Consider the following 144179-nt stretch of genomic DNA (forward strand, 5'->3'; position numbering starts at 1 on the left):
ACAACACTCACCTATGAACGGCTAAGAAACCTAGCTCAGAAAAGTCAAAAATAGCAAACTAGTCATCCCAAACTATAGGTTTCAGACAACAAACACCTATGAAAGGCTAAGAAATCCAGCTCAGAAAAGTCAAAAGTAGCAATCCACCCATTCCAAATCATAGGTTTCATAGAACACACGCCTATGAAAGACTAAGAAATCTAGCTCAGAAAAGTCAAAAATAGCAAACTACATATCCCAAATCATTGGTTTCAGTCAACACACACCAACGAAAGACTAAGAAACCTAGCTCAGAAAAATCAAAAATAGCAAACTATTCATCCCAAACTATTGTTTTCAGACAAAAATCACCTACGAAATACTATAAAACCATAGAAAATAAAATCCTCAAAAAGAAAACTATAAATCCCAAATCATAATTTTCTGACAACGCATACCTATGAAAGGCTAAGAAATCCAGCTCAGAAAAGTCGAAAATAGCAAACTACACATCCCAAATCATAGGTTTCAGACACCACACACCTATGAAAGACTAAGAAATCCAACTCAGAAAAGTCAAAAATCGCAAACTACATATCCCAAATCATAAGTTTCACTCATCACACACCAACGAACTGCTAAGAAACCTAGCTCATAAAAGCCTGAAATAGCAAACTACTCATCCCAAACTATTGGTTTCAGACAACATTCACCTAGGAAATACTAGGAAACCTTAGCTCAGAAAAGCCTGAAGTAGCAAACTACACATCCCAAATCATAGGTTTCAGACAACACACATCAACGAAAGACGGGTGCTCGGGGAGAGCCTTTGAGGGTCTGTGGGTCCCTTGAGGGTCGGTGGTCCTTTGGGAGCTCGGGGGGACCTTTGGGGACCGGGGGATGGGCTTTGGGGGTCGGGGGATGGCTTTTGGGGGGCTGGGGGGGCCTTGGGGGCGCCGGGTGGGCCTTTGGGTGCCTGGGGGACATTTGAGAACCGGTGGAAGGCCTTTGGAACCCCGTTGGTCCTTTGGGAGCTCGATGTGCCTTTGGGGGGCGGGGGGTGGGCGTTGGGGGGGGTGGGGGGGCCTTTGGGGCGCCGGTGGCCCTTTGGGAGCTTGGGGGGCCTTTGAGTGTCCGGGGGGACAGTTGGGAGGCTGGGGGACAGTTGGGGCCTGGGGATGGCCTTGGGGGTCTGGTGGGCCTTTGGGGGCGCCGGTGGCCCTTTGGGAGTTTGGGGGCTTTGAGGACCGGGGGCTTCCTTCGGGGTGGGGGTCGGAGGATTGGAACCCTTTGGGGTTGGGGTAGAGGACCTCACAACACTGTTCAAATGAAACTTGTGTATTATAACGACCACAGAGTTTCACCATTAAATTCTCTTCTAAAATCTCTTCAAAAATCTTCTTTTAAAATGTCTCTATCTGTTTCGCCGAAATAGTTCCATAACCTGTCTAAAACGGTTTCGCCCAAATAATCCCTAAACGTAAATTCAGCGTGTTCCTTTGTTATTGGCATCTCTGCGCTAACGCATTTCAAATTAATATGAAACCTTTTCGCGCGCTAAAACAATTCATCGCTAAGAGGTTTCTTGCCTAAGTGTTTCCATGGCCTTTGGTTATTAATATCCTTTGGAGTTCGACCAGTAGAACTGTTCCCGAGGCAAAGACATTAATGATTTGGATCTATTCCTGGAGAAATGTTTCTAGGCGAAAATTTTTAAAGTCTGACAGATGATGTCATTGATTGATTGATCTGTCAAGAAAGGGGAAATTAATTTGTTGTTTCTAAGGGGAATTATTGATTCACGATAGGTGAATTGAGGTCGACAGTACAGGTGTTCTGACTCGTGACAGCACCACGTGGTTTATGGTTTTCTCAGTGAGAAAGTTCCTGTTTTTTCAAATTCTCACTGACAAAAACCATAAAAACATACAAAAATGTGAGAAAGTTCCTGTTTTTCAAATTCTCACTGACAAAAACCATTAAACATCTATGAAAAACATCAAATAAATCGACCAACACACATAACCATCCATGAAAACAACCATAAATGTGACAAAATTCCTGTTTTTCAAATTCTCACTGACAAAAACCATAAACCACGTGGTTCTCGTGCCAATATATGGTGTAAAAAAAAGTTGTAGGTGGCAGCAGGGGTGAGGGGTGGCGCCTCCTGACCCCTCTCTACTGGGCTAGTGCCCTTGTTAACAGTCGAAAGTGATTGGAGGGCAACTAACCCCCTCTCACACCCACCTTTTCCCCAAACATATCCAATAAAAATTTTGAGATAGCCATTTTGTTCAACGTAGTTGAAAATTCGGGAAATTAGGTCTTTGATAATGACCCCCCCCCCACAGGCCTCGGGGCACGGGTGGTAATTTATGCCCTGGGGGCATATAAGGTCGTTATAGAAAGTGTTGTCGTAGAAACTTCAAAAAGTCATTTGATTGGTAATTTAAATGGCTAGTTCCATTTTTAATATTCGAAAGTGATTGGAAGACAACTAACATTTCTTCCACGCCCACCATTTCCCCAAACACTTCCAATTAAAATTTTGATTTATCCATTTTGTTTAACACAGTCGAAAGTTCTGGAAATTATATCTTTGAGCAGGACACTTCCCCCACAGTCTTCAGGGCAAGGGTTATAAGTTATGCCATATAATCCATATATGCCCCCCCCTGGGGCATATAAAGTTCTTCTGGAAAGAATACTCCTATAAACTTCATTTGATTCATTTGAGAGGACTCATTTTATTGGAAATTGAAAGTTCTAGTTCACTTATTAAGCGTCAAAAGACATCGGAGGGCAACTAACCCCCCCCCCACCTATGCCCCTTTTCCCCCAAATGTATCCGATAAAAATTTTGAGATAGCCATTGAGTTAAAAATTGTTCAAAAGTCATACAACAAAAACTCAGGTGTCGACACAACCCCCCAGGGCCCGGGGGCAGGCATTGTAAGTTATGCCCTGGGGCATATATGGTTCTTATTAAAGGGATGCTGGTATAAACTTCAGAGAGGGCTCATTTGATTAGAAACTGAAAGTTCGAGCTCACGTTTTAACAGTTAAAAGGGATCCGAGGGCAACTAGCCCCCCCCCCCAATAGCTTCTTTTTCCAAACCCATCTGATGAAAATTTTTAGAGAGATATTTTGTTAAAAATAGTTCAAAGGTCGGATAAGAAAAACTCCGGTGTCAATACAGCCCCCCAGGGCCCGGGGGAAGTTTTGCAATAAAGGCATATATGGTTCTTTTGAAAGGGATTCTTGTATAAACTTCATAGAGGGCTCATTCAATTGGAAGTTGAAAGTTCCAGTTCACTTTTTTAAAGTCAAGAGATTTAAGGGCAACTAGCCCGACCCCTGCCCTTTTTTCCCCAAACCCATCCGATACAAATTTTGAGATAGCCATTTTTTTAAAATAGTTCAAACATCAGATAATAAAAACTCCGAGGTTGACACAAGCTCATTTTTCACCTTGATATTGTTACTTTGATACCAGTTTTGATACTTTGATGAACATTTGATTTTTTTTTTTTAAGTTTGATTTTGAAATAAGGAATTATAAATATAAAGTATGAATGTATAGAAGTATAAATGAAGTATAATGAGTTTAAACCAAACTTAAAACAAACAGGAATTAAATAAACAATCAATGCAAATAAACATACAATAGATATTAATGTAAATAAATAAATAAATCTTAAAACGAGTGAAACTTAAATCTAATATGCAAGTCAAGCTTGAAACGAACAAAAATCACTACAAACAAGAGTTTGGGCATCGCCTCGTTCTCTCACTGTAAAAGTCTAAAACCTACCGCGTCGCTGGCGCTTTACTGAAAATTAAATAAAAAAAAAACAAGTTTTTTAAACTGAAAGTAAGGACCGATATTAAAACTTAAAACGAACAGAAATTATTCCGTATATGAAAGGGACTGTCCCCTCCTCAGCGCCTCGCTCTTTACGCTAAAGTTTTTTATTGTTTAAAAAAATAAAGTTGTGAGACAGAGTTAAACTTTAGCGTAAAGAGCGAGGCGTTGAGGAGGGGACAGCCCCTTTTATATACGGAATAATTTCTGTTCGTTTTAAGTTTTAATGTCGCTCCCTACTTTCAGTTTAAAAAACTTGTTTTTTTTAATTTAATTTCTGATCGTTTTTGAGTTAATGCAGCTTTTATTTTGGCTCACCGTCATTGAATAAGTAAACAAAATTTGCATAAAAATTTTACTCTTCTTTTGCTAAATGGCTGTCTCTAAATTTGGTTCTGACTTAATTTACAAATTAAATTACGTAACGAACTTCTATATTCATATATTTTTTTTCTGGCAAAAAATACGTTGCAGATATAGTTGCAGATTTTTGCAGATATGAGCTTGAAACCTATGTAATAGGGTTTTCTGATACGCTGAATCTGACGGTGGGATTTTCATTAAAATTCTTTCACTTGTAGGGGATTTTTCCTCCCTCTTTAAAAAATCACGTAAATTTTCTCAGGCTCGTAGCATTTGATGAGTAATACTAAACTTAATCAAATTTATATATTTAGAATCAGAATTATAAGCCCATTCTTTTAATACATTTATTGACATCAAATTTCCGTTTTTAAAAAGTTTCGATTACTATTGAGCCGTATCGCTTGTTTTTTTTTATTTTATTTTTATTACGTATATGTTATTACGTATATGAGGGGGTTCTCCCCTTAGTCAATACCACGCTCTTTACGTTAAAAGTTAAAAAAAATTTAATTAACAAACCCCTGAATCACACAGGCCGTTTAATTAGAAAAGATAGCTCTTTTGAAAGCACTAAAAAAACTGTAGCGTAAAGAGCGAGGTATGGACTTGGGGGAGAACCCCCCTCATATACGTAATAATTTCTGTTCGTTTTAAGTTCTAATGTTGCTTCTTACTTTCAGTTGAAAAAACTTGTTTTTTTAATTCAATTTCTGATCGTTTTTTAGATACTACTACTACTACTACTAATAACTCACCGCAGCACCAAGCCGCCTGAGGCCAACACAGCTACGGACGCTCCTCCTCCACCCCAATCTATTCAAAGCCTCCCTTTTTACACCCACCCACGAAGTTCCCATTTCCTTTAAATCTTTCTTTATGACGTCCTCCCACCCCAGACGGGGACGAACTGCTTTCCGTTTAGCCCTAGATGGTTGGCCGAAAAGAACAATCTTCTGCAATCTGTCATCCTTCATCCGCACAACGTGCCCTAACCACCTCAACCTTTCTTTCATTATAGCCCTAGAGAGCTGTATTGAACCACATTTCGTATAGCCTATTGTTTGAAATACGGTCATTTAGCCGGGTACCTAGAACAATCCTTAAGCAATTTCTCTGGAAAACATCAAGCAAATCTTCATCCGCTTTTCAGAGCGTCCACGCTTCAGACCCATATTTGACAACTATCATCACTGTAGTTTCTAATATTCTAATCTTGGTTCGTAGATTTATCTTCCTATTCTTCCAGACTTTTTTAACTGTGGAAAAACATCCTGAGTCATGTCTATTCTACTCTTAAACTCTCCACTGCTCCTGTAGTCCTTCCTAATAATATTACCAAGGTAAATGAAGCTTCCCACTTGATTCATCTTTTCATCCCCCAGTATTACCTTCTCACCTTGTCTTATTCCTAGCCTTAGTTACTTAGTCTTCCTAACATTAATTTCCAAACCAATTCTAGCACCCTGAAACCTCTAAAACTTCATTCATTTTGCCCACACTTTCATCTAGGATGCTTAAATCATCAGCATAATCCAAATCCAGGAGAATTTTTCCTCCCCATTTGATTCCGTGGTCTCCCATTGCCTTTCCTGTGCTCCTTAAAACAAAGTCCATCAAAATAATTCATATAAAGGGGGATAGAACGCAACCCTGCTTAACTCCTGATTACAAAACCAGCTACTAGCCTCATCTCCTACCTTAACCGCAGGAAAGTTGTCCTCGTACATGGCACTAATCAATTTGATATATTTATTTGGTATACCATACAAGGATAAGACCTTTACTAAAGCTCTTCTATCAACAGAATCGAACGCTAATTTTAAATAATGCTTGGAAATTCGGCGCACCCTTCATAGAAATGTCCCTTACCCCAAAGAAACATCCTCCACGGAAAGAGTCTCCCGAGTAACCCCCTCCTCCAGCCCCCCCCCCACCAGAAAAAAATCCTTCCTGAAAATGTCTTTATACTTCCTAATAACCAATACAATATGTAAGCAATGGGCAAAGTTCATATCTTGCAGCCCTTCCCCTGGGAACTGTTGGGGATTAAGTCATCCTAAAAGACATATTTATTAGATTTTCGACTATGCTGAACAAAATAGCTATCTCAAAATTTTAATTGGGTGACTTTGAGAAAAAAATGAGCGTGGGAGGGGGCCTAGTTGCCCTCCATTTATTAGAGGGCACGCATCGTGATCTTTCTTCGAGCAAAAAGTGCAAATTTCTACCTTTTCGCCGATAGGAGCGTGAAACTTCTTTGATAGGGTTCTCTGATAAGCTGAATGTGATGGTGTAATTTTCGTTAAAGTTAATTAAAAATGAAAAACTCCACATTTTTGCAGATAGGAGTTTGAAGCTTCTTTAATAATGTTCGTTGATAAGGTGAATCTGATGGTGTGAATTTCGTTAAAGTTAATTAAAAAATTTGCAATTAAAACAAAATTTTATTGTTTAAAAAAAATTGAGTTGTGAGAAAGTCAAACTTTAGCGTAAAGAACGAAGCGTTGAGGAGGGGACAGCCCGTTCTATATATGGAATAATTTCTGTTACGTTTCAGTTTTAATGTTATTCCTTACTTTCAGTTAAAAAAAAATTTTTTTTTTTTATTTCATTTGTGAACATTTTTTGATTATTCCAGGTTTTTACTTTGGCTCATCGTGTATGAAGAATTAAAATTAAATTTGCATATTAATTTTTCTTTTATTCGGTTAAATGGCTTTCTCGAAACTTGTTGAATTTTATTTACGAATGTTTTTATTAGTAATAAATATACGTAACTTACGAATTAACTTACGTAACGAACTTCTATATTCATATATTTTTAATAAGTATATTAGGGGGTTCGCCCCCTAGTCAATACCTTGCTCATTAAGCTAAAGTTCGAATTTTGTTCCAATTCTTTAAAAATGACCTCTTAATCACAAGGCCGTTAATTAGAATAAATAGCTCTTATGAAAGTACTAAAAAATCTTTGGCTTAAAGAGCGAGGCATTGACTAGAAGGTGAACCCAATCATATAGATAATATTTTTTTGTTCGTTTTAAGTTTTGATGTTGCTCCTTAATTTCAGTCGAAAAACTTGTTTTTTTTTATTTAATTTCTGATTTTTTTTTTAAATAATGTTGGGAAATCCGACTCCCCCTTCATAGCAATTTCCCTTCCCCCATGAAAACTTCCTTCATGAAAAGATCCTCCCATATAACCCCCGACCCACCTCCATCCCCCACTACCAGAAAAAATTCCCCCTGAAAACATCTGTATACTTCCCAATAACCAATACTATGTGTTAACATTGGGTAAAAGTTCCTAACTTTCAGCCCTCTCCCTGGGGGCATTAGGTGAATTGGTTATACTAAGAGACAGAGTTATAATATTTTCGACCATGTTGAGTAAAATGGCAGCCTAAAAATTTTTATCAGGTGACTTTGGGAAAAAAATAAGCGAGGGAGGGAATCTAGTTGCCCTCCATTTTTTGGTCACTTAAAAAGGGCACTAGAACTTTTAATTTCCGTTCCAATGAACCCTCTCATGATATTCTAGGACCACTGGGTCGATACGATTACCCCTGGGGAAAAGAAAAAAAAAACGCATCCGTGATCTTTCTTCTGGTAAAAAACGAAAAATTCCACATTTTTGTAGATAGGAGCTTGAAACAGTAGGGTCTACAGTAGGGTTCTCTGATACGCTGAATATGATGGTGTGATTTTCATTAAGGTTCTATAACTTTTAGGGGGTCTTTCTTCCTTTTTTCGAAAATAAGCCAAATTTTCTCAGGCGCTTAACTTTTGATAGGTAAAATTAAACTTGATGAAATATATTTATTTGAAATCAGAATTAAAATCTAATTCTTTTGATGTATCTATTGGTATCAAAATTCCGTTTTTTAGAGTTTCGGTTACCATTGAGCCGGGTCGCTCCTTACTTACAGTTCGTTACCACGAACTGTTTGAAACCAATTTTATTACAAATATTTTCTTTTGTACGTAATATTGAAAATAAATATTAAAATTATAGTAAAATTTTGAACTGATGAGCTTTCAGTAGATAATATCATTGTACATTAAATTTTCAGTTTAATTTATTAGTTCTTTCTACAGTTGTTCAAGACGAATATAGTTTCACTACAAACAAGAGTTTGGATACTGCCCCCTTCTTTAACTGTAACTAAAAACCAAAAGCCGACTGCGTCATTGGTGCTTCACTGAAAACAAATTATAATAAAAATATTTTCTTTTCCAGTTCTTACAGCATTGAAAATAAAAATAAAATTACGACTTATGAATTACGGGAGGGGGGACTAGTTGCCCTTCAATCACTTTCGACTATAGGGCACTAGCACTTTGAATTTCCAATCGAATGAGCCTGTTTTGAAGCTTCTACGACAACGCCTTCTGTAAAAACCTTATATGCCCCCGTGGCATAACTTAAAACCCTTGCCGTAAGGGTTGTGGGGGAGTGTCCTCCTCAAAAATACATTTACTATTTGGAAATCAACTACGCTGAACAAAATGACTATCTCAAAATTTGATTGGATATGTTTGGGGGAATAATCAATCAATCAATAAATCATTTATTACCCACAACTAACAAAAAGTAGTACAAGTGGAGTACAAAATAATAAAAAAGAAAAAAAAACTCAACAAACATTAGCAATTGAATTAAACTACGGAAAGAACTGTAAAAGACCGTGGTCAGGGCCAAATTTACAAAATGTATCCGCAGAAAGCTATTTGTATAGGTCACCGAGCTTTTTAGTTACATTCGTAACATAAAATTTTTTAACTAGATACCGATTTCCAGTCCATGGTGGCAGAGAAAGAAGAAATATGCAAAATTTGGAATATGTAACATTATTTTTTTTTTAAATCCTTTAGCTTAAGAACAGAATGCACACCCGAAAAATAAAGCACAGAATGATCAGAAAGAGTCGAGAATAAGCGCTCAAGATCTCTTCTGTTATATTTTCCACGTTTGCTACAATTTTTGAATAACTGAACTGAATTTTGCTTACTGAATCAGCAACAATCTGTTTACGAAAGAGAGCTTGAGAATTAGAAACAGTAATAGCAAGCCACCGAAAGGAAGAGACAGAAAGTACAGAAAATTCATTACATACCAGAGGAGTAGACGAAGACAGATTATAAGATAAGAATTCACACTTGTCAAGATTTAGGGATAGACCAATATTTAGGAAAGACTGAGAAATTAAGGAAACCATCGCAGAAAGAGCAGACTTAGTACGACTAATCAACAGAATGTCATCAGCATATGCAATGTAAGAAACATCAGTAGAACCTGAAAAATAAGTGCCTTAAATCTTTTCCAGCACACTAGAAATACAAATTTTGAACAGGGTTGGTCATAAAACACCTCCCTGCCTAACACCACGAAGCAGTTTAATAGTTGTTTCTGGAAAAGATTTTAGGCGGATGTAACAAATAAAATACCAAAACCGCAAAAGGTAGATACCCGAAAAATTAGCACCAGAAGAAGCCAAAGAAAAGACAAACTGGTTATGAACAACATAATCCAAAGCCTTTGAAAAATCAAGTGTACAGAGATATACGCCTTTACCCTTAGAAGAATTAGAAAGTAGAATAGAAGAAAGGACACGATGAGCATGTTGGCACCCCACACCAGGTTTGAAACCAAGTTGATTTTCACCAAAGAAAGAAATATTTCGAGTTAAATTAGGTAAAAGAATATCCTCGAAGACCTTGCTAATATTGCAAGAAACAGAAACTGGACGGTAAGAAGAGCAATCTGTTGGCGGTTTACCTCTTTTTAAAATTAAAGTCACGCTGCCACACAAAAAACTTTCCGGGACGACAGAAGATGCCAAGCACATTTGAAACAAAAGCGCAAGATGTGACACAAGTTCAGCACATTGGGGAGTTAGATGCATTTTAGAGATACCATCAGCATCAATAGATTTCGATTTTAGACGATTCAAAGCATTCAAAACTTCACAACGCGATATAGGCAAAACAAAACGCTGACTTAGAAATCTAGGGACAATTTTAACAAACGCTTCACCAAACTTTCTATGAACAGAATAATTCAAAACGGAGAAAATCTTCGAATAATATGCATGCCAAGAACTTGGTGGAATATCAATACTACTTACATCAGAATCGTCTGTTTTACTTGAATTAATTACTTTCCTCCTACTAGGCGAATTACTAGGCGAAGATGGAAAATCAAGCCCTCGGTATCGGACACTTTTTAGATACTTCTTAAATTCTAATTTAGTTTTCTGTTTAATAAGAAAAACATTACCGGACCTAGGCCGACAACAATCTGTCCAAATTTTTAGCCAAAATTTAGCTTTATTTTTAAAGGCCTTAAGGTTAGTGTCAAGTGACCAAAGAGGCTTTTGAGTATTCTTTCGGATTCGCTTTACTGGGACAGAATTTTTTTCAGCTTCTTTCATAGCAGAGAGGATAGAATGATAATATCGGTCTATTTCATATTTAGCATAAATAAAATTCTGACTACACTGCAAAAGCTGATAAGGAACATAAATCGTACTTAGAAGTGAAGCCAAAGTTATAAGATAAACAGAAAAATTCGCATCATTCTAATTAGGCTTATAAAACCATTTAGAACGTACCCCACGACTCTTAGACATACTCCCAGAACAAACAACAGACTTTGATAAACAAAAAGACAGCGGAAGGTGATCAAGATCATTCTCGGCAATATGAACCGTAACTGGCGAGTAGACAAGAGTTGCAGAACAAATAACGTGATCAATGTCTGATTTACTACCTGAATGGTGAATATACGTATAATCATGGGACTTCCGAGCAATTTTATAAGCCGGGAGAGAATCAAAAAGCTGACCATTCCTTACATTATCAGAAACCAGATCGGTATTAAAATCAGCAGCAATAACAAAATGCAACCCGTTATCCGATATCTTTTGAATTAAAGTTTTAAGACCATTACAAGCACAAGAGAAATTCTGAAGTGAACGAATGGAACGATCATTATATGGCAGATACACATTAATTAATACAACATTACCAAGACGCACCGCAAGAAAAGTGTCATCTGATTGGAAAAGCACAGGACTCACACCAGAAATAATTTTTTTAAAAACATATGCTAAGCCGCCAGAAGGATGGCCACACGTAATTTTAGCTGGACACACAAAACCGACGTGTTCACTGCTTCGTCTCAGAAAATTTTTGCTAAAGGCGGTCAGTAAATGTTCTTGGAGACAAACAACGTCGTAATTAACATACAGATCATCAATAAAAAAAGTCCTTGCCTCTCCTACCATTAATATTAAATGAGACTATACTTATATCCAGATTCATTTCTGAGAATAGACCTTATCAGTGATCTTCTTAATCACAGGGCATCGTAGGCTGTAAGAAGGATGAGATCCTTGACAATTGGCACATTTCGGAGATTTCGTACAACGATCACTATTCGTAGATAAATGAGGTCCAGCACAGCGAGCGCACTTGGGAGCGCTACTAGTACATGCACTTTCCAAGTGTCCTGGGGAACGACACTTGAAGCAACACTTTGGCAATTGCTTGAACTCATAAACACGGAAGTTTTCATACCCAATCTTCACACTGTTTCGCAGAAATGATCCTTTCGTAATCGTGTCTGCAAATTCAAGCTTAACCGATTTGCTTGTTCCAAATCGACTGGGCCCGATTATACCAAACTGGATCTGTTGCATTTCAAGGTCAAAATCAGACGGAACTTTTCAAATAACACCATTGTGCTTTTTAGATAAAACTTTCGCACTAGAACCAGGTAGAGCTCCCTTTTCTGATTTGCAAAAATCTTCAGCTGCAGATTTCTCAATATTCACCGTCCACCGCTTTTTAGTCGCTTGCACTCTGGACACCAGCTGATGACCAGAAATTGAGTCTATTACTGATTTTCGCTTTAGTGGGTCACCATGCTCAGGTGGGGGATCGGAGATCAAAATTGTAGTATGCGTATCACACGCAGCAGGTTGGCTAATCACAGGCATTTGAGGACAGTTCAGATTGTACGAATCAATCTTGGCAGAAACTAGCGAAATCGCTTGCTCAAGTCTCGTAAGCTTGGCTGTGACTTGTGTAAACGCTGTAGCAGAGATGGAACAGGGACTTCTGTTGACCTTTTGATGACAAAACAAGGGAGCTGTTTTCCTTCGGCCTCACATTTCTTCATAAAGTCTATAATATCTTGCAGGTGACTGAGAATTGCATTAGTGCCCCTTCTGACAGGGGGATCATTTTCATTCACACAAATCCATAGCTTTGCTTTCTCTGACTTAACAGTTTCCAAATCTTTAAAAAATTCCACTCCTTTCCGTAAAATAACGGCTTCATCAACACCACTTAAATTTTCAAAAACAAAGTTTAACAGTGGTGAATACAAAAGCTTGGAAACGCTCATCTCGTTTTAAATTCACTTCAAAAATAATTTAAACCAATACACGTAAAGTCCATGTGATGGTTAGGCAACGAGCGCTGAATAATAACAAATTAAGTTCATTAAACATAAACATAAGCTATTTTTTCGTCTGCATTGGTATAATCCTTTGCAATAGGTTTGAATCCAAAACAGGTCTTTTCACCATGAACTCTGAATCAACACTGATTGGGCGCGGGGGGGGCTAGTTTCCCTACAATCACTTTAAACTATTGAAAATGGCACTAGCTCTTTGAATTTACAATCAAATGAACCCCCTTTGAAGTTTCTACGACAACGCCTTCTATAAGAACTTTATATACCCCCAGGGCATAACTTAAAGTCCGTGACCTGAGTGGTGTGAAGGAGTGTCTTTTCCACAAACATATTTTTTATATAGAAATCATTTAGCCTACGCTGAAAAAAATGGATATCTCAAAATTGAGATTTGATATGTGTTGGTGACTGATGGGCGTGGGGGGGGGTCTAGTTGCCCTCCAATCACTTTCGACTATTAAAAAGGGCACTAGCCCTTTGAATTTCCAATAGAATGAGCCTGTTTTGAAATTTCTACGACAACGCCTTCTATAAAAACCTTATATGCCCCCAGGCCATAACTTAAAACCCTTGCCCTGGGGGTTGCGGGGGAGTGCCCTCCTCAAAAACATGTTTTTATCTGGAAATCAACTACGCTGAACAAAATGGCTATCTCGTAATTTTGAGTGGATATGTTTGGCGAAAAGATGGGCGTGTGTGGGGGCCTAGTTCCCCTCCAACAGCTTTCAACTATTATCCACAATGTTAGCCATTTGAATTTCCACATACTTCATATTTTTTTGAGGACTCTCCAATTTCGCTACCTATAAAAACCTTGTATGTCCCCTCGACATAATTGAAAGCCATTGCCCTGAGAGTCTGGTAAACGTTATATCCTAACACACATATTATTATCCTAAATTCAACTACGCTGAACAAAATGGCTATCTCAAAATTTTGATTAGATGTGTTTGGGGGAATGTTGGGCGTAGGGGGTGGGGCTAGGTGCCCTCCAATCACTTTTGACTATTAAAAAGGGCACTAGCCCTTTGAATTTCCATTCGAATCAGCCTGTTTTGAAGTTTCTACGACAATGCCTTCTATAAAAACCTTATATGCCCACGGGGTCATTATCAAAAACTAAGCAACAACACAAAGAGTAAAAAGTGCCCTTAATTAGTTTTCTTTTGCTGCACCAAAAATTTTATATTGTTTTGTGTATTCAGTAAAGCGCTAGTTTTCTATAATCCTACAAACATAGGGAACTATCCCCAGTTAGTTTAGTTGCACTAGTTTTATTGATATACGTTAGACAGGCTATGAAGTAATCGTTTTTATTCGTTTTAAGTTTCAACTTTACTCTTTATATTCCCTCAGAAAAATATTGTTTTTAAAAATTAACCTTGGCCCGTTTTTAATTTAAAAAAGAATCATATAGAATGTACAAAAACATGATTGAAAAAAAAACAACTCATACCGCTAAGACTAGTATTGATACGTGCAATACCAATACGACTGATACCGACACGTGTGATACCGATATACTCCTACCAATATAGAGGGTCAAATCATCACCAAAAGCATACTTATTGGAACTTTGAATCATTTTGAACAAAGTGTTTATCTCTAAATTTTGGTCAAATGAGGAGGGAGGGGCAAAGAGGGAGGGGGGTTAAATGCCTCCCAATCTTCTTGGTTACTTGAAAAGGGCACTAGCAATCTTAATTTTCGTTAGATCGATCCATTAAACATCTCTCTATGTTCTGATAACCAGCTATGCCTGCTAATGTTGCAGTAGCCTGTTGATGAGCAGACGATTTATAAGACTTGCTAAGGGAGGTAAGAGGGGGAGTATACGGTAGGGGTTCTTGTAAACCTCTATTTAGGGGCTTTGAACCATATTTATTACAATGGTAACGTTTTATACTTCCAAGCTTTTCCATTTAAGAAGAGGTATCAAAAGTGCTGTTTTAGAGCTGTATGGCCCTTACAGATGATAGAAATGATAAAACAGCACGTAGATATGAGCAATAGCTTTCAAATGAGCCATTAAAATCATTCAAGAAGTTCTCGTTGCCTACTAGTCCCAGCCTTTTCTACCGGAGACACGGCACCAAAAGTGTCATTTTTAGTGTCATTTGACACTTGCAGATGATGGAATTTATAGGAAGAATGTAGTTATGAGCAACATGATGTATTGAATATCTGTCTACAGGTAACCCACTAGCCCCACCTCTTGAGAAATGGCACAAAAAGTAGCATTTTTAGCGCTATGTGGCACTTGCAGATGGTGGAATTCATAAAAAGTACCCAGATAATGAGAAATAGAATTTAAATGAGCCATTAAACATCTCTTTAAGATGTTCTGGTAACCCGCTAGCCCTGAAAAAAGGGAGACATATCAGTTCTACCAATGCAAAAAAGGGATTTTCCTTGCTGTTCAAGGCTGGTTAATTCCCCAGTTCAAGGTTTTTGACCATGCTGACTCCAATGGTGTAGTTTTCATTTCAATTTCACGCTATTTTCGAGGAATTTCACGTTTTTTTTTATCGAATTTCACGTTGTTTTTATCAGGGGGGAAATAATCTGCAACTTTACCCTGGTTTCAACAATACTCTATTTTGTTTTGTGACAGTTAAGGTTTTTTCTGGCACCTTTTTAGAACTGATTCTTGTATATTTGTCTTTTCATTGACTTTTCATAAGACACAATTGTGTTCATTTTATTTCTTGACTCTCATTTCAGGCAATAAGTATTTTTCTCTAACATTTGTCATAAGTATGGTCATAGCTTTTGTCATAACTTTAACACTGTCATAGCTTTTATCATAAGTATAGTCATTGTTTAGCTGATGAATGAGGAAAAAAATTTCGATATTCTGGGCTTTCAATTCCAAGTCCAAAACTAACATAGTTAAATATTATAGTTCAATGCTAAATACTTTTTGAGGTCAAAGTTTTTAATTTCAGGGAAATTTGTTTATATAGGCTACCATATCAAATAAAGGAGTGTGAGGCTCCCTAAAGATGCAGTAATCAACAGGAAACAATAAATAGAAAAGAAAAACACAAGCACTAAACCAAAACACAAGCCTCGACCCCTGATCTCAAGCAAGGCAAAAACTAAACTAAAACTAGGTTTTTTTAAATTCTGAAACCTGGAAATTCCTAAATTTTTCAAATTTATGAAAGGAACTTCCGGTAGACATGTTTGCTATATTCAGATAATGGATTGAACTCTGAATCCAATGGTATGTTTATTTCTTAGCTATCTTGGTAAAGGTGCAAATTAGCATATCAGTGTTTTGTAGGTAAAAAAATCAGAAAAAATTCAACTATTAAACTTGTCCGCTTAAAGTCCATTTATTTTAATGCTAGAGTTTACCTTTAAGCTGCTATGTCTAACTTACATTGTTACTTTGCTTGAAAACCCTGATTCGCTATTTGCCAGAAACTAGTTCTGGAAGCAAGGCCGTATCCAGGGGGGGGGGGTTACCCAGTTTGAACCCCCCCCCCTCGAAATTTTTGACCGAGTCGAAAATAAGTTGAAAATTAGTAAAACCTAGGTAAAAATCAGTAAAATTAGTCGAAAACTGAGTCAAAAATTAGCAAACCCCCCGAAAAAAAATCCTGGATCCGTCCTTGTCTGGAAGTGATGGATATTCGGTGATTGATTTTCGTTTCGGTTTTTCAGAATGTCTGGAAAGAGGAAAGCTCCGCTTGTCAGCTTCCTACCCACATTGAACAAGCAGAAAACGCGTGTCAATCAGCAAACTTCGTACCATATAGCTTCTGCAAAAAAGACCGGTCCTGAAGACAGAATAGAGATAGCTAACGCTGAGACAGACAATGCTGCCCCTAAAGATACAAGGCCGGACTGTGTTCAAGAATCAATAGAAATTTTGGAAAGCAGTGTTTTGGAGGAATCCGATGAAATTATATCTACATCTGCCACAATCGATCTGGCTGAGGACTCAGAGACTCGTACGAAGTTTGTTGGTCACAAGTCTAAGAAGATGCATTATGCACAGAAGTTTCGACCAGAGTGGTTGACTGATTCAGTGCTGAAACCTTTCTTTATTCAATCGCCAGACGGAAGCAAAAAAGCCTATTGCAGATACTGTCAGCGAAAACTGACGGGAAGTTTGACTGTCATGAAGAATCACGCAACTAGTGAGCTTTATAAGAAGAACGTAAAAGCAGCATTGGGACAGCTGACAGTTGAGGGAGCAGTTGGAAACGAGCAAACGCAGGAAAAATAGAACAGTGATAGGATGGGGTCAGCTGCTGAATTACGCCTTGCAGCATTGGTTGCAGCTGAAGATATTCCTTTGACAAAAATTGATACTCTCGTTCCCGTTTTGAAAAAGTCTTTTGGGGATTCAGCTACAGCCAAGCATGTTAAAATGAAGCGAACTAAATTGACTGGCATTATTAAAAATGTTATAGGATTTCATGGCGAGGACACTTTAGCATCTGTTCTTCAGAAGAACTTTTTTTCAATAATCGCCAACGAAAGCATAGACTGATCAGATACAAAGTCCGTAGTTGTTATTGTGAAGTAGGTAGACAGTGAGAATACCGCGAGGGAAGGATTCCTGGCACTACTAAAGGTGGACAACGCAACTGCAAGTGGGCAAAAGAATCTTCTGACGAAGTACTTTAAAAAAGTTGACGTTCCATTAGAAAATATGATTGGGCTTGGTCTTCATAATGTGTCGGTCAATATGGGGCACGAAAAGGGCCTTGCAGCCCAGCTGCTGCGTGAAAATCCGCAGCTGTTTGTCCTTGGTTGCACTTGCCATACTGTTGCACTGTCTGCTTCGGCTGCAGCGAAGCACTTACCTGCTGAAGTCGAAACTTTCGTGAAGGAACTCATCAACTTCATAAGCGCAAGCCCTAGGAGACAGTTGGGACTGAAGGTTTTCCAGGAGTTTTGTGAAATTGCCAACCACAGACTTCTGCAGATTAGCGGCACGCACTGGTTATCGCTTGAAGCCGGAATTAACAGATTACTTGAACAGTAGCCAGCCTTGCATTTGTATCTGACAGACTTCTCCCTAACATCGTCGGACACCTCTACAAGAGATAAAGCCGAAAAACTGCTAAGTACGATGGATATAGGCGTGAATAAGGCTTACTTGTATTTCCTCTCGTATGTACTGGCAAAGATCAACAAGTTCAACCTTGAGTTCCAGTCACGCGGAACAAGGGTTCATTACCTTTTGAGACGTACCAGCGAGCTTTACTTGTCTACTCTGCAGTGTTTCCTTCGTTCTGAGAAGCTCAAAGGTAACTTTACTTCCCTGAACGTGAGCAGGCCTGAAAACTTTTTGAAGCTTGAAAACTTTAAACTTGGGATGAATACCGAGTTGCACCTTGAAAGCCTGTCAGTGGAAGATCGACGTCACTGGGTGCAAGCTATTCGGAAAGCCTGTCTTGCATATCTTATTGACCTTGCTAAGCAGATCCGTACTAGGATAAGACTGGATGACCCTGTTCTTACATCTTTAGAACTTCTGGATCCACTAAAAGCTATGAGCAACGAAACTATGTCCCTTTTCCCTCTTCTACAGAGGTTTAAACATGTTGCTGTTAGAAACTGCAGAACGGAAGGGGAGAGGATGAAGATGCTGCAAGACCTTAATAGTGAGTACGAGGAAATTCCAATCCGAAGTGAATTTATTTCAGAAATAATATCAGAATCAGATTTAGTGTGTCCTCCTACATTCTGGAAGAGGCTTACCAAACTAAAAGATGGTAACGGGAAAGCCATGTTCCGAGTGCTCCCCAAGTTTATGCTAACCCTTTGTGCTTCGCCCCATGCTTCAGCTGGTGCAGAGCGGCAGTTTTTCAGTTTAAATATTATCAAGACGACTGGGCAAAACCGATTAAATATCGAAACAGTTGGAGCTCTCATGCACTCCAAGCAACTCTGCCGCAGAAACACAAGATGGGTTTCGGAGAGGGAGATTCCGCCCTCCCTGATTGATGGATGCAGAAAATGGAAGATGAACGCGAACAAACTTGGTCCCTGGGAAAAAGAAAAGGGTGCAGAACCGGCGGTTAAGCTTTAAAAAAGTCGAATTTGGTCTGTCCAATCGGACTCCATTTTTATTTTTTTTTTACTTTGAATTTCATTTTTCGTGGTATTTTTTTTTTTTTTTTTTTTTGTGTACCTTAAATTTTTGTGAAGCGTAGTTGTAAGCACATATTGAAACTAAAAACTTTCAGAAAAGTTGGTTAAACTATAAAGTAAGGACGAGCCTGTCGAAAATTAGGAGGCTGGAAGAAACTGTTTGGACCTAATGAATCTCTGCGGCTTAAGACACGACTTTTTGATACCCTGATCATCCCCATCGCAATCTACTCATGTGAAACATGGACACTGAAGGTAAATGACAACCGTCGACTTGCAGCAATTGAAACTAAGTCCCTTCGCCGCATCGGTGGGATCACTTACCTTGATAAAATCTCAAATGTCGAACTTCTCGAGCGCCTTAAAGTACAACAAACGATTCTCATGAAGATCCAGCTCCAGCAACCTCGATGGCTCGGTCACGTACAACGGATGAGTCGGCCCGTTTCCCGAAAATCACCTTCGATGGCCAAATTCATGGTTCTCGTCCTCTTGGTCATCCCCCAAAAAGATGGAAAGAAAACTTTGCACTTCATCGCCTCTCCGATCTTCCTCGCCTAGCAGAAGACCGTGAAGCATACAAAAGGCACATCCACGCCGTTACGAAGAAAGAGGTCCCAAGACGACCTTCAAGGACGGATGGGATTTAAGTCAAGTCAAAATAACTAGGAACACATTTCCTACATATTTGAAGGCAAATAACCCGAATGGCCAAAAGAAATCATATTAAGACGTTGCACAAGCAGAAAAAAAATATACACTAGCTACTTTTTAGTTTTGTTTCCATTTTGATTACAAAAGTATTTACTAGCTTTCTCGCGCTAATGCGCATATCGCGGCGAAAGCCGCGACATGCGCGAGTTTTTGGCACCATCTAGTAAAACGGAAGCTCATCTAGTAAATTTTTTCACCCCAAACTAGTAAAAACCAAATGGTCAGAGTGACAACGCTGCTCTAAAGGGATTGGTCTATGTACCCAGGGTTGCCACCGAGGTTACGTTCGTACCATTTTTGGTACGTTTTAAATATTGTGGTACGTTTTACGTTACGGTCCTAAAAACGTTACATTTTGTTACATTTATGAATTTATGTTACGCTTTTAAATAATAAAAAAAATTTATATTTTCTGAGTAATATATTTTTCCCTCTGTGAAAAGATCCACTGTTCGCATTTTAATTACACTGACATGAGCATCTACATTCTTTGAAATCGCGGTCATTTAGTCTTATAACACAATTCCTCGTCTATTCGAATGAGAAAATACCCACTTTGGGTACTAAGTTAAGAACAATCTCTCTCGACCAAAGATTATCATTCCCTTAGGGACAAGTGACAAAATTCAGTTAGTCACCAACTTTCATCAGTTGGTTTTGAACTTTAATCTTGTTCTCCAAGCAGTGATATTGAAATTATATTGAAAATTAACAAACTGAAGCCAGGAAGGAAAATTTTTCATAAAAACAGGTAAATAATGGATGAAGCTATTTTATTTATAATTTCTTTTTAAATATGTGATTATAGGCTATATGTATTATTCTTCGGGTAACAACACTATAAACCTCACCCCCCCCCCCCCCAGGGCCGTACCCAGGATTTTTTTCGGGAGGGGTTTTACACAAATATTTTTTTCGAGGGGGGGGGGCTACACAAAAAAACTCAAAAAGCGCATACAAAATTTTTTTATACCCATATTTCTTACGTTTTTACGAGTGAAACAAACATTTCGGGGGGGGGTGAACCCCCCTCCCCCCTCTGGGTACGGCGTTGTCTCCCCCTTCTGATTGGTTGGACATAATATATGGTTATATACAAAATTTGGTCTCTTTATATGGGATGATGAACGGCTGATATTAACAAAATATTTGAAACTGTAAAAATGAGCCATTTTTTGGTTATAACCAAGGCTATATCCAAGCATTAAGAAGGGGGTGGGTTATTTGAGCCGGAATTTTTGATTTCATGCTAGACTTTTTCCAAGTATCATGGTCACTTTTTTTACACTTTACCCCCCGCACATTCTGACGTCCCATACATAACTGTATAAATATATTTCATTGTTGTGTCGATTCTTGTAATGGCATTCTTGCTTGTAATATTCTTTCATTTTCTTTTATATTGTTAAGTAAGAATTTGATTGGTTGATTTCTTTTAATATATGCGAATTTTAATGTGAGTTTCTTTTATATTGGTTTTTCTTTATTTGTTTTTCTGAGAACGGCCCTTGGATATAAGATCGAAATAGTAATTTAAAGTTACGGTAATGTTTATTATTTAAAAATTTTCATTTTTCTAAGATTTTTTTTTTTTTTGTGGTTTATTTACTGTTTGTAAATTAAAGTTTAATTTTTAAATTATAACTTAACACCTAGCGAGCCCCCCCTAATGTCCGCCTGTAATAAACCAGGGATTGCCCCCCGCGTTGAAAAAAGCGTTACCGAGCAACAATTACGAAAAGTTACGTTTTAAGAGTTTGGACGGTACGAAATTTTTTGGTCTGTTGGCAACCCTGTATCTACCTAGAAGGGGACACTAATTATAAAAGCATGATTGATCTTCATTGAATTATTGTTCAAATAAAATCTTCCTTTATTACTCATTGTTGCTCCTTCCATTGCTAATAGCTTCTCTTCAGTAGGTGACATGCTATAATAAAAAGAGGAACAAATTCATATTGTTTGATTTTTGGACAATTTATCCCCTTCCCCCTAATGGTCTCATATAGCCCTAGGCTACCCTGCTAAATTAAATTAATGTAATGCTTGACTGAAACTGATTCAAAAACAGATAAAAATGCAGGAAAGAAAAGAAAAAAAAACAATTCATGATAGTTGCTGCAAATTAAAAGTAAGAATCTCATCCATTTTTTGATTTGGCTTTTATATAGCTAGACTAAGGCTAAATGAGAAAATTAGACGAGTTATAGATACACTGTAATTAGCAATTTCAACTAGACCCCAGTGCTGTGCCAATAAGGGAAGGTTAGCTGTGGTGAGGCAAAAAATAGCAGCAGCGGCATGCTGCCAATGATTATTTTGTGCTGCAGGTGGTGAGATATTGACTTCAAACAATAATATTTGAATCAGTCTTTCTCAAATCCCAGATTGAATTTACAACACATTCAGGCCTATTCATGAGTTAAAATTTTTGCAAGTTGCTGGCTGGATGCTGGTCTTTCTTCATTATTCATCAAGAGAAGTAGAAATCTTTAAGAAACAAAATGGCTGTGGCATTTCAGAACCGTTGCATAATAGTTAAAGTATCTATTAGCTATGTTATATTATTATGATTCAGCTGTCACAACAATCTGTCCACTATCAATTTCAAAATCCAACTGAAACTGTATAGTGTATGCATTCTGCTCAACTTAAAAATAAATTTTTTTTACTACAAATGATGTAAGAATCTTATAGCAATTTGGAAACTGCATTCAAAATGGTTTAATCTCATTTCATAAAGACAATATTTTTGTCAACATATGAAGAACTGTGTATATTGCAAATTTGCAATTGTATATGTCTGGTTTTTATGCAAAGTAACACAAGAGACAAAAATTACCAAACAAGAGAGTAATGAAGAATTATGGTATGCAAAGTAATATTTGGCAGGGACAGTCTCTAGTGATAAATCACTAGTAGTGGCACTGTGATTGGGTGATTTTCAGGGATTTAGGGAACCCAATTTTTTTTAGGGGTACACATAGATTTTCACCCCTGAGAATTTGGGGATCAATCAAGCCCTGCTTGATTTTTAATCAGGAAAATCAAAATACTGAACCACACAAGAAAAGAAAAGCTCCAAGTTTGTGGTTGATGCAATAAAGAATTGCTGCAAAATTAATTCAAAGTCAGTCAAATGCCTTTGCTGGCAGCAATGCACCAGAGTTACACCAGCAGCATTGCAACACTTTGGCAGTGGTCAACCAAGCCTCTTGTTGTTGGCATTTGGTTGATGGGCTGGCATGGCACTGGGGTCTAATTTCAATGCATAATTAGCCTAGGGCTCTTAGGAAAGAATCAGTATGAATCTGAAAAGAACATTAAAAACCTGAAAATATTAAGTCTTATTTTGAAATCTTAGCAGAATCTTAAAGTAATAACATGCAGACAAATTATATATTTCCCATATATTTAAAGCATCAAATATATTAATTGAAAGAAATGGGTATGGGTGATGGTTGTTTATGGGTATTGGGTTGAATCAAGAGTTCTGTCCTACAAGATGCATAAGAAACATATAATTTGGGCTTGGCTATGTATTTGCACATTAGTGAGGGTTAGGGGGTAAATTAATATGAAGCACTAAGTAGTCTAATGATATATAAAGTATTTTAGGGCCTTTTCCAAGGTTGAAGCAACATCAGCAAATTGAAGGAATAGAAAAATTCAATCAAAACAGACCTACATAAATTGGGTCCTATATATGTACATTTAGGTGTAGGGTTAAAGTAAAGTGAAGCTCTTATAAGAATGATATGAGTAAGTGTTTTTCTAAATATTCTTTCAGAATTTCATAGTGTTTTTGTCTGATCATTCTGAACTGTATACTAATGTTATATTTCATTTGAAGAATTTTAACTAATAAATGCAATTTTATTACATATTATCTCATTGGATCTAATTTTAAATCTTGTTGCAATTTTTGAAGGCTTATAAGTAAGAACAGCTAGAGATACACTCTTGGAAGTACATAATGACATCATATCGGCTGCATGATTGGCCTACACACTGTAGTGTTTTAAGCATTTAACCATGACTAAATCTTTCATTTATGGAGTTAAACTAAATTTCCCAACATAACAGTTTTTGGCATAGAAAATTTACTAACAGGTTAAGATAACAGCTATATTTTGCTTTTTTACCATGAAAGTTTATTCTAACTTAAAGTTCAAAACTATATTTTAAATACAGTTACATCAAAAATACAGTTTTGGCATTTTACTGTCATCTTCTTACAAAAAAAAACTAAGCAAATTTCTAATGCCTTTGGTTGCTGAAGGAGTTGAGCTTATGCACTCAACTGTATTAAGATAAATTTGCTTTTCAGTGGTTAAAAGTCATTAATCATTACAGCTTTTGTATTTTTAGGGACTATTGCTTCTACTCTCCAGATTAAAATCTTAGTGCCATATCCAAGCGTTGATGATAGTGTCATACCTCTCCTGATTTGCATTAACTCCATTCCAAGATCTTTTATGGACTTGCCACAAATACCAAAAATGGCTGAACATTTCACAGTTTCTGAGGATTCTTTTATTAAAAATGGTAAGTTGTACAGTTAAATGTGGACATATTGTGCCCAAATGTATGGGTACAATGTATGTGTTATTTTTTACCAGGGCATTGCATATAGAAGAAGTTGTCATAGCAGCTTTGAAGGGGTCTCATTTCATTAGAAATTGAAAGTTCTAGTGCCTTTTCAATGATCAGAATTGATTGAGGGGCAATCAGCCCCCTCAGAGCAAGGGTTGTAAGTTATATCCCAGGGACATATAAAGTTTTTAGGGAAAGGGCAGTTGCATAAACTCAAGAGGGGGCTCATTTGATTGGAAATCAGAAGTTCTAAGGCTCTTTTTCAGAGTCAAAGTGTTTGTAGAGCAACTAGACCCCCCCTTGTATCCTTTTTTCCAAATGCATCCAATTGTTGTTTTGTGATAGATATTAGTTAAAAAAAAATAATCCTAGCAACTAGACCCCCCCCCCTTCCTCGCATGCTCTTCTCCCCAAATGCATCTGATCAAAATTGTGAGATATTCATTTTGTTCATAATACTCCAAAGCACATATAACTATGTCTTCAGAGTGGACACAACCCCCCAAAGCTCACGGGCAAGGGTTATCCTGGGTTATATATGGTTTTTATGGAACAGGTGGTTGTATAAACTTCTGATGGGGCTCACTAAATTGGATGTCAAAAGTTGCAGGTCCTTTTTTAAGAATCAAAAGTGAATAGAGGCCCCCCTCAAGCCTCTCATTCCCCAAAACGCATCCAATGAAAATTTTAAGAATTTTTTTTTGCTCAGCATTATGGAAAGGTCCAGTAATAATATCATAAAGGAAGTCAACCTCCCCACAGTTCTCACAACAAGGGCTGTAAGTTAGGCAATTCACTCGTTGTTTACATATAGTATATATGATTGAGAAAGGTATACATGTTTGAACTTAACTTTCCAAAAAGATGAAGGCCATTTAGGTGAGCCTTTCATAGAATGTTAAGGGGTGTGTTGAACAAAATCAAAACACATTCTGCATATACAGATTGTCAAAACAGTATAACTCATGAATGATAGAGTATATTAATTTGGAAGTTTCAAGAAAATGATGGAGGAGATAATCAAAAAGGCAATATTTATATGCTACCACTACTGCTATAACTAACACCACTACTGCTGCTATCACTACTGCTACTACCAAACTACTCCATTTACAATATTAAGGGGAACTTTGAACTAAATTGAACAATGCATTAAGCAATTTATCAAGAATTGTTTGGGGTATTAAGTTGGAACTTTCAGAGATTGCTTAAAGGGGAAGATCATCTGACCAAAAGGCAATATGTGCATGCTACTGTTAGTACTACTATAACTTCTACAGTTAACTACTACTACTAATGAAAATATAGGGCATTAAAAGGACAAATCAGCAATGGCTAATTGTATTAAGTTGAAACTTCCTGGACTTGATGAGAGGAACGATCAACTAACCAAAGGCAATACGTTAATACTACTGTTGCTTCTAGTACTACTGCTATTACTATTAATACTGCTAATATGCAATTATGCCTAAGAGTATTAAGTTTAAATTTTCAAGGAATTTTGAGGGGGGAAGGTGAACTGAATCACAACACACCATCTGTATGCAGGTTTTCAAAAGGGCATAGCAGACATATCTTAGGAACAGTTTGATGTTTCAAGTTGAATACAACAGGACTTAGGATATTGAACTAACCAAAAGAGTCTCCTGTATATTATGTTTGTTTTCTAGCAATGTAACATGTATTGTCACTCTACTCAAATCAATTTTTATCTTTGTGGAATTGTGCTCAAGTGCCTCATTTTCTGCATTAATGGACTGAACCCTTTCCAGAACTTTAACAATATATTCTGTATTTGACATCTGGCAGTCACTGAGAATGTTAACATCAAAACTACTTGTAATAGTCCATCACTGATTCCAATAATTTAGCTTCAATTGGATTACGTTTACCTCTGTCTTTCTTTCCCATAATTAAGCAATAAAAATAAGACTATTTGCTTATCTTTATTTGAACTTACTTTATACACACGGTAGTTCATAACATGCAATTTACATGCGGTTAAAAAGGCATGGGTAACACTCAAATCAGGAACTTTAAAAAAAATAAAAATCATAGGCAAAAAAGTATTATTACTTTTAAGAATAATTTTTATTAAAAATCTATTGAATAAATATGAAAGCCAAGGAAATTTTTATCTAGATTATTATCAGTCAAAGATAAATGGAAATACCTAAAGACAATTGAGTGGCTTAATTAATGCTTTTCTTTTTTTGGAACTTTCAGGAAATGGTAAGAGAGCTGATCAAAAAGGCAATATTTGCATGCTACTACTATAACTACCATCACTACCACTGCTACTACTACTACTATACTTCTCCATTTACAGCCGTGATCCCCAATGTAGGGCATGGCAACATTTTGGTGGATCATGGGCAGGACGTGCAATCTTCAGCTGCCTATTCTTTAGAGCCTCAATTTTGAAAACACCCTTTTCATGTGAATGACGTTCCGAAAGTGAAATCTTATACATCTCTGTAAATTGGTCACTATAAAATGTCCATAGCTTTATCAATCAAATTGCAGGGAAAAATACAAAAGATGGCATTATACCAACATTGCAGTATAACAGCATTTTCTTTACCAGTAATCAGAGGCAGCGCTATAGCGTTGCCTATAGTAAAGGCCATACGGCTCCAATGTTTTATTATTATTATTTTTTTTCCAGAGGCAATTCATATAGAAGGAGTCGCAATAAAAACTACAAAATGGCCACATTCAATTTGAAATCGGGAATTCGAGCGCCCTTTTTAATAGTCGAAAATTATCGGAGTGCGACTAGCCCCCCCCAAGTCCCTACTTTCTGAACACACCGCCCCTCCAACTTGTGATTTTGCCATGTTGCTACGCGGCACTGGTTTCCAGATAGAAAATTATTTTTGAGGAGGACACTCCCCCAAAACCCTCAGGGTAAGGGTTTTAGGTTATGCCCTGGGGGCATACAAGGTTTTTATAGAAGGTGTTGTCGTAGAAACTTCAAAACAGGCTCATTTGATTGGAAATTAAAGGGCTAGTGCCCTCTTTAATAGTCCAAAGTGATTGGAGGGCAACTAGCCCCCCCACGCACATCATTCCCCCAAACAGATCCAATCAAAATTTTGAAATAGGAATTTTGTTCAGCGTAGTTGATTTCCAAATAGAAAATATGTTTTTGAGGATGACACTCCCCCACAACCCTCAGGGCAAGGGATTTAAGTTATGCCCTGGGGGCATATAAGGTTTTTGTAGAAGGCGTTGTCGTAGAAAATTCAAAACAGGCTCAATCGACTGGAAATTAAAAGGCTAGTACCATTTTTAATAGTAGAAATGGACTGGAGTGCAACTAGCCCCCTCCCCCCCCCCACGCCGCCCCTTTTCCAAAACCCATCCCATCTCAATTGTCAGATAGCCGTTTTGTTCAGCGCTTTTCATTTCCAGATAGAAAATATATTTTTGAGAACGCCATTCACCAACAACCCTCAGGGCAAGGGTTTTAAGAAATGCCCTGGGGGCATATAAGGTTTTTATTGAAGGCGTTGTCGTAGAAACTTCAAAACAGGCTCATTCGATTGGAAATTAAAGGGCTATAGCATTTTTTAATAGTCGAAAGTGATTGAAGTGCAACTAGCCCCCCCCTCACGCCCATCATTTCCCCAAACACATCCAATCAAAATTTGGGATAGACATTTTGTTGAGCGTAATTGGTTTCCGGATAGAAAATACGTTTTTGAGGAGGAAACTCTCCCAGAACCTTCAGGGCAAGGGTTTTAAGATATGCCCTGGGGGCATATAAGGTTCCTGTAGAAGGCGTTGTCGTAGAAACTTCAAAAAAGGCTCATTCGTTTGGAAATTCAAAGGGATAGTGCCCCTTTTAATAGTCGAAAGTGATTGGAGGGCGACTAGCCCCCCCCCACGCCCATCATTCCCCCAAACACATCCAATCAAATTTTTGAGATAGCCATTTTGTTCAGCGTAGTTGATTTTCAGATAGAAAACATGTTTTTGAGGAGGACACTCCCCCACAACCCTCAGGGCAAGGGTTTTGAGTTATGCCCTCGGGGCATATAAGGTTTTTATAGAAGATGTTGTCTTAGAAACTTCAAAAAAGGCTCGTTCGATTGGAAATTCAAAGAGATAGTGCCCTTTTTAATAGTCAAAAGTGATTGGAGGGCAAATAGCCCCCTCCCCTTACGCCCATCATTCCCCCAAACACATCCAATCAAAATTTTGAGATAGCCATTTTGTTCAGCGTAGTTGATTTCCAGATTAAAAATATATTTTTGAGGAGGATACTCCCCCACAAACCTCAGGGCAAGGGTATTCAATTATGTCCTTGGGGCATATAAGGTTTTTATAGCAGGCGTTGTCGTAGAAACTTTAAAACAGGCTCATTCGATTGGAAATTAAAGGGCTAGTGCCCTTTTTAATAGTCGAAAGTGATTGGAGGGCAACTACCACACCCGAAACACATCCAATCAAACTTTTTAGATAGCCATTTTGTTCAGTGTAGCTGATTTCCAGATAGAAAATATGTTTTTGAGGAGGACACTGCCCCACAACCCTCAGGGCAAGGGTTCTAAGTTATGCCCTGGGGGCATATAAGGTTTTTATAGAAGGCGTTGTCGTATAAACTTCAAAAAAGGCCCATTCGATTGGAAATTCAAAGGGCTAGTGCCCTTTTCAATAGTCAAAAGTGATTGGAGGGCAACTAGCCCCCCCCCCCCACGCCCATCATTCCCCCAAACACATCCAATCAAAATTGTGAGATAACCATTTTGTTCAGCGTAGTTGATTTCCAGATAGAAAATGTGTTTTTGAGGAGGACGATCCCCCACAACCCTCAGGGCAAGAGTTTTAAGTTATGCCCTGGGGGCATATAAGGTTTTATAGAAGGCGGTATCGTAGAAACTTCAAAAAAGACTCATTCGATTGGAAATTCCAAGGGCTAGTGCCCTTTGCAATAGTCGAAATTGATTTGAGGGCAACTAACCCCCCTCTGACGCCCAGCTTTTCCCCAAACACATCCAATAAAAATTTTAAGACAGCCATTTTATTAAACGTAGCTTTAAGTTCTGGAAATTGGGTCTTTGAGGATTACAACTCCCCCAAAGCCCTCAGGGCAAGGGTTGTAATTAAAGGATTCTCCGAATCCTTCATATTATTTCTTATGGAAGGGATGCTCGTATAAACTTTAGAGAGGGCTCATTTGATTGAAAATTGAAAGTTCTTGTTCACTTTTTCAGAGTCAAAAGAGATTGAAGGGCAACTAGCCCCTCTCCCTCCTCCACGCCCTAAATGCATCAGATATAAATTTTGATATAGACATTTTGTTAAAATAGTTCAAAGTTCTGATAACAAAAAACTCCCGCGTCGATACATCCCCCCAGGGCCTAGGGGTAGGCGTTGTAAGTTATGCCCTGGGGCATAACTTATTAAGGGGGTTTATAACTTATGGGAAGGAGTTATGTATGGGAAGAACATTTATGTAACAGTTATGTAAGGTAAAGTTTTGTATGGGAAGAACACATAGTATATCTATTATAATTATCCAATTATAAGGTTAAAATACATACTCTGTGAAAGATGCAAAATTGCTTTGGCACAAAAATTCCTATTAAGGTCAATTCCAAACACTCGTGATTCTTTTGTGTCAGCAAGTGAAATGGTCTAAGCCCCCTTATTGGAGCTATTTTTTCAATCCACTCATTGTTGTCAATCGCTGTCCACAAGTTATGCAAGCTGTCTATTGTTCATATATAAGGTTTTTATCAAAGAGGTAATCGTATAGACTTTGAAAAAAGCCTCATTCGAATTAAATTGAAAGTTCTAGATCCGTTTTTTAAATTCAAGAATAATCGGACAGTAAGCACCCCCCCCCATGCAAAATAAAAACTTGAAAATTTTTGCAATACAATACGAACAAAAATTAATTAAAAAAAAACTTTAATAAAATTATGTTTATCAAAGAAAATTAAAGGCAATTTTAAAATTAACCTCTGCATATAAACTTAAATTTAAAAATTAAAATTCAAAACGACCAGAAATTACAATTAAAGAATAAATGAAACCCAAAACGAACAGAAATTAAATAAACAATCATAGCAAAAAACATACAACAAGTAATAATATAAATGAATAAATAGATCTTAAAGCGAGTAATGCTTAGATTGAATATGAAAATAAAGATTAAAACGAAAACAAACATTTTGCTATTAAAGTATAAATGAAACATAAAACGAACAGAAATTAGATGAACAATCAAAGCGAACAAACAAACAATATATATTAATGTAAATGAACGAATAAATCTTAAAACAGGTGAAACTGAAATTGAATATGTAAATCAAGTTTGAATCGAATAAAAATAACTACAAACAAGAGTTTGGGTATCGTATCACTGTAGAAGCCTAAAACCTACTGCGTCACTGGCGCTTTACTGAAAAAGAATTATATTACAAATGTTTTCTTTTGTACTTAATATTGAAAATAAATATTAAAATTACAGTAAAATTTTGAACTGGTGAGCTTTCATCAAATAATATCATTATGCATCAAATATTCAGTTTAATTTATTAGTTCTTTTCAAGATTGGTCAAGACAAATATAGTTTCATTACAAGCAAAATTTGGATACTGCCCCCTTCTTTAACTGTAAAAAACTAAAGCCTTCTGCGTCATTGGTGCTCCACTGAAAACGAATTACTCGTATATTACAAATTTATTATTTTCCAGTTCTTACACCATTGAAAATGAAAATAAAAATTACAGTAAAAAAAAATCTTGAACTGATGGATCTTTCAACAATTAATATCATTATATATCTAATATTCAATTTGATTTTGTTTATATTTTCCAAGACTGTTCAAGACTCATATAGTTTTGCCATTTTTGTTAACTCTGCTATTTTTTGTAACTAATCGTGTTAGTTTGTTATGAAAACATTCTATGGCTTCTAGGCGTTTCTATTTGAGCGGAAAACTGCACCTCAAACTTTGTGGAACATGCAATTTCTTGCATGAAACACCAAAATATAATAAAATGTCAAGTTTCAGAGGGTTCCACCACTCGCAAGCAAGTGCCATTGGTATTTTTGAATCCGCATGGTCAATTTAGGGGTGGAGGGTAGGCTAAGTCTCGTAGCAGCCCCATTCCGTCGTGGTATGGTTCACATTTTCAACACCTGGCGTCCGGACTATCATATAATCTACCAAGCATACAACTACCCCAAATCAGTATCAATAAATGAATGAAACCCAAAACCACAGTTTATATAATATACCAGTAAGTTTACCGCAGATGATTTCTGGCTCTTCATTCTCGGTGCGAACAAAAAGCTCCTCCCACTTATTTCTGCACCTATTGTCCACTTATTGGTTGAGTGGTTTTTCGGCCAAGTGGTTTTGTCAGTACTTGTTCCGTAGGTGATTATTCTTTGTCTACCCGTGAAAAGATCTAATGCCGCTTATGTTTATATCTGCAAAAACGTTCTCTGGAGCACTCGCACCTCAGTCCGGGTTTTTATAATGGGTGAGATAGGGAAAGATCATACTGGATAATTATATAAACTGTGCCCAAAACGGACAAAAATTAAAATAAACATTAGAGTCAAACTCAAAACGAGCATAAATTAATGTGAGTAGGGTTCAAAACCCCTATGCTTTCTAAAAGCCAGAATATAATTTGTACTTTACTGAAAAAATATTCAAATGAGTTTACTTAAAAAAAAATGTGCATTTTTCAATTTAATATATATATGCTGATATTTATTCCTTAAAATCTTAATTAATTTTTGATTTCTTAAAGTTACAAAAGTGAAAATATTTCAGAAAATTGTTTTCAGTATAGCGCCAATGACGCAGTACGTTTTAGGCTTCTGCAGTGATAAGATACCCAAACTCTTGTTTGTAGTTATTTTTATTAGATTCAAACTTGATTTGCATATTCAATTTAAGTTTTACTCGTTTTAAGCTTTATCCATAAGTATACTTCATTATATTTTGTAGGTTTGTTTGTAGTTATTGTTTAATCAGTTTTCCTTATTATATATTTTATGTCTGATTCATATGCAAAATATTTGTTTTGATTTTAAGAGAGATTTTCATATTCAATACAATTATTTATCGTTTTAAGATCCATCTATTCATTTATATTATTACTTGGTTTATGTTTTTTGCTATGATTGTCTATTTAATTTCTGTTTGTTTTGGTTTTCATTTATTCTTTAATAGTAATTTCTGGTCATTTTGAGTTTGAATTTTAACAGGTATTTGTATCTGCTGAGCTTAAGTTTAAAATGGCCTTTACTTTTCTTTGAAAAACTTATTTTTCGGAAAGTTTTTATCAATTAATCAACAAAAAGCAGAGACCTTTTCCAAATATTTCGAACATCCAGCCCCCCGTACCTTTCCTCATCTCACCCCACGGGTTTGCAAACTCCACAACAAAACAAAGGCCAAGGAGAAATTTATGGAACTATCTACAGAACAAGAGCTTTTCGAAGTTCTGAAGGAAGTGAATATGGCCTCAGCACCTGGAGAGGATGAAATACGGTGCTTGATGCTGATTAATTCAGAGCAGAGATTTAGAAAAGCCCTAATTGATGTATACAACGAATCCTGGAAGCAAAATACTTTTCCCAAAATTTGGAAGAAGTCGATAATTACTCCAGTGAATAAACCAATACCATCGGAAAGGCTATCTTCTTGCAGGCCTGTATTGCTCTTACCCGTCCTAGGAAAAATTATGGAAAAGATGATAAAAAAAAGGCGCGAATGGTTTTGCAAACATAATGGTCTTTTTCTGCAACAGTAGTCTCGTTTTAGAAAAGACTTCAACACAATTGATTGTATACTCATGCTGGAGGAGGCAAGAAACAGTGTTAAAAGTCAAAAGAAGGTCCTTGTAGCAGCATTTGATGACTTCGAATTGGCTTTTGACAAAATATTAGAGAAGAAGCTATGTCAAATTTTAAAAACAATTGATATCCCAGACAAATTCATCTATTTCATCTCTGATTTCTTTAATAATAGAACATTCAAAGTGAAGATCAATGAAGCTAAATCTTTAACTCGTAAGTTCCATCAGGGTTTACCTCAAGGATCGCTACTTGGCCCACTTTTTTTCCTCCTGTTTCTAGCCGATTTCGAATTTCAAGTGAGAATTTAGGGCTAGCAACCTTTGCAGATGACCTCACAATTTGGGAAGTAGAAGACAGCGATAATGCAGCAATTGGAAGGTTAAACGCTGCTCTGAAAGAACTAGTTCGATTCCCCAAGGCATTTGGAATGAGTGTATCAGCCCTAAAAACAAAAGCGATGATGTTCAATAATAAAAATATTTCCACTTCAATGGCTCAAATAAGTATTGGAGGAGAGAGACGTGATTTATTCAAAGAATGCAGATTACTGGGATTGAAAATAGATCATCCATGGACTTGGAATAAACAAGTAGAAGGGACGAAAGAGGTCTGCCTGAAAAGGATTATAATTCTAAAAAGAATTGCTAAAAAGACTTTGACTCTTTGATATCATGTAAAGCTAAGAATTTGGTTATATTTTTTCTAAAGATTTTATTTGTTATCATTTCTCAGCTTTTGGAATGTCTTGTATGTCCCAGAAACCAGTGCAATTCCCTTTTAAATCAGCTAGCTTTCTGTTTTAATTTGTTCTGACAAACAATATAGAGTGACTAACAGTTTTTTCATTCTATGAAAATTTGAGAAAAAAGATGCCGTTATGACTTTTTCCACGAGTTGTTTTGCTTCATGCACTGACTCACCATCTGGCCTTCACCTTGGAAACAGAGTGGCATGCATAGAATTAGCAAGTTTGGATGATCCTCTCTAGCTCCAAGACTTTTTGCCCATTAATACACTGGAATTCCAGAAATATTTCATGTCAAGTGTTGCTGTATGACATAAATATGTAAAGTCTTTGTATCACATAGAAAAATTCCAAAGTTCGCTTATGTTTTTCAGACAATCAGTCAAAACCGAGTGTAATTTATGGGCATGACAGTGTAACAAAACTGCATGAAACACCTTCTCCCTAAGGTTTCCTTGAATTTCGCTAGGTTCCCCACTCATAACGAATACGCCGTCATGACATTGGGCATCCTACAACATCAGATCTACAAAATACTTTTCTATAGTTGTACAAATCAAGGTGGATAAGCTTTTGGCATCTAATATTTGCTTGTGAAAGCAGCCTATTATTTTGCTCTGTTACTTTTCCATTTGATATGTACCTGGGTAGGATAGTTGAATTCAATAATCCCTTCTAAACTAAGTACGAAATTGGCATGCGAGATCTTATTAAAATAATCATATTGATTGTCTCTGAGGAAGGAAAACATAAGGTGGTAGTTGCCCTGAAAGTTTTGAAAACTTTTGCTGAGTATGTAGCAAACCTAGTGGAGGGAAAGAAAGATGGCTTCTTGAAACTGACACCTTGTGTCTCGCCGAGGGTTATCAGTGCTTCACAACTTTTCCATAATTCATCTTTTTGATACCGGTGGATATGAGGTCACTAAGACCTAAAACCCACTGCGACGAGTTTTTGGAATTTCCTTCAACCAATTCAACGCGATGCGCTGGGTCCTAGTTAAATTTTTACCAGGGATAATCACGGATACCAAGAAGCGTCAAAAGTTGAGTGGACACATGAAGCATGAAATATGGTCCATCCATTGCACCACCAACAAGCTGCTGCTTGATATCTTCTACCTTCAGAGAGTGATGGTTCAAAGCTTCAGGAGAGCGTTTGTGATGTCTAAACTTGTATGCCCACTATCGAATTGCTATTCCACAACGAAAGAATCAAGACGTCCAGTAAGGAAATAAATAATGCCAACAATCTGGAACGTTCGCCTAATGCGTCATCTTGTCGGCAATAATAGAAAATGGCAGTGGCCGTTTAGTTGTGGGTTGGTTTGCACTAAGGCATATTTGCAGTTGGGAGTCAATAAATTTGGCAAAAATGGGAGTTAAACTAGCAACAAACATGTGACTATGGTTCAATTAACCTATAGGAAGGCGTTTCAAGCTATCAGGAATTATATCGCCTTCATATTGGGGCTGGGAACCATGACCCACTTTAAGCTGTCGATAAGCATTCAGACCACAGATCAAACCCGTTCTATGAATTCTACACAAATGCTGATCTACTTTGGACTTTTTGGCAGCGTCATCTAGCAAACTTTGCTAATGAGCTGACGATTCTAGATGCCAGACCTTTTTCGTCATGAGATTTTTGAACTCCCTAAGTTGATTTGAGTTGGTAAAGTTAGTTCTAAGTGAAACATTGTTGGTGATTGGATTAGTGCTGGTGCAGTTTAAACATTGTGTTTGAAGCTCAGTCTTTTTGTCAAAAATTAGAAACTTAAACTACTCGTTTAAAAGAGTCTGAAGTCTTGTTATTGTTTTGGCACTATGTGTCAATATCACCAAAGCTTTGGAATAGTTAGTACAACTAGGTTTGACATTTTCTAATACAGAGCTTGATGATGATGTTCATTTGTTCTGAAGCTTTTGTGGAAGAGCTTTTGTCATACTTATAACTAACGCTAGCTGGTCTGACTCTATGGTTAGTGAAGAATTGGTGCCATCGGTTCTAGGTCGCTTCCGGGGATTGGCTGGTCTGGATGGTTTAGAAGGGTTAGAGATAACTGTAAGGTTCACACTGGTAGGCTCTGGGGCACTTAAAAACCTACCGACTGTTCGGTTAACATGATTGTCTGGCTTTTCAATTGATTCATTTTATTAATTAAAAAGTAAGTCAATCACAGACAATGAGTACTCTGCTGAACTGGGCGGTAAAGTTGAACTAGGTGTGCTACCATAATAAGTGATGGAAATTGGTAAAAGCACTACCAATTTATTGTTCCCCTTTTAATCTGAAAGGCTGATTAAGGTGTTTCATGGCAATATGACTCTGATTTTGTTGTACTGGCCGGACACCTTGCAGTACCCGCAGTGAACAAGATGCTTTGAAACTGGATGTGTGTATTACAGAAAAGAAGTGGTTGGTCAAGTTGTAAATTAAGTCAAGCTAGTCAAGTGTTAAGTCAAGTGGTTGGATTGAAATTTGATGGTCTGTGAGGGAAAAAAAAGTCTTTGGCGGGAACTAATACTTCAAAGAAGCTGCAATTTTTATGGTTACAAGATTATATTTAGGAAAAGTGTTGAATGGCATCTTCACTTCTACCTCAATTTTTTTTTTAATTCGATTATTTTTATCTCACGATTAGCCTTCATACAGGGTTAATAATTGCTAAAGCATTGGAAGTTTTGGAGGTAGGCCTAGGTATTCAAACCAATTTCCAGTGCCCTATTTTGAGCAGAATGTCTACTCCATAAAATTTCATTCACTTACTAAACACATTTCCTAGACCGTAAAATCATGTAATTACCATTCAATCATGTATAGACGCCCACCAAAAATATTTCAGGGGAGAGGGCACTGGAATGGGAATGGTGAAGGGAAGAGGAGGGGAATATATTTGAAGATAAAAGGTTATATTCAAAATAAAATTCTCAAGTAAAAAAGAAATGTACTAAATTTTTACATACCAAATGAAGCAAAATCAAACAAATTTTTAAATGGTGAAGATTCGTAGCATAATGATCAATTCTTTTAATCTATCACGCATTCAATTGATATATAAAAAAATATTAATATATTATGCCCAAAACCTAGAGTAAAAGAATATCTGATTAAATCCAAATTGCAGAAAATAGGAGAAAAAGGTATCATCTTACAGGGTCCATTCAATTTCTGAGCAAAATCACAAGTGGTATGTTCTTTTAATTTATGGCTCGATAATGAAAATATCTCCAAATTAATCACAAAATCCCCTCCCTCCTCTGCATAGGTACCATGCATTGATTTTATAATTGTCAAATATAATATCTCTTTTTTGTTTTAGAATAATATTTAAATCTATCTCTTATATTTTCAGACCTTGTGAAAATTAAAGAGAATAGCAAAAGAAAACAAAATTCAAACTCACGGTCCAGCTGTCTAAAATAACCCTCTTTGCATTGATGCTTAAAATTACACTGAAAGTAAACGTGTTTAAATGAAATTCTTAACCACGAGTCACAAGAGAATCTTTGATGGAATGGTATATTCTTATAAACATTATGCTTTAACTAGCATACGAAGAAAGGTCAGTAATTCAATGATCTATGTCTGATTTTAGTGTGTAGTAAATGATTTAGACAAAAACTTTGGAAAGTAGTGAAAAAAATATGTCAAGTTAAGTGAAAGTGATAGCTACTAGGGACGGATAGTAACTAGTGATAAATCACTAGGAGTGGCAACCCTGAACGACATGAGATTTTTGGGGAACCGATTTTTTTTTTTTTAGAAGACAAAGATTTTTTGGGACACCCCCAAAAATTCAGGGATAGTGGAAGCACTGGTATTTTCAGACAAAATCTGCCAACAAATTATACCAGACCATGAAAACTGTGAAGTAGTATTGCTATTATGCTACCCCACTTTTTGCACGGCGGTTCATCCCTACTCATGTTAATTTTTGCTCGTTTTTAGTTTGACTCGGTCATTTATTGTAATTTCTGTTCATTTTGGGTTTCATTATTTATTGATTGTGATTTGTGGTAATTTTTAGATTCGAAGATTATTTGATTTTATTTTTGCTAATTTTTTAATTAATAGAGCTCTTTACTTTTCTTTAAAAAACTTGTTTTGTGGATTTTTTAAATTATCTAGTTATAAGATGCATAGGAGATGGAAAAAGTTATCTGAATTCAGCTGCTTAATGAGAACCTCATTTGATTGGTATTTTTTTTACTTATAAGTGTGTAAGGATTCGTTTATTAAGCTTTATTGTTGAATATTTACTATATCAGTTTAATTTAAATTTTGTTTTAGAAGTTGACGATGCTTTATCAGGTAGCAATGAGAAGCCTCTTGAAATTCCAAACTATCTTTTTGTCAAATGTGAAGATGTTCCTTTGCTTAATTCACCTAGCATTTCAGGACCGAGTAAATTTGAATACAACGCCCAGGAACTGGAACCCAAATGTTTTGACAATCAAGGTACGTCTCAAGCATTTGGTTTTTGCAGGATGAAATGTATCAAACAAGACTTTGGGTAAAAATAGGACAAAGGGGCTTAGTCGTAAGATGAAACTTTTGTTTATCTCATTCCAATGTGTAAGTGTTTGTCAAACCGTTTTTGGGGTCTTACAACTACGTTTTCAAATTTTAAATTGGAATTAGTTTCGCGAATATTGTTTTTCAAAAAGTTTGATAATAAGCCTTAACAACACAACTTTATATAGTTTTCACAATTTGCATTTATAGTGTGTATGTCCCTATAAATTAAGAGTCTATAAATTAATTAAGTCTACTTTTTTCTGAAGTTGAATTTGAAATAAGCAGAAAATTAGCTGTTATGACCTGAACTACCTACCAGACATTTTTCCTATAGAATATTAATTTACTAAAACGAAATATGGAAAAACGAGGGTAATGTTTTTTGAGTGAAAAACGAGGGTAAAACCGTTTTTGGGGTCTCACATCTACGTTTTCAAATTTTAAATTGGAATTAGTTTGGCGAATATTGTTTTTCAAAAAGTTTGATAATAAGCCTTAACAACACAATTTTATATAGTTTTCACAATTTGCATTTATAGTGTATATATCCCTATAAATTAAGAGTCTATCAATTAATTAATTCTACTTTTTTCTGAAGTTGAATTTGAAATAAGCAGAAAATTAGCTGTTATGACCTGAACTGCCTACCAGAAATTTTTACTATAGAATATTAATTTACTAAAACGCAATATAGAAAAACGAGAGTAATGTTTTATTCTTACACCCTAGAAATTGTTTTCGATTTTCATAATCATATTACTTAGGATTGACGCTATTCAGAGTAAAAGAAAGGTATATCAGTCAGTAGAACTCTATGGCCCTCATCCCTGAAGATAGCCATGGGCTTAGAACGAATTCTTATTTAAAACTCCCTTGTTTGTCTTTGCAAACGTTTCTAACTCTTTAACAAAAAAGGCCTTGAAGGTACCAACTTCTCATCGCAAAGATGATGAAAACATCATCTTTGAAAAGAAAAGAAAAAAAAGAAGCATTTGGTTCCAAGGAACTGGCCGCAGACCAGTTGCCGAAGGAAGCTTATAACCGGCTGAAAAAAAGGCATTGAAAAGAAGGACATGGTCGAGATACAGCTAGCGCAGGCCATGATAGATGGGATTCTGTCGATGCGTAATGAGCAAAAAAAGATAGCTGCTATTCTTGAAACTCTTCAGCAACAGTTATAGTCAAAGAAACAGTTGCTGATCACATCTCTGTTCCAGCAGAAGGCAGTGCAAAAAAAGGAGAACAAATAGGTTGTGTGTTCTAGTTACTGTACCCTTATCTCTTTTATCGTATTTTTGAATCAAATTTTTTGTATTTGAAAGTAAAGCATTCAGAAAAACAGAAGAAAAAAGCTCCCCCATGACGTGATCATTTTAAGGTGGTCTGTTTCTTAATTATCACTTGGCCTCTGATCATGGAGAGTTGTCTGCGAATGATCATTCTCATTTTTATTTTTTTAGTCATTTGGTGTTGTGTCACTACTTTTTCTTTCAAAAGCTTTCTGAAAACTGAGTTTTGAGGTCCATTTTGCGTCCAGAGAGGTTCCTTTTTCAACTATAAAGAGGTCCCTAAGTCCCTATTTTTTACCACTTGGACCTGTGGTAGCCCTGTTATTCGTCATTAATAATTATAGCTTTCGTATGTTTAGGGATTATTGCTTCTACTCTCCTGACTATAATCTGATTGCCATATCCAAGTGTTGATAATAGTATTATACTGTTCATATTTGCATTAACACCATTCCAAGATATTTCACAGACTTGCCGCGAATGTCGAGAATGGCTAAACTCATCACGGTTTCTGAGCATTGTTTGATTAAAAACAGTGAGTTATACAGTTAGATTTTCTGTTACAGAATAAAAGGAAAGGTACTTTACCCTACGAAATAATTTTCACTTTTTTTCTCCTTGCTCATTAAGGTGGTCCTAAGGAAAAAGAATGTACTTGGATCTAACCATTAAGATCTGGGAAGTGATAAAAATGGCTTCTTTGTGATACAAAACACATTTAGACTCAACTTATTAGCCATAATTTTTGTGGTGAGACAATTAATCATTCGGTAGAGGAATTTTCTTTCACTTATCCGTGTGCAGGTATGATGAAAGAAATAATTACCCCCAAAGCAGGGGTAGTTACAAGGCTTCATATGGGAATATCAAGTTACGTAAGAGAGGGATAAAGTTAGTTGAATTCAGTTGCTTATTTTCGAGAGACTACATTTTGTATTTCAGGTCTTGCGAACTAAGCAGAAAACCCCAATTGATTGGCAATTTTTTACTTTTAACTTTATTCAATAGCCTTTTTTTCTCAGGCTAGTAGCCTGTTATGAGAAAGACTAAGCTTAATGAATCTTACATATTTGGAACCAGCATAATAACTTGATTCTTTTGATATATTTACTGATACCTAAATTATTATTTTAGAGTTTCGGTTATTATTTAGCCGTGTCGCTCCTTAATTACAGTTCATTCCCACGAACTGTTTGATATAATTTCTGTATATTGACATTTTTGACAGTGAGAGGCCCTTTCATATTCCGAACCATCTTTTGTCACCAAAACGTGAAGATGTTCCTTTACTGAATTTACCTAGCATTTCAGGATCATCTAAATTTGAATACGACACCCAGGAATTGGAACAGTGTTCTGACAGTCAAGGTACATATCGAATATGGTTTTGAAGGATGAAATGTATTGGATAAGATTTTTTTGGACAAAAAAAAGGATAAAGGGGGCATTATCCACATGTGCCTCGACTCCGGATTTCTAAAGATAACTCCGTTGGAATATTGGGGCTATTAGGGGTACCAACACTTTATTGCTGAACACGGAGATGTTAGTCTGGATTTTATATATAAAAAAAAAACATTTTGACATTATAGCCTCTTGAAACTTGTCTTTTTTAGTTGTTTGTATCGTTATTTATTAGAATTTGCTGTATCATCATTAATGCTGTGCAGCTATGTCTGACTTTTAAGAATCATGTTAATATTACTGCTTTTTACTAAAACAATTATGAAACTGTGCCATTTGTGGCATATTAAAGATGTCCGTCTTTTTTCGTTATCAAATTTAAACAAATGAAAAATAGAAAAACGGATTTAATATTTTAATATGACACTCCAGTGGTGTAAGAATTTGTTTTGCTTTTTATTATCATTCTACTTAGGAGTGATGCTGCTAAAAGTAAAAGAAATGCACATCGGTAAGTAGAACTGTATAACTTTCATCGCTGAAGATAACTAATTTGCAGAAGTTTCTACACCTTAACGGAAAAAGGGTTGTTCTTTTAAAACCTACAAATTTCTTGCGCGTCCCTCTCCGTAGCTGACATGAAACTCAATGATTATGCCCTAAAGTGAATCGAAAGCAAGAAATAGGCAGACTAACTAGTTAAAGATGCCAACTTCTCATCGCAAAGATGCCAAAAACATAACTGTGAATTTTAACTTACAGGCCCTTGTCTTACAACTTCAATTTTTTTTTTTCTATGACACTGAAGGTGCTCACCCCTTGAAATTTTTTTTAATAGTATAGGTAACAACGAGTTTTTTATATTGAAAAACTGATGGTATATACTTTGGGTAAGCTCTTAATTATGGTACATAAATTAATATTTATTTACTTTAAATTTAATACCAGTTAACTGTGAACATTAAATGATTTATTTGTTAATGCCTTAATATGCAATACAATGATGTTAAAATAATTAGTGACTTTAACAGGTTTTAATTTTAGAATAACTTTAAACTTTAATTAGTTGTCTCAGTTTTAATTTATTAAACTGCTCATATAAAATATTTGTAGTAAAACTACTCGCAATCTTTCTGTAGTTTAGGACGGTTTAAACAAGTTCAGTTATTGCTGGGCCTATGTAGCTCTGATCAACATATATTACAAGGGTTTCTTTGCGACTCTTGATGACACTTCTTTTCAACATCTTGCTGTTAAAAGCACAGGCATTTTGTTGTGTTTTGAAATAATGGCAAGAGCGGTTTTCTGATGAAAGTGATGAGCGAAGTCAAAAACTAATACAGAAAGTATAGAACAATTAGTTTATATAACAAGCAGAAGTTTATGCAACAGACATATATGTGTAATACAGATCCAAACTCACTGAACCTTCATATTGTCCTGAATTTACGGGGAAATGTTTCTGTAATGTTATGTGTTTTACCGAGAACACAAAATTGACAAAAAAAACACGGTTAGAAAAAGAATAGTCCTAAAGTAGCTCGCAGACCCCAAAAAACATAAACAACTCCAGTTAGTAAAAGACTGGTTTTTTCAGAATTCATTTAACGTAGGGAAATATTAAGAGTCAGTATATTTGAGCCAGTTTTGCCGGTATACATTGCATAATCTAAAAAGCTGTAATTTTCGTTAGCTTTATGTTTTCGCTTCGCTTTTTACTGCCATCAAAAACCTTGATCTATTTAAATTAGTTTTGTTCGAATAGATAGATTTAAACGTAATGAATTGGGCTGTTTAAGTATCTTATCTATTTGGTGAAAGTTAAAAGAGAAAACTTGTCGCAGAATTTTATCATGGTTACAGCAGGAGCTTTTACCAAGTAAAGGATGAACCTTTGTAACTAAAGTAACTAAAAAATAAAAATAATGTATTTTTGTCTAAAAATTTGTGTCTTAAAAATAGCCTCTGTCTATTTGTTTATACATAGTCTTAAAAACAACCTTTGTCTATACATTTGAATGGAATGAATTGGGCTGTATAAGTATCTTGTTTATTTTGTGAACGTTAATTTGCGTTAAGACCTCAAGTTTTGGAGACATAATTGGTAAAACAGTGAAATTTAAACCTCTGTTTTTATTTTTAAGACAATCAACAAAACAAAAAATTGCAGGAATTCTCAAAGAAACTAAGTTAAATGCATTATTTTTATGAAATGCTCTCTTTTCAAACTGAAAAAGTAATCTGTCATCATATGAGGATATCCCCTTTATTGGTAGCGGACCCCCAAAGTCTTTATGTCTTGGTGAAAACTACTTAAATGGTGAACGTAACTGTTCATGAAAATAAATAAGATTATTCATAGCACGGTCGTCCTGAAGTTTGTCTATATCCATCCAAGTTGAAACTACGTAGCGATCGCTTACTTAATTAAATCAACCCCTTTTTTGCTCATACAAAACAAACAAGTGACGTGTCATCCGTAAACTTTGGGACTGTATCTTCTTTTGGATCATAGAATAATTCGCTAAAATTAGGCTTGATATTCGACATTTTCTCACAAATTTCGATCATTATAATAGTATAAGTCAATAGTAATAATATAAGTTAATAGTATACTTAGACTTATACATAAAGTATACTTGTAGTATACTTATACTATGCTATACTTATAGTATAGTATACTTATAGTATACTATTAACTTATAAATAAGTTAATAGTAATAGTATAAGTTACTAGTAATAGTATAGTATAAGTAATAGTATAAGTTAATAGTATACTTATACTTATAATTAAAGTATACTTATAGTATACTATTAACTTATAAATAAGTTAATAGTAATAGTATAAGTTAATAGTATTAGTACAGTATAAGTAATAGTATAAATGAGTAAAAGAGGCACCAAAAAAGGCAATGAGAAGGGTAGAGCAAAGGCTGCCCTCCAATCTTTCTTCAGCATACCGACAACATACTTTGAAAATTTTAACCTTACCCTCATTTCTTCTTTAGATATTGCTTATATTCTCTTTTGTTTTGAATATGTTTATCATCCGTCTCAACATGTCCTTTAAGTTTTACCTTAGTACTCTAAGCTTTGTTGGAGATCCAGGATCAGAAATGTCGCCTTCTTACTAAAAACAATACCTTATATGTTAACAATTGGCAACTTGCGTATCTTACAGCCCTTGGCCTTGGGCTGTAATTTTATTTTAATTTTAATGTTATCTAACATTTAATGTATTTAATGTTAGTATTTAATGTTATCTCAACATTTTGACAGATGTTTTTGGGGAAAGGAGGGCGTGGGGAGGGGGCTGGTTGTCCTCTGATCACTTTTGACTCTTAAAAGGGGCGCTAGAACTTTCGATTTCCAATTGAATGAGCTTTCACTAAAGTTTTTATCTTATAAAAACCTTAGATATTAACAATGAGCAACTTGTATAATTTGCAGCCCTTGCCCGGTAGGGCTGTGGGGGGTTTAGGTATCTCAAATTTGGACTGGATGAACTCAGGGAGAAGTGCAACGGGGCTGGTTACCCTTTCATCATTAGTCACTCTTAAAAAGGGCACTAAAACTTCTGATTCCCAATACAACCAAGATTTCTACCACGTATAAGAATCTCGTTTACCAGGGTTAGATAGTATTCAGCTTTGTTGTTAGCCAAAAAGTTTTGAACTTCATCAAATGATATGCATTCTTTCAGCTCTTCCTCAATTAGTTGAAAAAATATTGCCTTTCGTCCACTTATGGTTGGATATATCACACGCTGTTCTTTGTGATTGTTTGAGGTTTCATTTTTGCTCTACTTACATCAGAAGAACTAATTTTAAAACCTTACACAAGTATCTACAGGAGCAAGAGAAGAAAGATCAAAAATAAGATCAGTTGTTAAAACCTATCGAAAGAATTATTTTTTTGACTCTATGGAATTTTAAATATTTTAGGTTACTTTTCACCACACGTGTCTGAACTACACTTACATTCAAATACGTCGCTAGTTGACTCAAAGGACCCATCTACGAGCGGTTCCTCAAGTCTGTGTTCATTGGAATCTGAAGCAAATGGCTTAGAAAGTCAGAAGAAAAGTTTGAAAAGTCACCTGCAAAGTAAAAAGCACACAAAATTGGAAAGACATCAAAGAACGCATAAAGAGAAAAGAATATATAAATGTGAGGTATGTGACAAGACCTTTTCTGAAGCACGAAACTTGAAAAGGCACCAGAGAGTCCATACGGGTGAAAAACCATTTAAATGTGAAATATGTGACAAAACCTTTTCTCAAGCTGAACATTCTAACCTGCACCTAAGAGTGCATACAGGTGAGAAACCGTTTAAATGTTATATATGTGACAAGACCTTTTCTCACACAGCAAATTTGAACATACATCAAAGACTGCATTCAGGGGAAAAACCGTTTAAATGTCATATATGTGACAAGACCTTTTCTCACATAACAAATTTGAACACGCACCAAAGAATGCATACGGGTGAAAAACCGTTCAAGTGTAATGTTTGTGACAAAACCTTTTCTCAATCGTCCAATTTGAAGAGGCACCGAAGACAGCATACAGGTTAGAAACTGTTAAATGTAATGTTTTTGAAAAGACCTTTTTTCTATCGCACCATTTGAATACGCATTAAAGAGTGCATACATGTGAGAAACAGTTTAAACGTGATGCATGTGACAAGCGGATAGTTTCCAACCGGGTAGTTTGGACAGGCACCAAAGAGTGCGTACGGGTTAGTAGCCAATTAAGTGTTCTGTATGTGAGAAGTATTTTTTGCAAATGTACAGTTTGAATGCACATGAAAGACTGCATACAGGTGAGAAATATTTCAAATGTGATATGTGTAGAAAAAATTTTCTGATTTGAGCAATTTTTATAGGCATCAAAGAGTGCATTTAGGAGTTTAGGAATATTGTTATTTGATTGTTACTAAGAAGATTGGAGTTTAGGTTATTGGTTTAGGGTCATTATTCTCACAGCTAATTAGTAATACATCAATTTTTTTTTTTTTTTTTTTTTAGTTTCTTTAGCAATTCCGTTATCATTCTGGGAAAAGTACTGATATAAATTTGCTTGATTGTTAAAAACTTGGCAATAAATGTGATATATGTAATAAATGCTTGTATATATCATTGTTTTTAAAGGAGCTCAAAAGAGTTCATACTGGCGAGAAACACATGTCAGAAGTTGACAAGAAACACATGTTCTCACAATATCAGAAGTACTTACCTTAACTGGATTAGTTGAACAAGCACCAAAGAGTGCATGTAGGTGATACACCATTTAAATGTGATTAATTAAAAAAACTTTCCACAAAATAAGTTTTTTGAAGAAAAGTAAAGAACTCCGTTAAACCAAATATGAGCAAAAATAAAATCAAATAATCTACCAAGCGTAAAACTACCACTAATCAGCATCGATAAATAAATGAAACCCAAAACGAACAGAAATCAAACAGTTCGTGGTAACAAACTGTAAGTGAGGAGCGACCCGGCTCAATAGTAATCGAAACTCTAGAAAACGGGATTTTGATACCAATAGGTACATCAAAAGAATTACATTTTAATGCTGATTTCAAATATATAAGTTTCATCAAGTTTAGTCCTACCTATCAAGAGAAAATTTGGCTGATTTTCTAAAAAAAGGGGGAAAGACCCCCTAAAAGTTATAGAACCTAAATGAAAATCACACCATCAGATTCAGCGTATCAGAGAACCCTTCTGTAGAAGTTTCAAGCTTCTATCTACAAAAATGTGGAATTAGGCTTGTCGATGCTGATTTGTGGTAGTTTCACGCTTGGTAGACTATTTGATTTTATTTTTGCTCATTTTTGGTTTAATAGAGTTCTTTACTTTTCTTTGAAAAATTTATTTTGTGGAAAAAGTTTTTTTTAATTAGTTCTGTTTGTTTTAGATTGACATAGTCTTTTCAGGGAAAAAGAAAATAATAGTTTAAATCTTTTTGTTTTTTAAGACTTTATAGTTTGGCCTGCTATTTGCATGCTGTAGAAAATTTTTCAGCAATTTTTAACAACACACACCCTTTTAAAAATCTGGACACAATAGTAGTCTTTAATTTAGCTTCATACTTCCTCTATTTGACCTGAAACAGAAAAATTTTTCAATCAAATATTTTTCCACAATCAAATGATTCAGTTTAGTTTTCTCTTTCTCAAATCCATCCATTTTTTCAATCCTAACACTCTCACAGCTGACTTCAGACTAACCAGGATTCTTTATACTTCAATAATATTCGTTAACCTACTAATATACTGACAAGGAAAATAAACCTTATCGATTTAGAAACATTTTTATTATGTATATAATTACAACATTCAATTGCTGATGCAATTTACTCTCTTCAGTATATTTCAATATTGCATTTAAAGCAGCTTGAAATCTATGTATATGAACTATATCAACTTTCGCTGCAAAGTATAACTGCTCCGCCAATTTGAATTTACTCAATGATAACACATATTTTGCCTACATTTCATCCCATTCAAGGCTCAGTCGAGATTCTCCTGTAATTATTACTGCCTTGTTTGGTACTCTAGTCTTTGTGTCATTGCTGCTACTATCTACTATCTCTACTATCAACTTTTAATAGTATAATCATACCACTCATTATTAATAATATATATCTTGTAAAATAAAGAAGTATAATCAAACTACTCTCTCTCTTAATTCTATTCGCTTACTAATATGAATTACAGTGAAAACCCGTCCTTATATCGGTTCTGGTTGCTATGAGCGGTTGTTAGGTCCTGATGGCTATGGTACATGCAGGTCATGGCTCTAGTACGCAGGTTATGTCTCAGGCTATTTTTAGTGTCTCCATATTTGGAGTACCGTTCGCTTGTATAGATACGCATGGTCGTAATGTATAGTGTTTTGGTCAGTCTATAGAATATATTGCGTGTATCTCGCGTTACATACAAACTTACTACCCGGACTCTGGGAGGTTGTGTCGACCCCGGAGTTCTTGTTATTTGATCTTTAAAATATTTTGACCAAAATGGCAATATCAAAATTTTAATCGGATGCATTTGGGGAATATAGCTTGGGGTGGGGGCTAGTTGCCCTCCGATCACTTAGTTTATACGACCATCCCATCCATAAAAACCTTATATGCTTCTGGGGCATAATTATTTACAACACTTGCCCCTCGGTTCTGGGGGGATGTGTTATCCCTGGAATTTTGGTTGTATGATAGTTGGTCTATTTTGAACAAAATGTTTATATAAAAAATTTAATTGGACGTATTTGGGGAAAAGAGGATTGGGGGGGGGGGCTAGTTGCCATTGGATCAATTTTGACTCTTAAAAACGAAATTATAACTTTAAATTTCTAATCGTTTGAGTCCCCTCCGAAGTTTACACGACCACCTGTTCCATAATAAACTATATACCCCAGGGCATAAGTTACAACCCTTTCCCCTGGATCGATTGGCTGGGATGTTGACCCCAAAATGTTTTATCTTGTCGTTGGACTATTTCCAATAAACTTGTTATCTCAAAATTTTGATCCGATACATTTGGGGAAAAGAGGGTGTGTGTGTGTGGGGGGGGGGGGGGGGGTAGATGCCCTCCGATCACTTTTGACTCATAAAAAGATAACTAGAACTTTCAAGTTCCGATCAAATGAGCCACTTCTAAAGTTAATCCGGCCACCACTTACATAAAACTTATATGCCTCAGGGACATAACTTAAAACACTTGCCCCAAGGCTCTGGGTGGTTGTGTCGACCCCAGAGTTTTTGTTGTCTGACTTTTGAGCTATTTTTAACAGAATGGCTCTCTCAAATTTTTAGCGAGTAGGCTTGGGGAAAATTGGGTGCGGGGGAGGCTAGTGTCCCTCTGATCTTCTTTTATTATTAAAAAGTGAACTAGAATTTCTAATTTCCCATCAAATGAGCCCCCTCTGAATTTTATACGGGCACCCCCTCCATAAAAACCATATATACCCCAAGGGCATAACTTACATCACCTGCCCCCGAGCCCTGGGGTGTTTTGTCGACCCCGGAGTTTTTGTTATCTTATTTTTGAACTATTTTTAACAAAATGGCTATCTTAAAATTTCTATTGCGTACATTTGAAGAAAAAAGCGCTAGGGGGCTATTTGCCCTCCGATTACTTTTGACTCTTAAAAAGAGCACTAGAACTTCCGATTTCCAATTGAAAGAGCCCCCTCTGAAGTTTATACGACCACCCGTTCTATATGAAGTGCCTCTGGAAAGAAAAAATAATAAAACATTAAAGCCTTATGGCGTTGGGGGGGGGGCTAGTTTTCCTCAGATATCATATTACTCTTTAAAAGTGAACTAGAACTTTCAATTCCCAATCAAATCAGCCTTCTTTGAAGTTTATACGGGCATCCCTTCAATAAGAACCCTATATGCCCCCAGGGCATAACTTACAACGCCTGCCGCCGGGCCTGGGGTGGTTGTGTCGACACTGGAGTTTTTGTTATCTGATCTTTGAATTATATTTATTGGATGGGTTTGGGGAAAAGGGGCGTGGGGGGAGTTACCCTTAGATCTCTTTTGAATCTTAAAAAGTGAACTAGAACTTTCAATTTCCAATCAAATGAGTCCTCTCTGAAGTTTATACGAGCATCCCTTCCATAAGAACCATATATGCCCCCAGTGCCTAACTTACAACGCCTGTCCCCCGGGCCCTGGGGGGGGGGGGGTGCCAACAATAGAGTTCTTTTATCTGTCCTCAGAACTATTTTTAATATCTCAACATTTTTATCTCATGTATTTAAGGAAAAAAGGGTGGGGGGGGGTAGTTGCCCTCCGTTCTCTTTTGACTCTTAAAGTGAACTAAACTTTAAGTTGCCAATCAAATGACCCCTCTCTTAAGTTTACACGAACATCCCTTTCATAAGAACCACATATGCCCCCTGGATATGACTTACAACGCCTACCCCCGGGCCCTGGGGGATTGTGTCGACACCGGAGTTTTTGTTATCTGACTTTTGAATTATTTTTAACAAAATGACCATCTCAAAATTTTTATCTGATGCATCTGGGGAAAAGGGCGCTGGAGGGGGGCCTATTTGCCCTCCGATTGCTTATTACTTTTAAAAGGGGCACTAAAACTACCGATTTCCAATCGAATGAGTCCCCTCCAAAGCTTATACGACCATCCCTTGCATATGAAGTGCCTCTGGGAAAAAGAAATAATAAAACATTGGTGCCGAATGCCCTTTACTATAGGCAACGTTATAGTGTTGATCATCTTTTTCTACAGTCTTTTACACGCTATAGTAACTTAGTATTTTTGCCAAACTTTCAGTTCTATTTGCAAAAGCCCGGTAAAATTTCTTGGTTCATTTTCTGGTAAATCAAACCCCAAAAGCGAAAAAAGTAGACTTATTAGTTAACTAAGTTCTATTAAATTGAACGCAACTCTAGACAGTAGTCAGGGTTGCCACACCTGACACTACAGGGCTAATCTTAGCATTATTTTTCCCTATGTTGCTCCGTGGCATGATTAGGATAAAATGTAAAACTATTTGTAGAAATTTGTAAAAATTTAGCACTTTAGTGTTGTAATTCTCTGAAAAAAAAAATTAGAACCAGAGTCAGAAAATAAGGGCATTTAAAAAGACTGGAAGAGAAGAAGATTTTCTGCCGAGATTTTTTTTTGGGGGGGGGGTTGATTAGTTCCATTGTATGGGAATTTCAACTTTGATTGAAGCAAGTCAGTGTCAATTTCAAATTATGATTTGGGCGTAGGTTTTTGAAATTTAGCTTCAGTCCAATTTTTGGAATTGAAATGATGCAGGGAGACTGGGGAGATTCACTGCAATGACTTCCTCTGTAGTATAGACAGTGATAAAAAAAATTCATTAAGAATAGTTTTAGGACAGAAATAAACTTATCATTTAATGTTCCACTCTCAATTTCCTTTCCAAATATAATGATAAATGCTAGTGTATTTTCTTCTCTGCTGTACAACCTTCGACCTTCTGGGGCAGATGTAAAATAGGCAAAAAATGAAAATTTGCTGTTTTTTTCAATTAGCTTCATTTGGAATTATGAACCAATTTTTCATGATAAATAGGTCCAAAAACAACTGAAAACCTATAAACCAGCAAATTTTGCTTCTTTGCGAATTTGTGTTTTTCTGAACTCTGCGGATTTACGAATTTTTTGCTTTGGGGACTAGCCGGGCACCAGCGCAAGCACAATTGGGATTAATCATTGGAAGCCTCTATCATGGGCATGCTAAAACATTTGAGCGCACTAACCTGGTTCTTTCATATCCACGGCGAGGATAATGTAGCAGCAGATGGAACATAAACGAAAAAGTGAGTCAGATTTTGGTTTGCATGAATGACCCAAAGGTTATATGTACTTTATTTCATTTTTCCTGGGAAAGTCTTCAACTAGCTTTCATTCAATGCGAAAAACAAAAAACAACCTTTTTTCTGGATATTACCTCGTTCTTGAAGCGTGATTATAAACCAAAATAATCGAATTATTTTTTCAAGTTACAAGGATAAACTATTATGAAACTGTAAAAATTGAATCCCATTAACTACGTCACTCGTACAAATACAGATCTACCTGTGTGTGGCTTTGTGCCAAGGATTTGCTGTGAAAGTGTCCGGAAAAGACTGGATTTGTTTGTTTTGTTAATTAATGAAACCAGTTCTCGCTTGCAAGGATTAAGCATTGGCGTGTAGCTGAATTTATTGAGAAACAGACGAATTTCAAGTCCTCCGGGCATCTTAGGAACAGACGAAGGCCGGCACGTCTATAAATAAGGAGGTAACATCTTTCCTAATTTCCTAAGATGCCCGGAGGACTTGAAATTAGAGGCCTGGCATTACCAAAATTCCAAGGTTATCCGAAATGGCCCGTTCGTCGTTTTCTGCTACGGCACGTACAAAGTTATAATGGTTCAACAATCTCTGCTCGAATCATACCAAGAAAACTTCGGCGAAGCTGTTAAGAAAAAAAACCAAAGGAGTAGCAAATGCATTCAGTAAAGTTGCTACTTTTCCAGATATCTACTTTGAAAAGTTAAACTTGGATCGGGCGTCTCTTGCCTCTATTGTGGATAGCGCACAAAAAGAACTAGAACATCTCCGAACTGCTCTGATAGTGTCTGATTTGATTTGAAAAAATTTATATGGCTTTCAAATTGAAAATATAGGGAATATTGGTTCAAATCAAAATTTAATGAAGCATGGTATGCAGGAAATTACTTTCACATTGAAAACTTAACGATTTTACACAATTTTTAATTGCATTTCTAAAAATTGCGTCAAAAGACGATGCGTTTGCACTTAGCATAATAGCCAATTAAGCAATTCAAACAGCACTACGGAAAATTAACGTAAATATTTGTGTACCACCCTATTTTCAAGAAAAATAGCACCTTTTTTAACAGGATCTTCTGGCAACAGTGAACAGATGCAAAAATTGCAGTCTTTCGAAGAAATCGATAAAAATGAAAAGATGTCGAATTTTTTATATTTCACCATAGTAGCTTTCATGATAAGTTGTCCCTTCGCAGCTGATGTATGTGCTATTCAATTTAGTACCTAGTGAATCTTACCTGGAAACTTAGTTAAAGGCTGAGAAATAGATAGCTTATGCTAGTTACAGGGTTTTTTGGGGTAGCCTAGGCCTACCAGATTGTTTTACTAGCCTACTTTTAAAGGAAATATGCTTAAGAAATAAACAATTTAGGTAAACTTCTACTTTCTTTATTTCGGAAAGGGGTCAGGTTAGGAAAATGAAACTTTCAGGGATGGGTCTACATGCTAAGGTAGCCTAGGCTATGTCCTGGGAAGGTGTTTACCTACCTCCACTCCTTCTCCCTCCAAAGGGTTCAGACCTTTGATGACTGGTAAATTTCTAGGTGGCACTATAATATAGCTAGGATGAAAGTAAAAATGTCATTTGATGCCTTTTTTCATGCTCTTTTATAATTCAATAGGCCCTAAGGTATAAGTTTAGGGTCAATATAGCCTATACCAAATCATAGCCTACTAAACTTAGTGGTCACTTAGCAGACTATTTTAATTTTAGACAAAGAAAGCAACAAGTTGAAATTGTTGCTTAGATATATGGATATCTAAGGAAACCAGCTTTGTCTTTGTATAAAAACTTTCTAAGCACATTAGCCTAGAGCTAGGTTCCCTGTTAGTTACATTCTGTCCGAGAATAGGCAGGTGGCCAACTACTGGGTGTCTTACCATATTATTTTTTTAGTCATAACTTTATTCACAAATGTGATGCCTTTTTTTATGCGTATAACAAATATAATAAGATTCTATATTTGAATGTGATTTCAGCCCCCCCCCCCCTATAAATGCCCATACAGAGTTAGGTTAGGTATATTCTATATAGGGGGGGGGCGCAAAAAAATATCTAATTTAAATGCTCTTTAGGCTATTGTCGTAATAAGCATAAAAAAGGCATCAAATGGCGCATTCACTTTACTTTAAAATCAATAAAATGATTCAGTTTGTATTGACCAATTTTAGAATTGTGGCTCCTGATAAGGAGAAATGTTAAGAAAATAAATCTTACTTAAGCTGAAAAGAAAAAAATTACAATAAACCTCCATGCTGACAAAATGCTTAAATCTTTTGAAGCTGCAATGAATTGCCAAATAAGTTGTTCTATAGAGCATTCATTCATCCTGGTCATTGTTAATTCCATTTTTTTTTTCAAAGAGCAGTGGCAAAAGTACAAAATATTAATACAACCTAAACTAACTACAATTCAAAATGAATGGACTCAGCCAGGAACTCAGCTGGGATGAATGCTATCTATAAAAACAATTTATTATAGCAGCAATTTCAAAAGATTTATGCATTGCATCTTTAGCATGGAGGTTTATTGTTGAGTTTTACTTTTAAGCTGGAAAAAGAAGGATTTTTATAGGAAAGACTTGATGATGAAGGTTCTCCTCTTGGATAATATGTTAACTAGGATCATTATACATATTTCAAAGTAAGAATTGTTTTCTTAACATGTCCCCTTATGAGGAAGCACAATTTTAAATTTATACCAATTTTTGTTATACATATTATTGACTTATGAATAAAGTAAACATACCACTTGATGCCTTTTTTTATGCTCTTTCTAAATATAAGAACCATTTTTGTTGGAAATGAATTTCACCCTCACCTCTATATACCAATTCAGGGTATATATTTGCAAAAAAATCCATAAAAAAATTCACATATTAATTTTGGCAAATTTACCCAGAGTAAAATTTCCCCTAAGAATTTTACCCCCTGGAAAGTTCCCTCCCAATAGAAAATCCTTTCTGTAGAAATCCTCTTTGTGTATGCTATACATATATATTATATGTAAACAATGGGTAAATTTTATAAATTATAGAGCTTTCCTCTTGTGCTGTGGGGGGGGGGCAATGTTACTGGCAAAGGTATAGCTAATGAGACTTTCAACTATGCTTCACAAAATTTTGATCAGACAATTTTGGGGGAAGGGCCTAGTTGCCCTACAATCTATTTAGTTAAAATGGGCACTAAAACATTTAATCTCTGTTTGAATCAGCCCTCTCCCAATATTCTTGGACCACTGGGCCTATACAATCACCACTAGAAAAAAACAACAAACACACATGCATGATCTTTCTTCTGTCAAAAAAATTCCATATTTTTTTTAGAAAGGAGCTTGATAATGAAACAAATAAAATTTTAATATCAAAATGTGAAAAATATCAAAAAGGAACAGTACTAACTAATAAAACAGAACTTCTACTCTTCCAAACATTCTTGCAGTAAACTTTGTTCCTCTTGACTTTAAGAACTCATTTAGCTCCATTGCTGATCTGGCGTAATTGGTTGAAAGCACTTCAGGGATACATTGCCAATGCATATGCCCCTCATACCAATTAAAAGTAACCCAAAGCACCCACAACCATTCCAAGCTTCATGGCAATAAATGCAACACCAACTATCATCACTGTCACCAGAACTCATTGCAGGCTTATTTTTATCTAAAGAAACACACAATTTAACTGAAGTATTATATCCTATACTTGAAAAAAAGAAGCTTAATTTAATTACAATGCTTAATCTGATAATTCGATTTTCATTAAGTTTTTTAACTTTTAGGAGGTGTTTCTCCCCTGTTTTGAAAACCAAGCAAATTCTATCATGCTTGTAGCCTTTAATAGGTGACACTAAACTTAAAGAAACTTATATAGTTGGAATCACTATAATTACCTTAAATTACCTTAAATCGCACTTGCTAGCGATATGGACAAGTCCAGTGTACGCCAGTTAGTGATGATAGGGCTGCGGGACATCAGCTTCATCCCATTGCGTGAGCCATAGTTTGGTTTCCCATTCCTTATCGAGATTGGCTTTGAAACTGTCAATGGATGGTGAACTCACTGTCGTATCGCTCAGATTGTTCCAGAGGCATATGATGTGGTTGGAGAAGAAATGGTTCCTCTTCCTTGTATTAGCACGCTTCCGAAAAAGCTTCGCTGAATGACCCCTGGTTCTTGACAACTGGGCAGGTCCTTGTCGTCAGACTTGAGCAGTTTGTAGGTCATTATCATATCACCTCTTCGCCGACGGTATGTCAGAGTTGGTAGCTTGAGGCTCTGCAGTCGGTATTCATACTCCATGTCTCTGAGCCCCTTTACGCATTTTGACGCCTGTCTTTGGACAGACTCGAGAGCCATCTGGTCTGTTTTATTAATTGGCGTGGCGACACACATTCCAAATTCTAATCTTGGTCTCACCAGGCTCTTGTAAAGTTTTGTGATTATTGCAGGGGATCTACTTGTCATTGTACGTTTGATGAAACCGAGAGTTTGGTTTGCCTTTGCTACTGCAGCTCGGGTGTGGCAATTGAAATTAAGGTCTTCGTCTACAACAACCCCCAGATCTCTTTCAGAGGGACTCTCAGAGAGTGGCTGTCTCACACCGCATTTGCTGACATCGAGTATTGCCATCGTGGGTTATTTCTTCCAAAATGGAGAACCTTGCACTTTTCGACATTAAACTTGAGCCTCCATGTCTTGGCCCATTTGCCAAAGCTATCAAGATCTGACTGTATTGAGGTCACACCTTGCTGAGTTCCGACAGGACCAATGAGCTTTGAGTTGTCGGCGTACAGGCTAAGCTTGCTTGTAACGGTTCTTGGAGCGTCATTAATATATACATTGAAGAGTGTAGGTCCCAAAACTGTTCCTTGAGGAACCCCGCTTAAGACCTCAGCTATTTCAGAGTAGTAAGCTCTGCCACCTTCACCAAAAACTCTGACCTGCTGCTTTCTTCCCTTTAGGAAAGACATGATCCAGTCCACCACTTCCTCTTGAATTCCAATTGCCTTCAGTTTCAAATGAAGCCTTCGATGGCAGACTTTATCGAAGGCTTTAGCAAAGTCTAGCAAGATCATATCCACTGGGAGACCTTGGTCGAGGAGCTCAGTTATGTAATTATACGAGTCAATCAGATTGGTTTCGACTGATCTGCCTAGTCGGAAACCATGTTGTTGTTTCGATAGAAGGTTATAATAAACTGTTTTAACTCCGTTTTTTAGCATTTCGGTTACTATTGAGCTGCATCACTCCTTGCTTTCAGTTTGTTACCACGAAATGTTTCAAAGGTTCCATTGGGTTTTCCAAATAAAGTATTCATCTTGAAGTTATTTGATTAAATCCTAGAAAAAAGGCAAAGAAACTTTGCAAATGTATTTTTTTTAATGTGAAAGATTACTGAAACCTTAGAAAAAGGTTAGAAAGGAGAAAACGGTAAAATTCGAGGCAGAGCCCTAACAGTATCAGTATCCTGAATAAAACTAGATTAAATAATGTTTTCTGTTATTTGTTTTACAAACTGTATAGCAACAGTTCAAGAGAAAAGACTCCAAACCAATTTTGCAACATGGCCATCCATTCAGTTTCCAACCAGTTTTCTGTTTAGATTAGAAAAAACAACCATGTTGGGAAATAGGTTTGCTGTGACCAGTAAAGCAATACTGTACCCTATTGAATTTTTTAAAGGGTGATTTTTTATTGTTAAGAAAACTGACCATTTAAAAACCTCACCATTCCTCAAAAATAATCAAAATTTTTTCTAATTATTAATAATAATTATATGCCTTTCAAAAAAAATTCAAAATTCATGAAAAATTCTTAGACTGGCAAAAGTTAGGCTCTGCTTTTTGTCAATAGATGCATTAAACTGAGCTAGAAATGCTGTTGTATGATGAGCATGAGGAAGAAAAGGATGAAAAGCTGCCTTTCTTAAGGAAAATCAGTGATGTAGAAGTTGTTTTCTTTTTTTTTTTTGGGGGGGGGGGGGTTGGTTTATTTGTTGGGGGTTGGTAACTGGTTTGGTACCCTATACCCTGAATTGGTATATATAGGGGTGGGGGTAAAATTCATTTCTGACAAATATGATTATTATATTTGGAAAGAGCATAAAAATAGGTATTGAGTGGTATATTTACTTTATTCATAAGTCAATAATATGAATAATGAAAAATTTACCCATTTTTGTAACCACACAAAGAAGTTATCAACACTAGTTGAGTTATTTAAAAGTGGTTAATAACATACCACTAGCTTATAAATAAGTTTTTCAAGAGTAATATATTCCAAAAATACTTATTTACAACATTTTAAACCTCATTTGTTAGGCAACTAAAATATAAACCATTTTCCTACTGTTTCAAGTTTTTCAAATGCCATTGACAAAAATAGTGCTGAATTTTGCAATTCAAAACTTTGCTTTTGACAATTCAGGGTATATACCCATTCAGGGTATATATTTGCACATTAGGGGGATGGGAGGGTGGGGGGTAAAGTTCATGGTAAATTTACAGTGGGCCATATAATTTAGCTAAGATAAAAGTGAAAACATCATTTGATGCTTTTTTTTATGCTCTTTCATAATTCATATAATATATCTTTGGAATTCAAGATGTAATTAGTCCCAGAAGCAATTATTGAATTGTGAAAGAGCATAAAAAAAGGCATCAAATGATGTTTTCACTTTCATCCTATCTAAATTATATTGCCACCTAGAAATTTACCTGATGACCTTTAAAAATCTGTGTGAATTGAAACCTTGCAAAATAGATCTTCTGCTTAAATGAATTACAACAAAATTGTTTTCAGCTTATAACAGACCATATTAAACAGTATGTTTCCTAAAACAAAAAAAAACTGGCTTGTGAAAACAAATTGCCATTTAATCCAGGAATAGTAATTAGTACTTTCCTTAGTCTTCTTTGCAAAATATTTCCTTGTAAATAAATTTGAAGAAATTTTAAAAAGAGCTAGAAACCCCTCAAAATTGATGTTAGTTTTTTTGTGATGTCATTTTTGGGTAAATTTCTAGTGGGTCGTATAATTTAGCTAAGATGAAAGTGAAAACGTCATTTGATGCCTTTTTTATGCTCTTTCATAATTCAGTACTCGTTTGTGGGGCTAATTGCATCTTGAGCACTTAAAGGGGCCCAGAAGGCATTTTGTATGAATTATGAAAGAGCATAAAAAAAGCATCAAATGATGTTTTTACTTTCATCTTAGCTAAATTATTTGACCCACTACAAATTTACCATGAACCCTCTAATGTAAAAATATATGCACTGAATTCTGTGTAAGTCTCTATTTTTTTTAACAGTTTGTCAAAATATTTGTCAAGTTTGTCAAATTGCATATACTTGTCAACATTTTCTGGAATTTCACCTCCATACCGTCAGCCTTTTTTGATGCACTCATGATCAAATATTCCCTCCTTTCTAAATAATAAATCATGTATGTAAAAAATAGACAATTTGCATAATTTGTATTTCTTGGCCTGGAGCATAGCTATTAGACATTTCAACTGTTTTGAATAAAATGCTTTTTTTGAGATTTTTATCAGTCTTAAGGGGAGCATCTAAAAGGGCAAGAGGGGGGGGGGTGGCTGGTTTTCCTCCATTCCTTTTTCAACATCCCCTTGAAGTTTCAACTTAATACCCTTAGTCATTCCTTTTATATTGCTGTATGTCCTTTTGACAACCCTGTCAGTATTTTCTAAACTTTTTGAATAATACCCTTAGCCTTTTTGGAGACTCAGGATCAATCATGCCCCCTCCTCCCAATAACCAACCTTGTATATTAACAATGGGCAACTTGGGTAACATACAACACTTGTCTGGGGGGCTGTGAAGGGCTATGTCATCCCAGAATACTTCCTTACTGGAACCTTAACACCCTAAGCCTATCGAAAGACAACCAGAATATAACATTTCCTATTTTTCTGAATTGTTTGGCTTATTGAGTTTTAATTTGCACAATATTTGCTCCTGCTTTTGTATATGTTTTTTTTTTCTGTTATACTCCATTGTTATGCTTTGTATTTTTGATGGGTTATAAAATAAATTAATTAATTTTTTTAATGATGATTGTAAAAAGGGGTAAATTACATAATTTAAAATCCTTGCCCAAGTGGCTTTGGGGGCCATTGTATCCCTGGAGGCATAGTTATTAGGGTGACTGTCATTTACCCCCCAAACAATGCCCCCCCCCCCTCCCTTCGAAAATAAGGCTTTCCAAATTTGAGAATTTTATTTGGGTTGTTTTTTTTTTTTTTTTTTTTTTTTTTATGGGAAAGGAACTTTAGTACTTGTGTATTATGCACCACTCACTTAAGTTTATGCTGTGTAAAATTTGAGAACTTGCCTGTTTTTTGTTTGACTCTTTGTTAAATTAGAAATAAAATTGGGCTATAGATTTGCATATTAGGGGGGAGGGGGTAAATTATAGCAGGTCTGCATGCAAAATGTGGTTCAGAGCTTCAGCTGTATCTCCATGGTTGCTTATGGTATTCCAATTAACAGAGAATTTGGTTACTGAATGTCTTCCAGGCTTTTGAGTGGAGGCATACTTCCAAAATTTCTTCAGATTTGTTTTCAATGCTGAAGCTAAAGACTCCTCATACTTTCTAGTAACTTCTCTTGTAAGGCAGCGGACTTTTTTTTGTATTTGTTTGAATTTGTCATGATTTGCCTGTGTTGGGACTTCCTTGTACCCTCTCCAGAACTTCTTTTTCTTTTCGACTGCTAGCTTGATTTCTTGTGTGATGAAAGGGAGCATTCTTGGTCTTCGTTTCCAAGTGGTTGTTGTGTGTTTTGCAGTTGTCTCACTGAAGGACCCTCTTATGTTGTGCCTTTTTATATTATTTTACTATGTTCATGGCCATATATTTGGCTTTAAAATACACTTCTCTATCTATCTATCTAATGTGCAGAATAATTGTACCAAACACATTTTGCATGCAGACCCGCTATACTTTACCCCCCCCCCCCCTAATATGGAAATCTATAGCCCAAATTTATTCTAAAGTAATGAAGAAATTAATGAAAAAACTGGTCTGTTCTTGAATTTTACACAGTGTAAACTTGAGTGAGTGGCACATAATACACAAGTACAAAAATTCTTTCCCCCTACAGAAAAAAAAAACTCAAATAAAATTCTCAAATCCATGGGGGGTTTTGATGGGGGGGGGGTATTTTTCAGGAAGTAGATATATAATATATATATTAAATATATATATATATATGTATGCAGGGAATATACCATGCAGGGAAATATATATATATTTAGATATATTTAACCTGCGTGGTTAAATATATTTCCACAAAATATCCAAATGCAAGTCAATGTAAAGAGTCAACCCATACTACAGCATTCCTGGCAAGTGATGCATTGAAGGTTTCATTGGCACCTTCTCCAAAAAATTGGCAAACCCATACTATGGCATCCCCAGCAAACAATGCATTGAAGGTTTCATCAGCGCCTTCTGCAAAAGATTGGCAAGCTGAGATACTACTTATGAAACATAGACAACCCCTCAGTGTAGGGTGCTGGAATGTCTGCTTGATGAAATGCCTGACAACCCAGTTGTTTATCTCTGGGGAACTATTGTGTTACAACATAGACATAATGTGCACTTCAGAAAACAAAATAAGTTTTTCAAAGAAAAGTAAAGAACCCCATTAAACAAAAAATGAGCAAAAATAAAATAATCTACCAAGCGTGAAACTACCACAAATCAGCATTGATAAATAGATGAAACCCAAAACAAACAGAAATTATAATAAATAACCAAGTCAAACTCAAAACGAGCAGAAATTAACATGAGTAGGGCTCAAAACCCCTATGCCTTCCCAAGGCCAGAACATAATTTGCGCTTTACTGAAAAAATATAAATGTTTTTACTTTTATAACTTTAATAAATCAAATAATATTAACATTTTGATTACTAAATATTTGTATATGTATATTAAACTGACAATGCACATTCATTTGTATTTTTTCACTAAAGTGCAAATTATATTCTGGCCTTGGGATGGTATAGGGGCTGTTGATACAGGATTGTTGAAAAATCCAATAACTATGCCTTTGGGAATTACATGTTTACCTGCAGCCCTGGAGAAAGGGTTTCAAGTTATGCGATTGTATCCACTATTTACATATAATGTTTGTGCAGTAATTTTCCAGGGCAAAATTTCACAGAGAGGGGGGGGTGGCAATATCCTTGCATGGTTTGAAAACCAGTAAGAAATTAAATGAAAAAGCAAGCCTTATTGGCTGAAAGTAAGTAGCAACATTAAAACTTAAAACAAACAGAAACTATTCTGTACACAAGGAGAACTCCTGCTTCCTTATACTGAAGTTTGACTTTTGTCACAATCCTTTCAGAAAGAATGCTCAGACCTAATATTGGTTTAATTTGAATCAGAAATATTCTTAAAGAACTTCAAGACTTCACAGTCTAAGAGCAAGGGATGAGGAAGGGGTAGTCCCCCTCATATATAAAATACTTTCTGTTTGTATTAAGTTTTAATGTTGCTTCTTACTTCCAGTTGAAAAAAATTGTTGTTCTTTTCAATTATTTACCAAAACAAGATCAAGCTGTGAAAAATGCCCTGAAATCACTGCCAGGAATAGCAAGTGTTCTTGTAAGCAATCAAAGAACATTTAACAATATGTTCTTTTATTAAAATCATTCAGGATTAAGCACTTCAAATTATTAGTTAATTGACTTACCTCCATGGTAGGTGAGCATATGTAATCTGATGGAAGTTTCTATCAATGGGATTATTATGTTTTCTTCATTGGTTTCCAATTTTTAAGATTGTTTCAAATAATAGTTTTATCCAATATTGCAATGAATAACAGAGAAAACTAGATATTATTATGTTAAGATAAGAATATAGAAGCCTCTTTCAACAAGGAACCCACCACAATTACAATATTCAGTTAACAAGACAAATTCATTGTTTGGGCTGTATTTGGGACAATCAAGAGGGGGGAGGGGTTGCCTTGTTAAAAACCCAACCTTGATATTTGGAAAGAATATAAAATGAGGAATCACTGTCAGTATAGTGGTTTACCTTTTCTAAAGGAAACATGCTAATAAAATGAAAATAATACCATTAGATTTCTTATTATATGATCTTTCCAAGCATCATGGTCACTTTTTTGACAGTTTTCTCTCTTGCCATGATGGTTTCCTATTTAGCTCTAGTAATGTATTTCTCAATTCGTTGAATCTTGTGATGTGTTATAGGTTCTTTGTTAAAGTGGGTTTCTGCATTGAAAACTGGATGATATTCAGTTTCACCATAGATCATGGTTTTACAAATGTCACACTTTCAGCATGGGTATCATTTCAAAGTATTTAAAACAATGGAAGGAAACAAGACAATTTGTTTAATATAAGCATCTTGCATATTATACAGTTAAAGTGTAACTGTTTTTTTTTTGTTTTTTTTTTTTGTGTTTATATATCATACAGCTATATCTGGGACTCGGGGGTAGGGTGCATGTCAGAATAGTAACCATGATATTTGGAAACAGTTTAAAGTAAGGAATCTAATGGTACTACTTTTATTTTGTTAGTATGTTTCCTTTAGAAGTGTTCAACCAATAGACTGATACTTTTTTACTATAACCTTTACTATAGGCAATGTTACATCATTGCCTCTGATCTTGGGTAATAGGCTTATTCCAATTACTGACAACTAAAAACACGGTTATGACTGACTTAATAAAGATTCAAGATGACAGAAATCAGACAGGAAAAATATACAAATAGACTATATTTCGGCTCTTCATTCAATGTTCTTTTCAAATAATTATTGCTGCTGTTATATTTGTATCCCTGCCCACTCCTCCTCTAATCATGTCAGGTATAACCTTATGCTCTAATTATTAGTTTTCTGATTTGTTTTGATAAATTTAAAGATGGGATGTGTTTTGCTATCTTGAAAAGTAGTTTAGTCCTAGTTAGTTAGCCTAATTGAAACTTTTAGGAATAAAATAAGGGTTAACCAAATGGAAAATGTCAAAAAATTTGTATTCTATAAATGAAATTATAAACACCATTTGCAATAATACTTATGTGTCATCTAGATTATCCAACTGGTTATGAAAAACAGCTCCAAGGAGAATAAGAATTGCTCTCTTATATGACTATTTCTACAGAAAACCATTAAACATTTTTAAACTACCTTAAACATTTTTAAATACTTACTTATGCTGGTATTATCCCTAAAAGTTACTTTGCTCCCCCCCACCCACCCTTTGAGAGCAAATATATAGCCAAAATTTTATGTACTCTTAGTTTTGTCATTAGCACTTGTCTTTTTGCTTATTAACAATAAATGCTGAACAAGCAGCTGGAATAGAAGAGTTGCATTATGAAAAATACAAGGGTAGTATCCCCAATACTTGGACAATGCCTAATACTGGACAAATAAATTAATTAAAAATATCTGTAATAAATGTGGAGAGTAGGTTGCTTATCTTGGATACAGCATAGATAGCTGGGATTGGCTGATGGTGGGGAATGGGTTAGTTAGAATTGGCTTTTTTTTTTAGTGAGACCTTTTTATCAACCTAATTGGATGTTCTTCTTGGGCCATAATTTTCTTAATAGGGTTTTTCTTAATGATTGTTTTTCTTAAACAATCAAATATCCAGCTAGGCAGATTGCATTCAGGAGTAAAGGAAGTAGCTTTATCTGTTCACTTGAATGTTTGGGCTTGGTACTATCTGTAATTAGGTATTATTTTTACAATCAATAGAATACAAATATCTTTTTGGACACCTTCCCCAAAATTGTATGTCAGGAAGCTGTTTTTAATTTATTCAAATAAAACATAACACCAATATTAACAAAGATCCTAGAAGCAAACTTGTTAAGGACCATAACAACAACAAATTGAAAAAAAGAAGAAGAAGTACAAAAAAAAGAAAGAGAAAACATGGGTAATTAAAGCAAATTGATTAAAATTTTTGAGATTGGATTATATTATCAAAGTTTAGCAACATTGTTATAGAACGTGCGAAAACCTGCGGATAGCTTGACACTGGAGGGTATTATATTCCATTGAAGAATAGACTTAAATATGGGAGATCGCTAGGCGGAACTCGAAACCCTTGGGGACAATGAAGGAATGGTTGGATGAATGGAGACAGAGGGCTTCAGAATTATTACTATTAAAATAAGATAATAATTGGGAAGATTTTTATGGTAAGCGGAGTATGCAAGGGATAGATTTAATTTTTTGATGATTTGTTCAAAAGGGATAATACCAAAATCAGAGTACAAGTCCTGTGTTGGATATAGTCGGGGCAGCTAAAAAACTGCTTTGACCGCATGGTTTTGGGCAGATTTTAATTTGTTGGTAACTGAAGGATAAGTGTTGCCCCAAACAGATCCGCAGTATGAGATGTATGGGTAAATAAAAGAGTAATAAAGGGTGACAAGGATATCAGGAGGAAGAAAATAATTCACACAATTAATCGTACTTACCATAGATGAAAATTATAGCAAATTTAATAACTTTTTTGGAAGTTTAGAAAGCTCAGGGCACAAGCATAGGCTTCAAAATTAATGCTAAGAAGTATAAGTTGCTTAGACTGAGAATAAGTGAAGGTGAGGAGGTTATATTGGGTAACAAGAAGATTGATCATATGGACAGCTTCACTTATCTTGGTAATATTATTAGTAAAGACGGTGGGAGTAGTAAAGATGCTAAATATAGAATAGACCAGACTCAAGGTGTTTTTTCACAGTTGAAAAAAAAAAAGTTTGAAAGAATAGGATGATAGGTCTGCAGACCAAGATTAGAATATTGGAAGCTACACTGATGACAGTAGTCGAACATGGTTCTGAAGCATGGGTGCTCTTTTTCTATGGTTATAAAGGTTGTGATGGCTAGGACACATTCTGCACATGAAAGAAGACAGTTTGCCAAAGATTGTCCTTTATGGCCCACCGTCTAAGGGCAAACTAAAAGCAAGTTGTCCCAGAATTGGGTGGGAGGAGGTTGTAAGGAAGAATTTGGGAAAATGGAACTTCATGGGAGGTGTAAAGAGGGAGACCTTAAATAGATTGCAATGGAGGAGGAGCGCACGTAACTGCGTTGACCTCAGGCGGCTTGGTGCTGCAGTGAGTTGTTAGTAGTAGTATTAGCATTTGTATAAATCACTCCTCGAAAATGCTTGAAGAATATCACATGTTTGTAGTTCTTCAATGCTCATATCCTTTGGGTTTATCTAAACTTAAAAGTTGTATATCTTGAAAATGCAGCTTTATTCGGAATGCCTTCTGAAAAAACAGGGTTTCATAACCCATGACCATCAAGGCTATCAGTCAGATGAGGTGAATAGAATATAACCACTTTGTTGTACATGCTATTAACAGAGTTTATTGGCTGAAAATTCCTATTTAATTTCATCAGTCTTCCCATACATCTAGATAAAGTTTCTTTGTCTAGTTTATCTGGATATTTTCTTCATCTAGTTTATCTTTATGTAGTGTATTTTTTTATATAGTTTAGTAAAGTTTCTTATCAAATTAAATGAATTTTAGTCTTTATTTTGTCTTTGGTTGACAGCATTCTAGTTTTAAGTTTTTATTTTATTTTAATTACTGTTACTAAATTTCTTTTGTGAATTACAAGAAAAGACAGATTAGGTTGTAATTAAAAGTAAATTAGAAACAGGATAAAGTTATTAACGCAACATTGAAAAAATATAAAAAATGTTGATGCAAAATTTTAACAAAATTTGAACATTTTGGATTCATATCTGGAAGCCTTTATCAACAGAAAAAATTAAAAATGAACAAAATATATAGAGAAAAAGAACAAACACTAAACGAAAAAAAGGTAAAAACGAAAACTTGCTTAAACAAAATCCAATGGTAAAGAAACCAAAGCACAAATAATAACCAAGACATCTTTCTTTGTTTCATTATTATTTGTTCTCTGATTTATGTACGATATCTTTGCTGTGGTTTCTTTACCATTGGATTTTGTTTAAACGTGATTTTTCTTTCTTTTTTTCTTGTTGTTTTTTATAGCATTTATTGTTTTCATTTTTATTTTCTTTTTTATAGCATTTGTTGTTTTGCTTTGTCTTTTGTTTGGTTAGTTTTTCTTTTTGTTGATAAAGGCTTCCAGATGCAAAGCCAAAATAAAGGGACTTTTAGCATTATTTCGTATTAAACGTGTTTATTTTTATTTTTCACTGTCATATTAACAATTGTATTCGTTACTAATATATTTTCGTTTCAATTGTAAATGAAATAGTAGTGTGGTCTAAGGAACTATTTAGATTAAATTGTAATGTTTTTTTTTATTTTGAATACAATTTCCTATTTAACTAATTGTAGTCCTAGTAAGGGATAGCTATAATTAATAACAAGTTGTTTTTTACAGGCTCAGTATGAAGATGTAAGATGCAAATGTGTATGTCCTGATACATCAGTGGTCAATGGCACAACATCTAATAGGAAATTGTTTATTGGAAATGTTCCTCCAACTAAGTGGTAAAGCCTCAAGCTTTTGTTCTTTTTTTCTTTTAATCATCTCAAGGATGCTTGCATAAGAAGTGAAACCCCACCCCTCCCCAACATTAGTCCAAAGATATTTCTTGTAAACTATAACAGACTGCGTTAATAGAAACGCACCAGTTTTTGTCTTCACACCTCCGTCTTCTGCTATGAAATCACTGATACCCTCTACATAGTTATTTGAGATAATGTACTCATTTAGGATTAGCTTCTCCTATGCTAGCTAGAACATTTTGCAAAAACTGTGTTTCTTTTTTGGCCACCTCTAAAAAGCTTGTAGCTACAGGTCTTCCAAAGATGTTCCCTGCCATATTGCATCCAAGCATTGACCATTGGCCAAGGCATTGGAAAAGGGGTTCTTTCTGTCCGCCATTTAATGCTGAGTTGATCCTGCACATAGTAGAAGTAACGTACAGTAGCAAAAAGATGTATACTCTTCATTGAAGATTTTTGACACACATCTAAAACGACACAAGCTAAACCACTCTTCATGATCCCGCCTTCGCGCACGCACAATGACAAATATTTCCGGTTGAAAACCAAGTAGTAACTGAAACTATGGCTCTGACGGTCTGGGAACTTCCTAAGTTGCGCTCTATTAAATGTGTGTCATGTTTTGAGAAACATTTTGCTACAAGTACATAATTCTACTGTGATCCTGCATCACAAAAACTAGGGGGCCTCCTATTGCCTATATAGACCATATGGCCTCAATACTTCTATTTACTGCTTTTAATTTTCTCAAGTATTTGTTTTTGCTTTGCTCTTCATGTATAGAGTTGTTCGTAATTCTGTTAGACTAGTGGACTCTTTACTAAAGTCTAGACCTTTATTTTGGACAAATTTTATTCTTTTACAAGCCTGTTTTGTCAGTGTCTGTGTATTTCATCTGTACATTAGCACAGAGAGGACATTGCTATTTAAAAATTGAAGTTTTAGCTATTGAGAGTATGCAGAGTTCCTCTAGACTTTTTGATATTTTCGTAAAAGTAGCCTGCATCAGAAATTTGTCTATGAAATATGGTTTTAACTTACTAAACACAGTTCTTACTATAAATATATAATAGTTTGACTTGGAGTTTGCTGAAAGTCAAGAAATATATACCATTTCAAAGTACAGGCTTTGAGGAACTTGAAAGCTTACTTCTTTTGCATTTGAAATATCCCCATATAATTCTGTATAGTCCCAAAAAAGATGTCATTATTGTACCAGAATTATGAACTCCTAAAAAACACCAAAACTTCCAAAATCTGTTGGAAACCATCAATTGATATATTCAGACAAAAACTAATGGTGTCACAATGACAGCCAAAACCTACTGGAGTCTGGTCGGAACTGCAAAAAATTGATGTAAAATCAGTGATTCAGTGATTCATTGATATAAAATCAGTAATTTCTAAATCCGGGGTCATCCATTTTTCCCTGATGGTTCTTAAATCCAAAGTAGTCTCTATCTTCTGAAAAAGAGTCCCTAGGGTCCTCGTTTTCACTGCGTTGGCTAGCTAACAAATAGGCTTTTTCCTTTGCGAGCTTTCCCTGAAGACTATCCCCGAATTGAGTGGGAAGAGGTAGAAACAGAGGATTTAAAGGGAATTGGAAAGTATTGGGTGGGAATAAACAGGGAAGGTTTGAAGAGGTTGGAACGGAGGAGAAACATGTGTAGCTGTGTCGGCCTCAGGCGGCTTGGTGCTGCAGTGAGTTGTTAGTAGTATTAGTTTGTAGGTCCTCGTTTCCATTTGATATGCCATTGCTACCTGCCCTGCAATTCCCGTTTCATGACGTGAAGTTAGTTAGTTAGATTGTAGTTTTTCTTGACATTGAAAATTTGTAATCTGTAGTCATATGAAGATTCCAGTTGGTCAGTTCCAGTTTTGACTCCTGTCAGCCTGAGGAACATTTTTAGTCATGTAAAGTGGGTTCGGTAATCGAATTAGGCTGAAAAAAATATATTTGGAATGCTCAGATTTCAAGATAGGCCTATGCTAAGATTTCAAGATAGGCCTATTAGGTGCGAATATTAGTATTTGCATTGAAATGTTACAGAAGAGTTTATTATTAGCCAATATTGAAAAATTAGCTGTTGAAGGTAAGAGTGCCTTTCGAGTTCCATCAACTTGCTGTAGGCCTATTTTGTTGACCTGTTTGTGCGGGAATGTCTAGATGTTAAAGCTCAGTATATTTCAAGATATTGATGATTTCTAATCTCACATTTAAACTGAAATTTAGGTCAGTTCCAGAAAAATTACAATAGGTTTTACATGGTACAAAAAAAAAATTATGCTGAGTATTATTCAAGAGCAGTATTAGTATTTTTGGATATAGATCTGTAAGTGAAGACTCAGTTTGTGTATACTAGTGATACCTGAATCAGTTGTCGAAAGACACTAATATTTCTAATTATCACGTACTAGAGTATAGCAAATGGAGGAATGTTGCTAGCCGTAAAGAGCTTCAAATATGTGTAAGGTACTTCTCTCATCACCAGGCCTAAGTTGGATACCTCGAAACCTCTACGATTGAGGAAGCAACCATTGTAAAGCTGAAAGAGTGTCTACTTAAGGTAATGAATGATGCTGATCTTCAGCTACAACATATGATTATATTGAGCAATAGTAATGGCCTCATGTTAAGAAGAAAGTTTACAAGTTGATTGATGGAGTGAATAACCAGGCCACAGGAAATAATAATTTCTTAGACATTGCTAAATGCAACATAATGGTCTATAAGGTTTTTGGTAGATTATATAATGGACCCGATCAGTGGACTGCATTACCTTTGCCAAGTATAGCCCTTTGGATTCGAAGTTTTTGAGTCTGTTCAAAAACACAAGTCAGTGCTGTAGCATAAGTTCTTCAAGCATGTTCCAGCCCAATGATTAACCCTTATAGAAGCAATAGATATAGTGATATAAACTCTGGAAAACCCTGTGAACTTATTTTCTTGATTTGCACATAAGAAAAATTTTTGCTAACAAATAGATCTCAGTATAAGAAGATAGCCTAGGAAGTGAAGTCAGAGTTGGTCATGGCGCTGCTTGTCTTTAGTACTGCCCTGAATGTCAAGTCAGAGTTGGTCATGATACTGCCTGTCTTTAGTACAGCCCTGAATGTCAAGTCAGAGTTGGTCATGGCACTGCCCGTCTTTAGTACTGCCCTGAATATCAAGTCAGAGTTTGGTCATGGCACTGTCCGTCTTTAGTACTGCCCTGAATGTCAAGTCAGAGTTGGTCATGGCCCTGCCCGTCTTTAGTACTGCTCTGTATGTCAAGTCAGAGTTGGTCATGGCACTGCCGGTCTTTAGTACTGCCCTGAATATCAAGTCAGAGTTGGTCATGGCACTATTCGTCTTTAATACTGCCCTGAATATCAAGTAAGAGTTGGTCATGGCACTGCCCGTCTTTAGTACTGCCCTGAATATCAAGTCAGGGTTGTTCATGGCCCTGCCCGTCTTTAGTACTGCCCTGTATGTCAAGTCAGAGTTGGTCATGGCACTGCCCGTCTTTAGTACTGCCCTGAATATCAAGTCAGAGTTGGTCATGGCACTGCCCTGTATGTCAAGTCAGAGTTTGGTCATGGCACTAGCCCGTCTAAAGACGGGCACTGCCCGTCTTTAGTGCTGCCCTGAATATCAAGTCAGAGTTGGTCATGGCACTGCCCGTCTTTAGTACTGCCCTGAATATCAAGTCAGAGTTGTTCATGGCACTGCCCGTCTTTAGTACTGCCCTGTATGTCAAGTCAGAGTTGGTCATGGCACTGCCCGTCTTTAGTACTGCCCTGCATTTGGATATCTGTACTTATTTTCTGAAGGATGAGCCATTATTGTATACTTTAGCTTTTAAGTTAATGTACCCTTTTATTTGTTTTCCTTCCGGTGCATTGGAAGTGAAGTATTTTTCAGGGGAAAGTTATTGACCGAGCAGTAATAGATCATCATGATAAGATACATTCTGGTCTCTAGAGAGTTTAGACTATTCTGAAAAGACACGAGTGGTTCTGGAAAGTGTGAATTAAATTCCAAAGGTTAAGTTCCTGTTTGGACTTCTGCCAGTATTTTGCAGCTGACTGGGGAAATTCCTTTTATATGGAAAGTAGATGTGCTTTTCTACACGAGATATCACTTAACATCCCTCTGACCCAGTATAATTTTCTAAATTCCGTATGATTGGTCGTGGGTAGATTTGAACCCAGTGAACCTTACATATTTGGAATCATGGGCAACGAAATAGTGCTGCCTAAACAAAGAGCCAATTGGGGTCTTTGTATTTATTTCTCTTTCATTTTTTCGGCTTTTCGCCAAGCCACTTCTAATTAAAGGAGTTGTTATAGAAAATTCAGAGGGGGCTCATTCAGTTGGAAATTGAAAGTTTGAGTTTCCTTTTAAGAGATTTAGAGAATCCATCTCTCAGAGATGGATCATTTGATTTCCTTTCTTACCAGTTTTCTATACTCTCTGCTTTGGTAATTGTTATCGTAAAGATAACATTGTTTGGTATTTGTTCCGTGTTTTTTTTTTTTTTTTTTTTTTTTTTTTTTTTTTTTTCTACTAGATCCCATCAGAGATGGATCTAGTTTCCTTTTATACCAGTCTCCCATACTTTTTGCTTTGGTAATTGTTTGGTGACTTTTGTTGTGTTTTTTTTTCTTCTTAGAGATGGATTAGGTTTCCTTTCTTACCAGTTTTCCATACTCTTTACTTAACTAATTGGCATTATAAAAATAAAGTTGATTGATAATTTGGTATCATAAAGAGTAGGCCTAATTCTTAAAATCTATTTTAGTGACTGCACTAATGTGGTGCTCCCTCAAGTTGGGCAAGATATAATTGGTAAGGAGCAAGAATTTTGCCCCAGATGTCAGTGTCGATATGAAAGTAGAAACACAACAACAATTAAGGTTTGTAAATAACTTCTTAGACCATACAGGCCTTTCTATTTGCTAGTAAAATGAAAATAGTTAGACATATAAATCGGTGCTAAAAGTACAACAGTGAAAGAATGTACTAAAAATTCCCAAATATTTTGGTAAGGGCAACAAGCCCCAAGTCTCTGGCTCTTTTTGCTACCCTCCCCTAACTTCTGATGAAAATTTTGAGATTGCCATTTTGTTAAAAATCCTCATGGCTCAAAAAATATGGCTTCGGGGATTACATGACCCTCAGTGGCCCTGAGGCATGGACTGTAAATAACGCAGATCGGCAAGTGTTTAAAAATATAATAAGAAGGGGGGCTGCAAAATATTCAGGAACGGTTAAGGGTATGAATTTGAAAATTTCAGGGGAAATTGAATGGAGTCAAAATACACTATATGAATCCAGGCTGTCATAGAGGCGCATCTGCACTATCTCAGGAACGACTAAGTCATTCCTAATTAAAAATCCTTGAATGAATCTAATTTCAAGAAAGTGTTAGATTCCCATCATTTGTAAAATTTGGACTTTTGATTTTTGACGTAACAGTTGGAGAACTAGCCTCAGATTTGTAATCAATCAGATTGGTAAATTGGTGGAAATATTGGTGGAAATGAGACACCGTATATATACTTAGTGCGTTTACGCTCTCCTAGTGTATTTGATCTTCATTTTGGGTTTGAATATGGTATTTTGAGGTTAAATTTTAGAGAATCTGGAAACAAGGTTGTTACTAAATAAATAAAGGAGTTCTAGGCGTTTACCCCCCCCCCTCCATGGAAAATAAGGCTTTCCAAAGTATATAATTTTATTTCAGTTATGTTTTTTTAATTTCCGCAGGGGGAAGGAATTTCGGTACCTGTGTATTATGCGCCACTCACTCAAGTTTCCGCTGTGTAAAATTCGAGAACACGTTGTTTTTTTCGTTAGTTTCTTTCACAGTTTATATAATTATCCAGTAAATATACCGCAGATGATTTCTGGCTCTTCATTCTCGGTGCGAACAAAAAGCTCCTCCCACTTATTTCTGCACTTATTGTCCACTTATTGGTTGAGCCGGCCAAGTGGTTTTGTCAGTACTTGTTCCGTAGGTGATTAATCTTTGTCTACCCATGAAAAGATCTAATGCCGCTTATGTTTATATCTGCAAAAACGTTCTCTGGAGCACTCGCACCTCGGTCTGGTTTTTCATAATGGGTGAGATAGGGAAAGATCATACTGGATAATTATATAAACTGTGGTTTCTTTGTTACTTTAGAAACAAATTTGGGCTATAGATTTGCACATTAGGGGGGGGGGATTAAGTATAGCGACTCTGCATGCAAAATGTGTTTGGTACAATTATTCTGCATATTAGATAGATAGATAAATAAATAGAGAAGTGAATTCTAAAGCCAAATATACGGCCATGAACACAGTAAAATAGCATAAATGAAAGGCACAAATAACATAAACTTTGTTGAGCGATGATCATAAAACACTTAAATGAAACACTACATTAACTTAATAATTGTACTTCATTTTTGTAAAAACGGTCATTGAAAAAAAAACACTTAACACTTGGAAAAAACACTTAAATGAAACATTATATTTGCTTTATAATGGGATTTTTTATTATTTTTTAGTTAATAAAATTTCCAGATACCTCGTTATTCTTCTGTAACTTTTTAGTGGTCATATACCTAACCAGAATTGCTTTCTGACTTCAACCTGTCCAAATACTTTGCCCCCCCCCCCTTCTGTGCAACTATATAGCCCAAATTATATACTTCCCATATATTCTGTCACTTGTCTGGCACTAAGCTGAAAAAAACTAAGAAGAAACCGGTTTGTTCTAGAGTTTTACACAGCGTAAACTTGAGTGAGCAGCCCATAATACACAAGTACCAAAACTCCTTCCCCCTACTGAAATTAAAAAAAATAAAACTCTCAAATTTGGAAAGCCTTATTTTCCACGAGGGGTATTTATTTGGGGGAGGGGGGTAAACGTCCCACTCTAGCCCACCGCCCTTTGACGTATAAAGCCCCGTAAATTACAATTCCAATTTTTTCTTTTTTCTCGGTAAATAACAGTTAGAATAGGGATTATTAGATTTTATTAGACACTAAAAAAACATGCAGTATATTTTGGATTGTTTTTTTTTTCAGGGTTTAATAGTATTTATTACTTTCATAATAACAACGTAGACCAGAAATATTCCCGTTAACCAAGATGAATTTGATCACTGTACGGTGAGCAAAAACGCAGCTAATGACTGTTGTCTTAAAACAGAAGAAATTAATTTAAAAACAAAAATTAATAAAATATTTAATTTAAAAATAACTTTGTATAAGAATTCTGGCAAATTCCCCCAGTGTATAATTTCCCCTGACAATTTCACTCCTTGGAAACTTCTCTCCCCATGGAAAATCCCCCCTATCGAAAAACCCAAGGATCACCCCAAGTGACACTTTCCAAGGGGAATTGCGTCAAGTCCCTAAAGGACTTGGAAAATAAATGCATCCTTTGGACCAATGCTGATACACTCTAATAACTTACTCCTGCTTAGCTGTGTCGTTGGTTTATAATTAGCAAAGTGACGGCACTGTTTGTCGTCTTGAGAGTAGTCTGTTCTGTTCTCGGATATCATTGAGATTTATCCTTTGGGTAGTTAGTTGGCTGTCAAAATCGAGTACGAATTAGGCCGTCGAATATTAAATGTTGGCCATTTGTAGCAAGATGATAAAACCAGGCATTTAATCGAATCCCCGCTTTTTGATCAATTCCTTGTGGATGCCGAAGTAGATAAATGGGATAATGGAAAATAATTAGATATATGGGGGCTAGGGGGCTACAAAAAACTTATAAATGCCTTAAGAAATTGTTTTATATTCATTTTTCTTGCGTTTTTACGAGTCGGACGAACATTTTGGGGGAGGGGGCTCGAACCCCTACCCCCTTTTTTGGATACGGCCTTGAAGGTAGTTGATCATATTGATAATTTCATTGTGTTGCTATAGCTTAATATATGTGATATGTTTATTAATTAAGGTATTATATTAAGCCTTAAACCTAACATTTTAAGAGAAATTTGAATTACGTGTAGGTCACGTGTGTTCAATTTAGTAAAGGTATGTTTTTTTTTTCGTAACTTTATTTGATCTAAATTGTCTTCAGAAAACACTCCCGCTGTCCTAAGTTGACTAGCATACAAAAATAACAAGATTCTGAACTCTAGAAGCATTTTTTTAAGATCATTTCCCCTACCTTTTGACAAAAATTTCGCCTAGCCTATATTTGATACCTGAGGTACAGGTTTATCATGGAATAGGCGTTTTTCTATTGATTAAAAAATTAAGGAAAAATACACCTTCACAGGTCATTCTCCAGTTTTACAACGAAGTCTATATCATTTTCTCAGAAAGACTAAATAATCTCGTAGTTTAGTATTCAAATGTCTAGGTTGAAGCAATTTGCATGTGTTTATTTTTCTAAATTAACGTTTTAATTGTAATTTGTTCTTCTAAGAAAATGAATTCTTAGATGGATAGATCTGAAATTTGTAGATCAAGTGATATAAGTATCTTTATTAATTAGAGCAAGGTTACAGCTGTAGATTTGTCACGAAATTGCGTTTTTTTTTTTACTGGGAACGTAAACCTTAAAGAATCTTTACTGCCATTTACTTTTTTGTTGGATCAAGGTGGCAACAGTAGTAATAAGCTAGTACAATAAAACATATAAACTTTGAAGTAAAAAAATACTCGGAAATAATGTCAGTAAAATTCATAGAAGATATAGAACGATTTGTCAATTGTCTTTGATCTGAGCAAAAAGAAATACAAATTACAGAAACCAAATAAAAATGAATCGTTAAAAACCGAATTGAGATCGAAAAACTAACAGAAACTCCAAAATATAAGCAGAATGGCATAAAGAAAATAATTAAAGAACAAAACACAAGCAAAGAAATTTAACTCAAGGCACTTTGTCTCATTTTCCTTTTCCTCTTCCTCTAGTAGGTTTACTGCCACCCTGAGTTACTTTGCTAACTAACAGAAACTCCAAAATATAAGCAGAATGGCATAAAGAAAATAATTAAAGAACAAAACACAAGCAAAGAAATTTAACTCAAGGCACTTTGTCTCATTTTCCTTTTCCTCTTCCTCTAGTAGGTTTACTGCCACCCTGAGTTACTTTGCTAACTAACAGAAACTCCAAAATATACTGTATGTACAAAATATATACAAAATATACTGTACAAAATATACTTTACTGTATAACCTATACAGTACAGTTGAATTTTCGAAAATACTGTTAAATTTTTCTAAAACTTATCTTTTTTTTAATTTTAATTGATATTATCTTTAGCCTGAAATAGCAACAATAAAAATTAATCAAAATTTTAGTAACGTTTATTGCAGAAAAAGTGTGGTGTTAAGTAAAATATTATTACATTAAAAGTTCAACATAAAAAGCTATATTATCAAGCAATCATCGCCATTTCAAAAATCCAGATTAAAAAAAAAATCTTCAAAACTATTAAGCAAAGACGGACGGGCAATTGGAATATCATGGTTTGTTTCAAATTTTGATTCAATATTTTTCTTAAAATCGTTTATTTTAGTTTTTGAGCTAAGAAAAACACATTTTGTTCCTCAGTGCATTCGTTAACTATTTTAGCGTAAACATTACTAAATTTTGCTTGATTTAAATTTGCTCTATGTGCGGATTTTGTTTTCAAGACGTTATAATCTAGTCCTTCTTTATCTCTGTAACCATAACTTTACAAAAAATGGGTTTGAACCCCCACTCCCTCTCTGATAAATTGAATTGAGAAATAATTGCCTAAAATGCCTTTTCAGCGGATTTGGACTCTACCCCCCCCCTGGAAAAACGTTCTGACCCTCTTTTCCCTTCTGCATCCTCCCAAAATGTATACATTGATGTTAAAAATGGTCAAAGTGCTTTTGACTCGCCTTTTCAGCCAATTTGAAACGCTTTAGTAGCTCATTCAAATCTACGGGTGTTCAGAGCTAACTTTGACCATTTCAAACGAACGCTGTCAAACCAACTATTCTCTGCATTAATGACCCTAATCTCGACAAAAACCAATATTGAACAGATATTTTTTTGTTCACCTCTTACCTTTGTTATGGTAACAGGTTGCCATATAGGGATGCACGTTCCTCGGACAAAACTGTGACTGGATTAACGTTGCCAGATATTGAAGAGGAAGCGTCACCGTTTACCTAAATTATTGCTTACCTAAAAAGACCGTTTACTCCGTTTACCTAAAATACCTAAATTAATCGCATTCTGTGTAGGTGACTGCATACTTTTATTTTACAGGTTGTTGTCATTATTGTCATTTGGATTATATCATTATTGGTAATTTATATGCTGTTTTTGGTCTGTTTGGATCCTTTATGTCTCGGGAAGCAAAGAACAACAGCCTATGAGGAGCAAACTAATGAGGAGGTACCTTTATTACATGTAATTAACTCACATTTTTGGTTTTGGTTGCTATTTTTTATTTCGTTATGCTTTTTGTGTCCAGACAAGCACAAACTAGATATCTGTTACTTGTGTAGCGCGAAATGTTACAGCAGTTTACGTTCGGCTTTGCTGACGCTGACAAATAAAATGTCTTTTTATCTCTGATCCATCTTACCTCTGGTCAAACTAATTATAATCTTAGTAATACAAGCCATATGGACACTCTTTTTACTTTCTCCATAGGGCCAGATTTCAATCATGTAATGGCGAGTCATATTGTATGGAATAAGATGCCTGAATGGCGTGAAGGCGTGAATGGCGTGATGTCTTGAAGGCGTCACTGGGTCTTGTTGAGCTTCTTGAAAAAGGCGTGTGGAAAATTTTGGTGCTTCTTAAACGTTTGCTTTTTTTATTCTTTCTTTCTTTCTTTTTGTTTAGGATTGGTTGGATTCTATTTGTTTCTATTTATTTGTTTCCCTTTTTCTATCTATCTGTTCTTTATTTATTTGTTTTTTTGCTCGGTGACGTCCCTCCATGTGCTCAACGCTGATATGTGTGTTGTGGGAGAAAAAAGGACGTCCCAAGAAGAATAAAAAATGACAAATTCTATAAATACCTGTCTCAAAATACGTTGCTTCTTCTAAAAACCAGCTTTGTTTTATTTCTTCACACCCAATCTTTATTGATGCTTTAAAATGTGCTATATATACAAGCTTGTGGTTTACTGTGCCACAGAACATGTGCCACAGAACCCAGTTTTCTCGTTTCGTTTAAATTTGGGGTGTATGAAAGCAAAAACTATGTTGCTTTGCCTCACAAAAACACCTTTTAATAGTTCCATGTGTAAGCACAATTCAATTCTGTGTTAATTATCAAATAAATGGCAAAAAAAATATTTTACTTATAGATGCCAAACTGCAAAGTTGTGTTGGATTGTTATTTCCGAAACTGCTTGGATAAAGACAAGCTGTGAAAAGAAGCCTTTGAAAATCATTCTTCTGGTTTTATTGGTCTAAGGCAGTTGTCGGATAAATTTAAAGCAAATCAATGAAAACAAATACCTGCCCCCTTCTGTGTCGAAAGCTGGGAAGCGGTGTTGGAGGGTTCTAGTTTGTGCCCCCAACAATAATGGTATAATATTTTTTATGACCCTGCTTCAAATAGTGTGTTGCTTATTTTTCTGCTAAAAAGTTGTCAGGGAAAGGGCTAGGATTTTTACGGAACCGTGGATTGACTCAGATTGTGCAAATTGAAAATACGTGCACGTTATGTTTAAAGATGCCCACTTTTCTGCTGAATTCAGATCCCAGTAGTCCCCGAAGCCACGCCGAAAACGGGTGGCGTGCCGCCGAATATTTCTGGCGCTGAATTGTTTTCTGAGATTACTGAGAGGAAAATGTAAGGCAGAATCCACTATTCAATTCCACTTGCAAAAATTTTGCATTCCCCTCAAAATGTTTTTGAATTTACTCGCCCACTATTGGCTTTAGTATTGTTGTAACTGGTAAAATTTTTATTTTACCTTAATTTTACGGCCCCCCGTAAAAATTGGTATTTTACCAATTTTACAGGTATTTTACGTATTTTACAGGTATCTAGCATATTTTACGACGCTTTGCAATTTTCAGGGCACAAAAGCGTGAAGAGGCTGGCAGAAAATGATTGAATATGATTTTGTGTAGCCTATAGCTGTGTTCCCCGGTTTAAAAGGCCATATGTCTGACTTAGGTCTCTTGTTGTCAGAACGATAAAGTGCATTATATAACAGGTAATTATAATTTTAAAATGCTGAAATATTAGCTGAAATAAAATTACATTAGTTCTGTGAACTGTTAAAGACAGAAAGAGGTACAAGCAGGACTGGCATATGACAAAAAAATTAAATAGTCGAGAAAAATGAGAGTAATATCAGCTAGTGGGAAAAAAGGGGAAACTGATAGAGGTAGATATTTCATCAGGGACTTCCACCCAGCCGTATTCAGTTCTCAAAAAAAGAAGGAAACCTAACCTTTTGAATTAACCCTAACTGAGCAGAAGAAAGACTGAATCAAACTAACCAAAAAACCAAGTCAGAATAAATGAAAGACTATTCACCAATTACATCGGGCAAGAATTCTCTGCTTAGCGATTGACTTAGCTTGTCTACTTAAAAGTGTGATGAGATGATCTTAATTTAAACTGAGAAAAATGTTAATTTTTTTCCTTTAATTTTAACTTACTGTAAATTGGGTTTATTGGAATATCTTCAGTATCTCTATTTAAGGTAAGATCTCTATTTATGAATTTTTTAATTCCAATTGTCTTCCTAAAAGAATGAGGAAAGCCATTTGCTTCAAATATTAAAGTTGCCTCATCAACTACATGATCTGAATTTTCAACAATGCAGAGGGCCAAAGAAGAATCATTATCCTCATTTTATTTTAAATTTCACATCTTAAAGAAATCTTGTATTCATGCTGCTTTTCCCCGGGAGTCGGCGTTTATATGGAGCTATGGAGGGGTTTCAGTCAATTGGAAATCGAAAGTTCCAGTGCCCTTTTTTAAGATTTAGAAACCCATTCTAAGATTCTTTTGAAACCAGTTGCTACCTAATGAGTTGTTACTGACTACAGTACCTAAAAGAAAGTCGTATTCTAGTTTAACGGCCCTTGTGTTTCAGCAGTTGATTTGAAAGAATCTTCAGATAAATACAGAATTAGCTCTAAGGGAGAGATGATGGGAGGATGGAGGTATAAATTGTTATATAATCCTTAGGGCCGATGCCTGGACTTTCTTTGGGGGGGGGGGGGAGCTTTGTAATAGGCACGGTCACTTGAATCAAAATCAAAGTCTGAAGGAGAGGTTTCAGCAAATCCTGTTGAAGACTGTCTTAAGGACTGTGAAAGTGACTGAACATTCCGCTATTATGATCCAGTGTTTAGTTAATCAAAATTATCAAAGTGTTGCAAACCTCTTTTTTACTTGTATTTGGTGCTTTTATAAATAAATGAAAAATAACATGTATATAGTATGAGGAATGTGGCTGAATGCAGCTTAAATAAGCAAGGCTGTTAGGGTAACATTTCTTAGTTTTAAATATGGAAACAAAATGGTTAATATTATTTTACTCCGAAATAATGGTAAATTTGATTTATTTATTTTTTTTTTTTTTTTTTTTTTTTTTTTTTTTTTTTTTTTTTTTACAAAATGGATGTCCAAAACCAGGCACTGTTAAATTGCTTGAGGTATTACTCTAGGCACGAGATTACCAAAGGGATAAACTAGACAGTTAATCAAATAGATGAAACTCTAGATGGAGAGACATTACCTTTTTTAAGCCCAGGAAAATCAAAATCATTAAAAAATTTCATTAAAAGTTGTAATTCATGCTGAAAAAGAAATGCTCAACTGGTCCTGTAGCTACAGGGCAACTCTAAACATCAATTCTGCCCTGCACTTTCAAAGAAGTACCTTATTTTACCAATTTTACTTACTGACTTTTTATTTTACGGTAATTTTACAACACTAGGCTCTAGATTATCTTTCACTTGTTTCTGTCCTCTTTAATACAATATAATCATATCTAATTAAATGGGTTTCAACTAGCCTTGATATTATAATGTTCTTTGATTCTTTATAAATGTTTTCTTCTTTTGGTTGAGCAAATATAAGTAAAATCTTGTCCATACTGTAGGTGTGACAGAATAGATGAAAATATATAATTTGGGCTATATATTTGCACATAAGGGGAATGGGGTGGGGATAAGGCATTTGGACCGTGTGAAGTTAGAAAACAATTCTTACTACATAATATGCAGAATAAATTGTACCTAACATATTACCTAACATAAATTTTACCTAACATATTAGGCATGCAGACCCGCTATACGTTACGGCGAAGACGCATTTTATTTCAAAACTCCCTATTACATTACTTCTAAGTGAGAAGATTCAATCATGAAACTATGAGAAACAATGGGAGCCAGTGTTTTCTCCCAAAATTGAGAAGCCATAGAGAAAGTACTATAGAGGTTCTATTCTGCATCTTCACTGACATGACATCGTCTAATCAAGCAGCCTCCTTTTCTTTGTTGTGCGATCATGAATAATGAGGAAATATAGAGTTAAAGTTTTTTTAGAAAACCCACATTCACACAACTGAATGGGTTAGCTGATCCACTGACAGCACCTGAGATTACACCCTTTTCTTCAGCCACAGGTTGTTATATTTATGTTTTTAGAGGAGGATTGACTAGGACAATATTAATCCGTATTATATAGTACCGGAGTCCACTGGGCCAGGACAGGAACAAAATTAAGAAAATAGTAACTAAATAGGGTCTTATCAAAATAAACCGATTTACATAATAGCTGCCTAATACTATAATGTAAATATAATCTTTCGCTTCACTATGAAAATACTTTATAATAATTGGGGAATAAAACTCTATTTTACAGCCTAATCACATGCATAGTTTAAATATATTCCTCCAGGTGAAGGGATACTAGAAGTCAAATCCTCTCCATATTGATAGGAAGAACCGGTCATGAGAATTTGCCCCTAAATACTACAAGTTTATAGTTTCTGGAACCACTTCCTCAAAGAAAGGAAATCCACTGATTTTCCCAACTTTCTTAAAACTTGCTTCCTTTTAAAAAAAAACTGTAAGGCAAGGGGGGTACCGTAGGAGGGATAGGGCCCCACTTATTATCCTTCCTTTTGAAGATCCTTGCATAATTTTGGTTCAAATAAGGTGTGACCTTCTCAGTGAATCTTCACTTTATGATAAACATTGATGTTACAACAGCAATGAAGCCCCTTGGTATCTGTGATTCTGTCGTAGTATTGTGTTGGAGTGCTTTTTGGTAATCCTGATAAGACCAGCTGGTGCCAAATGAAAAGCTGCGTGTTTTCAAATAGGTCGTGAAGGAGTCTAAGAAAACGATTAAACGAAGTAGGAACTGTATGTGGTTGAGTTATTTGTGAAGCTCGGAACAGGGTATGTTTAAGTATGAGTGTGCACATGTGTGGAGGCCTTAAACAGTTTGATTCTCTGATATTTGCAGTTTATGCCTCAAGCACTATGCACCATTTGGAGATAAACAAGTTCGACATGTCTGCTGTAAGCCAAGGCCTTTTTTTATTATAAAAAAGTAATAAATATTTTTGGTGATAAGATAAATCAGTGATTTTTTTTTGTGAAATCAGGCATTATATCAAGTTAAAATGAGCTCTGACCTTCTAAACACTGTCTAATGGGATATCAGTTATTACCATTGTTCAAAAACACACATAGTTTCCACAAAATATCCAAGTTGTAAACTGTATACGATAAAACCATTAAAGATAAAAATTGAAAGGGAATTGAATCTTTTGAATCGCATAAAAGTAGAATATATGTACATATGAACCGATGACAGAATCTATTCGGGTTTTTGAGTTTTAGATGAAGGTCTTCTAAATTTCAAGAACGTGATTAAGTTCAAGGCTATTCTGAGTTTAAAAGATGGATTTAAAGATCTTTGGCGTTCATTCAGAATTCGAACAAAGAGCCTGAGACGCTAAACAGTCGAAATCTCATGACTAAGGTAATATCCAGAATTTTTTCGGGGGGGGGGGGCTACACAAAAAAATTAATCCATTAAAAATATGTTTGTATGCATTTGTGTTACGTTTTTACGAGTCGAACAAAAAATTTTTGGAGAGGTAGGGAGTCAAACCCCCTAACTCCCTCCCTAGATACGGTCTTGCTCATGACTTAATTCTACCGTATTTTTGAAGAATTTTCTTTTAATTTACCGAATATTACTGACTTTTGGTGTAGCTGATTTTTAGCACGGCTCTTGTTTATTGATTTTTGAAAGAAGTTTGGCCAGTTTTGATGCTAATTTTGAGAATTGATAGTGAGACCTATGCATGCAAACCGTGTATTTCCTAGGGATGTGGAGTCGCTTATAAGTTATAATCGACTGCAGACATTTTCAATATACTAACTCCAACTCTGACTTCATTCAGCTAAAACTTCGACTAAGGGGAAGAAGAGGCTCATGTTTTGGATGTTCAGAGCGTATTTGTAGCTTAATCTCCTTACGGTCACAGAATTTTCTCAGGTGACAGGGTATATTCTGTATGGAGATTTTTCTACCTTTTTATTGTAGAGAATTTATTGAAGCTTTTGCTTAGAATATATTTGTGTCTTTGCTTGATTTTACCAGAATTTTTTTTTTGTATTATTGTCAAAGTTTTTGCTTTTAACACAGTTTTCTTCATCATTTTTTCGTCGTAGTTTCTGTAATGCAGCAAGATTATTATTTATTATTTGCTTTATTATACTGAGGTCATTTATGTAGTTTGAACTTTGTACGCAGGACGAGATGTCTGGACCCATTCCTCCCCTTCGTCCACGGACAACAACTAGTGGTGGAGTGCTCAACCGTGTTGGACACCAGCAGGATAAATGGATAAGGCAAGTCCAGGAGCAACGAAGGCATATATATGACCGTCAGACTATTTTAAATTGATTTTAGTGAATTTTCTTTTTTTGCGTACGTTTTCATTTGTATATTCATGTGGAAGTAATTCGAACGAAGTTTATGATTAAAAACTTGCTGTGTCTACTCAGTATTTTTGCAAAAAAAAACTTTTGCAAAAAAGTTTACGATACGATGTCAAAATGAGAATGCAACGAGGTTAACGCTTTGCAACCCAAAAAAACACACAAATACCCTAATTTGTACTGAGAAGCACTCACACTAGGAAACAAGGACGGCTTTAAATGGGATATTGTGCCAATATTGCACTATTGGTTGCCAATACTGCACTTAAAAAAAAATGTCTAGATCGTTAAATTTGTAATACTCAATTTATTTTACTATCAAACAAGGTTGTATTACAATATTACGTTTCAATGTATAGATATTACGTTTGTAATATCTAAACAATACATGTGTATAATGTATAATACACATGTCTTCCTCCATCCAAGGCAAATTAAGAAGATTTAGATGTAAAAAAATTATATATTGAATTGCCCTCTCTATGTACATTTATCCACTCAATAAAAGAAAAAAAGGTCAATCGAGTATGGCAATGTACATAACATTTTAGACCGAGGTATATACAAAGCTCTCAGCTCTATCGGAGAGTCTTGGCAGGAGAGGGGGATTAAAATCCGGCGGATTATACGAAAAAATACTATGAAAACTGGCAGAAAATTGTAAAAACTTAGAGATGTAATCAAGATTGGGTCCAAAGCCACCTCCCCTCCTACGTTGGTTAAAACTATGAGATTAAAACTATGAACCTGATGTAATATATACTCTCTGTCTAATATATATGTATCTAATATGTAAGTTGACATCGTTGCATTCGTATCGGCAAGTCCAGGAGCAACGAAGGTATATATATGACCGTCAGACTATTTTAAATTGATTTTAGTGAATTTTCCTCTTTTTGCGTTCGTTTTCATTTGTATATTCTTGTGGAAGTAATTCGAACGAAGTTCAAATTAATTTCGAAGTTTGATTAAAAATTTGGTGTGTTTACTGAGCATTTTGAGTTGGTACAAAAATAACTTTAAAATATTCTTTGAGAAACGTTAAGCGTCAACTATGATAATTTGGAAAAAAAGTTATCTTCAGTAATTTTACAGAAAAACAGGTAATGGATATTCCAAATTGATAAGATATCACTGAATATTTATACAATATACCGTGTAGGATCTAATAATAATATTATTATAATAATAATATAATATACACTATATTATATTCTACTAAGAGAGGTGACTGCCTTAAGCCCAAAGACCGTAGTTTCTTAGCCCCAAGGTCAGTGGCGTCATTTCATTGAAATATTGGGAGGGGGAGAGGACAAAATGCAGTTTTAAAATCTAGGTGGGGGGATAATTTTTCTATTTTTTCAATTTTTTAAAGACCCCCCTCCCCAATCGACACCCCTGTCCAAGAGAAAATGAACCTGCTCTTTGACGTATCGATGTATGTTTTTTTTAATAGAAATAAGTTAGAATTTAATAACAAAAAATATTTCTTATATTCAAGTGAGGAGCGGGTAAAACCCAAAAGAACAGAAATTGTCGACTGTTAGACAAGGCTGCCACTGGAAAATAATAACAGTATTAATAGAATCTAATATATACTCTCTGTCTAATATATATGTATCTAACATAAATTTTATCTGATATGTGTTGTCTACGTGATTATACCTGACCATTGAAGGCGAAGTGAATTATCCATCCGTCAGGCTAATGGATGGAAACAGCCGTCTCCTGTTCTTAGAATTGATAAATATTGATCTGAAATTGCGCTTTTTCCTATTTTAGATCCTTTCTCTGTACGCTGTAAAACAAAAAATTAAAAATAATAGTTAAAAGCAAAATTATACTTGAATATCCACCGGAATTCAACACTTCTCTTTCGGCAAGAATAACGCATCTCGATGTATATTTAGCTAGATATTAAATACTATGAGCTCCACCTTCTTGTTTTGGCTAGTTTTGGAAACCTCTTGGTCATCTCCCACGATTTCAGCCATTTTTTTTAGAATTTCCCTTCTATTTCGGTGACCCCCCCTCCCCCTCCCCCCTTCTGTTTTACTAATGTGAATTTAACTATTTTCTTCTAAAATGAGAATACAGTCTTGGCTGTCATGATACGACATTGGTAACAGCACCACACAATGCCCTGATTCCAGAATAGTTTCATTAGTCAGTCAAATCAAAGTTAGGCACAACTACAGTGCCAATTCGTTGCCAATTCGTATGACGTTCGTAATTTTTCGAGTTGAACATTATTCAACTTTCAAGCATAAAATTTATGACTCATCACTCAGAGCCGAGAGTTGAGGTATAGTTTTTGGAATGCAAGCAGTTTTTCCGTCTATTGAAAGAATTAAAAATTTTCTGTCTATAAAAATTTGAAAGACATTATTTGTAAAGAAAAATTGGATAAAATTTGGGAAAAGCCAAAAGGTTTGGGTATAGTAGAAGCCCTGATTCAAACTCGAAATCTAGTCGATACAGAGTTGGCCTAGGTTAACATGGGAAAACCTTTGCAGATTAAGAAGGCTAGCTTTAAGTTGCTATTGATGACTTGGGGATCTTTAATGACCATGTAAATTTCGTTTAATTTCAAAAGAACTGTCATAAGTGGAATTTGTCGAATTTGTATTTTTTGTCAATTAAAAAGAACCAAAAATGTGATCAGCGCTGTCGTAAATCATTGAAGATCGACTGGGCAAACAATGCAATAAAACATAAAATAAGAAAACGAAAAAAGGAAAAGTAATAGTAAGTAGAGTTGAATAAATGTAAGAATTTTTTTTTTTTTGGAATTCAATTCGTATATATTACTTTTCTAATATGATAAATCAGCTGTTGTCATCACGGAGCTCCTTACCTTCCCATTTCATTGCCATATGGCTGCCATGAAACGAAAAGTAAACGCAGTCTGAGGTGACTAGTCAATGTGGAAGTTTCGGTTTGCCTTCACGTCAACACTGAATTTCCCTGGAATTATTTTTAAAATACCAAAGACAGTTAAAACAAAATCTGATGGTTTCAACTATTTGAGTGGAAACTTACAAAACCAAACATATCATTAAAAAAAATGAAGGAAAACCATGAATGAAATTGTTGCCCTGAAAAAGACCTCCACGTGCAGTTTTGTAGCTACTGAAAGTTGCGATTGTGGATGCTAAACACAAACTACTAATAGGTCAGTCCCGTAAAGAGGACTCGCTTCCTAATAAAACACGTATTTGATAGCTGAAATGGCTACTGGGTATTTTAACATAGCCCTGCAGCCCAAAATTGCAAGTTTACCAGGATATAGTTGTGTGGCATCAGGCGGTATGGTGCTCCAGTAAGTAGTTGGTAGCAGCAGTAGTTCAGTGAGCAAGTGTCCATGTCCAGTCAGTGTCAAATCTCTGTCTCATTCAGATCGCACCAATTTTGGAAGATGTCTCTCTGCGCACTCTGTCTAAAAATATGAATATTTTCTTTTACTAAATTTCAAAATTTAAATTTTGCATATATAGATTTGGGATACAAGGTAAATGCCATTAATTTATATATTTGTGTCAAAATTATGCTTTTTTAGATCCTTGCTTTCTATTGAAAACAGCTACTTTACTTTCTATTGCCTTTTATTTACGTTCTTTACCTCGAGCTTTTTTTATCTAAGGTTCTGTCAAATGTACAGCTTGAAAAACACCACAGTTTATATTCAAGTTTAATGGAATATGTACCCGGGAAACATCCCCAAAATAATACAACTCTTAGAATATTATAACCTCGTGGGGATCTGAGATGGCAACAATAAAATATTGGGTTAGGATTTTATAATTTTTAGGTGGGGAGAGTGGTAATCTTCTAGTGGATCTTTTCTTGGGAGATTCAATACCTTAATAACTTATAATGAAATGCCTGAGCTAAAAGAATCTAACGGAATTTGTATCGCTGTGGAAAGAGTAATACTATTCAGGCATGTATTCTGATTAAAATGCCTGCTTTTGAGTGTTGGTTTAGGCTACTATAGTCGTTGGGTCGCTCTTTAATTACAGTTGTGTACATCCTAAACTGTTATTGCATTTAATTTCAGAAATTTTCCTTCCGATTTTTCAATTAGTTTTTGGAAAGCTGCAGTTCTAAGAAAAATTATGACTCCAATAGGCGGAATTACTCAAATAGATTTTACGTAATTAAAATTGTAAAGATAAATGAGTATTTAAATAGCACTGAACCTTAATGCTACAAAATTGATAAGTGAAATTAGAAGGAGAACCGAAGCTTGTACTTATTCGAAAGTTTGGAGATAAAGTTTAATTTAAATTTAACTTCTTTTGAAAGTCCATGCTACTAGAATTTCTTTGTAAATTCTTTAATTGTTTCTCATTTTTAATAGTGTCTTATTCGTTGGGGAGCATTTATCACTTTCTGTTTATTTACTTCAACTCCTAAATAAGTACTTTGGCCTCTAAACTAACGAAATGAATGTAATTACACGGAAGAGAAACCACGGTCATATTTTACCATCATCCACGACTACATCTTGGTTGGTGAATCTGGACTCATGAAGAAGCCTCGGCCCTTTTCCACTGACAAAAGTTTATTTTAAGTTCATAAACTTAATTGTGAAATGCATCATTCTATGAATAATCGCTATCGTGAGCTCAGAATCTAGATTGTAAACTCAAAAATCATGCTGGAAAGCATAATTTTGTATTTCGTCAATTCTTAGGTCAGGATTCTGGGGGTCGTAAATTTTGCTGTTCCACAGTTAAGCATTGTCTTCATGAGGACCTCTTCAAGTGATTTTGGCTAAATAATGCTTTATTAAAGACAACTTATCGATCGCCGAACTGAATTTTCCTAGAGAAGCCATTTCTAGAGTACGTAATTAGTCTTTTTTTTTCCTTAAAATGGCTTCAGTGAACATTTGAATAGTCAAAAAGTCCTAAATTACCCACAGACTAAATCAAAAAGTCCGAGTAACACGGATTTAAGAAGAAGGAATAAGCAAAAATTGTAATGGAGAGCTTTAAACTCTGTTCAAATGGAACAACGAAAATGAAAATTTTGTTGAAAATGAAAATTTGCCCATCATGGTTTTCTTTAAAAGAGCTCCAGTGACGGTGCTCGAAAAGCACCAGTACCGAAACGGCACTTGACAAACTACCTTGCACTTAGCCTATAAAAATGGAACGATGAAACCAATCAGAGACAATTTCAAATTTTGATTTTATAAAGGATTGGCAAGTGTCAAAATAAAAGTATTTCCAAATTTTACAGGAGTTGTGAGCATGACAATTGAAAACTTTGAAATTTAGTTTTCATGCAAACTGCCGTTTCTACGATTTTCCATCTCCAAAACAACTGTTGATCAGCCAAAAGTGTATCCATAAGATTTTGGGGGAATGTGAAAAGAAAATGACATTTTACTTCCAGGTTGGGAAAAATACCCTCAGTCTGATAATGTAAAGTGTTCAAATAGTTGGAAGGTGGAAATTTATCACCCGATTTATTTGAGAATTCAGGAAACTTATTTGGAACATCCCTATTTTTAAAATTAAATCGTATCATCTCCCCCCTTCCCAAAAAAAGAAACCTAACTACATATAATATTGGGCCTATCGAGGAGAGCAATGTCAAAAATTAAAGGCAAAATTAGAAAAAAGGAACCAGCTGTATAATTTCTTAGAAATAAAAATTAAATCCTCTAGAGCAACATGAGATGCACATATTATTCCTAGTTTATGGGCAGATTCAAAAACTCAGTGGAGGCTCAAGCCACAAAAACCCGTTGCTTCCAAATACAGAAAAGGACAACAATGTAGCCCCAACAGCCAGTTTACCACCACCACCCCCCTCCCCCATTGGGTGCGGTATTTTTTAGATAGAGCTTGTCTTATCTCTGTTTGCCCTTTGTAAGGAAGCCCTCCTTGGTAGTGTCAAGATGGCAAATCCTTGATGTCGTCAAGGTGTCTGGTGCCGTAAATCCTCCTTACTGCTTCTAAACTTGAGTCATGGATTTTCATAGCAAGCTATTGAGTTTTTTTGCATTGAAGATTTTATGATGGGCTGAAAGGCAAATTATTTAGCGGTGAACACGACATTTTGTTATTCCCCTCAAAATGTTTTTAAAATTCCTCGTCTACAACGGATATTTTATTTAGCTGATGTCGTTGTAGCGGATGGGTTTGAGGAAAAAAGGTGTGGGGGGAGGGGGCTAGTTGCCCTCAAATCTCTTGACTCTCAAAAAGTGAACTAGAACTTTCAATTTCCAATCAAATGAGCCCTCTGGTGTTTTTACGAGCATCCCTTTCATAAGAACCATACATACCCTTAGGGCATAACTTAGAACGCCTTCTCTCGGGCCCTGAGGGGGGGGGGGGCTGTATTGACAACGGAGTTTTTCTTATCCGACCTTTAAACTATTTTTTTTTAACAAAATGTCAATCTCAAAATGTTCATCTGATGGGTTTAAAAAAAGAAGGCGTGGGGGGGGGGGGCTAGTTGCCTTGGGATCTCTTTTGACTATTAAAAAGTGGACTCGAACTTTCAATTTCCAATCAAATGAGCCCTCTATGAAGTTTATACGAGTATCTCTTTCATAAGAACTATATATGCCCCAGGGCATAACCTACAACGCCTGTCCCCGGGCCCTGGGGGTTTGTGTCGACACCTGAGTTTTTGTTATCTGATTTTTGAACAATTTCTAACTTAATATCTATCTCAAAATTTATATCGGATGCATTCGGGAAAAAAGGGGTGTGGGGGGGGCTTGTTGCCCTCCAATCTCTTTTCAATCTCAAAAAATGAACTATAACTTTTAACTTCCAATCAAATGAGCCCTCTCTGAAGTTTTTAAGAGCATCCCTTCCATAAGAACCATATATTCCCCCAGGGCATAACTAACAATGCCTGCCTTCGGGCCTTGGGGGGCTGTATCGACCCCAGAGTTTTCGTTGTATGGTGTTTGAACTATTTTTTGAAAATGGCTATCTCAAAGTTCTTATCAGATGGGTTTGAGAAAAAAAGTTTGTGAATGGGGGGGGGCTAGGTGCCCTCCAGTCTTTTTTGACTCTTAAAAAGTGAACTAGAACTTTCAATTTCCAATCAAATAAGCCCTCTTGGAAGTTTATACAAGCATCCCTTCCATAAGAACCATACATGCCCCCAGAGCGTAACTTACAACCCCTGGGTCCTAGGGGGATTGTGTCGACACTGGAGTTTTTGTTATATGATCTTTGAACTATTTTTAACAAAATATCTGTCTCAAAATTTTTATCGGATGCATTTGGAAAAAAAGACGTGGGAGAGGGGGGCTGGTTACCCTCCGATATCCTTTGACGCTTAGAAAGTGAACTAGAACTTTTAATTACCAATCAAATGAGCCCTCTCTGAAGTTTATACGAGCTTTCCTTCCATAAGAACCATATATGCCCCCAGGGCATAACTTATAACCCTTACCCTGAAGACCTTGGGGGGCGGGAGTGTCATGCTCAAAGATATAATTTCAAGAACTTTACACTACTTTGAACAAAATGGCTATCCCAAAATTTTGATTGGATGTGTTTGGAGAAATGGTGGGCGTGAAAGTGGTTTTAGTTGCTCTCCAATCACTTCCGACTATTAAAAAGGGCACTAGCCATTTAAATTTTCAATCGAATGAGCCCTTTTTTAAGTTTCTACGACAACACTTTCTATAAAAACCTTATATGCCTAAGGGCATAACTTACAACCCTTGCCCTGATTGCTGTGAGGAGGTTGTCATCCTCAAAGACATAATTTCCAGACTTTTCAACCAGGTTGAACAAAATGGCTATCTAAAAATTTTGATTGGATGTATTCAGGGAAAAGGTGGGCATGAGAGGGGGGTTAATTGCCCTCCAATCACTTTTGACTATTAAAAAGGGCACTAGCCCTTTGAATTTCCAATCGAATAAGCCCTTTTTGAAGTTTCTATGACAAAGCTTTCTATAAAAAGCGTATATGCCCGCAGGGCATAACTTACAACCCTTGCCCTGAGGGCTGTGGGGGGAGAGTCCTCCTCAAAAAACATAGTTTCTATAGCCATTTTGTTCAGCGTAGTTGATTTCCAGATAGAAAATATTTTTTTGAGGAGGACACTCCCACACAACCCTCGGGGCAAGGATTTTAAGTTACGCCCTGGGGGCATATAAGGTTTTTATAGAAGACGTTGTCGTAGAAACTTCAAAACAGGCTCATTCGAATGGAAGTTAAAGGGCTAGTGCCCTTTTTAATTGTCGAAAGTGTTTGGAGGGCAACTAGCCCCCCCCCCCACCCCCATCATTTCCCCAAACACATCCAATCAAAATTTTGAGGTAGCTATTTTGTTCAGCATAGTTGATTGCCAGATAGAAAATATGTTTTTGAGGAGGACACTCCCCCACAACCCTCAGGGCTAGGGTTTTAAGATATGCCCTGGGGGCATATAAGGCTTTTATAGAAGGCGTTGCCGTAGAAACTTCAATAAAGGCTCATTTGATTGGAAATTCAAAGGGATAGTGCCCTTTTTAATAGTCGAAAGAGATTGTAGGGCGACTAGTCCCCCCCCCCACGCCCATCATTCCCCCAAACACATCCAATCAAACTTTTGAGATATCCATTTTGTTCAGCGTAGTTGATATTTCAGATAGAAAACCTGTTTTTCAGGAGGAAAATCCCCCACAACCCTCAGGACAAGGGTTTTAAGTTATGCCCTGTGGGCATATAAGGTTTTTATAGAAGGCGTTGTCGTAGAAACTTTAAAACAGGCTCATTCGATTGGAAATTAAAGGGCTAGTGCCCTTTTTAATGGTCGAAAATTATTGGAGGGCAACTAGCCCCCCCCCCACGCCCATCATTCCCCCAAACACATCCAATCCAAATTTTGAGATAGCCCTTTTGTTCAGCGTAGTTGATTTGCAGATAGAAAATATATTTTTGAGGAGGATACTCCCCCACGACCCTCAGGGCAAGGGTTATAAGTTATGCCCTGGGGGCTTATAAGGTAATTATAGAAGGCGTTGTCGTAGAAACTTCAAAACAGGATCATTCGATTGGAAATTAAAGGGCTAGTGCCCTTTTTAATATTCGATAGTGATTGGAGTGTAACTAGCCCCCCCCGCCCATCATTCCCCCAAACACCTCCAATCAAAATATTGAGGGAGCCATTTTGTTCAGCCTAGTTGATTGCCAGATAGAAAATATTTTTTTGAGGAGGACACTCCCCCAGAACCTTCAGGGCAAGGGTTTTAAGATGTGCCCTGGGGGCATATAAGGTTTTTATAGAAGGCGTTGTCGTAGAAACTTTAAAAAAGACTCATTCGATTGGAAATTCAAAGGGATAGCGCCCTTTTGAATAGTCGAAAGTGATTGGAGGGTGACTAGGCCCCCCCCCCCCCCACGCCTATCATTTCCCCAAACACATCCAATCAAAATTTTGAGATAGGCATTTTGTTCAGCGTAGTTGATTTTCAGATAGAAAACATGTTTTTGAGGAGGACAATCCCCCAAAACCCTCAGGCCAAGGGTTTTAAGTTATGCCCTGTGGGCATATAAGGTTTTTATTGAAGGCGTTGTCGTAGAAACTTTAAAACAGGCTTTGTGGGCAACTAGCCCCCCCCCACGCCCATCATTCCCCCAAACACATTCAATCAAAATTTTTAGATAGCCATTTTGTTTAGCGTAGTTGATTTCCAGATAGAAAATATGTTTTTGAGGAGGATACTCCTCCACAACTCTCAAGGCAAGGGTTTTAAGTTATGCCCTGGGGGCATATAAGGTTTTTATAGAAGGCGTTGTCGTAGAAACTTCAAAACATGTTCATTCGTTTGGAAATTAAAGGGCTAGTGCCCTTTTTAATAGTCGATAGTGATTGGAGTGTAACTAGCCCCCGTGCCCCCCACCCCACGCCCATTATTACCCCAAACACATCCAATCAAAATTTTGAGATAGCCATTTTGTTAAGCGTAGTTGATTTCCAGATAGAAAATATATTTTTTAGGAGGACACTCCCCCACAACCCTCAGGGCAAGAGTTTTAAGTTATACCCTGGGGGCATATAAGGTTTTTATAGAAGGCGTTGTCGTACAAACCTCAAAAAAGGCTCATTCGATTGAAAATTAAAGGACTAATGCCCTTTTTAATGGTTGAAAGTGGTTGGATGGCAACTAGCCCCCCTCCCACGCCCATCATTTCCCCCTACACATCCAATCAAAATTTTGAGATAGCCATTTTGTTCAGCGTAGTTGATTTCCATATAGAAAATATTTTTTTGAGGAGGACACTCCCCCAGAATCTTTAGGGCAAGGGTTTTAAGATATGCCCTGGGGGCATATAAGGTTTTTATAGAAGGCGTTGTCGTAGAAACTTTAAAAAAGGCTCATTCGATTGGAAATTCAAAGAGATAGTGCCATTTTTAATAGTCTAAAGTGATTGGAGTGTTACTAGCCCCCCCCCCACGTCCATCATTCCCCCAAACACATCCAATCAAAATTTTGAGATAGCCATTTTGTTCAGCGTACTTGATTTTCAGATAGAAAACATGTTTTTGAGGAGGACAATCCCCCAAAACCCTCAGGGCAAGTGTTTTAAGTTATGCCCTGTGGGCATATAAGGTTTTCATTGAAGGCGTTTTCGTAGAAACTTCAAAACATGCTCATTCGATTGGAAATTCAAAGGGCTAGTGCCCTTTTTAATAGTCCAAAATGATTGAAGGGCAAATATCCCCCCCCCATGCCCATCATTACCCAAAACACTTTCCATAAAAAGTTTTAGATTGCCATTTTGTTCAGCATCGTTGATTTTCAAATAGAAAATATATTTTTGAGGCGGACAATCCTCTGCAACCCTCGGGGCAAGGGTTATAAGTTATGCCCTGGGGGCGTATAAGGTAATTATAGAAGGCGTTGTCGTAGAAACTTAAAAACAGGTTCATTCGATTGGAAATTAAAGGGCTAGTGCCCTTTTTAATACTCGATAGTGATTGGAGTGTAACTAGCCCCTCCCCACGCCCATCATTTCCCCAAACACATCCAATCAAAATTTTGAGGTAGCCATTTTGTTCAGCATAGTTGATTGCCAGATAGAAAATATGTTTTTGAGGAGGACACTCCCCCAGAACCTTCAGGGCAAGGGTTTTAAGATGTGCCCTGGGGGCATATAAGGTTTTTATAGAAGGCGTTGTCGTAGAAACTTTAAAAAAGACTCATTCGATTGGAAATTCAAAGGGATAGTGCCCTTTTTAATAGTCAATAGTGATTGGAGTGTTACTAGCCCCCCCCCCACGCCCATCATTCCCCCAAACACATCCAATCAAAATTTTGAGTTAGCCATTTTGTTCAGCGTAGTTGATTTTCAGATAGAAAACATGTTTTTGAGGAGGACAATCCCCCAAAACCCTCAGGCCAAGGGTTTTAAGTTATGCCCTGTGGGCATATAAGGTTTTTATTGAAGGCGTTGTCGTAGAAACTTTAAAACAGGCTTTGTGGGCAACTAGCCCCCCCCCACGCCCCTCATTCCTCCAAACACATCCAATCTAAATTTTCTGACAGCCATTTTGTTTAGCGTATTTGATCTCCAGACAGAAAATATATTTTTGAGGCGGACACTCCCCTACAACTCTCAGGGCAAGGGTTTTAAGCTATGCCCTGGGGGCATATAAGGTTTTTATAGAAGGCGTTGTCGTAGAAACTTCAAAACATGTTCATTCGATTGGAAATTAAAGGTCTAGTGCCCTTTTTAATAGTCGAAAGTGATGGGAGTGTAACTAGCCCCTTCCCTCCCCCCCACGCCCATCAATTCGCCCAAACCCCTCCACTCAAATTTTTGAAATAACCGTTTTGTTCAGCATAGCTGATTTCCAAAGTAATAATCGATATTTGAGAATGACACTCCTCCACAACCACGGGGGCATTAATTAAAATTTAAAACCTTGGGCCCTATAAGATTTTTCTAGAAGGCTTTTTCGTAGAAACTTCAAAAAAGGCTACTTCGATTGGAAATTAAAGGGCTAGTGCCCTTTTAAATGGTCGAAAATGATTGGATGGCAACTAGCCCCCCCCCCCTACCCCCATCATTTCCCCATACACATCCAATCAAAATTCTGAGATAGCCATTTTGTTCGGAGTAGTTGATTTCCAGATAGAAAATATATTTTTGAGGAGGACACTCCCCCAGAACCTTCAGGGTAAGGGTTTTAAGATATGCCCTAGGGGCATATAAGGTTTTTATAGAAGGTGTTGTCGTAGAAACTTCAAAAAAGGCTCCTTCGATTGGAAATTCAAAGGGATAGTGCCCTTTTTAATATTCGAAAGTGATTGGAGGGTGACTAGCCCCCCCCCCCTACGCCCATCATTCCCCCAAACACATCCAATAAAAATTTTGAGAAAGGCATTTTGTTCAGCGTAGTTGATTTTCAGATAGAAAACATGTTTTTGAGGAGGACAATCCCCCACAACCCTCAGGGCAAGGGTTTTAAGTTATGCCCTGGGGGCATATAAGGTTCTTATAGAAGGCGTTGTCGTAGAAACTTCAAAAAAGACTCATTTGATTGGCAATTCAAAGGAATAGTGCCCTTTTTAATAGGCAAAAGTGATTGGAGGGCAACTAGCCCCCCCCTACGCCCGTCATTCCCCCAAACACATCCAATCAAAATTTTGAGATAGCCATTTTTGTTCAGCGTAGTTGATTCCCAGATTGAAAATATTTTTGATGAGGACAGTCCCCCATAACCCTCAGGGCAAGGGTTTTAAGTTATGCCCTGGGGTATATAAGGTTTTTATAGAAGGCGTTGTCGTAGAAACTTCAAAACAGACACATTCAATTGGAAATTCAAAGGGCTAGTGCCCTTTTTAATAGTCGAAAGTGATTGGAGGACAACTAGCCCCCCCCCCACGCCCATCATTCCCCCAAACAAAACCAATCAAAATTTTGATATAGCCAATTTGTTAAGCGTATTTGATTTCCAGAAAGAAAATATGTTTTTGAGGAGGACAATCCCCCACAACCCTCAGGGCAAGGGTTTTAAGTTATGCCCTGGGGGCATATAAGGTTTTTATAGAAGGCGTTGTCATAGAAACTTCAAAAATGGCTCATTCGATTGGAAATTCAGAGAGCTAGTGCCTTTTTTAATAGTCGACAGTGATTGGAGGGCAACTAACCCCCCTCTCGCGCCCACTTTTTCCCCGAACAAATCCAATCAAATTTTTGAGATAGTCATTTTGTTCAGCGTAGTTGATTTTCAGATAGAAAATATGTTTTTGAGGATGACAATCCCCCAAAACCCTCAGGGCAAGGGTTTTAAGTTATGCCCTGGGGGCATATAAGGTTTTTATAGAAGGCGTTGTCTTGGAAAATTCAAAAAAGTCTCATTCGATTGGAAATTCAAAGGGATAGTGCCCTTTTTAATAGTCAAACGTGATTGGAGGGGAACTAGCCCCCCCCCTCCTACGCCCATCATTCCCCCAAACACATCCAATCAAAATTTCGAGATAGCCATTTTTGTTCAGCGTAGTTGATTCCCAGATTGAAAATATTTTTGAGGAGGACAGTCCCCCACAACCCTCAGGGCAAGGGTTTTCAGTTATGCCCTGGGGTATATAAGGTTTTTATAGAAGGCGTTGTCGTAGAAACTTCAAAACAGACACATTCAATTGGAAATTCAAAGAGATGTAGTCGTTTTTAATAGCCAAAAGGAATTTGAGGAAAACTAGCCCCCCCCCCCACGCCCCAAAATACGCCACAAAAAAACCAAAAAAATATTTAGATAGCCAATTTGTTAAGCGGTTTGTATTTACATATGGAAATTATTTTTTTGTGGAGGACAATCCCCCACAACCCTCAGGGTAAGGATTTTAAGTTATGCCCTGGGGGCATATAAGGTTTTTATAGAAGTTTGTATCATAGAAACTTCAAAACAGGCTCATTCGCTTGGAAATTCAGAGGGCTATTGCCTCTTTTAATAGTCAAAAGTGATTGGAGGGCAACTAAGCCCCATCTCACGGCCACCCTTTCCCCAAACATATCCAATCAAAAATTTGAGTCATCCATTTTATTAAATGCCGTTTTAAGTTCTGGAAATTAGGTCTTTGAGGATTACAACTCCCCCAAAGCCCTCAGGGCCAAGGTTGTAATTTAAGGATTCTCCGAATCCTTCATATTATTTCTTATGGAAGGGATGCTCGTATAAACTTTAGAGAGGGCTTATTTTATTGCTAATTGAAAGCTCTTTTTCACTTTTTAAGAGTCAAAAGAGATTAAAGGGCAACTAGCCCCTCTCTCTTCTCCAAGCCCTAAATGCATCAGATAAAAAATTTGAGATAGAAATTTTGTTAAATTACTTCAAAGTTCTGATAACAAAAAACTCCGGTGTCGACACAGCCCACCAGGGCCCAGGGGTAGGCGTTTATGCCCTGGGGCATAACTTATTAAGGGGGGTTTATAACTTATGGGAAGGGGTTTTGTATGGGAAGAACACATAGGAAACCTATTATAATTATCCAATTATATGGTTAAAATGCATACTCTGTGATAGATGCAAAATTGCTTTGGTACACAAAATCCTATTAGGTTAATTCCAAATAGTCGTGATCCCTTTGTGTCAGCAAGTGAAATGGTCAAAACACCCTTATTGGAGCTATTTTTTCAATCCATTCATTGATGCCAATCGCTGTCCACAAGTTATGCAAGCTGTCTATTGTTAATATATAAGGTTTTTATCAAAGAGGTAATCGTATAGACTTATAAAAAAGCCTCATTCGATTTATAAATTGAAAGTTCTAGATCTTTTTTTTAAATTCAATAATAATCTGACAGTATGCACCCCCCTCCCAGGCCAAAAAAAAAACTTGAAGCATTTTATAGTAAAAGACGAACAAAAATCAATTTAAAAAAAACTTTCTCAAAAATACGTTCTTAAAATAAAAATAAAGGTCACATTAAAATAAAGCTCAGGAGATACAAATACCTGTTAAAATTCAAAGTCAACACGACTAGAAATTACTATGAAAGATTAAATTAAACCCAGGACTAGCAGAAATTAAATAAACAATCATAGCAAAAAACATACAAAAAATAATACTATAAATGAATAAATAGATCTTAAAGAGAGTAATGCTTAGATTGAATATGAAAATCAAGCTTAAAACGAAAAAAAATATTTTGCTATTAAATTATAAATGAAACTTAAAACGAACAGAAATTAAATAAACAATCAATGGGAACAAACATGTAATATATATTAATGTAAATGAATAAATAAATCTTAAAACGAGTGAAACTTAAATTGAATATGCAAATCAAGTTTGAATCGAATAAAAATAACTACAAACAAGAGTTTGAGTATCGTATCACTGCAGAAGCCTAAAACCTACTGCGTCATTGGCACTTTACTGAAAACGAATTATATTACAACTGTTTTCTTTTGTACTTAATATTGAAGATAAGTATTAAAATTACAGTAAAATTTTGAACTGATGATCTTTCAGCAATTAATATCATTATACATCAAATATTCAGTTTAATTTATTAGTTCTTTTCAAGATTGGTCAAGACAAATATAGTTTCACTACAAGCAAAATTTGGATACTGCCACCTTCTTTAACTGTAAAAACCTAAAGCCTTCTGCGTCATTGGTGCTTCACTGAAAACGAATTAATCGTATATTACAAATTTATTATTTTCCAGTTCTTACAGCATTTAAAATGAAAATAAAAATTACAGTGAAAAAAAATCTTGAACTGATGGATTTGTCATCAATTAATATCATTATATATCTAGTTTTCAATTTGTTTTTGTTTATACTTTCCAAGACTTTTCAAGACTCATATAGTTTTGCCATTTTCCTTAACTCTGACATTTTTTCTAAATAGTTGTTTTAGTTTGTTATGCAAACATTCTATGGCTTCTAGGCATTTCTATTTGAGCGGAAAACTGCACCTCAAACTTTGTGGAACATGCATTTTCTTGCGTTAAACACCAAAATATAATAAAATGTCAAGTTTCGGAGTGTTCCACCGGTCGCAAGCAAGTGCCATTGGTATTTTTGAATCCGCATGGTCAATTTAGGGGGTGAATGGTATGATAATTCTCGTAGCAGCCCCATTCCGTCGTGGTATGGTTCACATTTTCAACACCTGGCGTCCGGACTATCATATAATCTACCAAGCATACAACTACCCCAAATCAGTATCAATAAATAAATGAAACCCAAAACGAACAAAATTTTAAATAAATATTAATATTTTGAGTCATACTCATTTATAAATATTTTTATAAATATTTGAGTCAAACTCAAAACGAGCATAAATTAATGTGAGTAGGGTTCAAAACCCCTTTGCTTTCTAAAACCCAGAATATAATTTGTACTTTACTAAAAAAAAAAATTCAAATGAGTTTACTGAAAAAAAATGTGCATTGTCAATTTAATTTACATATTCTGATATTTATTCCCTAAAATCTTAATTAATTTTTGATTTCTTAAAGTTACAGAAGTGACAATATTTCAGAGAATTGTTTTCAGTAAAGCGCCAATGACGCAGTAAGTTTTAGGCTTCTGCAGTGATACGATACCCAAACTCTTGTTTGTAGTTATTTTTATTCGATTCAAACTTGATTTGCATATTCAATTTAAGTTTCACTCGTTTTAAGATTTATTTATTCATTTACATTAATATATATTGTATGTTTGTTCGCATTGATTGTTTATTTCTTCTGTTCGTTTTAAGTTATATTTATAATTTAATAGCAAAATATTTGTTTTCGTTTTAAGCTTGATTTTCATATTCAATTTAAGCATTACTCGCTTTAAGATATATTTATTCATCTATATTATTACTTGTTGTATGTTTTTTTGCTATGATTGTTTATTTAATTTCTGTTCGTTTTGGGTTTCATTTATTCTTTAATCGTAATTTCTAGCCGTTTTGAGTCTGAATTTAAACATTTATTAGTATTTGCTGATCTTAAGTTTAAAATGGCCTTTACTTTTCTTTGAAAAAATTATTTTTCGGAAAGTTTTTTTTTTATTAATAATAATAAAACATTGGAGCCGTATGGCCTTTACTATAGGCAACGCTATAGCTTTGCCTCTGCTATCTAATCCAAACTCAAATAAGTATGTAAATTCTCTTATTTGTAATTGAAACACCTAACAAGCGCAGTTAAAGCCCTATTCTTTAGGTTTTTTAATTTATATGGTAAGATATCAAACAATTTGTGGCTACGAACTGTTAGAATGGAGCGGCAAAAGTAACCAAAAATCTGGAAACGGAATTTTGATATCAACCATCATCGGCTTATCATGTTGATTCCAAATATATAAGATTCATAAGGCTTAGTTTTACCCATAAAAGTTTAAGAAACTACGAAAATTTGCGTGAAAGAGAAAGGAAACACCCACTAAAAGTTACAGAATTTTAATTAAAATCAAACCATTAGATTTGGCATATCAGAGAATCCTATAGTAGAGTTTTTAAGCCCTTATCTGCAAAGTGTTAAATTTTGTATTATTTGCCAGAAGAAAAATAACGGATGCGGGTTAATTTGTTGTTATTTTCTCAGGGGCTATCGTATCAAACCAATGGTCCTAGAACATCGGGAGAGGACTCATTTGAACGGAAATTAAAATTTCTAGTGTCCCTTTTATTTGAATAAAATTATCGGATGGCTACTACCCCCCTCCCACCTCCCTTTTTTCTCAAAAATTGTTCTTGCATAGGTGTGGGATAGCCTTTTTTTTTAGCATAGTTGAAAGGTTCCTAAGCTATACCTTTAGACTTAACATGACCTACACTGGCCCCAAGCGCGCCGGCAGAAAATTTTCTAGGGGGCCAGATGCCAAAATAGAAGTGGTTTTTGGGTGACAGGGAATATATTTTCGGATTTTTTTTGTAGGAATAAGTTTTTTTTAAATGCCTTTAGGAAACAACTCTCAAAAAAAGAGCAATTAAATTTAATGCAAAATGAAACAAAATACAGTAAATTTTAAACGACAAGGATTCCTGGCAAAGGGATCAATTTATTTAATCAAGAATGTATTTAATTGTTATTATAAATAATCTTAAAAAAAAAATCAAACTCAAATCAAAATTATAGAAAGATTTATTGTGTAGTTTATAACAGATGTAGACTTGTCTTTATACAGTTTTTTACGCCTTACAATAGTTTACAGAAGGAGTAGAGATACTAAAAAATCATCCTGCCTGGATAGATACCACGTTTTGATTTTATAAAAAAAAAAGTAAAAAAAAAAGAATACGGCATTGGACTTTACAGTCCCTACTGGCGGTGCTGATCTCCGTTTCTTGGCCCTTCAGCCAGGAAGTTCATTGGAGGGTTGGGGGCCAACCATCCTGTGCTTTCCCATACCCTTCCTGTTTACCTTCCCCAGATTTCTCCAGATACCCATTTAAAGCTGGGTGGACTCTGGCTTAGCTTACAGAGTCACGCCACTGAATCCCGTCCCAAACCAAATAATTGGATACACTAGGATTTGAACCCTCACCCTCTCGGACAAAGAATGCTGTATCCAGCGCACCAATCCACTCGGCTATTTGATTTTATAACGACCGTGTAAAATGTAACTCTTTCATAAAAGGACATTCTCCCCCTCGGAGAATTAACTTAAATCTCTTATATATTCAGACATTAAAATAAAAATAAAATAGCGAAAGAAAAACATAATTTAAACTTACTATCAAGGTGTTAAATTGACCCTCTTTCTTTTTATTGTCCTATTCAACTAAATAAAATGAACAGTTTCAAAACAAATTTGTCACAAGAGAATCTTACAAAATAGTTTGTGATAAAAAAAACTGGAAGTAATAGGGCAATTGCTACACCGGCAGTATTGGCTTTTATACTGATTATAAATAATATAAAGAAAATTCAGTCTATTGTTACCCACTCAAAACCGAAAATCCTGAGAAAATTTGCCGGATTTTTGAAGAAAAGGAGAAACACCCCCGAAAAAGCAAGTGATCTTATTGAAAATCGCTTTATTAGATACATCATATTAGAGAACCTTACCGTAGATGTTTCAAGCTCAAATTTTTAAAATGTAGAATTTCACTTCTTTTTCAGAAGAAACATCGTCGATGCATGTTTATTTGTTGTTTTTTTTTCAGGGGTGATTGTATCAGACTGAAGGTCCAAGATAATTGGGAGGGAACTCATTCAAGCGTAAATTTAGCACTCTTTTTTAAGTTACCATACAGATTGGACCACGGTAAAGTCTTGTTTTCTGCCATTTTTGGACACCAAACAATGACTTTACCCCAAAGAGGACGAATTTGGAATTGATTTAAAATTCTGAGAAGCTAATTGATAGTACTGGATTCAACCAAGTTGATTCGCTATATTTGTAACGAAATTGTGCTACGTTTGGTGATCTGCAATTGAGTATCTGCTATAATGATAGGGGGTGAGTCATTGTTTAGGTGGGGGTAGGGTAGATTCCTAAAAAATTACGTTTTAATGGACAAACTACTTACTTTTCATGAGGCTTCAGATAAACATTGAAAGAGTAGAGGGTAAAGAGTGAAAGGTAAGGGGGGGGGGAGTTGGAACTAGTTAAAATGCTTCTTTATACAGCTAAAATTTTACATTCCCATATCTACCAGCAAAAGAGGTGGAAAGGGGAAGGCAGGGCATCATCAGCCCCGCCAGAAAATATTTTGGGGGTGGCAAATGCCGCTAGGAACTTAGTTTTCAGCAATTTTAAATGGTAGCATTTGGTCTTTTTCGATTTATATGAAGTACTTCAATGTATTTAAACAAATGTATGAAATGTATTTATCGATAAGAAAATCCTATTGTACATGTTGTGATGGCTTCAGTTATGTAGAGGATCAAAAGTCTCACAGAACTTTCATCCATAGAAACAATAATACTCCTTTTCATCCAACCGAAATTCTTCAGTAGTAATATTAACAAGGACTTTTTACAAAAATTACTATTCATTGCCAATTTTCTATATACTCAAATTTTATCCAAAATTGAAATTGTAAATTTAAACGTAGGACGGTACTAATACACGTACAATTATTGATTTACACACGAAAGAAATTAACCAGGGATTTAAGGGACAGGTACCTCAAATTGTATCTTGGTTAGGCCAGTGTATGATTTGGAAAACAATCAGAAATTAAACAAAAAAAAAGTGTTTTTCAACTGAAAGCAGGAAATAGATTTGAAACTTATTTGAACATACTATTCTTTATGTGAAAGGGGCTGACGAAAGGGTATCAAAATTCCGTTTTTTAGACTTTCGGTTACCATTGAGCCGGGTCGCTCCTTACTTACAGTTCGTTACCACGAACTATTTGAAAGGGGCTGTCTCCTCTTTTTAAGTTATAAAATTTGCCCATGGTTTACGTGTAGTATTTGTTATTGGGAAGTATGCATACCTTTTTTGGGTGGGGAGGGGAAGACGAATTTTCTGCTGGGAGGATTTTGTGCGGGGAGAATTTCTATGGAGAGGGAAGTTTCCAGGGGTTGAACTTTTCAGGGAAATTTTACACTGGGTGAACTTTCCAGAATTTCTATACGAAATTTATTTATATATCTTGCTTTCTCTTTACCGATTCAATTTTACACTTGGAGATGTTAAGGGTAACTTTCCAAGGTAAATTTTTGCCAGGATTGGATTATCCAGAGGATATATCTGTGGGAAAGCGGAGTTATCCGTGGAGGTGGACCCAGATATCCTGGCATCATTGAAAAAAAGAAGATAAGAAATTAAATACAAAAAGATATTTTTTCAACTGAAAGTAAGGAGCAACATTAAACTTAAAACGAGCAGAAATTATTACGTATATGAAGGGGTTGCTCTTTCCTCAATACCTCGCTCTTTACACTGAAGTTTAAATTTTGTTCTCATTCTTTAAAATCGACTCCTGAAGCTCCTGAATGTCATGATTAGTTTTTCTACACAAGTTCGAAGTAAGGCCATATTGATAGTATTAGGACTATAGACTAGCTTTAGAAGTTGCATCATAGCTTGAAATTCACTCTTGTATAGAGAAATAATCGGATTCCCAGAGTTCATATTATGTCTTATTTGATCTTCATTTCAAATGATACTGAAGCATATTCCTTACAATTTAAGACTGTATATTACCCACTATTGGTATTATAGCTGGCTCTTTAATGAGAATAATAAGTAACTTTTTTAAAGTGTCGAAAAACTGTAGCATGAAGAGGAGGTGTTGAGAAGGGGGCAACCCCCCTCATATACGTAATAATTTCTGTTCAGTTTAAGTTCTAATGTTACCCCTTACTTTCAGTTGAAAAATCTTGTTTTTTTTATATTTAATGAAGCTTAGAGACAAGAATTTTCCTAAAGGCAATAGAAAAAGTAAGTCAACTAAAGTACAAGTAAATAAAAATGAAAAAGTAAGTAATTACAAAAACACACAAAACAATAGCCTACTTACAAAAACTAAAATATAAACTAAATACTGAAAATACTGAAAGTATTGGACTAACAATATTGACAGTTTTGAACATGGTTATCAAACACCAAAATACTTAATGCCTTTAGACTCAGTGCTTACAAAAAGTGGCATATTATCAAAGTAGTTTGTTCAAAATAAAAAATTAAAACTAAGATTAGAAAAATCGAATAAACATTTATTATTCAATATTTTAATTGAATTTTGAATACCAGAGATAAATATATTTGATACCTTTATACTTCGTAATTGTGAAGTTCCTGAAAAAAAAACAAATGATCATAAAACACAAAAAACGTATCCGTTCAGAGAGAAAATACAAAAATTCCCAGGATTTCGTTCAATGGAAACATTTGAAAGACAACGCGACCGCCGATTCCATTGCACAGGCTATTACCAGTACCGATAAGTCCGTTTTCGCGAGAGTAAAAAGCCCCTCTTTCTTCGGGATAATTTATCACGTCCCTGCTAGTATTTCAGAAGAGGACTTACGCAGTTTAGTTTCGAAATGCGTCAAAACTTCTAGAATAGGCAAAACCAGGTCATTCAAACTGAAGTTTGATTCGCGTGAAGACCTACAGAGTCCAATCAAGTCTCCCCCCGTGATTGGGTATGAGCGGCTGCCGATTCACGAATACAAATTTATGCCAATCCAGTGCTACAAGTGTCAATGCTTCGGCCACGCAGCAAAGGCATGTCCAAATCCGCCAAAGTGCTCCCGTTGCGCTGGGAAACACTCCAGCTCAAAGGACAATCCCTGCCAGAACCCCCTCAAATGTGCTCTATGTGGTTCGGCAAACCATCCCTGTTACAGTTTTAAATGCCCTGAAGCACAGAAAGCATTAAAACAATGATAAATCTTGAACTTAAAGTTGTATCATGGAACATGAATGGTGGACTTCTGGCTAAACTACCTCTGGTCGAGCAATTAGTACAAGAATATGACGTAGTCTGTCTAAAAGAGCACTTCCTTACAACAGAAGGACTTCAGCTTCTTGAGGTTAATGACAGTTCCAGCGTATTCAGTGTTCCTGCAAAGCGTTCTGGCAGAGGTAGACCCTCTGGTGGTATTTCAATACTGGTACGCAGAAGTCTTAATCCTTCCTTGTACAAGCAGTCTGATTTCTTCGTCGCTGTCCGAATTGCTGATACAGCCCTATTCTGTGTCTATATGCCCACGGATTATCGTGACGATGAATCTGATGCAAGATTCAATGTTGCTTGTGGACAGATTTGTGGAGCAGTTGACGGATGTGCTACGCAAAAACTGTCATGCATTGTAACCGGAGACATGAACTGTAACCTGGGCGACAACAGCCCGAGAACTCAGGTTCTGGTTGCTGCCTGTGAAAGTCTCCGTGTACTTGAAAATGACCTGGACTACACGTATGTACATAACTCCGGCTCTGTATCCTCCCTTGACTCAATGCTTTGCTCTGCAGATGTGAAGACAAACGGACAATGTAGGGTAAAATTAAGCATCCGTGCTTCCGACCACCTACCCATCTCGAATGTGTTCTGTGTCACTAATAAACCTACTCAGCCCGATCAATGTCACCGTAAATGGGTGGTAAAATCTGAGTGGGGAAAAGCCGACTCTGCGCTTTTCAAGTCCGTGTATGATAATATACTTGAAAAGATAAAGTTCCCATTTCAACTGCTTCAACAAGGTTTGCCTGTTTCCGATAATGAGAAGCAGATACTCCTGAATAATTACTGTGCAGAAAGTACACATGCCCTACGCTGTGCCGAAAAGGCTGCAGTTCCGACACGAAAAGTTCGAATCGAAAGTGAAAATCCACAGTGGTTTCAGAATGTACAGTTGTCCCAGTCTTGTAGTCGATCTAAATTCTGGTATACACTATGGAACGAGTGCGGGCGCCCTCGTCAAGGTGTCTTGAATGATATCAGGCTATATACTAAGCGAAAGTTCGCCAAGACCCTTGCTAAACACCGAACTGACTTAATGGACCAGAATTGCAAAGTGCTTGAAGGTGACCCAAATGCAGTCTGGAAGTTTATTAAAAAGAAAAGGAGTCCAAAATCTCGCAAAGAAGAAATTTTTGCCAAGTGGAAGTAATTGTAATAAATATGTCACTGCCGAAATCTCACCACCAAACAAGGCTCTCGAGAGAGAGTTCGAAAAAGAGCTCCACCCCCTCCTAGCGTCAAATGACGGACGTGTTGGGTTCGTTGTTACTGTCTCTAGTATCCGTCATATGTTATCTCAACTAAAAAAGAAGTATTCTCGAGGTGATGATAATATTTTTGGAATGCATCTGGCTATTGGGGGTGACAGTGTGTTAAATCACCTTGCTCTTATGTACCAGATGATCTTTACCTGCGGTCTTGTCCCCGATGTTTTCTGTGTTGGTGTCGTTACACCAGTTCCCAAAAAAGGGAATGATCCCAGGAACTGTTCATCATACCGCCCCATAACTGTTGCGCCGGTATTCTGCAAACTCATGGAAATGCTTGTTTTTGATGACCTAAGTAAAGCTTGTTATACACCCGATTCGCAAGTCGGGTTTAAGAGTGTTACTAGTCGCGAGCATGTTCATTCCTTGATAGCTAATCTTTTGCTCAGTGCTCACGATAATAATGATACACTTGTTCTAGCAAGCCATGATGTACGTAGAGCATTCGACTCCGGTATCCACGCACATATACTTAGTTCTGCTTGTAAACGCGGAGTTGACCGTTCGGTTGTCGTTGTATGGAGGAGCATGTATAGGAGACTGAGAGTGAAGATTAAAGTCCCCACTCATCGTGGTAAGGTGGTATCCACCGTAGTTATACCTGTCCGTAAAGGTATCCGGCAAGGCTCCATTACTTCCCCTCTCCTATACAACAACAGTATTATCGTCCCTCAAGAATCTGCCAAAACGTGCTACATATATCTAGGTATAGACGTGTCGCTCATCAATTACGCTGATGATATACTTAACGCAAGTAGGTTTGTTTCAAGGGTTGAGGATAACTACAATATATTGAGTGATGAATATGCTAAGATTGGGCTAGCTTTTAATGCTGCCATAAGTGAAGTAGTTATTTTTCGTCACAACGTGAACGATTCAACCTCGATTAGCGTGCACCGAGGCGATACTGCGGTGAGCTCAAAGCCATCTCTACCTTACCTTGGACTGCCGATCGCTTCAGATCTTTGGTTTACTCGTGAAGCACTGGTTGAGCATTTTTCAGAAAAGGCACGCAAAGCATACGGACTACTTCTACCCTGCAAACGTATGTATAACCGCCATATACTCGGAAGGCTTTATTCCTTGTTCGTTATCCCGCATGTTCTGTCACTCTCGCCGTTTTGGTCTTTTTTCACCGAATCAGATAAGCACTCAGTCCGTCGGGTTTACTATAAGTATGCAAAATATCTGTTAAGTGTTACGCCATGGGAGGGAAATTCAAGAGTTTCGAAAAATTACAGCGTTGCGGACCCGACTACTGCAGCTACTGAGCGAATCGTCCAATTTCGGCGTTCGCTCAATCCTGATCATGATATGTACCGAGCTATCGTAGGCTAGTTTGATTACGAGTTTAGTATGTTGTATATAGATTGTTATTGAAGTCTTGTTGTTTCTCTTATTGCGTTTTCTTTTTCTCTTTTTTTTTCTTTTTTTCATTACTCCGTTGTGTAACCTTGTGTTATTTATGATGGGAAATAAAAACCATTCATTCATTCATTTCTGATTATAGTAGCTTCATATATCAGCTCATGGGTGCTCTTTCAATGCAATCAAAAACTAACAGGATATTTTTACCTAAATTGCCCCTATTAAGTTCTTTACCTAGTGTTTTCTGTAATTATACACACTTTCTTGTGTATTACTAACTGCACTACTGTAAGAACGAAGCGACAATAGTAAACGAAACTCTAGAAAAGGAATTTCGATATCAATCAGTATATCATCGGCTTATTATGCTGATTCCAAATACAATTAGGCTTAATTTTACCCATAAAAGGCTAAGAAACTGTGAAAATTTGCCTAAAAGAGGGTGGAAATACCCACTAAAAGTCAAAGAATTTAAATTAAAATCAAATAATTAGATTCGGCGTATCAGAGAACCTTAGTGTAGAGGTAGGTATCAAGCCCCTATATGCCAAAGTGTTGAATTTCGTATTATTTGCCAGAAGAAAAATCATGGATGTATGTTAATTTGTTTTTTCCCCAGAGGCGATCGTATCGAATCAACGGCCCTAGACAGGTCCTAGAACATCGGGAGAGGGCTCATTTGAACGGGAATTAAAATTTCTAGCGTACCTTTTATTTGAAGAAAAAGGTTGATTTCTTATATATATAAAAACTCTCACACAGAGAAAGATTGAGGCTATACTTAAAGCACTTTTTTTAATCTGGTTCGCACCAGAAGCACTCCTAACCCGAAATTGAATAAATTTTATTAGCCACGCTGTTGGCATTTTTGCTCGGTGCAACATTAGCATAAATTTGGCGAGAGTTTTAAATTAATTTTGCCGCCATGGGAATTCTGGGGCTTGCAAAGTTAATAGCAGACGCTGCTCCTGCTGCAATTAAAGAGAATGAAATTAAAAATTATTTTGGTAATGTTTTCTTTAGTGAAATAGTGTTTTAGATTTCGTGTTTTGGGTAGCCTATATAATTAGTACTATAAAGGTACCAAGGTCTGAGAGGGGCAGTCCCCCCCCCACTGCTCCATAACAAATTACATCCCTGTTTAAGGTTCTATTGCTATATTTAAAGTAGGCCTATTTGAGCTAATTAAATAAAATTCCTGGAATCTGGGCCAAAGTTCTGTCTTGGGTCTTAACAAGCTACTTGCCTATATCTACTTTTTCCTTATTTCTAAGGCTTAGAAAATTGCAAAATGACTGCTTTAGCCTTAGCTACCTATCTAAACTCTGAAAAAAATTTAGGTTATGTTAAGTTTTAGTTTTCAATCTCTTTTTTTATTAGGCTTGCATAAGTTTTTGAAAGTAGGCTATAAATCCTGTTATTTCAATAGAATTTTAAGAAAATTAGGATTTGTAAACTAATACTGTTAGCCTATAGATATCCTACCATATATTTGAACTGCTAGTCTTTGTTACAAATACTATTACTGACAACTAGCCTAACTGCAGCACTTGAATTATGCAGGCTTATCTTAGTTTTAACAAGATTTTTGCAGAAACTAAATTTCAGCTGGGGGGGGAATGAGATCTGGGGAAGCCAATTTGGGTCTGGAGGGGGCAGTTTCCCCCTTCCCTAGCCATATAACAAATTATGCCCCTGCTGCAGCACCAAGTCACCAATGGCCAACACAGCTTTGCATTTTACTTGTCAATCCAATCCCAATCTAGTGAAAGCCTCTCTGTTTACACCCCCCCCCTGATGGATTTTTCATCAGGTAAGGCTTCAATGATAATTTTATCCAAAATTCTAGTTAAAGAAAGGTCACACTAGATTTTACTACAAATTAAGGAGTGTCTTACCAAACCTATGCACCAGCTGACTAAGGTAACTACAAGCTGCTGCATAATGCTCCTCACAACAATTGTCATTCAAATTTAGTCAAGGCTTGTTGGTCCAGTAGCCTCAACTTCATTATGATATTCAATAGGGCACTTCACAAGTATATAGGAATTTTTTTTTTTTTAGTTTGTTTATGCATACCCATTGATATGATCAGGTTTCATGTGATAAACATTCCTGAAAAGTTTTACACTTACAAAACTAGTGCAAGTGGCCCCTCAAAGCACACAAAGTTTGAAAATATCATGTTTTTTGTCATATTTTTGTTAAATTGCAGACTAAAAGCAGTTGAAACATTGTACTTAGTCAAAACAATTAGGTTAGCAATACTAACATAAGTTAAAGATAACTGGGTCACATCAATTGGCCTGTGTACTACTTTCCAAGCAGCATTTATGTCAAATATAGAACACCATATCCTACAAAGTGTAATTCTTGCATTCCACAGTTTGTATACACTCTACACTACCATAACATTTATAACAGTTGTTATTGTCTATGTCTACAGAGCTGCAGTGCAGAGTCACTGGTCACCTACAAGAGAATAATATTTCTTCAGTGGTTCAGCAACTGTCTGATGATGGTATTTGACAAGCTGGATTATAAGCTGGTGCTGGGTTTCATTATGTGTTAATGACTGATTGAAGTTGCTTGCTAACTTTGCTGCCCTTTCCGCACAATCATTCACTACTTGTAATGCAGAAACCTTCAGTTTTGCTGTTGTATACCCAGCACATTCATGCCATATTCCTGGGTCAGTTCAGTAAATGATGTATCAATACTGAGTGCTGTGAAAAGATTCTTAGACCTTTCAGTAGCAAAATCTGCCAGTGATGGGTTTTGAAATGAGCTAATTGTTTTTGTATCAACTTGCCTCAAATTATGTTTGTTCATTGGTTTTGCCAATGCCATAGTAAGTTGTTTCTTTTCTTCATTGTTCACATGATCTGAAAACAATGCCATGGAGACTAAATCTTTGCTGAGGTACCAAAGGTGACCCTTGATCTTCTTTAGTACAATTTGTGCCACCTGATAGTCAACTGCATAGTAAGACTCCAATATCTGAAGCAGACACAGAGCATTAAGTGGGGCATCATAACTGCTAGGAGCAGAGAACCATGATTTGGCATAAATTGTGACAGTGAACAGGACAATACATCACATAGAATCAAGTTCTTTTGGTGTTAGCTTAAACTGTTCTCAAAATCAGTATATCTTTAGGCAATAAATACCTTGAGCCATCCATCTGGCCTGATGGTAAGCACCTGGGGGACTAATGTGAGTATGTTCTTGTTCAGGATTCTCATCAAGAACCACCAAGCATAGCTTCAAGAACTCCAGGTAATCAATGCATGGAAGACTATCTTGACATAACTGATGGTGCAGGAAGGTGACAATTTCTTGCTTCTTCATATGCAGCCAGTCTTTTTCAGGTTCTGTTAGATAACCATTACTACCTGTGTCTCTGTCAAGAGCAGCAACACTGCTTTGGTCAATGAGTTTCCACTGCTCTTTAAATCTACTGAAGATACCAATCTGAGGACCAGAGGATAGAAAGAACATATTGAGAACAGCAGCAGATACTATTTCAAGGATGTGATGCCTGCAGGCCAAGGAAAGGAGACACTTGTTGAAAGCTTGTTGGATGACTGTGATGGCTCCTGAATTGACACCTGTATTTGAACTAGTTGTGTCACAGCACAACCCAGCAAGCCATTTTGGGACTTCTTTCCATTCCTGCAAAGCCTCAATTACTGCTTTACTCATCAGTTTACCTGAACCTGCTGGTGGTTCAGGAATACTGAGAAGCTTCTCAATGTTTACACCTGAAACCACTAATGGCAAGCAATCAACAAAACTAGCATCTTTGTCTGGTAGCAATTTGCTGCCAAAGTGTGCCACCAATGGTGTTGCTAGCAGAAAGAGTGCTTTCTGTTGTTGTGCAGTTGACTGACAAACTTTTTTTTTCTTGCTCTATAGATTGAGCTAGTGGACATAACAATGTTCTCAATGTCAATGCCAGTGGCTTTCAGAGCTGGAGCAACTACATGCATAGCTTCTCTTGGTGTTGTTCTGGTATGATCAAAGCTAGCTGTAAACATTGGGTCATCAACCAGGTAACACTTATTTATTATAAGAGAACGTGTTTGTGGTGGAATGGTTTCATTCATGACAGTTTCTGAGTTCAGCTGTGCCTATAAGCCAGATAACTTCAATAGCCTTGGTCTAGAATCTTGCTCATCATTTGATGATTCAGTCTCAGAGTTACAAAGCTGGCTGTATTCTTCTACTGATGTTGAACATAACATCACTGATGTATCCCAATCCACTTTTGCCTTTTCTCTGTGTCTTTCTTCATCCTGGAGCCTCTTTTGTCTTTTCCCGTGACGAATTTTGAATTCTAAATCCTCTTCACCCATAAACATCTGTCTGTCACTTCTCTGGTCTTGCAAGAAACACAAGTCTTCTGGAATTTTTATAAGTTGATTACAATCAGCATGTCCAATATCAAATAGCTTTTCCAACTGGGCACAAAATTCTTGTTCCACTTCTTATTGTCTGTTACTTTGGCATGACTTGTTCTTAGCAATCCCTGAATGTTTTTCATACAGTGCTTTCAATTTTACCGCAGCATTTGGCTTTTGTGTTGTTCAAAGACTGGCTAAAGCCCACAGTTCCAAAACTTCATTTATAGTATGTGAACAGCTATCAGATAGGGTGCATTTGCTAGTTCTCAGGTCAAAAAATAGTCGGCATAACACCTGACCATTTGATGGTAGCTGGTACTTGCAAGTTGTGGCATCAAGTACTGACAGCAACAGGCCTTTCAGCCATACTTCTGTACTAGACCTTGTTGTAACCTTCTTTTTCTCCATCAGTTCAGAAACTGCCAAACACTTTTCTAGTCATCAGTGCTATAAAGAAATAACAAACTCAGAAATACTAATATACAGTGTAGTCTGAATTAAAGATGGCAGATATCATCAACATAGAGTTAAATATAAACATCATAGAGAACATGTAAACATCAAGTAAGTAATAAGACTGCATATAAGGTTGATTATGCTACAAGGATTGGCCATTAATATCATGCAAACTAGTATAGAAAAACAATAATTACTAACATCACATATAGCAAAATAAGTTGAAAATTTGGATGCTTTGAGGGGTCACTTAATGATTTCCTATCAATACGAAAATTTGCACACTGCATACAAACACCTAACCTCACATTTTAAACACCTATGCCAGGTGATTTGAAAAAAAAATCTTTTTGAAACACCCTTTTCAATGATTTGGACAGCCTGCTCCTTTGGTTTATACCCCATCCTTTGTAGCTGAATAAATACATTCTATACTGTTCCATTTTTTAGCTGAGTTCCTTTTAATTTATGCTTTATTGTTTGTTGATATTTGTGTTTCTTTTAAGTCTGATTTGTTCCTAATCCTAAATCATAACATTAATCTATGATGATTATAACTATGTTAATTTCTGAGTTTCTGCTATTCTTTAATTTTTCCAAAATTCTAGTATGGTAAAGCATCAAAAAGAAGAAATTTAAAGCTGTTGCTAAATTTATATCCTCAGGTTTCTAAGAAGATCAGTAACATTAGATATCCTCATGATCACACATCAATGAAAAGGAAACTGCTTGATAAGATGTTATTTCAAGGCATTGGTGATACAGAACAGGATGAGAATGATGATGGGATTTGACATCAAGTAGATCTATGTCTTCCTTCCTGGTTATAATTGGATAAACAAGCCAAAAGATGCAACCAAGTGTAGAACACTTTTAATTTATAAGATTACTTTTGTAATAACAATAATGCAAGCCAAAAACAATTTAGAAACCCCTAGTAGGTCTAGAAGCTGGTCTTGCAAGATAAAAGATATGTTTTCAATTACTAATCCTTTTCTAAATAAGGATCTGCATCTTTTGCTTCCTATTCAATTAGTGCCTTCTAGAAAATGCATTTGACTCAGCTGTTTTGTACTAAAGATTTGGGAAGAAAAGTTCTGCTGTTGTCACCAATAAGTATAGCAGTAGTTTATACTCTTGGGAACTAATCCAGAAGAAATAATAGCAAGTAATGCTTGAGTCATGGAGGCCATTATTTATGGAACATCACAAATTGTAATACTTGGTTTTGCTGATGCATCATGACATGACAGTATAGTCCAACAAGGTGTTTAAATAGAATTTAGTCACCTTAAAGTGGTTGCACTCAAAGAAACCCTGAAATGTTGCTTTAACTGTCAGTCACTTGAACATTTGGCATGCAGTTGTTCTAAGCTGCTCCTGTTGTGGGGGACAACAAAAATTGACATAGGAATCCCCATGCCAGTTGGCATCTGTAAAATATGCACTATGTCCAAGTTGCAAGAATTCTATAGCCTTTCTCATCTATAGCCTTTCCTGTTAGGTCAGGCCTTTCTATAGCCTTTCTCATCTATATAGCCTTTCAATTCTATAGCCTTTCTCATCTATAGCCTTTCCTGTTAGGTCATTAAAAAAGCTATGAATATAGACCACAGCCAACTCAAAAATGAAAAACCTAAGTGCCTCCTGTCAAGACATCTATGGGCAAAATACTGGCAAAAATATAGTGCCTAAGCTTATTTCGTTCCATTTACAACATGATGTGTGTACAAGAGCACATGCTAATCAAAGACAAAATAGCCTTGTTTTAGACATTTCCACATAGATTACCATATATGCAAAACTGAATGCCAGTTTTCCTATGGTAGACCCAGTTGTGGAACTGCAATATGGCTGATAATACTATCCAGGATCTCTTGTACTTCTGGTCAAATTCATGAGTGGGTTGTTGCCTGTGTCACATTATATCTTGAGGACAAATTATTTCAAGATCTTTTTATCACTTATCTGTCTGCTAAGTATTGATCCTTTTTTGGCTTTGATAGTGTGAATGAAACTGCAATTTTCTGTCCTTATATTGAATCGTGATCTGTTTAGTTCCAAGTCTTTCCAGGCCTTACCTGCTGTAGCTTACCAGAATATCCTTGTTGGGAATCAAGGGAGGTTTGGTAAGAACTGAATATATTTGCTAGGATAATGTTGGTATCAGCTTCTATGACAATTTTTGAAGTCTGTATTCAGGTAAGTTGACTCTGATTCCTGGTTTCTAAACAGTCTCTGGTGTACTGTCAATAAATTTGATCAAGTATTCATTGTTTCCCTAGCTCTCAGTTGAAACAGTTTCAATTTTTGTTGACATACCTGTTTTTGCAAACATTTGCAAAATGGGTTTCAACATTTGGGACACATCATCTGTTTTACTGGACATTAGTATTCATATGAAAATATATTGAAACAGAAGTAACTGTAGTGTTTGATATTATATTATGATTGCTTTGCTTGTGCTTTAGTATTTATTATTGCTTGTGCTGTGCTTGTGCTTATTTTGCTTTTTGTTGTAGGAGCCTGGGTTTAATGAACTCATTACTCAAGATTGTTGCATGGTTTCAGAAGTAGGATTTGGCATTATAATCTAATACTATTATGAAAGTCCAACAGCCATCCATCATCTGGAATGCCACCTCCTTAGCTGACAAATGGAATTGGTTTGAAAAACATGCTTGGCTGATGCTTATAGGACCACTAGCAGAAAAAACTGAAAAATCACAGTGTGCCTACCTTCTCATTTGAATGGGAGAAAAGGGCAGAGATATTTTCAATACTTTTGAATTATAAAAGGATGACATCAATAAAGTTGAACCCCTTATCAAATACTTTAAAGATTATGCAAGCCCAAAGAAGATCACTGTGTTTGCAAGATACATCTTTCAAAAGAGGGACCAGCTAGAAAACGAAAGTATTGAAAGATACATTACAGAACTAAAAACATTTGCAAACCTGTGTCTGTGCTCAGAACAAGACAAAATGATTAAAGACCAAATTGTCTGTGGAATTGGATAATACTATATATATATATATATATATATATATATATATATATATATATATATATATATATATATATATATATATATATATATATATCATGCTCCACTAATCATGCATGTCAAGCAAAAGGGAAAATCTGTACCCAATGCAGAAAGCCAAACCACTTTGCAGGGGTCTATCATAGTAACAAAATTTTGAGTACCATTGATGAAGAAACAGAGTTGCTTGGAGCTGCAGTTTATGATGAAGATACAGTTTTCCTGTATGCTGTTGGACAAGATAGTGGCAAAGATGAAGCCCTTGTTCCATTGACCTTAAACAACCAGCTCTCAATCAACATCAAAACTGACACAGGAGCTCAAGCCAATGTTATTCTCAAGAATATTTTTGAAAAGCTGGACCCAAGACTGAATCTACAACAAACAGCTAACCAGCTACTATGGAGCTAGGATCTGTGTCATTGGCACTTGTGATCTTACCTGCAGCCACAAACAGTATCTTAGGGCAGCTCACAAATTCTATGTGGTGGATTCAGATTCAACTCCAATCATGGGGTATTGATCAAGTATAGATTTGAACCTCATCAAATTGGTACTAAATGTCAACTCTGAAGAAACAAGTGTAGTTGATGAGTACAAAAGCATCTTTGAAGTTATTGGCCAACTGGAGGGCAAATGCAACATCCATCTAAAAGATGGGTCCATACCTACTGTTTACCCATCTAGAAGGGTACCAGAGGTATTAAAAGACAAAGTCCAAAAAAAGTTTATCAGAATGGAAAGAGATGGAGTTATTGAAAAAGTCACCAAGCCCACAGAGTGAGTCAACTCAGTGGTTATGATCAAAAAGAAGAATGAAACTGTAAGACTGTGCATAGATCCAGTAGATCTCAACAAATACATGAAGCGCCCTTACTACCTCATACCTACCTTAGAAGATGTTATGGCCATGCTGCATGTGCAACCATGTTTTGCAAAATGAATGCTTGATCAGGGTATTGGTCATTAGTGCTCTCCAAAACTGCATCAGATGTGACAACCTTCAGCACTATATATGGGTGCTATTGATTCCTGAGAATGCCCTTTGCCCTGCTTTCAGCACAAGATGAGCTCCAGTGTTTTATGAAGGAAATATTGCAAGGGCTGGAAGGGGTAGCAATTATTATTGATGATATTCTTGTATATGGAGCAAGTAATGAAGAACATGATGAACTTCTAATGAGTCATCGACTGAGATTTTTTTGCCATGCAGCACTGGCCACTTAAATAAGAAAGTGGTCAGCATTTATACATTCATGTAGAAACGTACAGTTCTTCAGAGACACCAGAAGCATCATTACAACATGGCGTCTAGGCTGTTACTGTCAGTAAAGGTGGAGAAATCAGTTTATGTGCAGAAGGCTCCAGGCAGGAAACATAGCACAGCAAGAGTAATTGCCCAATCTGAGTCTCTGCAGTCTTACATAGTTGAGATAGAGGTTGGATGTGTCATCAGACAGAACAGAATACATCTCTCAAATCACCTTGGAAACAACTCTGAGGCAAAAGAAATTGGTGGTCAAACTGGGAGGGTTTTGACCCCATTTGCTACCCCCCAAAAAGGCTGTTCTGCTTCAGAAATCATCACCACCAGTAAATCAGCTCCACAGATCACCGCTCTGCTCTTTGCCACTAGAATGGTTGGGGACAGAGATCACCTCATCAGAATCCCCAGTTCAGCCATGTGAAGCAGCACCTGGTTCCCAAGCTGGTGCCAAAACACAGTCTGGAAGAGTGATCATCCCACCAAGGAGATTGAACCTATGATAGGTATGTGTAGTGGAAGTAGGCACTGTGTATGCTCAGAGTACACACCAGGGAAGTGAGACTAGTGCCTTTGAGTGTGAGAGTAGAATTAATTAGTGTATACCTGTTGTGTGTACCTAGAGTACACACTAGAGAAGCAAGCCTAGCGTCTTCTTGTGATGTATATAATTTTGTTATTGATACCTTGCTGGTATGGCAACAAAAATAAAAATGGCATACCCATGAATCATGTTGTTCAAAGTTAAAAGAAGGGATATGTAGTGTTTGATGCTATATTATGATTGCTTTGCTTGTGCTTTAGTATTCGTTATTGCTTGTGCTGTGTTTGCACTTATATTGTTTTGCGTTGTAGGAGCCTGGGTTTAATAGACTCGGTACTCGAGATTGTTGCAGTTACAGTTTGGCAGGTTGATTGTCTTTTTTAAAACCGTTTGCTTTCATATCACGAAATACTACAAATAGTCCCTCTAAAAACCACCCCTCTAACCACAGTCCCTGCTAAAAACCGCATTTCTCAATCTGCCAAGATGCAATGACGAGTCAGCTACTGATCCCGTGATAGACAGGGTGAATGCCTTGTCCTGCTCATATACAACACCCCAAGAATATCTTAATGAAATACTTCCTGCAATTTCTACTAATGATAAATTTAATATTTTCTGCCATAATGTTCAAGGAATTAAACACAAATGGGATGATATTCTTACATTCACTGCTGAAAAGAAAAATACTTTTGGTTTAGTTGGTTTAACTGAAACTTGGCTGTCTTCTCAAGATGACATGTTGCCATACTGTTTGCCCAGTTTTGAAGCCATACAGCTTCCACGGCGCGTAACAAAGTGCTACGGTGGCATTACATTATTTGTAAATTAATCTATCTCTTACAAGCGCCGCGATGACTTGGGATCAATTTTAAATGGTGTGGTCGAACGTAGTCGATCTGTCTACTCAATAGTCATTGAAATTCTTGGAAAGTCATCTCCAGAAGATTTTGTGTGCCTTTTTTTATAAGCCACCGCCATTTCCAAGTGACATTTTCTGTTCGTAAGTTGAGCAGCTTATGTCGGAGATTAATGAATGTGGTCGAGGCAAAAATACATGTCTTATGGGTGACTTTAACATCAACTTGCTTACGATTGACGGTGACGCCAACTCGCTTTAGTTCCTTGATGCAACTGTATCATCTGGTCTTCTCCCCACTGTATTCTTTCCCACACGGTATTGTTCAGCTAGAAATACTGCAACACTGATTGACAATCTATTCCTTTCCTTTAACCTTCACACATCTTTTACCTCGCATATTATAACATCTGATGTTTCCGATCACTACCCAGTCATTACAATGGTCCCAACAAGTGCAGACCGATCCACTAAGTCAGTGTCTAATCGTGTTTTCACGTATCGAAGTTTTTCCCAAAAAAACATTGATTACTTCACTGAAACCCTGAAATCGAATGATTAGTCTGCTGTAACTAATGCGTCTTCAGCAGATATGGCAGCAAATGCACTCACGAGCCGGCTTAAACATTTAACAGAACGGTGTTTTCCTCTACGAACAAGTCGGATCAAAAGGGTTGCCAAAACTCCTTGGATGACGAAAAGTCTCGTTCAGTCTACCAAACACAGAAATAGACTGTACCTGAAAGCTTGTAAATCTACAACTCCTGAAGCAAGAGAGACATGCAAAAAGTACAGAAATACATTAAACGGATTAATACGTAATTCAAAAAGGCGGTATTATGCGGAGAGAATAAATGAATGTTAGAGTAACTTGAGAAAAGTATGGGAGGTTGTTAATGAAATAATATGTCAAAAAAGGAAGAAGGTGGATATACCTAAAGAAATAATAAATATGCGTGGTGAGACAGTAGCAAGCGAATCTCGTGCTGATGCTTTTAATCAATTTTTCGTTAATCAGACATCTCTACATGCTTCTGGCCCATCTCCTGAACAAACCCACAGCAATATCAGGTCTTTTTCTAGCACCATGTACGAAAGAGGAATTACTAGTGATTATCAGTAAGCTGCCTAATGGCAAAACCCAAGACACCTTTGGGCTGTGCAACTATATCTTGAAGAGGGCCTCTGCAGGTCTTGTACCTCCACTTGCACACTTGGTCAACCCTTCACTAGCAACCGGAGTTTATCCTAATGTGTTCAAAACTGCCCAAGTCCTTCCCCTCTACAAAAAAGGAAACAGGAGTCTTATCTCTAATTATCGACCCATATCAATTCTACGGGTTATATCAAAAGTCCTTGAGCAAGTGGTTTATAACAGAGTATATAGATTCCTTGATGTCAAGCAGCTACTCTCTCCCCGTCAATACGGGTTTCGGCGTTATCATTCAACTTTGCATGCCTTAGTTGATTCGGTTGAATACATAATAAATAGCCAGGATGCTGGAGAAAAGGTACTAGTGATTTTTCTGGATTTCACTAAAGCTTTCGACACGGTATGCCATTCAATCCTCCTCACAAAATTACATTCATTTGGAATATATGGTGTTGCTCACGAGTGGTTTTCATTGTACCTGACTGATCGTAAGCAGTGTGTAATTGTGGAGGGTAGTGTGTTGCCAGAATTACCGGTAAAATCGGGCATACTTCAGGGGTCGGTACTTGGACCGTTCTTGTTTATTTTGAATATCAATGACCTGATAACATGTCTTACTACAAATGCACACCCAATACTATTCGCTGACGACTCAAATTTCTTCATTGCTGCTGAATCATCCGAGTCTGCTGCAAAAAAGGCCCAAAAAACACTTGACGAAATATCTGACTGGTGTTTTCGTAACAAAATGCAGGTAAATGCTATAACAAGCTGCATCATATTCTTCACTTCTGCTCCTACAAACTCCTCATTGTCTCAAAATGTCTCACTGTCAATCAATGGAAATCCCATTCCTCAGGCCACAGTCACAAAGTTCCTTGGCGTATTTGTAGATTCCTCTCTTTCGTTCAAACATCACATATCCCAGCTGTCTTCAACAGTCTCACGGCAAATATCAATGTTACATAGAGCTAGCCTGTTTCTAAGTGCTGACATGATGAAAATAATCAATGGAAATCCCATTCCTCAGACCACAGTCACAAAGTTCCTTGGCGTATTTGTAGATTCCTCTCTTTCGTTCAAACATCACATATCCCAGCTGTCTTCAACAGTCTCACAGCAAATATCAATGTTACATAGAGCTAGCCTGTTTCTAAGTGCTGACATGATGAAAATGCTTTATAATGCTTTTGTCTTCCCCTACTTGAACTATTGCTGTTCTGTCTGGGGCAATACATTCAAATCTCATCTAAAATCATTAAAGAGATCACAAAACCATGCAGTTAAGGCCACATATTGCCTCCCCAGGCTATATCCCTCAACAGACCTATACAGAGACACTGGAACAATAGATATAACAGAGATAATCAACGTTAGTAATCTGCGTTTAGCACACTCGGTAATATCGAATAGAATTCCTCAAGGTCTTTCCAGGTACTTCGAACTTTGTAGCACAATTCATCAAGGAAGAGCTCTCCACTGCAACAAGTACAATTTTATGCTACCGAGAAGAAGGCTTACAAGGTCTCAACACTCTCCAGTTTAAAGAAGTATTTCTGTATGCAACTGAATTAATTAATCTATTAAATCCATAAAATCATTTGCGACACTCCAAAAACGATACTTCTCTTACACAATATTGGATACTGCATGAGTTTAAGTCTCAATTTTTCGTTTGTATCTTATCCTCTCACGGTCCTTCTTTGACTCCACCTCGTCTCAATTCTTCCTTTCTAATTCTTTATCACTCTCTTATGTTATCAGCTCTTCTCTTTTCATTTCAGAGTGTGATATAAATTTGTTTACCAATATCGGGTATGACTTGTACAAGCATTGCTCTGAGTCGAAATGTCCATGTTAATTGTTTCGTTTGTTCATTTATTTAAAAATAAAAAGTTGATTGTTTGACTGATATAGCTTCAACTTCTTGGTGTATAGCACAGTACCTGCTTCTTAGGCATGGACCTCTACTATGGTTTCAATCACCCAACTTATTTTGATGGCTCTTGCCATTGCAAGTGATCCACCTTCACTCAACAATCCTTCTCTTATCCTATCACTCTATACACCCAAAATTAATCTGTCTCTCACCACTTTATCCAAGATTTCTCCAAAACTACAATCAGAGGCTAGTAACTTTAAAGATGAAACATGCGACTTAATTGTGTTTCCTACTTTCTGATTTCTTTTAGGAAAAATAAATCAGGAAAATATGCTCGTGAAGTTGCTTCTGTGATGTTTTGAAATTGCCTGATGACCAGTCAATTTTGGGAATGGGTTTACTGTTCATTCTGACCCCTCTGACATATTCTATATTCAGAGCCAATATTTAAATTCAATGATTTAATGGAGAATCAGCACCTAGAATTAAAAGCATATAAGCTACAAGCAAGCAAAGCAGTCTATTTCAATGACAGGTTATAGTTAAAAGTGCACTTTTAAAATTACCATTGGCGAAAACCTATAGCCAAAAGTTTGTAGTTCCCTGTTTAAAAAAAAAAAAAAAAAACTAGGAAAATCACATGTTTGCATGTCACTGATTTGTCTCCCTTCCTTTCTTCCAGAAGGCAATGAATTGAACCAGTATTCTTGAATTTTTCAGTTTGATTTTACTGACAGTTAGCTGTTTCAAATTCAACTTATTCTGAGAAAAGCATTTGTATTCAAGTAAGCTTATAGCTGGCCAGAGGTTATGTCTAGGGAATATAGGAACTAATCAATACCACACTATTGGTTTTAAGGATATAAGTCATCCTAATGAATTTCAGTTTTGCATTTTGTTTCAGCTTTTGATCTCCTTCAGCTGAAATAAAAAAGCCAATGTTTATCCTATTTTAGGTAGAAAAGTTGCTGTTGATGCATCAATGAGCATTTACCAGTTTTTGATAGCAGTTAGACAAGAAGGTAATCAATTAACTTCAGCTGATGGAGAAGTTACAAGGTTGGTCAAATTTCCTTCAAAATTGACCTGTGTTTTGATTCCAAGTGTATGTTTTGACTTCGAAAGTCAAAACATACACTTAACACTTAAACAAAATATAAAATCAATAAATGGCTAGGTTAGGTTAGATACAGCCTATATAGGGGGGGAGGGGCTGAAATTCATTTCCGATAGAAATGCTTACTATATTCGTAATCAGCATTTAAAAAAAAGCATCGAATAGTGTATTCACTTTATTCCTAACTCAATAATATGATTTGGTAGATATTTACCAAAATTTCCTTCAAAATTGACCTGTGTTTTGATTCCAAGTGTATGTTTTGACTTAGAAAGCAGATAAAATCAATAAATACTGGTTTTCTTACTTAAAACAGTATGTTGTTCTTCACTCTTTGTTAATCTTTAAAACATTTTTGAAAGAACTGCTTTCCAAGAAAAGTCAGTCGAAACAGTTCATGGTAACGAACTGTAAGTAAGGAGCAACCCGGCTCAATGGTAACCGAAACTCTAGAAAACGGGTTTTTGATACCAATAGATACATCAAAAGAATCAGATTTCAATGCTGAATTCAAATATATAACTTTCATCAAGTTTAATCCTACCCATCAAAAGTTACGCGCCTGAGAAAATTTGGCTGATATTCGAAAAAAGGGTGAAAGACCCCCCTAAAAGTTGTAGAACCTTAATGAAAATCACACCATAATTTTCAGCGTATCAGAGAACCCTACTGTAGAGGTTTCAAGCACCTATCTACAAAAATATGGAATTTTGCCTTTTTTGCCAGAAGAAAGATCATGGATGCATGGTTATTTGTTTTTTTGTTTTTTATTTTATTTATTTTTTTCCCAGGGGTGATTGTATCGACCCAGTGGTCCTAGAATATCGTGGGAGGACTCATTGAAACGGAAACTAAAAGTTCTAGTGCCCTTTTTAAGTGACTAAAAAATGGAGGGCAACTCCATTTTTTCCCAATCCCATGCTCATTTTTTCCCCAAAGTCACCTGATCAAAATTTTGAGATAGCCATTTTGTTCAGCATGGTTGAAATTATGATAACTATGTCCTTTAGGATGACTTAAAGTCCCCAGGGGGAGGGCTGAAAGTTATGAACTTTACCCAATGTTGGAAGTATACAGACGTTTTCAGGGGGGATTTTTTCTGGTAGTAGGGGGGTGGGTTGTTTTTCGGGTTATGTGGGAAGATCTTTCCATGAAGGAAGTTTTTATGGGGGAAGGGACATTGCTATGAAGGGGGAGCCGGATTTCCCAGCATTATTTAAAAAAAAAGATCAGAAATTAAATATAAAAAAAAAGTTTTCCAACTGAAAATAAGGAGTAACATCAAAACTTAAAACGAACAGAAAATATTACGTGTATGATTGGGTTCACCTCCTAGTCAATGCCTCGCTTTTTAAGCCAAAGATTTTTTAGTACTTTCATAAGAGCTATTTATTCTAAATAACGGTCTTTGTGATTAAGGGGTCATTTTTAAAGAATTGGAACAAAATTCGAACTTTAGCTTAAAGAGCGAGGTATTGACTAAGGGGCGAGCCCCCTAATATACGTATTAAAAATATGTGAATACAGAAGGTCGTTACGTAAGTTAATTCGTAAGTTACGTATATTTATTTCTAATAAAAACGTTCGTAAATAAAATTAAACAAGTTTCGAGAAAGCCATTTAACCAAATAAAAGTAAAATTAACATGCAAATTTTGTTTTAATTATTCATGTACGGAGAGCCAAAATCAAAACCTGCATCAATTCAAAAACGTTCAAAATTAAATAAAAAAACAAGTTTTTTTTAACTGAAAGTTAGGAGCAACATTCAAACTTAAACAAACAGAAATTATTCTGTATATGAAAGGGACTGTCCCCTCCTCAACGCCTCGCTCTTTACTCTAAAGTTTGACTTTCTCACAACTCTCTTTTTTTTAAACAATAGAAATACTTATATTAATTACTTATAAAGTTATGTATGACGTCGAACTTAAAACAAGCAGCAATTACTGTTAATGCATAAATGAACTCTAAAATGAACAGAAACTAACATGAATAATCAAGTCAAAGTGAAAAGTAAAAAACATTACCATTAACAAATAAATGAAACCCAAAACGAACAGAAATTAAAATGAATACCTAAACTTAATACCAACGAAAATTAGCACAAAAAAGAGAGGGGTAACCCCCCCCCCCTCTCAAACGTCCTGAACGCAAGATTGTATTTTGTGCCTTACTTAAAACGGTACTTAACAGTACTTACAGTCGCCTATTGAGAGCGCTCTGGTGGCGATTGGAAGGTCGTGCGTCGGCCGAGCCTCATTACTTTTTGGATGTACCTTGTATATTGAACATTACATTCCTAATTTTTGTTAAATTATCAGTGACAGCATCAAAATAATGAAAAAGTTCATAGGAAAGAGAAAAAACAACTTTTCTTAGAATAAACCAATTTCTGAATTTCAATTTTGTTTCAGTTAAGTTATTTCAAAGGACTATATTTGTCAATACTTTTATTTTTACTCCAGCTTATTCAAAAGCACAAAAGACTAGATTTACAAATCAATACAACAATGTAAATCTCAACACTAATGATAATTTATTGCATATTATATAGAAAATCCTGGAAGTTCAAGGAGGTCAAAATGAAAAAAAATAAAAACTTCAGAATAAATTATGTTTCTGTAAGATAAATCTCATGAATCCTATTTAGAATTACATTTTGTTCTTTCAGAGGCAATGCTCCAGCATTGCTTGTAACATAAAACCATAGACCTGCCATACATTTTTATTATTATTTCTTTTTTTTCATTTTAACGTTTTGTATGGAATGGGTAGTGGTAGGTACTTTAGATGGGACTCATTTAATTGGAAATCAAAAGTTCTACTCCCCTTTTTAAGACTTAGAAGTGATTTGAGGGTAACCAGCCTCACCTCATGCCCTTTTATGCTAAACAGGTCCAAGGCAACACATAATACAATTTGTGTGATAATAAGCTTTATAATGGAAAAGGAGCGACGAATTTTTGATGTTAGGTATACAATTGGCTTGAAACTTTCAGGAATCATGTTCTGGGCTAAAAGGATCAAACATTTTGTTTGTTTTGCTTTTTCAAACAACAAAAGCACAAAGAACAATAGGGAAATCTTTCTGCAAGACAGTGGAGATAATTTGAATGAATATTTTGGCCCTGTGTCCAAGGGCCATCCTCAGCAAGACAAAATATATAAAAGAAAAAAGACTCACAACAACATGCGACCAATAGAACCAAAAATTAAAAAAAATTTCAAAGTAGTCTTAGCATCCTTACTTCAGCGAAGTTCAACCAGGACTGATAAAAAGAAAGGTAAAACAAGGCGATTCAATGAGATGATAGAAAGATAATTTAAAAACGTTCTTATTGCTAATTCAGCGTTTTTGGCAGCTAACCTCAAAGTCTTTTTGTGACTTGTGCTGTTTTAATGTCTATTGGTTTTTTAAAATATTTTGTAAGATTATTTTTAATTAAATTTGTGTATAAAGCATTTAGTGTATATTCCCCCAAGTCCCTATTTAAGGAAATATTATTATTAATCTTAAGTCTGATTTCAATTGATTCTCGGACTACATGCCTTATGCCTTGGTCATCATAGGCAGTGCGCTAGCGCTGCCTAAGTAAAGAACGATGTGGGCACAATGTGTTGTGTTTTGGTTCTCCATACCCGGGCACTTCGTATCGAAGGAGTTGTCGTAGAAACTTCGAAAAGGGCTCATTCGATTGGAAATTGGAGGGGCTAGTGCCCATTTTAATAGTCAAAAGTGATTGGAGGGCTACTAGCCCCCACGCCCATCATTCCCCCAAACACATCCAATCAAAATTTTGAGATAGCCATTTTGTTCAGCGTAGTTGATTTCCAGATAGAAAATATGTTTCGAGGAGGACACTCCCCCACAACCCTCAGGGCAAGGGTTTTAAGTTATAGCCCGGGGGCATATAAGGTTATTATAGAAGGCGTTGTCGTAAAAACTTAAAAAAATGCCCAGTCAATTGGAAATTCAAAGGGTTAGAAACCTTTTTAATGGTCTAAACTGATTGGAGGGCAACTAGCCCCCCCACGCCTCTCATTCCCCCAAATACATCCAACCAAAATTTTGAGATAGCCATTTTGTTCAGCTTAGTTGATTTCCAGACAGATAATATGTTTTTGAGGAGGACACTACCCCTCAACACTCCGAATAAGGGTTTTAAATTATGCCCTGTAAGCATTTACAGTTTTTAAAGAAGGTAATGTTGTAAAAGTCTTAATAAAAGCTCATTTGACTGGAAATTCAAAGAACTAGTGCCCTATTAAATAGTTGAAAGTGAATGAAAGGCAAATAGCCTCCCCCAAACCCACCATTCCCCCAAACACATCCAATAAAAATTTTGAGATAGCCATTTTGTTCAGAGTAGTTGATTTCCAGATAGAAAACATATTTTTCAGGAGGACACTCCCCCACAACCCTCAGGGCAAGAATTATAAGTTATTCCCTGGGGACTATAGGGTTTTTATTGAAATCTTTGTCGTAGAAACTTGAAAAGGGGCTCATTCGATTTGAAATTCAAAGGTACTTGTACCCTTTTCAATAGTCGAAAGTGATTTGAGAGCAACTAACCCCCCTCTCACGCCCACCTTTTACCTGAACACATCCAATAAAAATTTTTAGATAGCCATTTCGTTCGACGTAGTTGAAAATTATGGAAATTAGGTCTTACAGGATTACAAACCCTTCCCTCACAGCCTTCAGGGCAAGGGTATCAAGTTACTCCTTTGGGACAAGTAAAGTTTTTATTGAAAGCGTTGTCTTAGAGACATAAGAATGGCTCAGTCAACTCGAAACTGATAGGGCTCGGGCCTTTTTTAATAGATGTTAATGATTAGATAGTGACTAAGGCCCCTCTCACGCCCATCAGTTTCCCAAACACATCGAATTAAAATTTTGAGATATCAATTTTGTTCAACGTAGTTGAAAGTTCTGGAAACTGTTTCTTTTAGGATGATAAACCCCTCAGAGCCGTCAGTGCAAGGGTTGTAAGTTATGCCCTGGGGGCATATAAAGTTTTTATTGAAAGTGTTGTCGTAGAAACTTCCTGATTGGTTCCAGCTCTTCCTGATTCGCTTCTCTTTTTTAGACAACCTCCTTGTTCTCTTTTTCAGCCTTCTTTTTTGGCAATGTTTCTTCAAACTAAAAAAAAAATTCAAAGAAAATCATTTTTTCACGCGACCTCTTTTCCACACCACCCAGGAGGTAGAGGTCAACGCGTTTTTTCATAGAGATATCGCAATTAGCCACTAATCCTCTGATTAATTTTCATTAAAAATAATTATTGAAAATTTCAAGATGTTTTTAATGAAAATTAAATAAAACAAGTTCTTACTAAGCCGACATGAATGTATATTTAAATGTATATTTACTAAGCCGACATGAATGTATATTTATAGGCAGCGCACTAGCGCTGCCTAAGTAAAGAACGATGTTGGCACAATGTGTTTTTGTTTTTTTTTCTGCATACCCGGGCACTTCGTATCGAAGGAGTTGTCGTAGAAACTTCGAAAAGGGCTTATTCGATTGGAAATTGGAGTGGCTAGTACCCCTTTTAATAGTTGACTTTTTAGCGTGGACAACTAGCCCCCCCCCCCCACGCAGTTCATTCCCCCAAACACATAAAATAAACATAGTGAGGCGGCTATTTTGTTCTGTGTAGATTATCTCCAGGTTGAACGTTTGATTTTATCTAAGATAATACTCCATAACCCTCAGGGCAAGGGCTTTATGTTTTGTCCTGGGGGTATAGAAGGTTTTTAAAGAAGGCGTTGTCGTAGAAACTTCAATAAAAGCTCATTCGACTGGAAATTCAAAGGGCTAGTGCCCTTTTTAATAGTCGAAAGTGATTGGAGGGCAACTAGCCTCCCCCACACCCATCGTTCCCCCAAACACGTCCAATCAAAATTTTGAGATAGCCATTTTGTTCAGGGTAGTTGATTTCCAGATAGAAAACATTTTTTTGAGGAGGACACTCCCCCAAAACCCTCTGGGCAAGGATTATAAGTTATGCCCTGGGGCCTATAAGGTTTTTATTGAAATCTTTCTCGTAGAAACTTGAAAAGGGGCTCATTCGATTTGAAATTCAAAGGTACTTGTACCCTTTTTAATAGTCGAAAGTGATTGGAGGGCAACTAACCCCCCTCTCACGCCCACCTTTTCCCTAAACACATCCAATCAAAATTTTTAGATAGCCATTTTGTTCGACGTAGTTGAAAGTTTTGGAAATTAGGTCTTTAAGGATGACAGCTCCTCCCCCCACAGCCCTCAGGGCAAGGGTTGTAAGTTATGCCCTGGGGACATATTAAGTTTTTATTGAAAGCGTTGCCGTAGGAACTTCAAAAGGGCTCATTGAATTGGAAATTGAAAGGCCTAGTGCCTTGTTAATAGTTGAAAGTGATTGGATAGTGACTAACGCCCCTCTCACGCCCACCATTTTCCCAAACACATCAAATTAAAATTTTGGGATATCCATTTTGTTCAACGTAGTTGAAAGTTCTGGAAACTGTGTCTTTTAGGATGATAAACCCCTCAGAGCCCTCAGGGCAGGGGTTGTAAGTTATGCCCTGGGGGCATATAAAGTTTTATTGAAAGTGTTGTCGTAGAAACTTCAAAATGGCTCATTCAATTGGAAATTGAAAGAGCTAGTGCCTTTTTCAATAGTTGAAAGTGATCAGATAGCGACTAACGCCCCTCTCACGCCCACCATTTTCCCAAACACATCGAATCAAAATTTTGAGATATCCATCTTTTTCAACGTAGTTGATAGTTCTGGAAATTAGGTCTTTTAGGATGATAATCCCATCAGATCTTTCAGTGTAAGGGTTGTAAGTTATGCCTCTGATGCATATAAGGTTTATATAGAAAGTTGTTGTATATGATTTATAGAATAGATTTTAGTCTTCCTCAAATCCAATTTTTATTTACAAGATATTCTACCTATTCATGAGTTAGAAACTTTGCGATTCGCTGGCTGGACGCTGGTCTTCTTCATTATTCATCAAGAGAAGTAGAAATCTAGTAAAAACGAAATGGCTGTGGCATTTCAGAATCCTTGTAGAATAGTTGAAATATCTAAAAGTTTTTCTAACAGAATTAATAATCAAAATTAGTATTATTTTTATTCTTCGAAAATTACTGAATACAAAACTTCGAATACCGTATCAAAATTCATCATTTATCATTGATTATTGGTGAGTCGAAAAAAAAACTCCTTCGAGCAAATTCCAGAAATATAATTGGACTACAGTATGTAATTTCAGCTACTGTGAGTTAAAGTCAAATTGCCCAATTTCTACGGATTGATGTCATTTTCTTCTAAATCAACGTAACATTTGGCTCCATTCCTAATACCGACAAAGGTCTTTTAGCGGCGAAACAAGTTTCAGGACTTGAAAATAACTATCTAGAAAGTGCAGTAAAGTAGGGCATTTCACCGCGAGTTTGTCTTCGGAAAAGAAGAACGTTGCCTTCACCGTTGTCTTTGGCTTCTTCCTATGTCTTTGAAAAGATGGAGTATAGTGCAATGTGATTCCTGATTGGTTCAAGCTCTTCTTGACTCGCTACTCTTTTTTAGACAACCTCTTTGTTCTGTTTTTCAGCCTTCTTTTTTTGGCAATGTTTCTTCAAACTAAAAAAAAAATTCCAAGAAAATCATTTTTTCACGCGACCTCTTTTCCACACCACCCAGGAGGTAGAGGTCAACGCGTTTTTTCATAGAGGTATCGCAATTAGCCCCTAATCCTCTGATTAATTTCCATTAAAAACAATTATGGAAAATTACAAAATCTTTTTAATGAAAATTAAATAAAACAAGTCCTTACTAAGCCGACATGAATGTATATTTAAATGTATATTTACTAAGCCGACATGAATGTATATTTATAGGCAGCGCACTAGCGCTGCCTAAGTAAAGAACGATGTTGGCACAATGTGTTTTTGTTTTTTTTCTCCATATCCGGGCACTTCGTATGGAAGGAGCTGTCGCAGAAACTTCGAAAAGGGCTTATTCGATTGGAAATGGGAATGGCTAGTGCCCTTTTGAATAGTCCAAAGTGATTGGAGGGAAACTAGCCCCCCTCCCACGCCCTTCATTTCCCCAAATAAATCCAATCAAAATTTAGATATAGCTATTTTCTTCAGCGAAGTTATTTTCCAAAAAGAAAATTTGTTTTTGAGGAGGACAATACCCCATATCCCTCAGGGCAAGTGTTTTAAATTATGCCCTGGGGGCATATAAGGTTTTTATAGAAGGCGTTGTCGTAAAAACTTCAATAGAAGCTCATTTGACTGAAAATTCACAGGGATAGTGCCCGTTTTAATAGTCGTAAGTGATTGGAAGACAACGAGCCCCCCCCACACCCCCTATTCCCCCAAACACATCCAATCCCAATTTGAAGAGATCCATTTCGTTCAGCGTAGTTGATTTGCAGTTAGAAAATACGTTTTTGAGGAAGACACTCCCCCACAACCCTCTGGGCAAGGATTGTAAGTTATGCCCTGGGGCCTATAAGGTTTTTATTGAAATCTTTGTCGTAGAAACTTGAAAAGGGGCTCATTCGATTTGAAATTCAAAGGTACTTGTACCCTTTTCAATAGTCGAAAGTGATTTGAGAGCAACTAACCCCCCTCTCACGCCCACTTTTTCCCTGAACACATCCAATCAAAATTTTTGGGTAGCTATTTTATTCGACGTAGTTGAAAGTTTTGGAAATTAGGTCTTTAAGGATGACAACCCCTCCCCCCACAGCCCTCAGGGCAAGGGTTGTAAGTTATGCCCTGGGGGCATATAAAGTTTTTATTGAAAGCATTGTCGTAGAGACTTAAAAAGGGATCATTCAACTGGAAATTGATAGGTATAGTGCCTTTTTTAATAGTTTAAAGTGATTGAATAGCGTCTAACGCCCCTCTCACGCCCAACATTCTTTCAAACACATCCAATCAAAATTTTGAGATATCTATTTTGTTCAACATAGTTGAAATTTCTGGAAATTGTGTCTTTTAGGATGATAAACCCCTCAGAGACGTCAGTGCAAGGGTTGTAAGTTATGCCCTGGGGGCATATAAAGTTTTTATTGAAAGCGTTGTCGTAGAAACTTCAAAATGGCTCATTCAATTGGAAATTGAAAGGGCTAGTGCCTTTTTTAATAGTTGAAAGTGATTAGATAGCGACTAACGCCCGTCTCACGGCCACCATTTTCCCAAACATATCGAATCAAAATTTTGAGATATCCATCTTTTTCAACGTAGTTGAAAGTTCTAGAAATTAGGTCTTTTAGGATAATAATCCCCTCAGAACCCTCAGGGCGAGGATTGTAAGTTTTGCCCTGGGGGCATACATTGATTATATAGAAATTTGTTTTATAAGACTTATAGAATAGATTTTTGTCTTCCTCAAATCCAATTTTTATTTACAAGATATTCTACCTATTCATGAGGTAGAAACTTTGCGAGTCGCTGGCTGGACGCTGGTCTTCTTCATTATTCATCAAGAGAAGTAGAAATCTAGTAAAAACGAAATGGCTGTGGCATTTCAGAATCCTTGTAGAATAGTTGAAATATCTAAGAGTTTTTCTAACAGAATTAATAATCAAAATTAGTATTATTTTTATTCGTCGAAAATTACTGTATACAAAACTTCGAATACCGTATCAAAATTCATAATTTATCTTTGAATATTAGTGCGTCGAAAAAAAAACTCCTTCAGGCACACTTCAGAAGTATATTAGAACTGCGGGATGTGGCTATAGTTATCGTGAATGAAAATCAACTTATCCACTATGTGTGGACTGAGGCCATTTCTTTTCTAAGTCGCTATCATAGTCACTATCAGGCCTACCACCAAAAATAGTCTTTCTGCGGTCACATTAGTCACAGGAATAGACAATAACTTTCTGGCAAGTGCGGCGACGTAGGAAATTTCATCGCGATTGTATCTTTGGAAGAGAAGAACGTTGCCGTCACCGTCGTCTTCGGTTTCTTCCTATGTCTTTAAAAGGATGAAGTATAGTGCAACTTGATTCCTGATTGGTTCCAGCTGATTGGTTCCAGCATGCCCTGGGGGCATATAAAGTTTTTATTGAAAGTGTTGTCGTAGAAACTTCAAAATGGCTCATTCAATTGGAAATTGAAAGGGCTAGTGCCTTTTTTAATAGTTGAAAGTGATTAGATAGCGACTAACGCCCGTCTCACGGCCACCATTTTCCCAAACATATCGAATCAAAATTTTGAGATATTCATCTTGTTCAACGTAGTTGAAAGTTCTGGAAATTAGGTCTTTTAGGATGATAACCCCCTCAGAGCCCTCAGTGCAAGGGTTGTAAGTTATGCATTTGGGGAATTTAAGGTTTATATAGAAAGTTGTTGTATAAGATTTATAGAATAGATTTTATTCTTCTTCAAATCCAATTTTTATTTACAAGATATTCTACCTATTCATGAGGTAGAAACTTTGCGATTCGCTGGCTGGACGCTGGTCTTCTTCATTATTCATCAAGAGAAGTAGAAATCTAGTAAAAACGAAATGGCTGTGGCATTTCAGAATCCTTGTAGAATAGTTGAAATATCTAAAAGTTTTTCTAACAAAATTAATAATCAAAATTAGTATTATTTTTATTCCTCGAAAATTGCTGTATACAAAACTTCAAATACCGTATCACAAAATTAATAATTTATCTCTGAATATTAGTGCGTCGAAAAAAAAACTACTTCAGGCAAACTTCAGAAGTATATTAGAACTGCGGGATGTGGCTATAGTTATCGTGAATGAAAATCAACTTATCCACTATGTATGGACTGAGGCCATTTCTTTTCTAAGTCGCTATCATAGTCACTATCAGGCCTACCACCAAAAATAGTCTTTCTGCGGTCACATTAGTCACAGGAATAGACAATAACTTTCTGGCAAGTGCGGCGACGTAGGAAATTTCATCACAATTGTATCTTCGGAAGAGAAGAACGTTGCCTTCACCGTCGTCTTCGGTTTCTTCCTATGTCTTTAAAAGGATGGAGTATAGTGCAACTTGATTCCTGATTGGTTCAAGCTCTTCTCGATTCGCTACTCTATTTTAGACAACCTCTTTGTTCTCTTTTTCAGCCTTCTTTTTTTGGCAATGTTTCTTCAAACTAAAAACAAATTCCAAGAAAATCATTTTTTCACGCGAGCTCTTTTCCACACCACCCTGGAGGTAGAGGTCAAGGCGCGTTTTTCATTGAGATATCACAATTAACCATTAATCTTCAGATTAACTCTCATTTAGCACAATTATTGAAAATTTCAAGATGTTTTTAATGAAAATTAAATAAAACAAGTTCTTACTAAGCCGACATGAATGTATATTTAAATGTATATTTACTAAGCCGACATGAATGTATATTTATAGGCAGCGCACTAGCGCTGCCTAAGTAAAGAACGATGTTGGCACAATGTGTTTTTGTTTTTATTCTCCATACCCGGGCACTTCGTATCGAAGGAGTTGTCGTAGAAACTTCGAAAAGGGCTCATTCGATTGGAAATGAGAGTGGCTAGTGCCATTTTTAATAGTTAACAGTCATTGGAGGGCAACTAGCCCCCACCCACCCCACGCCCATCAGTACCCCAAACACATCCAATAAAAATTTTTATATAGCCATTTTTTTCAGCGTAGTTGTTTTTCAGATAAAAAATATGTTTTTTAGGAGGACACTCCCCCACAACCCTCGGGGCAAAGATTTTAAGTTATGCCCTGGGGGTATATAAGGTTTTTAAAGAAGGCGTTGTCGTAGAAACTTCAATAGAAGCTCATTAGACTGGAAATTCAAAGGGCTAGTGACCTTTTTAATAGTCGAAAGTGATTGGAGGGCAACTAGCCCCCCCCACATCCATCTTTCCCCCAAGCACATCCAATAAAAATTTTGAGATAGCCGTTTTGTTCAGCGTAGTTGATTTGCAGTTAGAAAATACTTTTTTGAGGAGGACACTCCCCCACAACCCTCTGGGCAAGGATTATAAGTTATGCCCTGGGGCCTATAAGGTTTTTATTGAAATCTTTCTCGTAGAAACTTGAAAAAGGGCTCATTCGATTTGAAATTCAAAGGTACTTGTACCCTTTTCAATAGTCGAAAGTGATTTGAGAGCAACTAACCCCCTCTCACGCCCACCTTTTCCCTGAACACATCCAATCAAAATTTTTAGATAGCCATTTTATTCGACGTAGTTGAAAGTTTTGGAAATTAGGTCTTTAAGGATGACAACTCCTCCCCCCACACCCCTCAGGACAAGGGTTATAAGCTTTGCCCTGGGGGCATTTAAAGTTTTTATTGGAAGAACAGTCGTAAAGAATTACAATTGGCTCATTCAACTGGAAACTTATAATTAGTGCGCCTTTTTTAAGAGATGAAAGTTATTAGATAGTTACTAACGCCCCTCTCACGCCCACCATTTTCTAAAACACATCCAATCAAAATTTTGAGTTATCCATTTTGTTCAACGTAGTTGAAATTTCTGGAAACTGTGTCTTTTAGGATGATAACCCTCTCAGAGCCCTCAGTGCAAGGGGTGTAAGTTATGCCCTTGGGGTATATAAAGTTTTTATAGAAAGTGTTGTCGTAGAAACTTCAAAATGGCTCATTCAATTGGAAATTGAAAGTGCTAGTGCCTTTTTTAGTAGTTGACAGTGATTGGATAGCGACTAACGCCCCTCTCACGGCCACCATTTTCCCAAACATATCGAATCAAAATTTTGAGATATCCATCTTTTTCAACGTAGTTGAAAGTTCTGGAAATTAGGTCTTTTAGGATGATAGTCCCCTCAGAGCCCTCAGTGCAAGGATTGTAAGTTATGCCTGTGGGGCATATAAGGATTATATAGAAAGCTGTTGTATATGATTTATAGAATAGATTTTAGTCTTCCTCAAATCCAATTTTTATTTACAAGATATTCTACCTATTCATGAGTTAGAAACTTTGCGATTCGCTGGCTGGACGCTGGTCTTCTTCATTATTCATCAAGAGAAGTAGAAATCTAGTAAAAACGAAATGGCTGTGGCATTTCAGAATCCTTGTAGAATAGTTGAAATATCTAAGAGTTTTTCTAACAGAATTAATAATCAAAATTAGTATTATTTTTATTCCTCGAAAATTACTGTATACAAAACTTCGAATACCGTATCAAAATTCATCATTTATCTTTGAATATTAGTGCGTCGAAAAAAAAACTACTTCAGGCAAACTTCAGAAGTATATTAGAACTGTGGAATGTGGCTATAATTATCGTGAATGAAAATCAACTTATCCACTCTGTGTGGACTGAGGCCATTTCTTTTCAAAGTCACTATCATAGTCACTATCAGGCCTACCACCAAAAATAGTCTTTCTGCGGTCACACTAGTCACAGGAATAGACAATGACTTGCTGGCAAGTGCGGCGACGTAGGAAATTTCATCGCGATTGTGTCTTTGGAACAGAAGAACGTTGCCGTCACCGTTGTCTTCGGTTTCTTCCTATGTCTTTGAAAAGATGAAGTATAGTGCAACTTGATTCCTGATTGGTTCCAGCTGATTGGTTCCAGCATGCCCTGGGGGCATATAAAGTTTTTATTGAAAGCGTTGTCGTAGAAACTTCAAAATGGCTCATTCAATTGGAAATTGAAAGGGCTAGTGCCTTTTTTAATAGTTGAAAGTGATTAGATAGCGACTAACGCCCGTCTCACGGCCACCATTTTCCCAAACATATCGAATCAAAATTTTGAGATATTCATCTTGTTCAACGTAGTTGAAAGTTCTGGAAATTAGGTCTTTTAGGATGATAGTCCCCTCAGATCCTTCAGGGCAAGGGTTGTAAGTTATGCCTTTGGGGCATTTATGGTTTATATAGAAAGTTGTTGTATAAGATTTATAGAATATATTTTTTTCTTCCTCAAATCCAATTTTTATTTACAAGATATTCTACCTATTCATGAGTTAGAAACTTTGCGATTCGCTGGCTGGACGCTGGTCTTCTTCATTATTCATCAAGAGAAGTAGAAATCTAGTAAAAACGAAATGGCTGTGGCATTTCAGAATCCTTGTAGAATAGTTGAAATATCTAAGAGTTTTTCTAACAGAATTAATAATCAAAATTAGTATTATTTTTATTCCTCGAAAATTACTGTATACAAAACTTCGAATACCGTATCAAAATTCATCATTTATCTTTGAATATTAGTGCGTCGAAAAGAAAACTCCTTCAGGCACACTTCAGAAGTATATTAGAACTGCGGGATGTGGCTATAGTTATTTACTCATGAAAATCAACTTATCCACTATGTGTGGACTGAGGCCATTTCTTTTCTAAGTCGCTATCATAGTCACTATCAGGCCTACCACCAAAAATAGTCTTTCTACGGTCACATTAGTCACAGGAATAGACAATAACTTTCTGGCAAGTGCGGCGACGTAGGAAATTTCATCGCAATTGTGTCTTCGGAACAGAAGAACGTTGCCTTCACCGTCGTCTTTGGTTTCTTCCTATGTCTTTAAAAGGATGGAGTATAGTGCAATTTGATTCCTGTTTGGTTCAAGCTCGACTCGATTCGCTACTCTATTTTAGACAACCTCTTTGTTCTCTTTTTCAGCCTTCTTTTTTTGGCAATGTTTCTTCAAACTAAAAAAAAATTTCAAAGAAAATCATTTTTTCAAACGACCTCTTTTCCAAACCACCCTGGAGGTAGAGGTCAAGGCGCGTTTTTTATAGAGGTATCGCCATTAGCCACTAATCCTCTGATTAATTTTCATTAAAAATAATTATTGAAAATTTCAAGATGTTTTTAATGAAAATTAAATAAAACAAGTTCTTACTAAGCCGACATGAATGTATATTTAAATGTATATTTACTAAGCCGACATGAATGTATATTTAAAGGCAGAAAGCTAGCGCTGCCTAAGTAAAGAACAATGTAGGCACAATGTGTTTTTGTTTTTTTCTCCATACCCGGGCACTTTGTATCGAAAGAGTTGTCGCAGAAACTTCAAAAAGGACCCATTCGATTGGAAATGGGAATGGCTGGTACCCTTTTTAATAGTCAAAAGTGATTGGAGGTCAACTGACCCCCACGCCCGTCATTCCCCCAAACACATCCAATCAAAATTTTGAGATAACCATTTTGTTCAGTTTAGTTATTTTCCAGATAGAAAATATGTTTTTGAGGAGGACACTCCCCCACTACCCTCAGGGCAAGGGTTGTAAGTTATGCCCTGGGGGTATATAAGGTTTTTTTAGAAGGCTTTGTCTTATAAAATTAAAAAAAGGCTCTTTCAATAGGAATTTCAAAGTGTTAGTGCCACTTTCAATTGCTGAAATTTATTGGTAGTCAACTAGCCCCCCCCCCCCACGCCCATCATTCCCCCAAACACATCCAATCAAAATTTTGAGATAGCCATTTTGTTCAGCGTAGTTGATTTCCAGATAGGAAATATGTTGTTGAGGAGGACACAGCCCTCAGGGCAAGGGTTTTAAGCTATGCCCTGGGGGCATATAAGGTTTTTAAAGAAGGCGTAACAGTTCGTCACCACAAATTGTTTGATATCTTACCACATAACTTCAAAAGCCTAAAGAATAGGGCTTTAACTGCGCTTGTTAGGTGTTTCAATTACAAATAAGGGAATTTACATACTTATTTGAGTTTGGACTAGATAGCAGAGGCAACGCTATAGCGTTGCCTATAGGAAAGGCCATACGGCTCCATTGTTTTATTATTATTATTTACTTATTTTTCCCAGAGGCACTTCATATGGAAGGGGTCGTCATAAAAACTTATTAGGGGGGTTATTCGATTAAAAACCAATACTTCTAGTGTTTTTTTTAAGGGTCAAAAGCGACTGGTAGGCGACTAAACCCCCTTCCACGCCCACCATTTCCCCAAACACATCCAATCAAATTTTGAGATAGCCATTTTTTTCAGCGTAGTTGATTTCCAGATAGAAAATATATTTTTGAGGAGGACACTCCCCCACAACCCTCAGGGCAAGGATTATAAGTTATGCCTGGAGGCATATAAGGTTTTTATTGAAATCTTGGTCGTAGAAACTTGAAAAAGGGCTCATTCGATTTGAAATTCAAAGGGATAGTACCCTTTTTAATAGTCGAAAGTGATTTGAGAGCAACTAACCCCCCTCTCACGCCCACCTTTTCCCCAAACACATCCAATCCAAATTTTTAGATTGCTATTTTACTCAACGTAGATGAAAGTTTTGGAAATTAAATCTTTAAGGATGGCAACCCCTCCCCCACAGCCCTCAGGGCAAGGGTTGTAAGTTATGCCCTGGGGACATATAAAGTTTTTATTGAAAGCGTTGTCGTAGAAACTTCAAAAGGGCTCATTCATGTAGAAATTGAAAGGGCTAGTGCCTTTTTAATAGTTGAAAGTGATTGGATAGTGACTAACGCCCCTCTCACGCCACCGTTTTCCAAAACGTATCTAATGAAAATTTTGCATGCTAAACTATAAAGTCTTAAAAAACGAAAAGATTTAAAGTATTATTTTCTTTTTCCTTGAAAAGACTATGTCAATATAAAACGAACAGAAATTAATTTAAAAAACTTTTTCCATAAAATATGTTTTTCAAACAAAAGTTGCACTTTACTGAAAAAATACAAATGAATTTGCATTGTCAGTTTAATATACATAAACTGATATTTAGTAATCAAAATGTTTATATTGCTTGACTTATTAAAGTTATAAAAGTAAAAACATTTATATTTTTTCAGTAAAGTGCAAATTTTCTTCTGACCTTGGGAAGGCTTATGGGTTTTGCTCCCAACTTATGTTAATTTCTGCCTGTTTTGGGTTAGACTAAGTTATTTATTGTTATTGATGTTCGTGTTGGATTTCATTTATTTATAGACGCTGATCTGTGGTAGTTTCACGCTTGGTAGATTGTTTGATTTCATTTTTGCTAATTTTTTGTTTAATGGAGTTCTTTACTTTTCTTTGAAAAACTTATTTTGTGGAAAAAGTTTTTTAAATTAATTTTAAAAAACTTTTTCTGCCATTCTACAGCCATTCTACAAATATATTTGTGTTATCCTGGGGATGTCTCGGGAGATCAAGTTGAAGCTTTTACAAAATGTTCGGGGTCACATGACCCTCTCAATTTCTGACTTGAGGGAGGCCTAAAATGTCTTCTCAGATCCACCTAAGCTTTTTTGCACTCGGATCTTTTTTAAGACCTATAATCTATTCGTATGTAAGTACCAAGGTAAAACGCAAGACACTGTGTATTATCAGATAGTGAAATATAGTAAAGCAACTGGTTATCACATTAGTATATCCATAATATCTCAGGAACAACTTGGGGAATTGATTTGAAGTTTTCTCTAGTTTTTGTGGGGTAAATAGAAAAAAAAAACTATGTATTCAGGCAATCAAACTGGCATATCTGTGACATATTGGGAAAAACTAATGGGGAGTGAGTTGAAATTTTCAGAGTGGTGGGTTAAGGGCAAGGCAAGGGGTGTTCATATCTTGTCTTTAGACAGAGAAGATGTTGCCAGAGGAGGCAAAAACTTATTTTTCCACTCCGCCTGAATGCTTTCAAACTATTTTTCTCAAGTAAATCTTGGAATCTATTCATGGAGAAATAATAATGTCAATCAAAAACAGTTTAGCTCCCGGCAATCAAAATAGTTTATCTTTAATATATTGGGATTGATTAGGGGGTTGAGTTAAAAGTTTCAGGGGTCATTTAAGAAAGTTAGAAGTATTACATTTTGGGAAAGGAATAAGATTACTTTGGCTCCTATTGGCTCGTCCAGAATAGAAATCTTGAAACTTATATCCAATTGGGCCTTTGTTATTGCCTGACAATCCTAATACTTTAATATAGCCTAGTCACTTGAATTTGCTTTTCAATCATTCCAGATCAGAAAACTGAAAGACATGAAAATGCTCAAAACTGGGATATATTTCTAGTCTCCCCGATCAGCTTTAAAATGAAATTCACAAGGTTCTTGGCTAGACTGACCCCTATGTAGAAAAAAAAATCGAAACTAATTTTGACTGGATTGGTTTATGATATAAGATACGATTGGTTGCATCTATAATTGACACGCTAAGCTGGGCCAAGACATTTTTTTTTCTTAAATTGACTTAGACTAACAGGGCATGTACATGTTAGCAGCGGGACCTCAAAAACAATGAAAACATTGTCTAGAGACTGAAGACAAAGTTGTTCTATTGATTTGCAATGTCTAAAATAGGCCTTTATCCCCTGTTGGCTCGCAACTTACTGGTCTTGTATCGTGGGACATAGGAACGTAACAGGAAACAAAATATTGTGTAAAAAGTGGGGCACATTGATTAGTTAAACCCTAGAATTTTCCCAGGATTTCTTTCTCCAATTGGCGTAAAACTTCCAGGGTAAGTAGGCTGGACCAAGGGAATCTTAACAGGAGGAGTAAATTTGTAAGAAAAATTTGGTTTTCAGCTCTTATCGTGAAAAAAACTCCTTCCTAGACGCTAAACTAAAGTTTCAAGCCATGCTGAAACCTAAATTAAATTCCAGGATGAAGGAATCTCAATTAAGGAAAGAAAAAATAAGGAAACAATGGTGACTGTATTTATCCTTTGCATCCTTTTTCCTTTTTTGGGATAAATTTAACTCTTTTTAATAAACTAGTCGGGGACGTAAATTTGTATACAGTTTGAAACTGGGAGGATGTGATGATTCCGGCTATTCCCTCGGTTCGTTCAGACTTCGATGTGGTCGTGACTGTGGGACGTGCTTGGAACTTGGTTCCTGTTGAGATTCGTCAGTCACGAACACTTGCCTTCTTTAAGAGACATATGAAAAGTTTCTTATTAAAGGTAATTATTAAATAATTTTTTAGTTGTTTTATGGTCTCATTTTTTTTTGGGGGGGGAGGGTGGTTGTTTTTTTGGCGTTGGATCCTCGATGATGTAGAGAATTTTATATTGTTTTTTATTGTTGGGTGATAGGAGGGTCGCTGTTTCGTGTGGACTGTCGGTGAGTTAACTTCTTTTCTTTATAGATTTATAAATTAGACATTGTTTAGTATTTTATATGCCATGTTTCAATATTAGTCTTTTATTCTATGTCGTTTCCCAAATAACGGGCCATTGAGCCCTTTGGGATATTGTTTTTGTTATTGTTATTTATGGAAATAAATGGAACTTGAACCTGCATTAATTTAAGCAAACAAGCAATTCCAACATGTTATAGCATAAAATAGACTCTTTGAATAAAATGGTGGATTAAACACGTGTTTATTCAAGGGTGGCCATTGGAGTGTTCTAGGGTGTCCCTGTGGGACACCCAAAATCCTATCAGTAGAACTATATTTGCAACTTTATAACACGAGACTGGCGTTGAAAAAAACTTTGAAAGAATATGTAAATTCTGTTCAAAATTTTGAGAACAGAAAAACTTCTCAACAAACTTATTGTTAAAAAGAAAAGCTTCTTAAGTAGAACAACTGAAAAAAAAAATCATTAACCATAGCACGAATTGCTAAATCCGGGTGGATTTCCGCAATGTGTAAATGAACCATAAGCTTATTCTCTCTGCGGAGACGCTTGCAGCCCGTTTAATGGTTCATTTACACATTGCGGAAATCCATCCGAATCTTTTCGAACAATGGCCCAGAAAACGCTACGTTTTAAGACAAAGTTTTCAAATAAATACATCAGCGTAACCCTCCTCTGAAAGCTGTTGAGCAGTAAAGAGCCAAATGACACCATTTTTCTTCGTTTTCTTATAGCCTGGGTGACTAGTATCATACAAGCTGAGGTAGCCTTTAACCAACATTATAAGATCATGAAGTTTAATTAAAAAACTTTTCAAGAATCCGTCCTGATTTGACCAAATCGCTGCGGAAAGCTAGAGTTTTACAAGCGCGAAATCGGCCGGAATCTCCGCACGGATTGCTAATTCCGGACGGATTTCCGCAATGTGTAAATGAACCACAAGAGCATCGCGCCGTAGTTTTCAGTCGAAATCCTACCAACATTGTTCTTTTACAGAAGAAACCTATAGCGAATTCGGGCAACCCAAGGTTACTTACCCAACAAGCCCGAACATAACTACATTCCAAGCCATTCCAAACGATTTATAACCACAAAACGAAAAAATTGCAAAGAAGAGAGAAACGAGGATAATAACAGCCTGCGAAAAATAGAAGAAAATTTTGCAAATATTTCGGTCGAGACCTCTGCTCAACCGCCCTTAGTGCAGAATAATAAAAAAGGGTAATCCTTTCATCGTTGCTCAGAAAGGGTCCTATTTTAGTTTCAGTGCTTGTTTTGAGGTTTGGGGTTGAGGTTTAGTTGAGTGCTTTGTTTGAGGTTTGGTTTTCATATTGTCCTTTGGACTTTTACCTGTATTTTTTGTATTATTCTGTAATGAGGATGGTTGAGCAGAGGTCTCGACCAAAATATTTGCATAGTTTTCTTCTGTTTTTCGCTGGCTGTTATTATCCTCGTTTCTTTCTTATTTACGATTTTTTCGTTTTGTTTATAACCACATAAATTAAATTACAATAGGCTGATTTGTGTTTCAGGCTCAAAGTTTGTTTGCCTAATGGGTTTTACTTAGCCACCATTAGGCATCTGCCGGGCGCTACTTATGGCGCGTCAATCAAATAAATGATTGAAAAGCTCAAGTATTAGGTTGAAATGCTATGCTTCGAAACAGAATATAACGCGCGACAAGCAACATTGCGCGACAAGTGAAAACTTTCCGCGTTGGGGTAATAATAAATAAAT

At 36.2% G+C, this 144179-nt stretch overlaps 3 protein-coding genes across 6 annotated transcripts in view; all 3 read left to right on the top strand.

Annotated features, from left to right (window-relative positions):
* Positions 1-21358: 21358 nt before the first annotated feature.
* Positions 21359-46220, top strand: LOC148941030 (uncharacterized). The gene is made up of 4 exons (XM_089104813.1): positions 21359-23291; positions 23901-24077; positions 37999-38166; positions 44864-46220. Exons 1-4 carry the CDS (start codon positions 23288-23290, stop codon positions 45493-45495), a joined length of 981 nt encoding a protein of 326 aa, XP_088960939.1. The 5' UTR covers positions 21359-23287; the 3' UTR covers positions 45496-46220.
* Positions 46221-52365: 6145 nt separating this feature from the next.
* On the top strand, positions 52366-83786 carry LOC148941031 (uncharacterized protein CG1161). 3 transcript variants are annotated; one of them, XM_089104815.1, is made up of 5 exons: positions 52366-52465; positions 66671-66780; positions 71583-71697; positions 77043-77186; positions 83538-83786. In XM_089104815.1, exons 1-5 carry the CDS (start codon positions 52403-52405, stop codon positions 83688-83690), a joined length of 585 nt encoding a protein of 194 aa, XP_088960941.1. In that variant the 5' UTR covers positions 52366-52402; the 3' UTR covers positions 83691-83786. The 3 variants fall into 3 exon arrangements, with proteins under 3 accessions (XP_088960941.1, XP_088960940.1, XP_088960942.1); XM_089104814.1 differs by having other exon boundaries at positions 77043-77171; positions 83520-83786; XM_089104816.1 differs by having other exon boundaries at positions 77043-77171.
* A 25819-nt stretch (positions 83787-109605) lies between these two features.
* Positions 109606-144179, top strand: part of Fen1 (Flap structure-specific endonuclease 1) — a 62196-nt gene continuing 27622 nt past the window's right edge. For both annotated transcript variants that reach the window (XM_089105656.1, XM_089105655.1), the window contains exons 1-2: positions 109606-109717; positions 123278-123380. In XM_089105656.1, the coding sequence (XP_088961782.1) occupies positions 109636-109717; positions 123278-123380 (185 nt within the window). In that variant the 5' untranslated portion in view covers positions 109606-109635. The remainder of the gene's footprint in view (positions 109718-123277; positions 123381-144179) is intronic.

The sequence above is a fragment of the Artemia sp. Qi Xiang Cuo genome, chromosome 19 (assembly GCF_049724085.1).
Source record: "Artemia sp. Qi Xiang Cuo chromosome 19, ASM4972408v1, whole genome shotgun sequence".
Taxonomy (NCBI): domain Eukaryota; kingdom Metazoa; phylum Arthropoda; class Branchiopoda; order Anostraca; family Artemiidae; genus Artemia; species Artemia sp. Qi Xiang Cuo.

Bases quoted from the DNA above. Each gene is read 5' to 3' on its own strand.
- LOC148941030 (XM_089104813.1), top strand. The intron at 24,078-37,998 runs GTAAGTTGTACA...ATTTTGTTTTAG, and splicing joins GGATTCTTTTATTAAAAATG to AAGTTGACGATGCTTTATCA. The intron at 38,167-44,863 runs GTACGTCTCAAG...TAAATATTTTAG, and splicing joins CAAATGTTTTGACAATCAAG to GTTACTTTTCACCACACGTG.
- LOC148941031 (XM_089104814.1), top strand. From the start codon at position 52,403: ATGTCGAATTTTTTATATTTCACCATAGTAGCTTTCATGATAAGTTGT. The intron at 52,466-66,670 runs GTATGTGCTATT...TGTTTTTTACAG, and splicing joins GTTGTCCCTTCGCAGCTGAT to GCTCAGTATGAAGATGTAAG. The intron at 77,172-83,519 runs GTACCTTTATTA...TCATTTATGTAG, and splicing joins AGGAGCAAACTAATGAGGAG to TTTGAACTTTGTACGCAGGA.